The sequence below is a fragment of the Nannobrachium achirus genome, assembly GCF_963921795.1.
Source record: "Nannobrachium achirus genome assembly, chromosome: 10".
Classification (NCBI taxonomy): Eukaryota; Metazoa; Chordata; class Actinopteri; order Myctophiformes; family Myctophidae; genus Nannobrachium; species Nannobrachium achirus.
Genome location: NC_137819.1, coordinates 53,433,461 through 53,559,139, shown reverse-complemented (window position 1 = coordinate 53,559,139; position 125,679 = coordinate 53,433,461). Strand labels below are relative to the sequence as shown.

Below are 125,679 nucleotides of genomic sequence, written 5' to 3'. Positions count from 1 at the left end.
AGTCTGTTCTTGAGAGACTACTGTGTCAGTGGTTCTCAAACCTTTTCATGTGAAGGACCCCCTAAATGATATTTATTTATAAAATTGAGTTACAAACGTTCGCTTTGAAAATACATATATTCAAAGATTTGCACACATTTTCTCGACTTTTTCAAAAATAGCAGATCTACAAGCTCGCAGCGCGGCACTCGCGCTGTGAGCTTGTATATCTGCTATTTTTCACTGGTTAAAGCATTCAATAATTCTAGGCCTAATAAAAATATAGCTCCAAGGAGCGACAACGGGGCCAAGCAGAAAATATAAAAAATAAACGGAAGAAGAAGGGGGCAAGTGGGAAAGACGATTAAACAAAGGTGCATGAGCATAGCAGCAGATGTGAACTGTGTGTGGGAACTTGTTAGGTATCCCATTTATTAAAAAGGGCATGTCTCTATTATGTTGCCTAGAATGGCGGTATTTCAAACTCTTGTAAAACATTCAGTCATCAAGACGGAGCCTGGAATCAAATCTGTGACTGTTATGGAAATACAATTTATATTCCCTTTCAGGCTATTGATCTATCGATTATTGAGTTATCGATTATTGATATAGATTATATATTTAATATTCATCTTACTTCGGTTATATTAATATATGACTGTATGCTGATGTTATGAATGTAATATGTAAGCAAGGGAAGTAAATGAGTATGATAATATGTCTTATGAGTTTAGGCCTCAGTGTACTGTGTACACGTAGTTATGCAGCAGCAGGCTCATACAGCAAGGTCAAGTACACTAACTATTTCCCTGTAGGCAAGCGGCAGACCCAGACAGCAAGACGACAGGTTAAGGTGTTATGAACGCAAGGAGAATGTTTCTTATATCAGGCCTCAGTATTCTGGCTAGGGTAGTGACTACACACTACGGCCTCGGCATAGAGCAGAGGGCCTTCCATGCTCAGTCGATAAGAATGGAACACATGCAATAGTTGGTCAGGGATAGTGTCGCCGCTCTCAGTCAAAGAGCGTCGAGCAGCACATTTCATAGTCAGGCAGAAGTGACCTTACATACTCAAGTGTTGAGAGAGTACATCTTTTGGTCAGACAGAAGGAATGTCAGTCCTCAGAATTATCTTAACAATGTGTATGTATCCTTGCAGTATCTGTATTTAAGCTGCCTCAACATCCAGATCGGTGTCAGACTCCCGTTGCCTTTCGAGACAACTGGACCCTGTCCACCTTTCCTTCTTTCATCTCTCTTTTTCCTTTCTCCTCTCTTCTTTCTATCCTTTACTCTTCTCATTATTATATTACATAGGAATCATTGTCATATTATTATTATTGTCATCTGTTGTATTGAATAAATCTGTTATAGACATATCAGTGTCTAACTCTTCATTCTCTCACCGAGGAAATGTTCGAATTTCGACAACAATTGGCGACGAGGATGGGATTGGACGCGCAGCCTGGTGCTCCTGCCGGATGTTACCTCCCTGCGGGTGAGAAGCTGTCCGGTTAGGAGCAAGGGCTGCTGATCCAATCCAGGGTTGAGGATGATGAACCACGCGGTGAGAGACTGATTTGTACAACAGATGAAGTAGTCTTTTAGAAGAGTAATAGTGCCGTATACTGTATATGTATATGTATATGTATATGTATATGTATATGTATATGTATGCATACTGTATATTTATAGGTTGTTGATCATGATCAGAGGTTATGCATGCAAACTCGTGACTAGTCGGATCACTGTCTCAATGTCTATGTTTATAGTTACAGACAGGGAAGTCTTATACTAGGTCACTGACGGACGCGTCTTGGTTGTTTAGGTGAGCTATAATTCCAAATAACTTGAGTAATCGGTTGTTCGGTGAGCTATAATTCCAAATAACTAGAGTTATACTTTTTTGGTGAACTGTAATTCCAAATAACTAGAGCTGTAATTGTTCAGTGAGATATAATTCCAAATAACTAGAGCAATCTGTTGTTTGGGGAGCTATAATTCTGAACAAATAGAGTAATCGGTTGTTCGGTGAGGTGTAATTCCAAATAGCTAGAAATGGGTAATTACCAGAGTTATAGAAGTGAGTGTGCCAGGGATGCAGCAGTGCCCAAACAACTGCCGCCTTTTTTGCGAGGACATGTCAGATTATGTCCAGAAAGTCATGGTCAAATTGAGAGACGGTGGGAATCGCGGGGTTCCCAGCGGGGGCAATTCCTTTTAACTCAAATTCCTAATAACTCAAATTTATTGGGGGAAAACTTGTAGAGAAGAAGATCACAGAGGAGAAGCAGCATGCATGACAATCCAGTAAAAGTATAAGATATGAATTCAATGAATGAATCATCACCTTGTTTTTGGTTTGTTTTATTTGTTTCAGTCTACGATTTTTGGAGCTGTGTGAAGCACAGGCTCCCTATACGTGGCCGTGTGGGTCTGTCTGTGTGTCTGTCTGTCTGTCTGTCTGTGTGTGTGCCTGTATGTAGCCTGAACTTCCTAAACTTCGGCACGCCACTAGTCCCACAGTTTTGCCACCACACACTCGCGCCATATGTCAAATCGAACGGCTTACTCGGGAATCGTGGGCTATTACTTTTCTAAGAGAAAGGTTCTATAGTTTAATTGATATTAATTTATTAGTGAATTAATTTTCCCCATTGACTTATAATGGGAATCGCAAAAACTCACATTCAATTATTTGTCTCTCGCAAACCATAGGGGCTAGAGTTTCAAGACTTGGAGAGGAGGTTCATAATGATTTCAAGGATTAAATCAAAAATAATTGTGTCATTTGGCCGCATGGTGGCGCCATAACACCCCACTTTACGTTTTGGCCTGTAACTCTTGAACCGTAGGTCGGAAAATTAAAAATATTTTTTCCCTGGATTCCTTGGGTCATGACGCATCTCCCCATATAGGCCACGCCCATTTGCGCCATGATAGATTTTCCGCCATCTTGAATTTTCTCCAAAACACACTTTTTGCTCCTTTTCCTACATATTTTCTTCAAATGTCACAAAAATCGGTACACATGATCCACACACACACACACACACACACACACACACACACACACACACACACACACACACACACACACACAGCTCCACTTCACACGGGTGTGATTTTTATTTTACATCACCATATTGCAGTTATTTCACTGAGTACTATTTGGCTCCAATTATTGGTTGCCTTTTGGAAAATAACAGTAAGAAAGAGAAAGGGAGATAGAGAACAGCAACTAACACACGTCTATTATTTTCGTTTAATTTTATTTTTCTCTATCCTTTTGTTTGAGGGTACTGGGTGGACCTCGACCTGGATTCCGCTCCTCCCAATGGCTCTCCCAGCATACGCACCACCGGCACCAACCCACAACAACCGTCAGGATCGTTCTGGTCTACCGTCCGTGGGCCCTACAAGACATTGCCGAAGCAGCAGAGGATATCGGCAGCCGCACGTCTATGTGGCTGCACAAAATACAGTTAAAAGAATGCCGTCCCTCCAGGATGGAAATATGCAAGGTGACAGTCAACTCATTGCAAAGTGTGAGGCCGCATTCCCGCCCAGAAGAGACATTGGCAAAGTTGCCATGGTGACCCGTGACACGGAAGGGCGAGTCACTGATTACTACAACGTCTGTGGACAGTGTTTGTTTTTAAGAGTGAAGTCAGTGGACTGATGCAGCCAGGTGCAGTGGCGTGCGCCTGTAATCCAAGTTACTGGGTGGATCGTTTGAGCTCAGGAGTTTTGAGCTGCAGTGGACTATGTCGATCGGGAGTACGCAGTTCGGTATCGTTGAAGCCAAGGTGATGGGTGCAAGACCACTATATGAGATGCACCCTAAAACGTACAAGGACTCAAGTGCTCCATGTTCAAATGAATCGCTGCCATGAACATGGGACAAGGACAGTTCAGCCGCAAAACCAGCGAGGATGCAGTGGGTGCGGATGTGGCAGAAGAAGCCAAGGACCTGGGGGGGATGGCAATGGGGTAGATATACCTGAAGAAGTGAGTGAACATTGGCATGTTGTGCCCAACACCATGCAGCTGAGGGAGGTTGGGCTGCCGGACAGTCTGGTGCACAACACAGCTTTCCGATTGAGGCCAGGTGGAGGAGCGGACCCCAGGGAGAGATGCTGGTTGCACCACCCCAGAGCAAGTACCCCTCACACACACAACACAACGCACATGCACATGCACATGCACATGCACATGCACACGCACACGCACACACAAGGCATGCACAAGCTAGTGCAGCAAGCTACTGTATCTATTATCTACAAGATAAGAAGAAAATGCAACAAGCACAATCACACACAAATTAGGGGACTACTACAGTAGGGCATTCTGGAGCAACATATTCACTGTTCAGAGCAAGTAGTAGAATATGAGTACCCCTAGCATAGTCATAAAGGTCAGGAAACTCAAGCACTCATTTATACTGAGTACAATATGTCCAGGTACAGCCCGAGTCAGTTATTAGTTCCAATGGTGTTTAAAAAAAAAACAAAAAAAAAAAAACACAGGAATTAATGACAGAAATCCTAATTCATGACATGGTACAGACACACAAACTGCAAATTAACTATACAGTAAATACATGTTTACTAGTCTGTGGATTGTGCTGCTGCCTCTCTCTCTCTCTTCATCTGATTCTCAAGGCAAGTTATTCAAGGGGAAGTATGCTGCGTATCTCTCTTGGAGAGGAAACACACCAAAGGCTGGCAGGATTTGGGCACAATGCTGGGTCGCCAATGACAGGGCACAGGTTTGGTACCGGTACAGTTTTATTTTAAAAAGGCCTATAAAGAAGTGAGATCACACAGTCTAGACACCAATCCACAACTTTAAGAGGTGCACCTACGGAATTGCGGTTGTGCGGAGTTTGCAGGCTGTCTGTCACAAACCGTGTGCCCCACAGGTTGCAAACCCCCACACTATTTTGACTCAAATTCCGCCCGCCGCGACAATTTTCTGTCTTTTTTATTCTGTGGTCAAGTTGACCAATGCGAGGTTTTTTCGTTTCCGATTGAGGCATCCGATAAATCTGATCAGATCAGAGAATCATGCGAATCTCCAGGGGTTTCACAGTGAGCTAGTCAAGAACCCAGGAGTCTGGACCCATCCGCAGGGTCTACACTTTGACGGTCTGACAACTTATGGTTTGTGTGGCTCCTCAGAGGAGGCCTGCAGAACCTGACACTGTGATGCTCCTGAAGCACCTCGCTGATAAGGGTCACGGTTAGTTTGTCAAAACTGCAGTATGTACAAGAGTGAATCTATTGGGGACATGTGATCACAGCAGGGGGCAAAATCCCTCTCTCCCTGACATGTATTAATAGTAGAAGAAGCTGACAGGACCAAGTATTATAGGGACTGGACTTGACTGGACTAATAAGGCATTTTATGATAAAATAGGCCTTGGATGAATGCCCTACTCGCTACCTATGACAGGCAGAACAGGTGGGGCTATTCAAGTATTCATAGACAAATACTTTATATCATTCTCTTGTAATTCCAAGTTCAAGTGTGTTAACAGAGTTTTGTTTCAGTTACATTATGTTCAAATCACATTACTGTAGTATTTGCATAATATTTAATTGCATGAAATGATCTTTAAAATAAAAGTCACATAACCATGTACAGTAGGAGGAGCCCTGTTCTGTATTGGTATCATATTTATTTGAGCATTACACCTACATTTTAATAAATGGTTGATGGGACTCACAGCCCTATGGCCCGGTCCATAATCAGCCCAACAGTTCACCTAATCAGTTGATCAAAGGGGGAACTGCATGATGTCATGTTTGCAAATAGCATGGTAAAGTTATGTAGCTTACGGTTGTCACTGCAAAAGCAATGCTTTCGGGCAGGCACACTGTATAAAGTATGAAGTATATTTCTGATGTGCTGCATTGTTGCCCATTAACCCTTTTCTCTGTAACAGGAATTGTTCGTATTTTTGTTGATTGCAGACGAGACCAATATCTGAATCTTACAATACCTACTTACTTACGCCTACAGCCCTACTGGGGGCATAGGCTGTCAACAAGGGATCTTGTGCTGTTCTCTTCAGCTTGCTCCATGTCATTTTCATGGCCGTGATGTCTGCCTCCAGGTCTCTGTACCTGGTGTTTCTTGGATGACCTCTTTCCTTCTTGCCCTGTGTGTGGAGTCCATCCTAGGCCTTGTCAGGAGATGTTGCTTCACTTGCATGCAGGCTTTCACAGAGTCATATCCAACTACGTTTCATTTCTTCTTATGCGGGCAGCTGTCCTGTCCTCTGCCGGAGTGCACTGATGGTGTCTGGCCATCGGATGCAAGGATCTTGCACAGGCGACTGTGGATGAAACCCTGCACTTGCGTGCAGGGCAACTGTAGTTCTCTGTGTCTCTGCTCTATGTCATTAACTTGTGCAAGGGGTGCAGAGAAAACGTTCTTGTTGTGTTTCCAAGTGTTTGTGTACTGTATGTGAAACCGAGCGAATGAAACTTAACTAACTAACCCACTAACTACAGGCTAACTTTGAGTGCATGATAAATGCTTAAGGTAATTCTCTGCGAGGGTGGGGATTGTTTTGTATGTTGTATGCTGTTATGTCCTTTCCGATAGGAAGCAGCATTCATGTACAGCAGACCCTGAACACACACAAACAGTGTGCAACTTGGAAGTAAGTGATATATACACAACACAACATCCCACCAAACCGAGCTGTGGATATATTATTATAGAAGTGTGAGCATATTGTTTATTTAGGACGCACAGTTACTGTAGCTGTAGCATTGATTGATTGAGTGTTTGTTTGATTGATTGACTGACTGATTGAATACTTTAGTAACAATTAATACTTTATAGATAAGATTGTTAACAGTACAGAGTGCAGTCAAAGGTTATGCTAAAAGGATAACACAAATGCCCCAGGGATTTATTTCCATTGTGGGCCAGTTTACTCAATGCATCAGTAATCAGTAAGACATCCAATATGTGCAGCAGTAACTATTTTTCTTGGGGACCACAACTTTCAGTGTTACATAACAACCAGTGTTGGGGGTAAATTGTTAAAGGTGATTAATTACTGTAATATTACTTTAAGCCTTAACTGCAAAGTCGTTACTAAGGATATTTCAGTACATAGGTAAGTTATTACATTTAGAAAGTAACTTGCCCAACACGGTTAATAATAACTCATATCATAATGCAGAGTTCAGTATGGACTGTTTGTTTAAATAAAGTGGATCTTACTTACAGCTAATTATGTGAAATGTACTTCTATTGCATGTCTGTTACAATAATGTCGATATAAATGGAAAGAGTATTTCTCATACAGAATAAACAGAGTCTTTGTAACTTATGTTTCCTTCTAATAAATGCAAGTAACAAATCGATTAATGTTATATTGGATATATAGCAAATCAGTTGCTGAGAGTAACTTAAGTACAGGGAATCGAATATGTACTCAAACTAAGTGACCTTATCCTCCTTACTTTTGATACATCTATTGCACCTATGTGTTGAGATTTTATGCTTCTGCCCCAATACATTTCGTAGGTAAATAATGGGCATTGTGCCACTACCATTATTCTCAGCTTTAACTACAGTAACTTTGCACATATAGCCAGTGTTGCTTAAACCTTTTGGGCTCAGGACAGATATTTAAAGTTGTTTAACCCTAAATTACATTGCTATTTGTTCTACTTAAGTGTAATAATTTATCATGTTACATTTGTTGTGAATGTATTCGGAACATTCATATTGATTATAAGATAATATGCACTGTAGTGAAAGCATGTTCTCACTTTCGTTAATTTGTGATTTGAATCACTTGAAATTCAGTGTCTTTAGACGTGTAACCTGGATAGTGAGAGACTTAAGAGAATATCAGTTTCAGTTATAACTGATTGAAAGCAACGTTTATACGATTTTATAACTTATTTTAGAAGTTTGCAAATCCAAATAATACAATAAAAGATACTTTATTTTATTCCAATGGTTTGTTTTATTCTTCCAAAATGAGTTACCATGCAGGCTAAGTGTCATGAAATTAGAAATACAATGTTCTCCAAGTGATAACAAGTGGTGTGGAGATGCTTGATGTTAGATCAATAGAACTTATTGTCACATAAAGGACCTAAGTGATTGATACCAGTTCAGCTACCAAGCTGCAACAGAATGAATACTTTACCTTTAGGACTATTAGTCATGTATGATGCCAATACTCTTTACTCAAGTAAAATCTAATGCAGGACTTCCAATTAAGTACTTCTGTATTTTGGCATTGAATACTTATCCCACCACTACAGTGAATAGGAAAGGTTATAGGTACCCATAAGGAGGAAGATTTCGGGGTTGGGGGGGACTAACCTCTGAAGCATATTTTAACTGCAGGTCAGCAAGTGTCAAACACGGAACAACGCCCAACCAAGGGCCAACATGGAGACACATGGCAAACCACATCGTCTTTCAACAGTGGCTTGCCCCCAATCGGTGGGGGGTAGCTGGAGCTGCACCATTATTCTGATCACAATTAGAATTTGATTAATTACAGCTCTAGATATAGCTTTATCCTATAGAACAGCATCTGCTTTTGTCTGATGTGTTTACTTGAACCATTCACTGGCATTAGCTAAATTGTATTACATTTTGTGTCCATTATATGGCCAAAGGGGGAATTGTTATGGAAATACAATTTATATTCCCTTTCAGGCTATTGATCTATCGATTATTGAGTTATCGATTATTGATATAGATTATATATTTAATATTCATCTTACTTCGGTTATATTAATATATGACTGTATGCTGATGTTATGAATGTAATATGTAAGCAAGGGAAGTAAATGAGTATGATAATATGTCTTATGAGTTTAGGCCTCAGTGTACTGTGTACACGTAGTTATGCAGCAGCAGGCTCATACAGCAAGGTCAAGTACACTAACTATTTCCCTGTAGGCAAGCGGCAGACCCAGACAGCAAGACGACAGGTTAAGGTGTTATGAACGCAAGGAGAATGTTTCTTATATCAGGCGTCAGTATTCTGGCTAGGGTAGTGACTACACACTACGGCCTCGGCATAGAGCAGAGGGCCTTCCATGCTCAGTCGATAAGAATGGAACACATGCAATAGTTGGTCAGGGATAGTGTCGCCGCTCTCAGTCAAAGAGCGTCGAGCAGCACATTTCATAGTCAGGCAGAAGTGACCTTACATACTCAAGTGTTGAGAGAGTACATCTTTTGGTCAGACAGAAGGAATGTCAGTCCTCAGAATTATCTTAACAATGTGTATGTATCCTTGCAGTATCTGTATTTAAGCTGCCTCAACATCCAGATCGGTGTCAGACTCCCGTTGCCTTTCGAGACAACTGGACCCTGTCCACCTTTCCTTCTTTCATCTCTCTTTTTCCTTTCTCCTCTCTTCTTTCTATCCTTTACTCTTCTCATTATTATATTACATAGGAATCATTGTCATATTATTATTATTGTCATCTGTTGTATTGAATAAATCTGTTATAGACATATCAGTGTCTAACTCTTCATTCTCTCACCGAGGAAATGTTCGAATTTCCACAACAGTGACCTTCTCTTTAATTAGGCATCCACATGAACACCTCATTTCGGGGACAGGGATCTAACTCTTGACCTTCGGGCTCCCAGGCTGACACTCTTCCCATAGACCAGTTATTTGTTTACAAACATTGAGACTGAATGCACAGGTGACTATATCATGTAATCAATTCCCAACAGATCCCCAAACCTTTTGTTTTGGGGAGCGCTGGTTCCAGTTCATTCAACCTCCTCTTGTGTGCTAGTGAGGTGCGCCCATGGGTGCATCCGGTTACACGCTGCCTACAACCGTTTTACTCTATAATGAGTGAGTGGACGCGTGTTTGTCTCTCACAAATGTCTTATTTGTATAGAAATGTCTTATTGTAACAGAAATAGATCACAGCCCTCAGACTAAAGTATGCTTAATAATAGTGTTACAAAATCATAATTAATATAGTTAAGTCATGTGATTTAACAGCATGGTAACCATGAGCAGTGAGCACACCCACTAACATCTATCTGCCTGCCTGCCTGCCTGCCTATCTGCCTGCCTGCCTGCCTGCCTGCCTGCCTATCTGCCTGCCTGCATGCCTGCCTGCCTGCCTGCCTGCCTGTCTACTCGCCAATGCAAACACGTGCACACACGCGCAACACATAAAGGCAATAATTGCTTTGTGACATAATTGGATTCCAGAGCAATAATCATTTCCTCCAAAGCTCTCGAGGGCAGGGTCCAGATTATATTGTTCATCTGCAGCACTTTTTATCGCACTACTGCAGTACTTTATCAAAGCATGTAGCCTATGTGAGAGAGGAGAAAGAAATGATTAGCCTCGGGGAAAGCAACACATGGAGCATTCTCTCTGATGTTGCAGAGATGAGCGTGTGTGTGTGTGTGTGTGTGTGTGTGTGTGTGTGTGTGTGTGCGTGTGTGTGTGTGTGTGTGTGTGTGTGTGTGTGTGTGCTTGCGTGTGTGTGTGTGCGTGCGTGCGTGCGTGTGCAGCTGTTTATGTGCATTTAGGGGCAGCAGTAGGGAGAGCTTTGACACCAGCATTGTTTTCTTCTGCTCTCATAAGGACAAAATAACAATGCGAGTCAAAGCATTCACGGTGCCAATTCTTATGCACACTCCTTTGAAAATAAAATAAAACCAACCTAGTGGAGCAGAGCTTAGATGCAGCTGTGCTTAACTCACAGGGACAGGCTCTTATTAGGTGGACTTCCAATGACCTATGTATAATGCATTTGTTTGATAATTTTTTGTACATTTCTTTTTTTTTTATATTCGTTTTGGAAATGTTAGGATTGCAACCTATTCATTTTCTTTTTGTTGTTGCATGGATTGTGAGTTGTTGCATGGAAACCTGCGCTACCTCAGCTTAATTTATTTTCGACGCTAATGGCGAAAGCAGAAACGTTTACTGGGTACACAGGCAGTATTTTGTTGTTCTTTAGCCCAAGATACTGTGGCAACAGCAGCCAGCTAACAGGATCACCAGAGAGAGACCACTGCTGCTACAGTAATCCAAGAGAGCCATCATTGGTGTTTGGATGGTTGCTCCTCTCCTCTCTGATTCTATAAGTTTGCATTATTTTTGAGCCAGATAAAATTACTGCATTACGTTTTGTCATTGACTTGTGTTTTCTGGAGATTACTTTTCAGATTTCTCGACATTCTTTCTTGATCCAGCACCCTGTTTGTTTTCATGTTATCTCATGTCTCATGTTTTTTAGGTTAATGTGTGCATTTTACTCGACCCCTTCACATTCAACTGTTAATTTAGTGTAAGTTATATTTGAAAAGAACCATTTACTGTATTTCTAAAATAAACTGCTGTGATAAACTTGAATAAAGGTTCACAATTCACATTGTATTTTTATGTCCTTTTCTCCCCCCATAAATTCTTCAGCTGTGTTTTTAGGATTGGTGTGGAGTGGAAAGATAACCCTAACCCAGACCGCCTCAGGATCTCTGGACCATATTAACAGTTTCCAAGCCAAGGGGGTAGATTGACGAGAATGATTAATTAGGCAGCCAGGCCACAGACGAAGATTGACGAGAATAGGCTATTTTTGTTATAAAACAACTCAAAATACATTATTTTTGCCGATTTAACAAACAGGGGTTTCGTACGAAACCTAAACGCTTGCCTCCAGTGGCAGATCATGTGACTGAACGAAAACGGGGAAGTGTAGGCCCATGTGACTCTGCTTTGTTGTGAAAAAACGTTAGAAAGCATGAAACACGGACTTTCAAAATGGCGGCGTGCTAGGCGGACGCGTTTTTCTCCGCTCCGCAGGCATGACAAAACTCTGCAATAATTAAAACAGCCACGGAGACGTTGGGGTAAGCAAGGGCATGGTACCCCGAGGAGAAGCCTTCTTTCCCTACGGCTGAAAAACAAGTGGTGAATCTCACTGCGCTGTCTGGGAGGTTCTTCTTTGTTATCGTTGTGCACCTCTTTCCCGTCCTGAGATATGAAGAGTCTGCGATGTGCTGTATCAGGGTCCAGAGTCACGTCCACTGAATATTGCTGGATCCTCCTCAGCTCATCACACAGCTTCTTCATCTCCTTACTGAGTGTCTTCTCCAGCTGAGCCACAGCTGTCCTCACAGTCCCCACATACGACTGATGCACACTGACCTTGGTCCAGTCCTTGGTGGGTGGAATGGTGTTGAAGGATGTGAACTGGGCGTTCTGGAGGTTGAGGAGGTAATCTTCGGTGGGCGAGAGCTTCTTCATCTCAGAGCTTTTCTTCTTTAACTCAGTGATTTCCTGTTCCAGCTCTTTAATGAGGACTTCGGCCTGTTCCTCTCCCGTTTTTTGCTTCTCTTCAATCACATCGATGAGCTCAGCCTGGCTTCTCTCAATACAGCTGATCATATCATTGAAGACCTGCACACTGCCTCGTATCTCTCTAGCTGCAGTTTTCTTGCTTAACTCTACTGACTGCTGGAACTCCTGAATCTTCACCTGTCTGTCCTGGATCATCTTCTGAATGTCATCCTCTGTCTTTCCCAGCTCAGCCATCTTTCTGTCAAATTCCTCTTTCACATTCACAACCTTGTGCGCCTCGTGGTCTGTCGCATTGCAGAACAGACAGACGCGCGTGCGGTCATTCATACAGAACAGCTCCAGAGGTTTGTCGTGTTTTTTACATATACAGTCGTTCGGGTTCCTTACGGCGCACATTGTTAAGTGAGGTGTAAACTTTGTCATATAATCGTGCCGCGCCATGTGAGTCTCACACATGGATTTGAGACACGTCAGGCAGGTCTTCACGGCTTTGACCTGCTCTTTACAGATGTCACAGAAGGCTTCTTCTGGTTTAGAAGCTTTCATACAGGAGACGTCAGGCTCTTTGCTTGCGCTGGAAGTTTGTTTCACCTGCTTTGACATCCTGAACTGATCCGCCATCTCTGAGAGAATTTTGTTAACGGAGAATCGTGGTCTCTTATCGAAGGTTTCATTACATAGAGGACACTGGCACACTGGCTCCTTATTGTCCCAGTATTGTGTGATGCAGGTGTGGCAGAAGTTGTGTCCACATGGAGTGGTGATTGGATCAGTGAACACATACAGAAGTGACGATGGAAGGCTCGTCTGAGGACGACCTAGAGAGAGAGGGCCGCATTCAGAGCCTGGATGTGATGAAAATTACACAGCACTACAACAACATCTGTGTCTCCAGTATACACCATCCAAAGTGATGATGTTTGGAGGGCAAAGAGAAGATGTAGGCCTACTAGGACACAAGTGTCAGCTTCCTCATGGTCCTCATTGGCACAACTAATTCCTCCTGAACAGAAACCTCCTAAACAGAAATCACATCCAGGCTCTGAATGCGGCCGCAGAAATCTGGATCTCCTTCAAAGCTGGAAAGATTACTAGAATGATCTCCTTGAATACCATTGCCACAAACCTGGGCATGACAATATGCAAGGGCATGGCTCTCTTCCATTCATTCTTTGGCTCAGACAGCACATCGTCATTCAAATCCATGGCAGGGTAAGCGATCCTGCTACAAGGTGATACGCAAAGTGCTATCCCTCAAGAATTTGTAACCCTTGCTGACACTCCAACACAAGCATCTCCAAGGCTGAAAAAAGTGGGCAATGATGTTGATCATGTTCGATTGACACAATTCTCACATAAAACTAGGGACGTGGAAAGGATTCCCCCCCAACTGATGCTTTGGATCAACATCTGAACAGAAGTGTCTTCCAAGCAAGCGCCTGGGTGACAGCACATAACTATGTATCTGCATGAATATGTATTGTAGTACTATGTCATTCATTCATTCAGGTCCATGATGACCGTCCACAGTCCCACTGATTATGGGATTAGTGGTCCCATTTGGACCACTCTGCCCCTTGCCAAGGATATATTAAAGTGTGAAGTGTACTTGTAAACGTGCTTGTATGCCAACCTGCACTCGGTGCAGTTTGCATGAAAGAAAAGTTGAAATGCACACGTCTGTGCAAATGTACTTGTGAGAACTAGCTAGACCAGAGCAGACTGTATATAGGTGTTAGATTTATTTTTTCTTTGTTAAAATATTGTTCTAGTAGTTGGTTAAAGCCAGTGGCGCTGTATTGTGGTACAGGAAAAAAAAGTGTAACTGTATTGTTGTGTATGAGTGTAATAACCATGTTATTGTGTGAAATATCATATACCGGTAATACCATAATATTCAAAACAAATATTTGACTCCAATTGATTCCCCACACAGTATTGACTTGATATAGCAATAAAATATATATATTACACAGCAATTGTGGGGAAAACTAAGACATTGTTAAAAAAAACACAATTCCGATTTTGGTAATTTTGGAAATAGGGCAAAATATATATTTTTCTTCAATCTACTGTCTTGACACTCGAACCAAAATTGTTCTATAGACCATAATCTACAAATTGGAAGTGAAAAATAAACTTTAACACAAATTTAAAATGACTGAGTGTCCAGGCACCCCACTATAGTGCAGACCTGCTCGATGTGCCTACACTGTCATATTAACAATACAGTGAAGCAGCATTCTTCTACGTGCCGATGGCTTGGAATAACTCCCAGTAGGCCTACACCTACAGTAAGACAGGCATCCTCTGTGGATATAGCTTTAAAGCACAGCTCAAGACCTATTTCTTCACTCTTGCTTGCTTGTAAATATGGCCACAAAAATTTTCCCAAATATGGAGATGACTGACGTCTGACATCATAGATAGTTTGACGTCATAGATAGCCCACATGAGACTGATGGCTCAATCTTGTTCAAGATGTGATAGAGTAAGCTAGAAGTGTGGTAAGCAACTGATCAGTACAAATATGGTGAACATATAATCTATTAATGCTTTTTATAGTGCATAATGGTTTAAAAGGTCAGAGTCTAAATGTTACAACTGGTTAAATGTCTTATTAATGTATGTGTTTTATGTGTTAATCACGAAATAATCTTAACATCTCCGTCCTGTAATATTTGACGTCACTAATTATAATCTTATTATTTCTATATCTGAGCGGATTCTCTTCATTGTCTTCTAAACTACATTGTGGAACATGGAGCAATGTCTTACAGTCGCTCAAGAAAAAAAAGAAATAGCATTTCTTTGTGTTGTTTTGATGTATTTCGCTTTTGTGGATAATGGATGTTTTATTTTTTTAGATTTTCTTTGTGTGAAAAATGTAGCTCTTCAAATTAGGAGGCTTTGAGTGCAGAGCGCAGCCATCTCAGAAAACAAGCGTAAGGGAATCATGTCAGTTGCTATGAGGCTGTATTGTTTGTACATTTGAATTAGTGCCTAAATGAAGCATTACGGTGCATGCACACAGCTAGTCGTGTTGGTTGGTGTAATTCTAATCACGTTGAACCATGCTTTTGTAGAATAATAAAGTGAATGGGGAGTCTAATTTTAACAGCTTTAATTTTTCATTTAGTTCAACCAGGAGGCATATTTGGGGGATAAGGGCCTTCCTAAGGCTGATCCTTTTTTTTTTTTGTCTGTGTGAAATCGCTGAAGGCAATACGCTTACTAGTGCCATCATTTAAATGAAACACAAATTAAGTCGAATCTTGTTTTGATGGCCACTTTGTGACTAAAGTTATCTAAAAACAACAAGTTCACATTAGATGTGTTTGTTGACATAGTAGTGGCCAGCCACCCAGGTTATGAAACCCCCCTTTAAGTGCCAGCCTATTTACTCTTCCTTTGTAGAGACAGGAACATGCTGTGAAGCAAATATATGAAGCTGTATAAATAAAACCACTTGTGGAAAACTTTCAGGTCAATCTAGCGAAAACTCCTGGAATTTCAAAGAATGTATTTACAGATAAAAAAACTCAAAAGATCCAATAAAACCCCAATGGAAACCAGGCCGTCCATTAAAAATCCTCATTCTTTTAAAATACATTAAGCACAATCATTTAAATCATTACTAAATTAGGAGGAAGCAGTGACAATTCTTGTCACCCAAATAATAAATGCCTCCACCTAAGAATAACACCCACAAAGAATTACATTCACTTGTTTTTAAGAAAATTGTAAAGATTACATATAGGAGCTCCAAAAAACACCAATAGACAAATTAAGCATTCACACACATTTACCCCGCTAGCTTTTTTGTTGCAGTTTTATCTGCAAACAGGTACCTTAAATTGGAGATCCTCTCTCTCCTCAGACAGCCGTCAGGTATGATTGTTTGAATAGCCTCGGTCTCTAAATAAATATAATTTATAATATGCAAATGGTACAGGGGTACCATTTAACAAATATGCTCAAAATATATTGATTATCTCTATAAAAAAGAAAACCTTATGGCCTCCTCATCTCTTATATATTCAAAACAACCAAACACTGCCACTGCCCGCTTTCACGTGTATTTTAATGCTAGCCTGAGTGTTAACTCACCTAGCAAAAGGACCCTATAGGCCAGGAAACTCATTCCTCCCTTTTAGTACTATACGAAGGCAAGACTCACGTCTTCCTACAAAGGCCCATACACTAAGTCTTGTTGACATAGTTTTTCAATCGTAAATTAACTGAATATCTGACATAAAAAATGTCCCTTAAATAAAAATGTTCCCTTATCCCCCCTAGTTTGTGAGCAACTTTCACAGAATAATGGACATAGGTTAATGGTCCTGCAGAAACCATCGGCCATACCCATGATTTGGGAAGCTGCGAACAAACTTTTGAAAACATATAATCCTCAACAGTGGTGAGAGGTTTGATAAGTATTAATATTATTTCTGTACTATTGCTTGATAACCCTCAAGTTCTAGCCTCCGGATTACTATTTTATTTTAATCCGAGACTTACCTAACGTCTATTTAACACGAGCAGAATAAATGGACATGAGACAATAAAAAATCTGCTTTAACTTCACTTATAATGTGTTACCTAATATTGGACATCAAACCTTGTAAAAAGGCCATCATTAATTAGCAATTTCACATTATTGATTTAGCACCTTGAAACTACATTTTGAATACTTACTTTGATACATACTAACTTATTTTAAAAACCGCAAATGTATTCTTGTTTCACACAACCCCTCTGCACCTGTCCCCCTTTCATCCCCCCTGCCAGCTATTCTGGGAAGAGAAGAAGTGGGGGATAATAGACAGATGAATCTATTCATTTTCTATATGTAGTTTAAGTGTGCGGAAACAGACTCCATTACAGGTTCACTCAAATGTTATGAAATTCTTGTCCTATATTAGGCATTTGTTAACCTACTATTAAACAATATTTTTCTTACATTACTTAGAAGATTGGATTTTACTGTGACTTTTAAGAAAGTTATCTAAAATAAGTTAATATTATCACTATTACCCTAGTCTTAGTATGACAATGAATAACATCCAAAGAAACACAACCAAACATTTTAGGATATAGCTATTCCCATATGTCACTGTCATTAAAAGGAGGATTCCAATCAGGAACTGGCCATTGAACTATCACCTTGGGTTCTGACTCCACACACTTTGACCTTTTAAAGTATAATTTCATACGTTTAACTAATGGGGTCATTTTAATCCCAGTGTGTTTCAGAATATTCATCCCTTTTGTGGGTCCAGATGGTGGTGAGTTCTGCGACAGTTTCAGTGATTGCGGGGCTTTGCGTTTGGTGATTATAATCCCACCATTCATTAACTCATTCATACTCCCTGTGGAGTCGATCATGGGGATAGGACATATGGGAAAAGAATCATCCTCACCAGAACTCATGTCCATTGAGATTTCACTCTGCTCCTGGTTCATTCCAGTGTCCTCGGGATAAAGAAATAGTTCATCACAGCCTGTTTCAGAATCTGTGACCTCTGTCATTTCTATATCACTGTCTGGTTCTGCACTGTCCAGTTCAGAATCTGTGATGGCATGCATTTCTTCCATGACGTCCTCATTCACTCCCCTTGTCGGCATAGAGATGGAGTAGTGTAAGATTAAGATCCAGACCAGGCCCAGGATAAGCTTGAGGTTCTCATCTACGATGGCCTCCTCCAGCTCACTGGCGTTGATATCAATTGTGACCTGAAACTCAGGCCCGGTGACCTCCTCAGCGACACCTTCACTCGGCGTGGCGACAGCAGCGTCGGCTTGTCCTGCTGAGTGCTGCTTAGCTGAGTCAGCGGGAAGCAGAACATCTGTGTGGTTGGTGGGTCCTGCTTGGTGCTCTCCTCCCTCTGGCATAGTTTCCGGAACCGGCTTAGCTGGGTCGTCGTTCCTTGCTGCTCCAATGTCGGCTTCTGTCATGGCCGGGGCTTCGGCAAGGACTGCAGACAGCAGTCCATCCTCGGTTTCCATAACAATGGACTGCAATTTCAGCAGCACCATCCCCCGTCATGGCATCCTGTGTTTCGGATCCGAGCACCCGTACCATTCCAAGCATATGGCATACATTTCCAGCAAACAGTTTCTGACCTCGCTTGTTCAGATTATTCCCATCAAAAAGATGCTTGCGGTCCCAGAAAAAAACAAAGTTGTCAATAAATTGCATAGATTCAGTGATACATGTGGTTGCGAGCCACCTACTCAATGCAGATAGTCTACTAAAATGTTCATCTCCCCCTATCATAGGTGGAAGTGGTCCACTGATGCATACCTCAATGTCATTCAAGGATCTCAGTGTGGTGAAAAGAACAGCGAAGTCCTGCTTTAGGATCTCTGACTGCTTTTCTTCCGTGTCACCTATTTTGGGATTGCACTTGCACTCATGTTTTTTGGATTGATCTTAATAATTTTATAAATTCCAAAATTGACTCCTCGCTTAAATTGAGTATTCGACATATATTATTTGGTCTTTCAAACGATGATAACATAAATGTAGACAAAATGTATGTTATTAACCTTCTCTTAATTCTAGCTAAATATCATATTCATTGTACCAAATTTGCCAACCAACGTCCAAATATTGTTGTTTTTAAAGCCCTACTATTGTCATACTTAGATACTTTAAAACATTGTACTAACACTAAAGCTGTGAAAACCATAAGAATCTGTGATGAATATATTACCTAAGTAACCTCGAGCTTTTTTATTTATTTTATTATATTTTTCTTTGTATTTCTTAATTTTATTGTAATGTGACTGCTTTTTGACCTGTTCTTTGTATGTATTGTATATTTTGTCAATAAAAAAAATAAAAAATAAAAAAAAGGCTTGTGTATCATCTGTGTTGCCATGGCAACATCTCCACACGTCCCAAACTATGGTCCTAAAGCACCAGCAGTGCTCTGTTCTGACCACCAGGTGGCTCGCGAACAAACCGTCACTGCTGGAAGTGAACCCGGAAGTGATCGTGTTCATTTTCCTCCTCATCTCCGCCGCCTGAAACACGAGTGTTCATCTTTTCTCTTGTTTGAGTTGAAATCAGGAGCACAAAGGATCGAGGGGAAACACTTCGCTTTTCAGCGATGGTGAGCACATTTGATCGTGGAAAATGTCCCCCCGAATTTATGTTTACCAGGAAGGTGTTTTGTTCATCTAGTGGAGATGGAAAGGAGGGATACTTTTTCTTCTTTTTTTCCTATTGTTTCTTGTTTGGTTTGCCGACTCGTATCTCAGTTCACCATGGAACGCTCATAATTGTAGCCTATATACGGAGATTTATGTGCGGGATGGAGATGAATCACGCAGTGTTTTTTTCCCTCCACATTGGATCGGAGCCAAAACATCTCGGCTTCAGTAAACTGACGCTCCTTGGGACGCTGCTGTTGACTAAGAACAAACCCCAGATAGGCAGAATGGACAGGCGGTCCATCATTTACTTTATCCTGCTTCTTTCTGGTGATATTGAGGTTAATCCAGGTCCCGTAGTCACTCGGCAAGCCGCCCGTCTCACGAGGGAACTACAGCTGCTTTCCGAGACAAAGAACCCCAGCGGAGGAAACATCGACACGGGTTCTACTGGTGACGAGTGCTATGGATGCCCACCCGGCTCTCTACAGCAAAGCTCCAACATCGAGGCTACTCGTGACCAGCTCGCGGCCGTGGTGATCGAGCCGCCGCCCGATAAAAACAGCGCCGACGTTGACCTGGATGTCCCCCTGCCGCCCCCCCCGTCACCGAGGATGCTGGTGCCCAGTTCGCAGCCGCTAGATCGCCGGAGATGACCGTCGAGCCGGATGCCCCCCCGCTGGTCCCGCCACCCCCCAGGGATCGAGATCAGTCGTGGCTGGCGGCATATCTTGGCTTTGAAGCTGTCGGCGCCGCCACACCAACACCCCGTGCGGTCGAAAAGGCATGGATCTCCTCCTGTTTGAGCTCCCAGTCAACAAAGGAACCTGGCCTCCCCCCCACCCCCACCGCTCCCCCACTTCAGTCTCAACTACAACCGGACTATGATGACCACCTCCCCCCCACGACAAACTTTCCTGTCTCGGTCGAAGACAAAGAGCCCCCCAGCTCCGACGTTGGCTCGATCACTACAGAGAACATGCACTCTGTTGTTTTTGCGAAACCAGGACTTCATCTAGTCCATTTAAACATCAATAGCTTGAATCCCAAAAAACTGGAGCTAATTAAGGGAATGTTTCATGGCGGTAAGGCAAAGATTTTATCCTTCTCTGAAACTAAACTTGATGACTCGTTTACAGATGCTAGCATTGAAATTGCCAACTACACTGTAATCAGGAATGATAGAAACAGGTGGGGAGGCGGAGTTTGCATGTATGTACATAATGATGTCAATTTTATCCCCCGTCCAGACTTACACCACAGTTCTCTTGAAACTGTATGGATTGAGGTAATCTTTGAACATGCAAAAAACATACTAGTATGCGCTGTCTATAGACCACCTGATCAGAATGATTTCTTTGAGCTGTTTGATGAGAGCTTAGCAAAGGTGGACGGTACTGAGTATCACATTTTGGGCGACTGGAATGTGGACATTTTGCGTAAAGACGCACCCATGTTCAAGTCCTTTGATGGGTTATGCAATCAATACAGCCTCACTCAGCTTGTCACAGTACCCACCAGGGTGACAGAGCACTCTCAAACCCTCATAGATCTCGTCGTAACCACTGACAAGTCCAAAGTCACCGCTAGCGGGGCTATTGTATGCGGTCTTAGTGATCATTATATGATCTACTCTACCCGAAAAATACACAAACCCAAGGCTAGTGGCCACAGAACTGTCGTTGCTAGAAGCCTGAAGAACTACTCCAGTGAGGCTTTTAATCTCAAACTAGCGGGTGTAGACTTTTCCCCAGAGCTGCAGTGTACAGATGTCGAAGAAGCATGGCGCGGTTTTAAAACCAAATTGACCAATGCTCTAGACGACGTGGCCCCCTTGAATACCACCAGGGTTAAAGCCCGCCAAGAGCCATGGTATAACTCAGATATTGCAGAATCAGCTAAACTAAAAATACGATGAAAAACGAAAGTGCTGCAAAAAGCTCAGGAAAAAATTCAACCCTGGCCTCAAAATCCACGTTGAGCATCTTACTGCTCAATGCAAGAGACTTAGAAACCAGACAACCGCCCTAGTTAGATCCGCCAAAAAAAACTACATCGACGACAAAATCGATGAATACAAAAACAAACCACGAGACCTATGGAAGTTGCTTAACAACCAATTAGGCTTAAAATCAAAAACCATATGCCACAACATAAACATCAAAACGGACGCCGCTCTCATTTCTGACAAAGGTGAAGTGGCTACCCATCTTAACAAAACCTTTACCACCACAGCCCGTTCACTGGTCGAAAGACTGGTCGCCCCATCTGGGCAGTATGGTGAAGAATTTGTTAAAAAATTCTACAAAAAACTGGGCGTCAAAAAAAGACAGCTTTAAACTTTCCACAGTGACAACTGATGAAGTGTTTAAAAAATTGAGCGCCCTACCTCAGCACAAGGCCACTGGCCTTGATAAAATCCCAGCTAGATTTCTCAGAGATTCAGCCGCCACCATTGCTCCAATCATTACCCACATAATTAACCTTTCCATCGAACAGGGTCATGTCCCCCAGGACTTCAAACTAGCAAAAGTAACCCCCCTGCACAAAAAAGGTAGCAAACTAGACCCTGGAAACTACCGCCCCGTTTCCATTCTTAGCTCCATATCCAAAGTCATGGAGAAAATAGTCTACGAACAGATTGCAAGATATCTCGATGAGAATAATCTGATTTACGAGTTCCAATCTGGATTCAGAAAATCCCATTCCACTGACACATGCCTTCTCTATTTGACTGACCAAATCAAACGCGAAGCGGATCAGGGCAAATATAGTGGCATGGTCATGATGGACCTCCAGAAGGCATTTGACACCGTGGATCATGCTATTCTGATAGAGAAACTAAAAGCCATCGGTCTTGACAGCGCAGCAGTGAGCTGGATGCAATCTTACCTGGTGGGGAGGGAACAGGTGGTGGAGATTAACGGTACCCTGTCCCCCCCCCTCCCAGTAAGCTGTGGAGTTCCTCAAGGTAGCATACTGGGACCTCTGTTGTTCCTAATATACGTGAACGACATGGCATCTGCTTGCGACTGCAACCTGTTCCTGTTCGCGGATGACTCGGCTCTCCTAGTCTCGGGCAAGGACCACTTGCAGGTTGAAAAGACACTTAACTCTGAACTGAGTAAGATCTGCACATGGCTTAACGACAACAAATTATCAATTCACCTGGGCAAAACCGAGTCCATCCTCTTTGGATCAAATCATAACCTCAAAAAGGTAGAGAACTTCACAATCAAAGTGGGTGACAAGGTCATAACACGAAAAAACGAAATCTCTTACTTAGGATGTATCCTTGAAGCTAATCTTTCCAGCGAAAAGATGACTTCAAAAGTAATACAAAAAATCAACCAACGAACTCGTTTCCTACAGAGGATCGCCCCAATGGTCAACTTCAACACACTGAAGACCATAGCTGGTGCAATAATCCAGCCCCTCTTTGACTATGGAGTCCACGTATGGTATCGTGACGCCCCACAAGCCCTAAAAACTAAACTCCAAACAGCCCAAAATAAACTAATTAGGGTCCTGCTTAACCTTCCCAATCAGACTCACCTCACCGCTACTCACCAGTTAAGAGTGGGGTGGCTCAGAGTAGATGACAGAGTACAGCAACTTGCAATGGGACTGGTGTACAAGATACACTACACCACTATGATACCCAAGTACCTGTCAAAATACTTTATAAACGTTAAGGATGTCCATAATTACAACACCAGATGCAGTGCCACAGATCACGTTCAACCCAGAGTCAACTCAAAGAAAGGGTCGAACTCGTTCTTCTGCTATACCACAAAAATGTGGAATGCCTTACCGAAGGCCATAAAGGAGTGTGGATCACTAGCATCCTTTAAAATTGCCCTAAAAAACCACTTACAGGCAGCAGCCGTTCACAACTGGTAAAAACCTAGCCCAACCCTACCCTCCCTGCCCCTTCCTTGTATATACTGTACATACTGATTGTTTAGACTTACTGTTACCTGCCCCTTCCTTGTATATATTGTATATACTGTACTTACTGATTGTATAGACCTACTGTTTTCTTTTTCTTTCTTTTTTTCTTTACATGTCTACTGCATAGTACTGTGTTCTATTTGTCTGTCATTCAATGTTATATGAGATACTTAAATGGTTTCCTGTTGAAATAAGCTTAGTCTTTTCATGGATCTCCTTTTAGTAGACCTTGTACCAGTGAACTGTACCGTCATGAATCTGTACATTTTCCTATGCAAACTTCTAATAAAGCCTTCAATCAATCAATCAAATGGTCGGCTCCGGTTCAACCGCTCCCGGCTAACGTTAGCCTAGCGTGTGAGCTAACTGAACGTCGACGAGATGCATGCACTGCAGATGCAGACAGATGTCACGAGCTGTGGTCGCTTAATTTAGTGTTTCTCAAACGTTCACATTTCAAGGTCTCCCCTTAACTCTGACAGTGTACACAATGGAACCAAATGGACCAGAGTTACAGATTGTATGGGTCAATTCAGACCCCACTAAAGGAACCCACAGAGTCCCTGGAATCCACTGTGAGAACCACTGGCTTAATTCAGTGGGTTTCAACCGTTTTCATATCAAGGGCCCGTTATTTATTCAGCATTTGAGCCACGGACCACCATTTGATGATGAGATTTAGCCTCTCAGACACAAAACGTAGATTTTGTTGTCGTTGGATAATATTTTGTGTACAATTCCATGCTGTGTTGCTGTGGGATAAAAGAGATAATAGCCAAACGTTGGTCAAAAATATCAGTTTTTCTGGATTCCCTAATTGTGTAGACTTCTTGTAAATTACGTAATGCAGATTTATTTTCTTAACAAATCTAACTTTTGAGGGCGTAAATGGACCCGTAAGGGTTTACACTCTGGATGGTGCTGGATTTGGAAGCGCTCGTGGGAAGTCACTCAACAGTCCTGTGTACCCCCTGGTTCTAAATGTCACATAATGCAGGTGTCAGTGGGATGTTGCGTTATCAAAGACGAGCGCTTCCAAAGTTTCCAACACTTAATGACCGAAGGTAACTCATAACATGTCTACAGTGGATTCTGAAACAAACACTTTGTAGATAGAAAGAGGATACTCCAAGCTTTCCATAGAGCACCAATGTTGTTGAGTTTGACGTTGTTTAATACAATCAGATAGCAAAAAAGAAAAAAAAATGTTTTGATGCATTGGCTGCCTATGGGAGGGAAGTATTGCAACCCTAGATTCAACATAATTAGAAAAAAATCTAGTGTTGCAATTTGCAGCTATGTCTGCTCTAACACAGACTGTTATACTTACCTGGCTACTGAAAACACTGGATGCCATTGTCCACACTGTGTCTAAGAACGTTTTGTCTGCTCTTTATGTATCGTCTCCCACAGAAACCCATTCTGCTCCAGGGCCATGAAAGGTCCATCACTCAAATCAAATACAACCGAGAAGGAGACCTGATCTTCTCTGTCGCTAAAGACACCGTAAGTCAACAATACTTGCATGGACTTGTTCAGGTTTATTTAATTTCAAATGCATCTAGTTATACTATGTTAACTTTATGAACTTAAATACAAATACATTGATCATAAAAAAGACCACTATACTAGTCATTCAAACTACTAATATGTAAGTAATTTCAAGCTGGTGATGTTTACTTCTAATGTATTACTGTAAATGAGTCTAATTTCGAGAATAAATAAATATTGAATGAATGAATTAAAGCAGGTCATGTTTTCATGTTTGGAATTGTAACAGCTGAAATCAATAATATATCAGTATTAACCTGCGGGCCAAATTAAGAACATGTGGCCCATGTATGGACTAGTTGGTAACTTTTGGCATTTTCCACTGCATGGCGTTTACTGGCTTTTGGTACCATATACCGGTACTTTGTTTTACACTACAATATAATATTCTGTAAAATCCTGTGTTCATTGAACTCTTGAAAGTTCACTTATTGTTAGTGCCAGGTACTCGCTTTGTGTGATACAGTATAAATAGAAAACGCCAAAAGTTGAGTCATATTTGTGTCTATGCTTGTCTTCCATCTGTTGAATTTCAGGTAGCCAACGTGTGGTACTCTGTCAACGGCGAGCGACTCGGCACCTACAACGGACACACTGGCGCTGTGTGGTGCGTCGACTGCGACTGTATCTAGGGATGGCCAAAGTCATGGAGAAAATAGTCTACGAACAGATTGCAAGATATCTCGATGAGAATAATCTGATTTACGAGTTCCAATCTGGATTCAGAAAATCCCATTCCACTGACACATGCCTTCTCTATTTGACTGACCAAATCAAACGCGAAGCGGATCAGGGCAAATATAGTGGCATGGTCATGATGGACCTCCAGAAGGCATTTGACACCGTGGATCATGCTATTCTGATAGAGAAACTAAAAGCCATCGGTCTTGACAGCGCAGCAGTGAGCTGGATGCAATCTTACCTGGTGGGGAGGGAACAGGTGGTGGAGATTAACGGTACCCTGTCCCCCCCCCTCCCAGTAAGCTGTGGAGTTCCTCAAGGTAGCATACTGGGACCTCTGTTGTTCCTAATATACGTGAACGACATGGCATCTGCTTGCGACTGCAACCTGTTCCTGTTCGCGGATGACTCGGCTCTCCTAGTCTCGGGCAAGGACCACTTGCAGGTTGAAAAGACACTTAACTCTGAACTGAGTAAGATCTGCACATGGCTTAACGACAACAAATTATCAATTCACCTGGGCAAAACCGAGTCCATCCTCTTTGGATCAAATCATAACCTCAAAAAGGTAGAGAACTTCACAATCAAAGTGGGTGACAAGGTCATAACACGAAAAAACGAAATCTCTTACTTAGGATGTATCCTTGAAGCTAATCTTTCCAGCGAAAAGATGACTTCAAAAGTAATACAAAAAATCAACCAACGAACTCGTTTCCTACAGAGGATCGCCCCAATGGTCAACTTCAACACACTGAAGACCATAGCTGGTGCAATAATCCAGCCCCTCTTTGACTATGGAGTCCACGTATGGTATCGTGACGCCCCACAAGCCCTAAAAACTAAACTCCAAACAGCCCAAAATAAACTAATTAGGGTCCTGCTTAACCTTCCCAATCAGACTCACCTCACCGCTACTCACCAGTTAAGAGTGGGGTGGCTCAGAGTAGATGACAGAGTACAGCAACTTGCAATGGGACTGGTGTACAAGATACACTACACCACTATGATACCCAAGTACCTGTCAAAATACTTTATAAACGTTAAGGATGTCCATAATTACAACACCAGATGCAGTGCCACAGATCACGTTCAACCCAGAGTCAACTCAAAGAAAGGGTCGAACTCGTTCTTCTGCTATACCACAAAAATGTGGAATGCCTTACCGAAGGCCATAAAGGAGTGTGGATCACTAGCATCCTTTAAAATTGCCCTAAAAAACCACTTACAGGCAGCAGCCGTTCACAACTGGTAAAAACCTAGCCCAACCCTACCCTCCCTGCCCCTTCCTTGTATATACTGTACATACTGATTGTTTAGACTTACTGTTACCTGCCCCTTCCTTGTATATATTGTATATACTGTACTTACTGATTGTATAGACCTACTGTTTTCTTTTTCTTTCTTTTTTTCTTTACATGTCTACTGCATAGTACTGTGTTCTATTTGTCTGTCATTCAATGTTATATGAGATACTTAAATGGTTTCCTGTTGAAATAAGCTTAGTCTTTTCATGGATCTCCTTTTAGTAGACCTTGTACCAGTGAACTGTACCGTCATGAATCTGTACATTTTCCTATGCAAACTTCTAATAAAGCCTTCAATCAATCAATCAAATGGTCGGCTCCGGTTCAACCGCTCCCGGCTAACGTTAGCCTAGCGTGTGAGCTAACTGAACGTCGACGAGATGCATGCACTGCAGATGCAGACAGATGTCACGAGCTGTGGTCGCTTAATTTAGTGTTTCTCAAACGTTCACATTTCAAGGTCTCCCCTTAACTCTGACAGTGTACACAATGGAACCAAATGGACCAGAGTTACAGATTGTATGGGTCAATTCAGACCCCACTAAAGGAACCCACAGAGTCCCTGGAATCCACTGTGAGAACCACTGGCTTAATTCAGTGGGTTTCAACCGTTTTCATATCAAGGGCCCGTTATTTATTCAGCATTTGAGCCACGGACCACCATTTGATGATGAGATTTAGCCTCTCAGACACAAAACGTAGATTTTGTTGTCGTTGGATAATATTTTGTGTACAATTCCATGCTGTGTTGCTGTGGGATAAAAGAGATAATAGCCAAACGTTGGTCAAAAATATCAGTTTTTCTGGATTCCCTAATTGTGTAGACTTCTTGTAAATTACGTAATGCAGATTTATTTTCTTAACAAATCTAACTTTTGAGGGCGTAAATGGACCCGTAAGGGTTTACACTCTGGATGGTGCTGGATTTGGAAGCGCTCGTGGGAAGTCACTCAACAGTCCTGTGTACCCCCTGGTTCTAAATGTCACATAATGCAGGTGTCAGTGGGATGTTGCGTTATCAAAGACGAGCGCTTCCAAAGTTTCCAACACTTAATGACCGAAGGTAACTCATAACATGTCTACAGTGGATTCTGAAACAAACACTTTGTAGATAGAAAGAGGATACTCCAAGCTTTCCATAGAGCACCAATGTTGTTGAGTTTGACGTTGTTTAATACAATCAGATAGCAAAAAAGAAAAAAAAATGTTTTGATGCATTGGCTGCCTATGGGAGGGAAGTATTGCAACCCTAGATTCAACATAATTAGAAAAAAATCTAGTGTTGCAATTTGCAGCTATGTCTGCTCTAACACAGACTGTTATACTTACCTGGCTACTGAAAACACTGGATGCCATTGTCCACACTGTGTCTAAGAACGTTTTGTCTGCTCTTTATGTATCGTCTCCCACAGAAACCCATTCTGCTCCAGGGCCATGAAAGGTCCATCACTCAAATCAAATACAACCGAGAAGGAGACCTGATCTTCTCTGTCGCTAAAGACACCGTAAGTCAACAATACTTGCATGGACTTGTTCAGGTTTATTTAATTTCAAATGCATCTAGTTATACTATGTTAACTTTATGAACTTAAATACAAATACATTGATCATAAAAAAGACCACTATACTAGTCATTCAAACTACTAATATGTAAGTAATTTCAAGCTGGTGATGTTTACTTCTAATGTATTACTGTAAATGAGTCTAATTTCGAGAATAAATAAATATTGAATGAATGAATTAAAGCAGGTCATGTTTTCATGTTTGGAATTGTAACAGCTGAAATCAATAATATATCAGTATTAACCTGCGGGCCAAATTAAGAACATGTGGCCCATGTATGGACTAGTTGGTAACTTTTGGCATTTTCCACTGCATGGCGTTTACTGGCTTTTGGTACCATATACCGGTACTTTGTTTTACACTACAATATAATATTCTGTAAAATCCTGTGTTCATTGAACTCTTGAAAGTTCACTTATTGTTAGTGCCAGGTACTCGCTTTGTGTGATACAGTATAAATAGAAAACGCCAAAAGTTGAGTCATATTTGTGTCTATGCTTGTCTTCCATCTGTTGAATTTCAGGTAGCCAACGTGTGGTACTCTGTCAACGGCGAGCGACTCGGCACCTACAACGGACACACTGGCGCTGTGTGGTGCGTCGACTGCGACTGTATCTAGGGATGGCCAAATGGAGATTTTTTCTTAACCGATAACCGAAAGGCCTTATCAGTTAATTAACCGTTAACCGTTAAGGAAATCTCTTCAAAATGCGTTAAGGAAATGTGTTCAAAAATGTGCTATTTTAGCGATTTAAAAAAGGAAAATACACCCGTTTTTCCCCATAATAAAGTGCCATATTTACACATTACAAACAATAAAACTAGGAGAAACAAGAATACAAATGTTTTCTAAAAGAAATGTGTTTTTGCAAAGAAACGGGGGCATTGAAATGATCAGTCTGTAATGTGCCAGGCACGTGCGCACATACAGCAAAGGGGGCTGGAGCCCTTAACTTTTATCAACAGAATTGTCCACCAAAAGGCCATTCAGCCCATGCCTCTCTAACATTCTGTGCACTCCCTGGCTATCGGCTAACTAAACAGCCGCAGCGAGATGCTCGTATGTAGAACAATAACTTTCAATCGTATAACTTTTGGAATGGTTGAATCGGCTAAACGTGATGTCCATTTCATTATTTTTCTTCTCTCTCGCCCGTGTTTTGTGTGTGCTGATGCAGCGATCATTGAATTTGCGACTCTGAGCTCAGCTTTGTTATTTTCGCATATCCTACTCTGTAACCAAGACGACTTTAGCGTTCCTCACGTCATCAACATGTAACATTAGAAAGTTGTGTTTTAAGCTCTTCTTAAACGGGATTCAATGTGACGGGGTCTGTTTTGTAAAATCCAATCGACGACTGAGCATTTGTTGAATAGGTCAGCGTGTATGACTCGCGTCGCAGACTCGCAGTTGCCTGAATGCTGGATGTTACACAGCCATTGGTGTCCCAGAAATGTGTGACCACAGCGCGTAGTTGCATGGTTGATGACTTGATGTTGCGTAGATATTGGTGTACGGGGCTTTTGGTGCGACACATGGGTTGATTTCCTTTTTCTTTTCTTTTTTATCGGTCAAAATTGACCGTTAGTGCTTACCGGTAACCAATTTCTTATCGGTTTAACGTTAACGGTTAGCCGTTGGCCATCCCTAACTGTATCCTTTCCACACCAAACTCACCTTGTCCACACGCAGATGGAGCAGCACAACGAGAGGAACGCCAGCCTCAGGCAGGAGAACACGGAGCTGGCCGAGAAACTCAAGAAGCTCATAGAACAGTACAAGCTGCGAGAGGAGGTTGATGGAAATGTAAAATCATATTCCATATGGATAAACAGTTTCCCCAATCATAATAAAATACTCCACACACAAGAAATGATGAATGTCCACACCAGGGAATATGCGTTTTGTGTTGAAGTTTAGTCAGAGTTCAAATTACTGTACAGCAGTACAGTAGAGCAAAATCACCCATCTTTGCTTCTCTCTGAGTGACAAGCATAATGATTTCACAGATATATGGATTTACAGAATACATTAGTCACATTCTGATTGGACAAAGTTAAACATGACAAGTACAGTAGAGCAATGGATATCAGATGTTTTCGTGTTACAGGCACCAGTCGTAAGGGCAGATAGTATGTTTGGCGTTTTGTTATCCTGTGTCCTGTACATAATGACCTGATTGGCATCTCTCAGTGGTCATTCTCCTGCGTTAGTTAGTTGTTCAAAACATCATGACATTGACACTGAAAATGGTATCTATACCATGTTAAACAACAATAACATATTTTACTATCAAGGAGGTACTTCCTCTGGCCTCCCTTGTCGGGGGGAATTGTTGTCTTCAAATTTTGGGGGGCTTTTTTTTGTATGATGAAGACCCCTTAGTTCAGTGGTTCTCAACCTTTTCAGGCTGCCCACAAAATAATCATATTGTAACTGGAGCGCTAAGAGTTGAGGCATTACATTTTGTATAACACAGTTCTAACTTCTATTGTGAAAAGAGCAGATCTACAAGCTCATGAGGTGTTGTGAGCATGTAGATCGGCCATTTGCAAAATGTCTGCCTCTAATATTTGACAATCTGACCAATATTTAATTTGTCATTTTAGATGTATTAAAAGGTCCTCAAATTGTCACTTAAGAAATGTGCAGAGACCCTCCATACACTCAAACTTTATGCTGTTTTGTTTACAATGTTGCATATTAAGTTAATCATCTGGGGACCCCCCCACCCCCAAAAAATATATTTTGGGGACCGACCCACAGGTTGAGGACCACTGCCTTAGGTGAGAGAGAGATGAAGCAGAAGGTCGAGATGAGCGTTTAGGAAAACATTGGTATTAGTAGTATGAGTTTATAATCTGATTGTGTGTGTGTGCGTGTCCCAGCACATAGACAAGTTGGTGAAGCACAAGGATCTCCAGCAGCAGCTGGTGGACGCTAAGTTGCATCAGGCCCAGGAGCTGCTCAAGGAGTCTGAGGAACGCCACGACAGAGAGAAAGAGTTTGTACGTCAGTCATCCACGTGCCATACATACATACATACTGTACATAAACACATGTTCTGTCCCCTAATTCCTTGATGGGGTTCTCTGTTCTCAGCTGCTGAAAGAAGCAGTGGAGTCTCAAAGGATGTGTGAGCTGATGAAACAACAGGAGGTCCACCTCAAGCAACAGGTTTGACTGGACCCTTTGTAGAACTAGTGATACTAGTAGTAATGATAACCAGTAAGATGCCTAAGGGCAAGGTCATGCAGATAAAGCAATAACATTATGGAATACACATAGCATCTATGCAAAAGAAACAGAACATCTACGTGAATGAAATAATCTAACTACTTATATGACAGCCAATCTGTAGAGGTGTCATTGAAGCAAATATACTGATATTTATTTTACAGGCCTACTATAATAAGTTCTTTGTAGTGTTTGTGTTTAGGTTCCCTGAAACAAAGGCCTGATTGTCCTGGAGATCTTATGCTCTGATCTAGTCTGGTCTGGCTATGCTAAAGCCCGCTCCAGTATTTTTTGCTGTTCCATGTTTTCCAGTGCCAACCTTTAGAGCTTTAGAGCTATAAGTCCATGTGGAGGAGAGTGAACTTCGTTCTGCTCTGGTTTCCATAGCAGTGTGAAATCATTTCAAACCACAACCACAGTGGAGATGGTTTGTTGAGAACATTTTGGAGGGAGCTTTAAATATTCTGATGTGATTGTACCTGACCAACCCTCATGGTTTCCTCCTCCCCTCCTAGCTGTCACTCTACACAGAGAAGTTTGAGGAGTTTCAAACCACTTTATCCAAGAGCAATGAGGTCTTCACCACTTTCAAACAGGAGATGGAGAAGGTAATGTGTGTGTGTGTGGGGGGGGGGGGTTAAAGAAAGAAATAGCCTCTCAAGAGCTGACCTTCCTTTTTATGTGTAATTGTATATCCTCAGATGACAAAAAAGATCAAGAAGTTGGAGAAGGAGACCACCATGTATCGCTCCAGATGGGAGAGCAGCAACAAGGCTCTCCTGGAGATGGCAGAGGAGGTAAGCCACTCCAGATTAGGGATGGCACGATACGCGATTATTATTGTTTATCGTGATAAAAAACACTCACGATAATCGTATTTTGGAGCTTTAATTTATCGTGATATCGTGCTCCGTCATGCACTGGGATCAATTCACCTTTTATTTGCCGAGCTGCATATCCGGTACCATTTTAAACCCTCTATAATTGTGGGCTCGCCTGGAAGGCGAGCACACGTATGTTATCTTCATTATTTATCTATCAGTCAGTCAGTATCCTCAAAACTTTGGCGCGATTCATCTCTTAAACGCTTACACCTTTCAACACCATTCAAATTTTTATGTGTTCAGCTTACTGAGGACACGTGTGCTTGTATTTTTGGTTTTGAAATGTTTTGTAGTATAAATATAAAAAAATAAAAATGTTTAACTTTAAGCACCCAATGCATTTCCAATGGGTTTAGCAGAGTGAGACAGAGGAAAGGGACCCATGTTTATATTAAGTCGCTGTGGCTGCAATATTCACACTTCAGATATGCTATTTATATCAATGCGTTCACACAGGTCTGCTGTCTGATTTGATCCAAATGTCTAAGCTGTGTGATATATAAAACTATAGTTATAGTTAAAACTATAAATAAATGTCCCTCTGCACTCTACTGATTGACACAGCTGTGATTAAAGGCTTGGCTGTCATTGGCTGTTCTGTGGTGATTTAGCCTTACATAAGTCGGCCCTGCAGTGACAATGCGAAAGTCTCGGCAGATACGTCTTAAAGGGGAAGACCACCCATTTTCAATATTGAACTATGTCATTAATATACCTTAGAGGAGTTGTGTGGAAATAAAAAGAAAGTTCCCCATCTTCTGTGTTGCCTAGAACTGGAGGATTGATTTTGGGGTTTGTATTGCAAATTACAACTTGATGACATCACACATTGTACTTTACAATACAAACCCCAAAATCAATCCTCCAGTTCTAGGCAACACAGAAGAGGGACACACACACACACACACACACACACACACACACACACACACACACACACACAGTCCCCGACTAAGGATTTGTATAGTCGACTATGATTTTAGTGTAATAGCGCAATAAGTGTAATAGTGTAATAGTGTAATAAGTGTAATAGTGTAATAGTGTAATAGTGCAATAGTGTAATAAGTGTAATAAGTGTAATAGTGTAATAAGTGTAATAGTGTAATAGTGTAATAAGTGTAATAGTGTAATAAGTGTAATAGTGTAATAGTGTAATAGGGCAATAAGTGTAATAGTGTAATAGTGTAATAAGTGTAATAGTGTAATAGTGTAATAATTGTAATAGTGTAATAGGGCAATAAGTGTAAAAGGGCAATAAGTGTAATAGTGTAATAGCACAATAAGTGTAATAGTGCAATAAGTGTAATAGTGTAATAGTGTAATAAGTGTAATAGTGTAATAGCGCAATAAGTGTAATAGTGTATTAAGTGTAATAGTGTAATAGCACAATAAGTGTAATAGTGTAATAAGTGTAATAGTGTAATAGTGTAATAAGTGTAATAGTGTAATAGCACAATACGTGTAATAGTGTAATAGTGTAATAAGTGTAATAGTGTAATAGCACAATAAGTGTAATAGTGTAATAAGTGTAATAGTGCAATAGTGTAATAGTGTAATAAGTGTAATAGTGTAATACGTGTAATAGTGTAATAGTGTAATAGTATAATAAGTGTAATAGTGTAATAAGTGTAATAGTGTAATAGTGTAATAGTGTAATAGGGCAATAAGTGTAATAGTGTAATAGTGTAATAAGTGTAATAGTGTAATAATTGTAATAGTGTAATAGTGTAATAGTGTAATAGGGCAATAAGTGTAAAAGGGCAATAAGTGTAATAGTGTAACCGCTGCCCCTTGTGACGTGGGTAGAGCTGCGAGGGCCCGGTCATCGCTGCTTGCAGCTTTAATTTAATTTTATTTTGATTTAATTGTCCATACCGTTAAAGGACCAGGTCACCTCTGGGACAACCAGATCTTATTTTATTGTTGTGTGGGACACGATCAACACAATCCTGAGTAATTTCTTGTGTTCAATCTTTGTTTTTAGATATTTTAGTATTTCAGCATGCTACAACTGGTCATATGATGCTTTGTAGCATGATATTGCATCATCTCATGCATCATATGATGCAAAATGCATCATATGACCAGTTGTAGCATACTGAAATACTAAAATATCTAAAAACACAGATTGAACACAAAAAATAACTCAACATTGTGTTGATCGTGTCCCACACAACAATAAAATAAGATCTGGTTGTCCCAAAGGTGACCTGGTCCTTTAAGTTCATGTAATAACACTGCTTGTCTACATTGTATTTGCATTACCATTTTACGTCAGTAAAATGAAAGAGAGCATTGCCTGGGAACTTGACACTTTTACTATTATTGTTTTGGGTTGGAAGCGAGCCCACACTGTTTCGAAGGAACAGTATTTCTAGTTGGTAAAAGTTACTTACAATATACATACTTGATAGTCTTTTTTTAAATTTATCAAATGTCTTTGCCAAAAAGGTGCCGATCTACAAGCTCACAATGTGTCGCGATGTGTTGTGAGCTTGTAGATCTGCTATTTTTTGGCAAATGTTCCACCCCAGGATAATGGCTTGTGATTATCGCGATAATATCGTAAATCGCAATTTCTTTTGTCACAATAATCATGATATGATATTTTCATATCGTCCCATCCCTACTCCAGATGAATCCAAAACATATAGAATAGCACAGCATGTGGATGACATGTCAATACGGGCTTGCATTTCTTTCTTTTTTTCCACTGACTGTCTCTGCACAGAAAACCATGCGGGACCGTGAGTTCGAAGCCCTGCAGGGGAAAGTCCAGCGGCTGGAGAAGCTGAGGCGGGCGCTGAAGGTGGAACGCAACGAGCTCAGCAAGAAGGTCCAGAACCTCAGCGGAGCCCAGGAGGACCCCAGGGCCGACTCCCCCTCTCCGCCCCCAACGGACTTACCTCAGGAGCCCAGTCTGGTCGCCAGCATCCCCCCCGCCCCGGACGCAACGCCCTGCTCTCATTCTTGTCACTGTGGCCCAGAGCTGGACACAGAGGGTTTAATGGGAGAGGCATGCCCCCAGTCTCTCACTGCCCAAGACTGAGCCTTGCAGCCCTAGTCTCACACACACACACACACACACGTGCACACACAAACGCTAGCGTGCGAGCCTCTGCTACTAAGCGCCGTTTCAGTAGCAGTTGTTGCTTTTATCTGGTTTGACAGCGATGGTGGTAGAGTTTACTCGTGTCCTTCCGAATGTGTCTGGGGTTTCACGGTAACGAAGGGGAGATTGTGCCTTCTGAAGGGATAGATCTTATCCTGCATCTCTTGTTTCTGTCCTGTTCTTCTTCTTTTTTTTTTTGCTTCACATTCCACGCATGATGCGCAAACTGCAGAGATATTTGTGCAAGATAAGAGAGTCAATGCTGCTCAGGATGGCAAAAGTCACAGAAAATAGTCCATTCCTATGTAATTTGTGTTCATGCGTTCCACCAGTACGTGTTCATGTGTGTCGGATATTGTTTGTAGTTTGCAGTATTGTAAAGGCCACATCTAGTAGCACAACCTTGGCTTCAATACAGGTGTCAATTTATTAATGTATTTAGTCAGTACAATACTTGCAGATGGCATGTTCATTATGAATCACAAGTGATCTGGGGAAATTTAGAAATTACATTTTCATTTTGATCTAGGTTTGCTTATTTTTTTTTTTCAGGCAGTATAAGTTTTGTAAGAACATCACATCTTCCTGAAGTTTGAGTTTGTATCAATTTGCAGACCATTTTAGGGTTGCAGACGTTTCTTTTTTCTGATTTGTTTAGTTGCATTGTGCTTCTCATCTTGTGGATTGTATTTATTGTTTACAATTTTTAAAGTGTGTATCTTGGAAAAACACCACTATAAAAATAAATCAGTTTATTTTTCATACTTGAGATCATTTATGAAGGTATTGTATTTGGAACAACTTTCCATTCCTAATTATTGTCTTTTTTCCTTTGCTCGCTTTATATCGGTTGATTTCCTTTGTCTGTTGGCTGTTCTTGCGGTCACGACGTGACCGATTTCAGTTTCAATTTCAATTTTAGGCCAGTTAAGTCCATCTTTTGTAAATCAGTCCGTATTATTTTTTTGGCAAATTACTTAAGCTGTTGGACACCCACCTTGGGTCATTGCAGTAGTACTGGTATAATGTATACGAGAATGTTATAGGATCTCTATGCAACCCTTGTCGTGTGGTTTTGTTCTGTGGCATTCTGACACAAGCACTTAACCGGGAATGTATATTCATTAGCCATTAACTCCTACATGTACATGTGTGTTCAGTTTATAGCCTGATTTATACTTATTTGCCTGTTGTTGCCGCTTGCCAAAAATTGCTGATATTCAAGCTCACAACGTGACTCTGTGTGACTCGTGAGATTGCAGGTCTGCTATTTTGGGCGTGTGACACTGGCACTCAAAGAATTTTAGATCAAGCCTTTGGAAAAGGTAAATAATGGAATTTGTAATGATTTAAAAGAATGCTTTTGCTCAAATTAGGATTGGGTGGCATATGATTGTGTGTAAATCACAGTAAGACACAGTCAATGTAATGTTAATTTCATAACACTCCACAGATGATGCTTGGGTTACTTAATGTCATTGGTGTGGTCATTTCAGCCACTAATGATTTATTAACTTTGTAACGCAAACATTTCTTCCACGGTCGGTTACACACTACAGACTCGCCATGTCCATGATTGACAAGAACCAAAGATTGTTTCCCTTTTTGACTACTTTGCAGTACTTTTATCTGGCCTTGTATATTATGTTTCTTGATAAATAAACGATGTAACCGTGAATGTGATTTTGCCTGATATGACTCTTTACAACATATTGCTCATTCTAACAAAGTTACTGAAGCACAGGTATTGGCTAAAACCATTCGATGTTACAGGACAAGCACAAAGTTTCCAGAATTGTATACAGTAGTGGCTAAAAGTATTGGCACCCTTGCATTTGTTTAAAAAAAAAAACACACAATCGTCTAGATCCCCAAATTATTTTGGGGGGTCCCAGATGATTAACTTAATGTGAAACATTGTTTTCTCACTCAGCAATAAACAAACCAACGTAAAGTTTAATTGTGTAGAGGGTATATGCACATTTTTTATTTCTAACTGTTTATGATGTGAGAGGTGCTCCTGGAAGGAGCTAAGCTCCAACATCTGACTTTGTCCGGGGACATGAAGTGTGGCCTATACATCTGGACGCTTAATGAAATGAACTCAAATAGCACTGCTCACTTCACACTAGGTGTGATTTGTTAAACTATGGTAACATTTCCTTAGTTCACACCTCATTAATTAAAGAAAGAGGTTTTGCTGTTGTTAGTTTGGACTCTCTCCTGTGACCAATGCGGTGTGGTTAAACCTGTCAGGATCAACCTCCACCAGCATAGGTCCCAGAGTCACTGAATCACTAAGCCTCTCCACCACGGCAAGGTCACAGCAAAAGGAGAGGAAGGTGGCCCTTAAAAGGGCCGTTTGGGGGGGGTGCAGGAAGGGTCTTAGATCTCACTTGAGGAAAAAGTAGTTGGCCAGAGTCCAAAAGAGATAATGGAGGAGTCCCACTCCTCCATTATCTCCTCCTTCTCATCCAGAATGGCGTGCCACTTGACTTCTGGCACTTCTGGCGTTGAATCTCTTGCAGAGGCTTCTCCTCCTTCAGCTTCCTGAGGGAAAATAATTCTGCCACAAGAGACTCCATATGTGGCCTGCGCAAAGGGGATCTTTTTATTTTTTTCAGGAGGCACCAGGCCAGTTTTTGCACTAGGCGGCACAGTCCACCGGGAATCGTCCCCCTACTCCCTACTGTCAATCCGGGCCTGCACTTCTGGCACTTCTGGCGTTGAATCTCTTGCAGAGGCTTCTCCTCCTTCAGCTTCCTGAGGGTTAGGGTTAGGGTCACAAGAGACTCCAACTCCTCCATCCTCTCCTTGTGCTCGACCATGATGGCCACCCAGTCCTCATACTTGATCCCCCTCCACTCCTCGCTGCACTCCAGGTCTGACCACAACAGTGTAACTTCAGCCATAGTAATGGATAAGTCGTCTCTCTGCTGCTTACAGTTCAGTTCTGTGCTTACTCTGTGACAAGAAAGAAGAAAAGTGATTTGAATGTCCTGATCTCCTCTATTTATACTGCTGGCTGCCCGCTGCTCATTGGCTCTTGGCTGTTGCCTAGCAACGGTTTGTGTACAGCAGAGACGCGCAAACGCTCTGACGTCACCTTGTAAACAAACAGGTGCTGCAGGCTTGTGTATCATCTGTGTTGCCATGGCAACATCTCCACGCGTCCTAAACTATGGTCCTAAAGCACCAGCAGTGCTCTGTTCTGACCACCAGGTGGCGCGCGAACAAACCATCACTTGCTGGAAGTGAACCCGGAAGTGATCGCGTTCCTTTTCCTCCGCATCTCCGCCGCCTGAAACACGAGTGTTCATCTTTTCTCTTGTTTGAGTTGAAATCAGGACCTCAAAGGATCGAGTGGAAAGACTCCGCTTTACAGCGATGGTGAGCACATCAGATCGTGGAAAATGTCCCACCGAATTTATGTTTACCAGGAAGGTGTTTTGTTCATCTAGTGGAGATTTTGTCGGCTCCGGTTTAACCGCTCCCGGCTAACGTTAGCCTAGCGTGTGAGCTAACTGAACGTCGACGAGATGCATGCATTGCATGCAGATGCAGACAGAAGCTGTGGTCGCTTAATTTAGTGTTTCTCAAACGTTCACATTTCAAGGTCTCCCCTTAACTCTGACAGTGTACAAAATGGTTCATTTGGTTCCATTGTGTACACTGTCAGACTTGTATGGGTCGATTTAGACCCCCATAAAGGAACCCACAGAGTCCCTGGAATCCACTGTGAGAACCACTGGCTTAATTCAGTGGGTTTCAACCGTTTTCATATCAAGGGCCCGTTATTTATTCAGCATTTGAGCCACGGACCACCATTTGATGATGAGATTTAGCCTCTCAGACACAAAACGTAGATTTTGTTGTCGTTGGATAATATTTTGTGTACAATTCCATGCTGTGTTGCTGTGGGATAAAAGAGATAATAGCCAAACGTTGGTCAAAAATATCAGTTTTTCTGGATTCCCTAATTGTGTAGACTTCTTGTAAATTACGTAATGCAGATTTATTTTCTTAACAAATCTAACTTTTGAGAGCGTAAATGGACCCGTAAGGGTTTACACTCTGGATGGTGCTGGATTTGGAAGCGCTCGTGGGAAGTCACTCAACAGTCCTGTGTACCCATAGAGTTATAATATTAATAGAGAGGACACATATATCCCCGCCCGTCCACTTGCATTGAGTTGCTCACCCAGCGCATGAGGCGTTTTCACCCCTCCATCCGGGTAGTAAAACGTGACGTAGTGGGTCTACTGTGACGCATTTTGCGTCATCGAATTTGTTCATGGACGCGCTTGGGCTCAAAGCCATGAACGAGCACTGCCACTGTGAACGCGCTGGCTCAAGTCATGAACGAGCGCCGCGAGTACGAGCTCTGTTGGTTTAGAACGCTCTCTAGTGGGGAAGAAAGGGAAACGCCGCCCAGTACAGCTCCTCTCCCCGCTTGAGAAGCACTCTGCTCGGATTAGATCTTACGATACGTCCCGCTGGACTGAGGCATCGCCTGGAAGTGTAACTCCACGTTGAATTAATTAACCATTGTGTATTTCATGGTTTAACGAATTAATTATTGGGTTTAATATATTTTTGATATTTAGTGGTTGTATTTAACATGATTTTTATAGTTACGTTGCATATATGTGATTAGCCTTCTAAAGTGGGGTCTTCAACAGGGGGTCCGCGGGGACACTGCAGGGGTCCGTGAAATTGTTGAAAAAAAAAAAAAACGTTATATATATATTTTTTTTATTTAAAAAAAGAAAGAAAAATAATAATTTGTCTTTAAATATAACAAATAAAACATGATTCTGTCTCTTTTGAATAGCTTGTATACATGATTATTGTGCAATTGACAGATTGTTAGTGATAGATTGATAGTATTGACATTGGTTCTCAGTTGTTAAGGTATGTTTATAAATGGAAGTGGTACAGCCATGCACTTGTACATGCATGTTGGATGGAGCAGGGACCCCCAAGGTAGGGGGTCCCTGCTCCATCTCCCCATCAGTTTGGGGGTCCCTGGCCTGAAAACGTTGACGACCACTGTAAACAAACAAACAGAATGCATTTCAAATAGATCAGTGGTTCTCAAAGTGGATTCCAGGGACTCTGTGGGGTCTATACAAGTGTATAATGACAGTGTACAAATGGAACCAACATTTGGTTAATTTGGTTCCATTTGTATGCTGTAAAGAGTTAAGGGGAGACCTTGAAAATGTGAAAGTTTGAGAAACACTGGAATAGATTACCAAAGTGGAATCCATATTAATAACCAAGTCCATTGCTTGAAGTTTCTGAGGTAAATTAGTTAATGTATACCTCTATGAAATTAACTGTTATGGTTTATACACACCATTGACAATGGTCTAACGTTTTTACATGTGAAATTCATTCAAAATAGTGTGTTATTATTATTATATAATAGTGTGCCTACTACAAGCTGTAGTTGTAGTTTCATCATCTTTCAGGTACAGATATTTGACTGCACAGGTGTTAAAATAATGTGATGGAATATGATCAAAAAGATGATCTGGCTGGCTGGGAATTGGCTGGGAATGTATTCTGTTGTTTCAGAAATGTATTTTCAACATGGTATGAACAATGTATAATTATAATAAAGCTCTATATTCTGATAGCAATCATTACCATAAGAGTATGTGTACAGCAACAGGTGTCACTGTATCTCCAGCTGTATAAACTGAAAATGATTTTAGGTGGGTTGACAATTTTATCTCACCAGGAGAGTACACTGATTGAGTGTACAGTGAGTGCTCCAGTTCCAATGTTGCATGCTCACTTGTTTATCAACTATCATGACATAAGTTCTTGCTTTGGATAGAAGTGGTATTTTGGACTCTCCCATTATTTACAACAGGGGTCTTCAACAGGGGGTCCAGGACCCCTAGGGGGTCCTCAGAGTTACTATAGGGGGTCCTCCAAATCTTTGTGTGATAGAAACTTTTTTCTATTCCACTTGAACCCTAGTGTCCTTATTCTGAGAACCTTAGCCCAAAATAGCCGATCTACAAGCTCACAGTGAGCTTGTAGATCTGCTATTTTTGGCAAAGGGCTTTGGTGTAGAGGGGAAAAAGAGCAGACTAATTACAGAGTGAAAGTGAAGCTTATTAAGTATTGACGGTTCAAGTGGTTAAATATCTGAAAACACAAATTGACATGAATCCAAAATACACTGATGATTGTGCGGTCAGACGATTAAACTATATGGAATCTATGAAAAGGTTGTGGGGGTCCCTGCTTCATCTCTATCTCATCTGGGTCCGTTGCCTGAAAACGTTGAAGACACCTGATTTACAATATCAACCTGTGTTGTCATTCAGTGTGGTAATCTTAGCATTTTGCATGGATTCCTTGGGTGAAACGAGTCATAGTTAAAGTTACTGGTCTGTTCTAGACAAGCTTAGAGTTGTGTTCTGTTCCAGAAACAAGTTTAAATATAATTCATATAGTAGCTACAGTCTGAAATAGAGTATTTTTATTAGATGACAGTGTGTTGACATATAGAGACATTCTTTGAAATCTACATTAGATATTATATATATATACTCTATGCATTAGATGCACTTTGTCCAAAATGAATACATTTCATTACGCATTTGTAAGTGTCACAGACAGAGTTTGATCATTTTCAGTAGGCTAGCTTTAACAGTGTTATGGAACTATTTAACCATCACATATGGCCTGCCCTCTGCTCTATTCTTATTACTCTATGGCTCTATACAAACATGAGTGCATATTTCATTAGGTCATTCAAAAAGCTGGTAAATTTAACGTTGGATGTGTCATGTGTGCACAATGTAAAACTTGACCCCTTCTTCACACATAACAATATGGATGATGGAGACAGGCCATGAGACAGACCCACTTATAACTCTATGAGACAGACAGGCCTACTCAGAAATGGCTTTCGCCTACTTGTAGGTTATCAAACCATGTATGTATCGCATTTAAATCCCATTTTGATAGTAAATATTCATTAACATTTCACGTAAAGCTTCTATTTAAAAAAAAGATCGGACTTTTCAGAACCCAATGCAAAGTCAATGGCAGACAGCCTCTGTCAAGATGACAAAACGCGAAAATCGTAATAACTAATACTAATGAGTAAACCAACAGTTTTATAAGAACAATATTGTTGTAACTAAGAGATTCGGGAAGGTATCTATATTTAATAAACACAGAATAAGAAGTAATAAGAAGAAGTCTATGGTTATTTCCTGGTTTAATGCGGTCTGCGGTGCGGTGCTCTCCGCTCCGGAGAGGAACAGAGGATTCAGCTGTCTGGAGTGGAGGGGGTGGAGCCAAAATGCGCGTTCATGAGATTAGACCCAACTGCAGTACCTCAAAACGGCCAACATGTCCTTTTGGTTTCAGGGCGCCCCCAGGGTTCTGGGGGCTTGTGTGTACCCCTAGCCCCATATAGAACCTCACCCGTCGCTGCGTACTGTTGTGCTCCGAGATGAGGTCCTAGAAACATGGCCGCTGGAATCGGGCGACAGCCTCCAAATCACAGCTGGGAAACACACAAAACGAAATTTTGTCTAAAAAGTAACGGCAGTTCCGAGCTCCCAGACTGTAAAAACCTCACATCGGTACATAAAACATGAACTGCGGCATGAAACAACCCCTTAAAATCGCTAGTTTTGTCAGCCGGTAATGTTTACAAGCCTGGAAGTTGCAGCCGGAATGGCAGCATTAGCGGCCTCTCTGGTCAAACGTAGCCCCAACCGTCGCTGCATTCGAACAGACATTCGACCAGAGGGGCCGCTAATGCTACCATTCCAGCTGCAACTAATACAATCAGATAGCAAAAAAGAAAAAAAAACTGTTTTGATGCATTGGCTGCCTATGGGAGGGAAGTATTGCAACCCTAGATTCAACATAATTAGAAAAAAATCTAGTGTTGCAATTTGCAGCTATGTCTGCTCTAACACAGACTGTTATACTTACCTGGCTACTGAAAACACTGGATGCCATTGTCCACACTGTGTCTAAGAACGTTTTGTCTGCTCTTTATGTATCGTCTCCCACAGAAACCCATTCTGCTCCAGGGCCATGAAAGGTCCATCACTCAAATCAAATACAACCGAGAAGGAGACCTGATCTTCTCTGTCGCTAAAGACACCGTAAGTCAACAATACTTGCATGGACTTGTTCAGGTTTATTTAATTTCAAATGCATCTAGTTATACTATGTTAACTTTATGAACTTAAATACAAATACATTGATCATAAAAAAGACCACTATACTAGTCATTCAAACTACTAATATGTAAGTAATTTCAAGCTGGTGATGTTTACTTCTAATGTATTACTGTAAATGAGTCTAATTTCGAGAATAAATAAATATTGAATGAATGAATTAAAGCAGGTCATGTTTTCATGTTTGGAATTGTAACAGCTGAAATCAATAATATATCAGTATTAACCTGCGGGCCAAATTAAGAACATGTATGGACTAGTTGGTAACTTTTGGCATTTTCCACTGCATGGCGTTTACTGGCTTTTGGTACCATATACCGGTACTTTGTTTTACACTACAATATAATATTCTGTAAAATCCTGTGTTCATTGAACTCTTGAAAGTTCACTTATTGTTAGTGCCAGGTACTCGCTTTGTGTGATACAGTATAAATAGAAAACGCCAAAAGTTGAGTCATAATTGTGTCTATGCTTGTCTTCCATCTGTTGAATTTCAGGTAGCCAACGTGTGGTACTCTGTCAACGGCGAGCGACTCGGCACCTACAACGGACACACTGGCGCTGTGTGGTGCGTCGACTGCGACTGTATCTAGGGATGGCCAAATGGAGATTTTTTCTTAACCGATAACCGAAAGGCCTTATCAGTTAATTAACCGTTAACCGTTAAGGAAATCTCTTCAAAATGCGTTAAGGAAATGTGTTCAAAAATGTGCTATTTTAGCGATTTAAAAAAGGAAAATACACCCGTTTTTCCCCATAATAAAGTGCCATATTTACACATTACAAACAATAAAACTAGGAGAAACAAGAATACAAATGTTTTCTAAAAGAAATGTGTTTTTGCAAAGAAACGGGGGCATTGAAATGATCAGTCTGTAATGTGCCAGGCACGTGCGCACATACAGCAAAGGGGGCTGGAGCCCTTAACTTTTATCAACAGAATTGTCCACCAAAAGGCCATTCAGCCCATGCCTCTCTAACATTCTGTGCACTCCCTGGCTATCGGCTAACTAAACAGCCGCAGCGAGATGCTCGTATGTAGAACAATAACTTTCAATCGTATAACTTTTGGAATGGTTGAATCGGCTAAACGTGATGTCCATTTCATTATTTTTCTTCTCTCTCGCCCGTGTTTTGTGTGTGCTGATGCAGCGATCATTGAATTTGCGACTCTGAGCTCAGCTTTGTTATTTTCGCATATCCTACTCTGTAACCAAGACGACTTTAGCGTTCCTCACGTCATCAACATGTAACATTAGAAAGTTGTGTTTTAAGCTCTTCTTAAACGGGATTCAATGTGACGGGGTCTGTTTTGTAAAATCCAATCGACGACGGAGCATTTGTTGAATAGGTCGGCGTGTATGACTCGCGTCGCAGACTCGCAGTTGCCTGAATGCTGGATGTTACACAGCCATTGGTGTCCCAGAAATGTGTGACCACAGCGCGTAGTTGCATGGTTGATGACTTGATGTTGCGTAGATATTGGTGTACGGGGCTTTTGGTGCGACACATGGGTTGATTTCCTTTTTCTTTTCTTTTTTATCGGTCAAAATTGACCGTTAGTGCTTACCGGTAACCAATTTCTTATCGGTTTAACGGTAACGGTTAGCCGTTGGCCATCCCTAACTGTATCCTTTCCACACCAAACTCACCTTGTCCACACGCAGATGGAGCAGCACAACGAGAGGAACGCCAGCCTCAGGCAGGAGAACACGGAGCTGGCTGAGAAACTCAAGAAGCTCATAGAACAGTACAAGCTGCGAGAGGAGGTACTTCCTCTGGCCTCCCTTGTCGGGGGGAATTGTTGTCTTCAAATTTTGGGGGGCTTTTTTTTGTATGATGAACATCCCTTAGTTCAGTGGTTCTCAACCTTTTCAGGCTGCCCACAAAATAATCATATTGTAACTGGAGCGCTAAGAGTTGAGGCATTACATTTTGTATAACACAGTTCTATTGTGAAAAGAGCAGATCTACAAGCTCATGAGGTGTTGTGAGCATGTAGATCGGCCATTTGCAAAATGTCTGCCTCTAATATTTGACAATCTGACCAATATTTAATTTGTCATTTTAGATGTATTAAAAGGTCCTCAAATTGTCACTTAAGAAATGTGCATAGACCCTCCATACACTCAAACTGTATGCTGTTTTGTTTACAATGTTGCATATTAAGTTAATCATCTGGGGACCCCCCCACCCCCAAAAAATATATTTTGGGGACCGACCCACAGGTTGAGGACCACTGCCTTAGGTGAGAGAGAGATGAAGCAGAAAGTCGAGATGAGCGTTTAGGAAAACATTGGTATTAGTAGTATGAGTTTATAATCTGATTGTGTGTGTGTGTGTGCGTGTCCCAGCACATAGACAAGTTGGTGAAGCACAAGGATCTCCAGCAGCAGCTGGTGGACGCTAAGTTGCATCAGGCCCAGGAGCTGCTCAAGGAGTCTGAGGAACGCCACGACAGAGAGAAAGAGTTTGTACGTCAGTCATCCACGTGCCATACATACATACATACTGTACATAAACACATGTTCTGTCCCCTAATTCCTTGGTGGGTTACTCTGTTCTCAGCTGCTGAAAGAAGCAGTGGAGTCTCAAAGGATGTGTGAGCTGATGAAACAACAGGAGGTCCACCTCAAGCAACAGGTTTGACTGGACCCTTTGTACCGCTAGTGATAGTAGTAGTAGTAATGATAACCAGTAAGACGCCTGAAGATAAAGCAATAACCTTATGGAATACGCATAACATGCAAAAGAAACAGAACATCTACGTGAATTAAATAATCTAACTACAACCAGTCTGTAGAGGTGTCATTGAAGCAAATATACTGATATTCATTTGACAGGCCTACTATAAGTTCTTTGTAGTGTTTGTGTTTAGGTTCCCTGAAACAAAGGCCTGATTGTCCTGAAGATCTTATGCTCTGATCTAGTCTGGTCTGGCTATAGAGAAACAAAGCCATGTCGTCATTTGTGCGTAATGTCGCCCTCTAGGGGGTTCATGCTGGTATTGTTTTGTATTCAAATTGCCATTGGGGAATCTGCGATCACCGCATATAAGGACTGTGTTAAAAATTTAAACACACCATGTGCGCGTTTCTGTCAGCGGGGGGGTTCTGCATAGTTTATGATATTCATTCATATCTGATCTAGCCTGTTGTAACTCGTTTCTAGCGTTTATTGTGTTACTCTTTGGGTAAATCTGTACATTTCCACCTTAGTCGATGCTTCATATCCATTTGGGTCAATCCGAGAGCATGGTGTGTTTATATTTTTAACACAGTTCTTATATGCGGTGATCGCAAATTCCCCAATGGCGATTTGAATACAAAACAATACCAGCATGAACCCCGTAGAGGGCGACATTTCACGCCATTTCACGGAAGTGACATCACACTTCGCTACTGAATATTAAAGCCCGCTCCAGTATTTTTGTATGTTTTCCAGTGCCAACCTTTAGAGCTTTAGAGCTATAAGTCCATGTGGAGGAGAGTAAACTCTATTCTGCATTGGTTTCCATAGCAGTGTGACATCATTTCAAACCAAAGCCACGGTGGAGATGGTTTGTTGAGAACGTGTTGGAGGGAGCTTTAAATATTCTGACGTGATTGTACCTGACCAACCCTCACGGTTTCCTCCTCCCCTCCTAGCTGTCACTCTACACAGAGAAGTTTGAGGAGTTTCAAACCACTTTATCCAAGAGCAATGAGGTCTTCACCACTTTCAAACAGGAGATGGAGAAGGTAATGTGTGTGTGTGTGTGTGGGGGGGGGGGTTTAAAGAAAGAAAATAGCCTCTCAAGAGCTCACCTTCCTTTTTATGTGTAATTGTATATCATCAGATGACAAAAAAGATCAAGAAGTTGGAGAAGGAGACCACCATGTATCGCTCCAGATGGGAGAGCAGCAACAAGGCTCTCCTGGAGATGGCAGAAGAGGTAAGCCACTCCAGATTAGGGATGGGACGATACGCGATTATTATTGTTTATCGTGATAAAAAACACTCACGATAATCGTATTGTGGAGATTTAATTTATCGTGATATCGTACTCCGTCATGCACTGGGATCAATTCACCTTTTATTTGCCGAGCTGCATATCCGGTACCATTTAAACCCTCTATTTTTCAATCTATCAAATGTCTTTGCCAAAAAGGTGCCGATCTACAAGCTCACAAAGTGTTGCGACGTGTTGTGAGCTTGTAGATCTGCAATTATTTGGCAAATGTTCCACCCCAGGATAATGGCGATATTTTCCCAATAATATCGTAAATTGCTATTTCTTTTGTCACAATAATCATGATATGATATTTTGATATCGTCCCATCCCTACTCCAGATGAATCCAAAACATATAGAATAGCACAGCATGTGGATGACATGTCAATACGGGCTTGCATTTCTTTCTTTTTTTCCACTGACTGTCTCTGCACAGAAAACCATGCGGGACCGTGAGTTCGAGGCCCTGCAGGGGAAAGTCCAGCGGCTGGAGAAGCTGAGGCGGGCGCTGAAGGTGGAACGCAACGAGCTCAGCAAGAAGGTCCAGAACCTCAGCGGAGCCCAGGAGGACCCCAGGGCCGACTCCCCCTCTCCGCCCCCAACGGACTTACCTCAGGAGCCCAGCCTGGTCGCCAGCATCCTCCCCGCCCCGGACGCAACGCCCTGCTCTCATTCTTGTCACTGTGGCCCAGAGCTGGACACAGAGGGTTTAATGGGAGAGGCATGCCCCCAGTCTCTCACTGCCCAAGACTGAGCCTTGCAGCCCTAGTCTCACACACACACACACACACACGTGCACACACAAACGCTAGCGTGCGAGCCTCTGCTACTAAGCGCCGTTTCAGTAGCAGTTGTTGCTTTTATCTGGTTTGACAGCGATGGTGGTAGAGTTTACTCGTGTCCTTCCGAATGTGTCTGGGGTTTCACGGTAACGAAGGGGAGATTGTGCCTTCTGAAGGGATAGATCTTATCCTGCATCTCTTGTTTCTGTCCTGTTCTTCTTCTTCTTTTTTTTTGCTTCACATTCCACGCATGATGCGCAAACTGCAGAGATATTTGTGCAAGATAAGAGAGTCAATGCTGCTCAGGATGGCAAAAGTCACAGAAAATAGTCCATTCCTATGTAATTTGTGTTCATGCGTTCCACCAGTACGTGTTCATGTGTGTCGGATATTGTTTGTAGTTTGCAGTATTGTAAAGGCCACATCTAGTAGCACAACCTTGGCTTCAATACAGGTGTCAATTTATTAATGTATTTAGTCAGTACAATACTTGCAGATGGCATGTTCATTATGAATCACAAGTGATCTGGGGAAATTTAGAAATTACATTTTCATTTTGATCTAGGTTTGCTTATTTTTTTTTTCAGGCAGTATAAGTTTTGTAAGAACATCACATCTTCCTGAAGTTTGAGTTTGTATCAATTTGCAGACCATTTTAGGGTTGCAGACGTTTCTTTTTTCTGATTTGTTTAGTTGCATTGTGCTTCTCATCTTGTGGATTGTATTTATTGTTTACAATTTTTAAAGTGTGTATCTTGGAAAAACACCACTATAAAAATAAATCAGTTTATTTTTCATACTTGAGATCATTTATGAAGGTATTGTATTTGGAACAACTTTCCATTCCTAATTATTGTCTTTTTTCCTTTGCTCGCTTTATATCGGTTGATTTCCTTTGTCTGTTGGCTGTTCTTGCGGTCACGACGTGACCGATTTCAGTTTCAATTTCAATTTTAGGCCAGTTAAGTCCATCTTTTGTAAATCAGTCCGTATTATTTTTTTGGCAAATTACTTAAGCTGTTGGACACCCACCTTGGGTCATTGCAGTAGTACTGGTATAATGTATACGAGAATGTTATAGGATCTCTATGCAACCCTTGTCGTGTGGTTTTGTTCTGTGGCATTCTGACACAAGCACTTAACCGGGAATGTATATTCATTAGCCATTAACTCCTACATGTACATGTGTGTTCAGTTTATAGCCTGATTTATACTTATTTGCCTGTTGTTGCCGCTTGCCAAAAATTGCTGATATTCAAGCTCACAACGTGACTCTGTGTGACTCGTGAGATTGCAGGTCTGCTATTTTGGGCGTGTGACACTGGCACTCAAAGAATTTTAGATCAAGCCTTTGGAAAAGGTAAATAAAGGAATTTGTAATGATTTAAAAGAATGCTTTTGCTCAAATTAGGATTGGGTGGCATATGATTGTGTGTAAATCACAGTAAGACACAGTCAATGTAATGTTAATTTCATAACACTCCACAGATGATGCTTGGGTTACTTAATGTCATTGGTGTGGTCATTTCAGCCACTAATGATTTATTAACTTTGTAACGCAAACATTTCTTCCACGGTCGGTTACACACTACAGACTCGCCATGTCCATGATTGACAAGAACCAAAGATTGTTTCCCTTTTTGACTACTTTGCAGTACTTTTATCTGGCCTTGTATATTATGTTTCTTGATAAATAAACGATGTAACCGTGAATGTGATTTTGCCTGATATGACTCTTTACAACATATTGCTCATTCTAACAAAGTGGATGTTGCCATTACTGAAGCACAGGTATTGGCTAAAACCATTCGATGTTACAGGACAAGCACAAAGTTTCCAGAATTGTATACAGTAGTGGCTAAAAGTATTGGCACCCTTGCATTTGTTTAAAAAAAAACACACACAATCGTCTAGATCCCCAAATTATTTTGGGGGGTCCCAGATGATTAACTTAATGTGAAACATTGTTTTCTCACTCAGCAATAAACAAACCAACGTAAAGTTTAATTGTGTAGAGGGTATATGCACATTTTTTATTTCTAACTGTTTATGATGTGAGAGGTGCTCCTGGAAGGAGCTAAGCTCCAACATCTGACTTTGTCCGGGGACATGAAGTGTGGCCTATACATCTGGACGCTTAATGAAATGAACTCAAATAGCACTGCTCACTTCACACTAGGTGTGATTTGTTAAACTATGGTAACATTTCCTTAGTTCACACCTCATTAATTAAAGAAAGAGGTTTTGCTGTTGTTAGTTTGGACTCTCTCCTGTGACCAATGCGGTGTGGTTAAACCTGTCAGGATCAACCTCCACCAGCATAGGTCCCAGAGTCACTGAATCACTAAGCCTCTCCACCACGGCAAGGTCACAGCAAAAGGAGAGGAAGGTGGCCCTTAAAAGGGCCGTTTGGGGGGGGTGCAGGAAGGGTCTTAGATCTCACTTGAGGAAAAAGTAGTTGGCCAGAGTCCAAAAGAGATAATGGAGGAGTCCCACTCCTCCATTATCTCCTCCTTCTCATCCAGAATGGCGTGCCACTTGACTTCTGGCACTTCTGGCGTTGAATCTCTTGCAGAGGCTTCTCCTCCTTCAGCTTCCTGAGGGAAAATAATTCTGCCACAAGAGACTCCATATGTGGCCTGCGCAAAGGGGATCTTTTTATTTTTTTCAGGAGGCACCAGGCCAGTTTTTGCACTAGGCGGCACAGTCCACCGGGAATCGTCCCCCTACTCCCTACTGTCAATCCGGGCCTGCACTTCTGGCACTTCTGGCGTTGAATCTCTTGCAGAGGCTTCTCCTCCTTCAGCTTCCTGAGGGAAAATAATTCTGCCACAAGAGACCACAACTCCTCCATCCTCTCATTGTGCTCGACCATGATGGCCACCCAGTCCTCATACTTGATCCCCCTCCACTCCTCGCTGCACTCCAGGTCTGACCACAACAGTGTAACTTCAGCCATAGTAATGGATAAGTCGTCTCTCTGCTGCTTACAGTTCAGTTCTGTGCTTACTCTGTGACAAGAAAGAAGAAAAGTGATTTGAATGTCCTGATCTCCTCTATTTATACTGCTGGCTGCCCGCTGCTCATTGGCTCTTGGCTGTTGCCTAGCAACGGTTTGTGTACAGCAGAGACGCGCAAACGCTCTGACGTCACCTTGTAAACAAACAGGTGCTGCAGGCTTGTGTATCATCTGTGTTGCCATGGCAACATCTCCACGCGTCCTAAACTATGGTCCTAAAGCACCAGCAGTGCTCTGTTCTGACCACCAGGTGGCGCGCGAACAAACCATCACTTGCTGGAAGTGAACCCGGAAGTGATCGCGTTCCTTTTCCTCCGCATCTCCGCCGCCTGAAACACGAGTGTTCATCTTTTCTCTTGTTTGAGTTGAAATCAGGACCTCAAAGGATCGAGTGGAAAGACTCCGCTTTACAGCGATGGTGAGCACATCAGATCGTGGAAAATGTCCCCCCGAATTTATGTTTACCAGGAAGGTGTTTTGTTCATCTAGTGGAGATTTTGTCGGCTCCGGTTTAACCGCTCCCGGCTAACGTTAGCCTAGCGTGTGAGCTAACTGAACGTCGACGAGATGCATGCATTGCATGCAGATGCAGACAGAAGCTGTGGTCGCTTAATTTAGTGTTTCTCAAACGTTCACATTTCAAGGTCTCCCCTTAACTCTGACAGTGTACAAAATGGTTCATTTGGTTCCATTGTGTACACTGTCAGACTTGTATGGGTCGATTTAGACCCCCATAAAGGAACCCACAGAGTCCCTGGAATCCACTGTGAGAACCACTGGCTAAATTCAGTGGGTTTCAACCGTTTTCATATCAAGGGCCCGTTATTTATTCAGCATTTGAGCCACGGACCACCATTTGATGATGAGATTTTGGCCCTGTCCATACCTAAAAAATCCCCGGGCGTTTCTGACTTCGTTTTGAAACCTCTACGCCTCCACACGGGCCCGTGTAGAAAAATATGTGTGTCCACACGGTATTATCAAAACGCTATAAATCCCTGTCTGCGCGTCACCGAAGCGGGTGGCCGGCTGGCCGCGTCCCCCTGCTTTCATGCAATCATTGCAGCAGCTATCTATCTATAGGCTATGCATTGTCCAAGTTTCACAATCTTCACACTTTAACATGCACAATTGCTATTTAAATATTAATTTAATATAAATTCGCGAACTATTTCTAGAGCAGGGGAGAGGAATCGTCGAGAGTGTGGTGCGCTCTCTCTCTCTCAGCATTAAACGAATGTAACTCTATCAATCAAAGAGAGAGAGAGAGAGAGAGAGAGAGCTTTGTAAGACGGGACCGTTTAACGGTGCAGCAGAGGAGAACGTTGCATAGCTATTTATTAAATCACAATCGAATGTTCTTTACTTGCATAATGGGGACTCTTTTTTAAATTTGTAATAGTCCCTGGAAAATGTTTAGCCTATTTGAACATCTGATCTCTAAGTAAGTTGCCTCAAGTTGGAAATGAGAACATAATCATATGAATGCTTCAGTGCACTTGTTAAAGCAGCATCTATTACTAAATTAGAGTGACAGACACACATGTTAGAGATAGGAGAGAGATGGAAGATAATGTAGGCTACACAGCCTAGACTAGAGCCTTTTTTTGTGCTTGAGCTGATCGTGGAAATAATTTAAAAGGCAGCACATGCCGTGAATAATCAACATATTCTCACCTTCAAAGCGTCAGACAACTGGTGAGAATGGGCTGGAATAATGCCTGCATGCGTGCGTATGTCTCCATTATGCTTGAAATCATTTGATATTGGCAGTTGATATCCAAACTTTGACGAAGAGAAGAGGCAGGCGCGTCGCGTCAGATATGCTCCGTTAACAAGACGAGGGCTGCATCTCGTTATTGATAATGAGCACCTTATCGATCCAGCGTATTAAGCCGGTGGAAAGCTATGTGAGACAACACATTCAGAATATAACTGGTATATTTTGCAACTGTGAGTTCGTGGCTGTCCAGTGACCACCATCTATGAAGATGACATTTGACAAGAGTAACAAATATCATTAAAACAATCATTCATTAGGGCTCCATCCCTAAACAAGACAGCTGAGCTCTCTAATGTTAACATGTCGTGAATGCGCTCATAAATATGGATATTCTACAGAGACCGCCACGGGATTCTCTCATAGCAAGGAGGAGGAGGCGAGGAGCACAAGGTGACGTAAGCATGCAAGCAAAGAACTTCTCCGTTTACGGTGTCCACAAGGCAAAAGAAATACGCCCGGGTAACAAAAATGCACTGCAGCCGGAGTTTTGGAAACTATTCGGCTAGTCCTCCGTTTGCATGCGTCTGCATGTGGACACCCATGGGTGTTCGTGGTTTTACCTCCCCGGTGAAAAATAATCCGTTGTCGTCTGGACGGGGCCTTAGGCCCTGTCCAGACGACAACGTATTTTTAATCCCCGGGGAGGTAAAGCCACGAACGCCCATGGGTGTCCACATGCAGACGCATGCAAACGGAGGACTAGCCGAATAGTTTCCAAAACTCCGGCTGCAGTGCATTTTTGTTACCCGGGCGTATTTCTTTTGCCTTGTGGACACCGTAAACGGAGAAGTTCTTTGCTTGCTTATGTCACCTTGTGCTCCTCGCCTCCTCCTCCTTGCTATGAGAGAATCCCGTGGCGTGGTGGTCTCTGTAGAATGTCCATATTTATGAGCACATTCCCGACATGGAGCCCTAATGAATGATTGTTTTAATGATATTTGTTACTCTTGTCAAGTGTCATCTTCATAGATGGTGGTCACTCACTGGTCAGCCACGAACTCACAGTTGCAAAAGATACCAGTTATGTTCTGAATGTCTCACATAGCTTTCCATCGGCTCAATAAGCCGGATCGATAAGGTGCTCATTATCAATAACGAGATACAGCCCTACTGCCCTAGTCTTGTTAACGCTGACGCGACGCGCCTGCCTCTTCTCTTTGCCAAAGTTTGGATATCAAATGCCAATATTAAATGATTTCAAGCATAATGGAGACATACGCACGCATGCAGGGATTATTCCAGCACAGTCACCAGTTGTCTGACGCTTTGAAGGTGAGAATATGTTGGTTATTCACGGCATGTGCTGCCTTTTAAATTATTTCCACGATCAGCACAAGCTCGCTCTCTCTCTCTCTCTCTCTCTCTCTGATTGATAGAGTTACATTCGTTTAATGCTGAGAGAGAGAGAGCGCACCACTCTCGACGATTCCTCTCCCGTGCTCTAGAAATAGTTAGCGAATTTATATTAAATGAAAGTTTAAATAGCAATTGTGCATGTTAAAGTGTGAAGATTGTGAAACTTGGACGATGCATAGCCCCTAGAGGGTCGGAGTGGAGAGATGCACCCCCTATAGATAGATAGCTGCTGCAATGATGGGAGCAGAGGGACGCGGCCACCGGCTTCGGTGACGCACAGACAGGGATTTATAGCGTTTTGATAATACCGTGTGGACACACATTTTTTTTTACACGGGCCCGTGTGGAGGCGTAGAGGTTTCCCCGGGGATTAAAAATCCGTTGTCGTCTGGACAGGGCCTTAGCCTCTCAGACACAAAACGTAGATTTTGTTGTCGTTGGATAATATTTTGTGTACAATTCCATGCTGTGTTGCTGTGGGATAAAAGAGATAATAGCCAAACGTTGGTCAAAAATATCAGTTTTTCTGGATTCCCTAATTGTGTAGACTTCTTGTAAATTACGTAATGCAGATTTATTTTCTTAACAAATCTAACTTTTGAGAGCGTAAATGGACCCGTAAGGGTTTACACTCTGGATGGTGCTGGATTTGGAAGCGCTCGTGGGAAGTCACTCAACAGTGTACCCATAGAGTTATAATATTAATAGAGAGGACACATATATCCCCGCCCGTCCACTTGCATTGAGTTGCTCACCCAGCGCATGAGGCGTTTTCACCCCTCCATCCGGGTAGTAAAACGTGACGTAGTGGGTCTACTGTGACGCATTTTGCGTCATCGAATTTGTTCATGGACGCGCTTGGGCTCAAAGCCATGAACGAGCACTGCCACTGTGAACGCGCTGGCTCAAGTCATGAACGAGCGCCGCGAGTACGAGCTCTGTTGGTTTAGAACGCTCTCTAGTGGGGAAGAAAGGGAAACGCCGCCCAGTACAGCTCCTCTCCCCGCTTGAGAAGCACTCTGCTCGGATTAGATCTTACGATACGTCCCGCTGGACTGAGGCATCGCCTGGAAGTGTAACTCCACGTTGAATTAATTAACCATTGTGTATTTCATGGTTTAACGAATTAATTATTGGGTTTAATATATTTTTGATATTTAGTGGTTGTATTTAACATGATTTTTATATTTACGTTGCATATATGTGATTAGCCTTCTAAAGTGGGGTCTTCAACAGGGGGTCCGCGACCCCTAGGGGGTCCGCGGGGACACTGCAGGGGTCCGTGAAATTGTTGAAAAAAAAAAAAAAACGTTATATATATTTTTTTTTTATTTAAAAAAAGAAAGAAAAATAATAATTTGTCTTTAAATATAACAAATAAAACATGATTCTGTCTCTTTTGAATAGCTTGTATACATGATTATTGTGCAATTGACAGATTGTTAGTGATAGATTGATAGTATTGACATTGGTTCTCAGTTGTTAAGGTATGTTTATAAATGGAAGTGGTACAGCCATGCACTTGTACATGCATGTTGGATGGAGCAGGGACCCCCAAGGTAGGGGGTCCCTGCTCCATCTCCCCATCAGTTTGGGGGTCCCTGGCCTGAAAACGTTGACGACCACTGTAAACAAACAAACAGAATGCATTTCAAATAGATCAGTGGTTCTCAAAGTGGATTCCAGGGACTCTGTGGGGTCTATACAAGTGTATAATGACAGTGTACAAATGGAACCAACATTTGGTTAATTTGGTTCCATTTGTATGCTGTAAAGAGTTAAGGGGAGACCTTGAAAATGTGAAAGTTTGAGAAACACTGGAATAGATTACCAAAGTGGAATCCATATTAATAACCAAGTCCATTGCTTGAAGTTTCTGAGGTAAATTAGTTAATGTATACCTCTATGAAATTAACTGTTATGGTTTATACACACCATTGACAATGGTCTAACGTTTTTACATGTGAAATTCATTCAAAATAGTGTGTTATTATTATTATATAATAGTGTGCCTACTACAAGCTGTAGAGTTTCATCATCTTTCAGGTACAGATATTTGACTGCACAGGTGTTAAAATAATGTGATGGAATATGATCAAAAAGATGATCTGGCTGGCTGGGAATTGGCTGAGAATGTATTCTGTTGTTTCAGAAATGTATTTTCAACATGGTATGAACAATGTATAATTATAATAAAGCTCTATATTCTGATAGCAATCATTACCATAAGAGTATGTGTACAGCAACAGGTGTCACTGTATCTCCAGCTGTATAAACTGAAAATGATTTTAGGTGGGTTGACAATTTTATCTCATCAGGAGAGTACACTGATTGAGTGTACAGTGAGTGCTCCAGTTCCAATGTTGCATGCTCACTTGTTTATCAACTATCATGACATAAGTTCTTGCTTTGGATAGAAGTGGTATTTTGGACTCTCCCATTATTTACAACAGGGGTCTTCAACAGGGGGTCCAGGACCCCTAGGGGGTCCTCAGAGTTACTATAGGGGGTCCTCCAAATCTTTGTGTGATAGAAACTTTTTTCTATTCCACTTGAACCCTAGTGTCCTTATTCTGAGAACCTTAGCCCAAAATAGCCGATCTACAAGCTCACAGTGAGCTTGTAGATCTGCTATTTTTGGCAAAGGGCTTTGGTGTAGAGGGGAAAAAGAGCAGACTAATTACAGAGTGAAAGTGAAGCTTATTAAGTATTGACGGTTCAAGTGGTTAAATATCTGAAAACACAAATTGACATGAATCCAAAATACACTGATGATTGTGCGGTCAGACGATTAAACTATATGGAATCTATGAAAAGGTTGTGGGGGTCCCTGCTTCATCTCTATCTCATCTGGGTCCGTTGCCTGAAAACGTTGAAGACACCTGATTTACAATATCAACCTGTGTTGTCATTCAGTGTGGTAATCTTAGCATTTTGCATGGATTCCTTGGGTGAAACGAGTCATAGTTAAAGTTACTGGTCTGTTCTAGACAAGCTTAGAGTTGTGTTCTGTTCCAGAAACAAGTTTAAATATAATTCATATAGTAGCTACAGTCTGAAATAGAGTATTTTTATTAGATGACAGTGTGTTGACATATAGAGACATTCTTTGAAATCCACATTAGATATTATATATATATACTCTATGCATTAGATGCACTTTGTCCAAAATGAATACATTTCATTACGCATTTGTAAGTGTCACAGACAGAGTTTGATCATTTTCAGTAGGCTAGCTTTAACAGTGTTATGGAACTATTTAACCATCACATATGGCCTGCCCTCTGCTCTATTCTTATTACTCTATGGCTCTATACAAACATGAGTGCATATTTCATTAGGTCATTCAAAAAGCTGGTAAATTTAACGTTGGATGTGTCATGTGTGCACAATGTAAAACTTGACCCCTTCTTCACACATAACAATATGGATGATGGAGACAGGCCATGAGACAGACCCACTTATAACTCTATGAGACAGACAGGCCTACTCAGAAATGGCTTTCGCCTACTTGTAGGTTATCAAACCATGTATGTATCGCATTTACATCCCATTTTGATAGTAAATATTCATTAACATTTCACGTAAAGCTTCTATTTAAAAAAAAGATCGGACTTTTCAGAACCCAATGCAAAGTCAATGGCAGACAGCCTCTGTCAAGATGACAAAACGCGAAAATCGTAATAACTAATACTAATGAGTAAACCAACAGTTTTATAAGAACAATATTGTTGTAACTAAGAGATTCGGGAAGGTATCTATATTTAATAAACACAGAATAAGAAGTAATAAGAAGAAGTCTATGGTTATTTCCTGGTTTAATGCGGTCTGCGGTGCGGTGCTCTCCGCTCCGGAGAGGAACAGAGGATTCAGCTGTCTGGAGTGGAGGGGGTGGAGCCAAAATGCGCGTTCATGAGATTAGACCCAACTGCAGTACCTCAAAACGGCCAACATGTCCTTTTGGTTTCAGGGCGCCCCCAGGGTTCTGGGGGCTTGTGTGTACCCCTAGCCCCATATAGAACCTCACCCGTCGCTGCGTACTGTTGTGCTCCGAGATGAGGTCCTAGAAACATGGCCGCTGGAATCGGGCGACAGCCTCCAAATCACAGCTGGGAAACACACAAAACGAAATTTTGTCTAAAAAGTAACGGCAGTTCCGAGCTCCCAGACTGTAAAAACCTCACATCGGTACATAAAACATGAACTGCGGCATGAAACAACCCCTTAAAATCGCTAGTTTTGTCAGCCGGTAATGTTTACAAGCCTGGAAGTTGCAGCCGGAATGGCAGCATTAGCGGCCTCTCTGGTCAAACGTAGCCCCAACCGTCGCTGCATTCGAACAGACATTCGACCAGAGGGGCCGCTAATGCTACCATTCCAGCTGCAACTAATACAATCAGATAGCAAAAAAGAAAAAAAAACTGTTTTGATGCATTGGCTGCCTATGGGAGGGAAGTATTGCAACCCTAGATTCAACATAATTAGAAAAAAATCTAGTGTTGCAATTTGCAGCTATGTCTGCTCTAACACAGACTGTTATACTTACCTGGCTACTGAAAACACTGGATGCCATTGTCCACACTGTGTCTAAGAACGTTTTGTCTGCTCTTTATGTATCGTCTCCCACAGAAACCCATTCTGCTCCAGGGCCATGAAAGGTCCATCACTCAAATCAAATACAACCGAGAAGGAGACCTGATCTTCTCTGTCGCTAAAGACACCGTAAGTCAACAATACTTGCATGGACTTGTTCAGGTTTATTTAATTTCAAATGCATCTAGTTATACTATGTTAACTTTATGAACTTAAATACAAATACATTGATCATAAAAAAGACCACTATACTAGTCATTCAAACTACTAATATGTAAGTAATTTCAAGCTGGTGATGTTTACTTCTAATGTATTACTGTAAATGAGTCTAATTTCGAGAATAAATAAATATTGAATGAATGAATTAAAGCAGGTCATGTTTTCATGTTTGGAATTGTAACAGCTGAAATCAATAATATATCAGTATTAACCTGCGGGCCAAATTAAGAACATGTATGGACTAGTTGGTAACTTTTGGCATTTTCCACTGCATGGCGTTTACTGGCTTTTGGTACCATATACCGGTACTTTGTTTTACACTACAATATAATATTCTGTAAAATCCTGTGTTCATTGAACTCTTGAAAGTTCACTTATTGTTAGTGCCAGGTACTCGCTTTGTGTGATACAGTATAAATAGAAAACGCCAAAAGTTGAGTCATAATTGTGTCTATGCTTGTCTTCCATCTGTTGAATTTCAGGTAGCCAACGTGTGGTACTCTGTCAACGGCGAGCGACTCGGCACCTACAACGGACACACTGGCGCTGTGTGGTGCGTCGACTGCGACTGTATCTAGGGATGGCCAAATGGAGATTTTTTCTTAACCGATAACCGAAAGGCCTTATCAGTTAATTAACCGTTAACCGTTAAGGAAATCTCTTCAAAATGCGTTAAGGAAATGTGTTCAAAAATGTGCTATTTTAGCGATTTAAAAAAGGAAAATACACCCGTTTTTCCCCATAATAAAGTGCCATATTTACACATTACAAACAATAAAACTAGGAGAAACAAGAATACAAATGTTTTCTAAAAGAAATGTGTTTTTGCAAAGAAACGGGGGCATTGAAATGATCAGTCTGTAATGTGCCAGGCACGTGCGCACATACAGCAAAGGGGGCTGGAGCCCTTAACTTTTATCAACAGAATTGTCCACCAAAAGGCCATTCAGCCCATGCCTCTCTAACATTCTGTGCACTCCCTGGCTATCGGCTAACTAAACAGCCGCAGCGAGATGCTCGTATGTAGAACAATAACTTTCAATCGTATAACTTTTGGAATGGTTGAATCGGCTAAACGTGATGTCCATTTCATTATTTTTCTTCTCTCTCGCCCGTGTTTTGTGTGTGCTGATGCAGCGATCATTGAATTTGCGACTCTGAGCTCAGCTTTGTTATTTTCGCATATCCTACTCTGTAACCAAGACGACTTTAGCGTTCCTCACGTCATCAACATGTAACATTAGAAAGTTGTGTTTTAAGCTCTTCTTAAACGGGATTCAATGTGACGGGGTCTGTTTTGTAAAATCCAATCGACGACGGAGCATTTGTTGAATAGGTCGGCGTGTATGACTCGCGTCGCAGACTCGCAGTTGCCTGAATGCTGGATGTTACACAGCCATTGGTGTCCCAGAAATGTGTGACCACAGCGCGTAGTTGCATGGTTGATGACTTGATGTTGCGTAGATATTGGTGTACGGGGCTTTTGGTGCGACACATGGGTTGATTTCCTTTTTCTTTTCTTTTTTATCGGTCAAAATTGACCGTTAGTGCTTACCGGTAACCAATTTCTTATCGGTTTAACGGTAACGGTTAGCCGTTGGCCATCCCTAACTGTATCCTTTCCACACCAAACTCACCTTGTCCACACGCAGATGGAGCAGCACAACGAGAGGAACGCCAGCCTCAGGCAGGAGAACACGGAGCTGGCCGAGAAACTCAAGAAGCTCATAGAACAGTACAAGCTGCGAGAGGAGGTACTTCCTCTGGCCTCCCTTGTCGGGGGGAATTGTTGTCTTCAAATTTTGGGGGGCTTTTTTTTGTATGATGAAGACCCCTTAGTTCAGTGGTTCTCAACCTTTTCAGGCTGCCCACAAAATAATCATATTGTAACTGGAGCGCTAAGAGTTGAGGCATTACATTTTGTATAACACAGTTCTATTGTGAAAAGAGCAGATCTACAAGCTCATGAGGTGTTGTGAGCATGTAGATCGGCCATTTGCAAAATGTCTGCCTCTAATATTTGACAATCTGACCAATATTTAATTTGTCATTTTAGATGTATTAAAAGGTCCTCAAATTGTCACTTAAGAAATGTGCATAGACCCTCCATACACTCAAACTGTATGCTGTTTTGTTTACAATGTTGCATATTAAGTTAATCATCTGGGGACCCCCCCACCCCCAAAAAATATATTTTGGGGACCGACCCACAGGTTGAGGACCACTGCCTTAGGTGAGAGAGAGATGAAGCAGAAAGTCGAGATGAGCGTTTAGGAAAACATTGGTATTAGTAGTATGAGTTTATAATCTGATTGTGTGTGTGTGTGCGTGTCCCAGCACATAGACAAGTTGGTGAAGCACAAGGATCTCCAGCAGCAGCTGGTGGACGCTAAGTTGCATCAGGCCCAGGAGCTGCTCAAGGAGTCTGAGGAACGCCACGACAGAGAGAAAGAGTTTGTACGTCAGTCATCCACGTGCCATACATACATACATACTGTACATAAACACATGTTCTGTCCCCTAATTCCTTGGTGGGTTACTCTGTTCTCAGCTGCTGAAAGAAGCAGTGGAGTCTCAAAGGATGTGTGAGCTGATGAAACAACAGGAGGTCCACCTCAAGCAACAGGTTTGACTGGACCCTTTGTACCGCTAGTGATAGTAGTAGTAGTAATGATAACCAGTAAGACGCCTGAAGATAAAGCAATAACCTTATGGAATACGCATAACATGCAAAAGAAACAGAACATCTACGTGAATTAAATAATCTAACTACAACCAGTCTGTAGAGGTGTCATTGAAGCAAATATACTGATATTCATTTGACAGGCCTACTATAAGTTCTTTGTAGTGTTTGTGTTTAGGTTCCCTGAAACAAAGGCCTGATTGTCCTGAAGATCTTATGCTCTGATCTAGTCTGGTCTGGCTATAGAGAAACAAAGCCATGTCGTCATTTGTGCGTAATGTCGCCCTCTAGGGGGTTCATGCTGGTATTGTTTTGTATTCAAATTGCCATTGGGGAATCTGCGATCACCGCATATAAGGACTGTGTTAAAAATTTAAACACACCATGTGCGCGTTTCTGTCAGCGGGGGGGTTCTGCATAGTTTATGATATTCATTCATATCTGATCTAGCCTGTTGTAACTCGTTTCTAGCGTTTATTGTGTTACTCTTTGGGTAAATCTGTACATTTCCACCTTAGTCGATGCTTCATATCCATTTGGGTCAATCCGAGAGCATGGTGTGTTTATATTTTTAACACAGTTCTTATATGCGGTGATCGCAAATTCCCCAATGGCGATTTGAATACAAAACAATACCAGCATGAACCCCGTAGAGGGCGACATTTCACGCCATTTCACGGAAGTGACATCACACTTCGCTACTGAATATTAAAGCCCGCTCCAGTATTTTTGTATGTTTTCCAGTGCCAACCTTTAGAGCTTTAGAGCTATAAGTCCATGTGGAGGAGAGTAAACTCTATTCTGCATTGGTTTCCATAGCAGTGTGACATAATTTCAAACCAAAGCCACGGTGGAGATGGTTTGTTGAGAACGTGTTGGAGGGAGCTTTAAATATTCTGACGTGATTGTACCTGACCAACCCTCACGGTTTCCTCCTCCCCTCCTAGCTGTCACTCTACACAGAGAAGTTTGAGGAGTTTCAAACCACTTTATCCAAGAGCAATGAGGTCTTCACCACTTTCAAACAGGAGATGGAGAAGGTAATGTGTGTGTGTGTGTGTGGGGGGGGGGGGGGGGGTTTAAAGAAAGAAAATAGCCTCTCAAGAGCTCACCTTCCTTTTTATGTGTAATTGTATATCATCAGATGACAAAATAGATCAAGAAGTTGGAGAAGGAGACCACCATGTATCGCTCCAGATGGGAGAGCAGCAACAAGGCTCTCCTGGAGATGGCAGAGGAGGTAAGCCACTCCAGATTAGGGATGGGACGATACGCGATATTATCGTTTATCGTGATAAAAAACACTCACGATAATCGTATTGTGGAGATTTAATTTATCGTGATATCGTACTCCGTCATGCACTGGGATCAATTCACCTTTTATTTGCCGAGCTGCATATCCGGTACCATTTTTTAAAACCCCTCTATATTTGGTAAAAGGTACTTACAATATACATACTTGATAGTCTTTTTTTTTTTTTTTTTTTTTCAATCTATCAAATGTCTTTGCCAAAAAGGTGCCGATCTACAAGCTCACAACGCATCGCGACGTGTTGTGAGCTTGTAGATCAGCTATTTTTTGGCAATGTTCCACCCCAGGATAATGGCTTGTGATTATCGCGATAATATCGTAAATCGCAATTTCTGTTGTCACAATAATCATGATGTGATATTTTGATATCGTCCCATCCCTACTCCAGATGAATCCAAAACATATAGAATAGCACAGCATGTGGATGACATGTCAAGATACAGGCTTGCATTTCTTTCTTTTTTTCCACTGACTGTCTCTGCACAGAAAACCATGCGGGACCGTGAGTTCGAAGCCCTGCAGGGGAAAGTCAAGCGGCTGGAGAAGCTGAGGCGGGCGCTGAAGGTGGAACGCAACGAGCTCAGCAAGAAGGTCCAGAACCTCAGCGGAGCCCAGGAGGACCCCAGGGCCAACTCCCCCTCTCCGCCCCCAACGGACTTACCTCAGGAGCCCAGCCTGGTCGCCAGCATCCCCCCCGCCCCGGACGCAACGCCCTGCTCTCATTCTTGTCACTGTGGCCCAGAGCTGGACACAGAGGGTTTAATGGGAGAGGCATGCCCCCAGTCTCTCACTGCCCAAGACTGAGCCTTGCAGCCCTAGTCTCACACACACACACGCGCACACACACATGCTAGCGTGCGAGCCTCTGCTACTAAGCGCCGTTTCAGTAGCAGTTGTTGCTTTTATCTGGTTTGACAGCGATGGTGGTAGAGTTTACTCGTGTCCTTCCGAATGTGTCTGGGGTTTCACAGTAACGAAGGGGAGATTGTGCCTTCTAAGGGATAGATCTTATCCTGCATCTCTTGTTTCTGTCCTGTTCTTTTTTCTTTTTTTTTTGTTTTGCTTCACATTCCACGCATGATGCACAAACTGCAGAGATATTTGTGCAAGATAAGAGAGTCAATGCTGCTCAGGATGGCAAAAGTCACAGAAAATAGTCCATTCCTATGTAATTTGTGTTCCTGCGTTCCACCTGTACGTGTTCATGTGTGTCGGATATTGTTTGTAGTTTGCAGTATTGTAAAGGCCGCATCTAGTAGCACAACCTTGGCTTCAATACAGGTGGCAATTTATTAATGTATTTAGTCAGTACAATACTTGCAGATGGCAAGTGATCTGGGGAAATTTAGAAATTACATTTTCATTTTGATCTAGGTTTGCTTATTTTTTTCAGGCAGTATAAGTTTTGTTAGAACATCACATCTTCCTGAAGTTTGAGTTTGTATCAATTTGCAGACCATTTTAGGGTTGCAGACGTTTCTTTTTTCTGATTTGTTTAGTTGCATTGTGCTTCTCATCTTGTGGATTGTATTTATTGTTTACAATTTTTAAAGTGTGTATCTTGGAAAAACACCACTATAAAAATAAATCAGTCTATTTTTCATACTTGAGATCATTTATGAAGGTATTGTATTTGGAACAACTTTCCATTCCTAATTGTTGTCTTTTTCCTTTGCTCGCTTTGTATCGGTCGATTTCCTTTGTCTGTTGGCTGTTCTTGCGGTCACGACGTGACCGATTTCAGTTTCAATTCCAATTTTAGGCCAGTTAAGTCCATCTTTTGTAAATCAGTCCGTATAATTTTTTGGGCAAATTACTTAAGCTGTTGGACACCCACCTCGGGTCATTGCAGTAGTACTGGTATAATATATACGAGAATGTTATAGGATCTCTATGCAACCCTTGTCATGTGGTTTTGTTTTGTGGCATTCTGACACAACAAGCACTTAACCGGGAATGTATATTCATTAGCCATTAACTCCTACATGTACATGTGTGTTCAGTTTATAGCCTGATTTATACTTATTTGCCTGTTGTTGCCGCTTGCCAAACATTGCTGATATTCAAGCTCACAACGTGACTCTGTGTGACTCGTGAGATTGCAGGTCTGCTACTTTGGGCGTGTGACACTGGCACTCGAATAACTTTAGATCAAGCCTTTGGAAAAGGTAAATAAAGGAATTTGTAATGATTTAAAAGAATGCTTTTGCTCAAATTAGGATTGGGTGGCGTATGATTGTGTGTAAATCACAGTAAGACACAGTCAATGTAATGTTAATTTCATAACACTCCACAGACATGATGCTTGGGTTACTTGATGTCATTGGTGTGGTCATTTCAGCCACTAATGATATATTAACTTTGTAACGCAAACATTTCTTCCACGGTCGGTTACACACTACAGACTCACCATGTCCATGATTGACAAGAACCAAAGATTGTTTCCCTTTTTGACTACTTTGCAGTTCTTTTATCTGGCCTTGTATATTATGTTTCTTGATAAATAAACGATGCAACCGTGAATGTGATTTTGCCTGATATGACTCTTTACAACATATTGCTCATTCTAACAAAGTGGATGTTGCATGTGTCGCCATCTCTGAAGCACAGGTATTGGCTAAAACCATTCGATGTTACAGGACAAGCACAAAGTTTCCAGAATTGTATACAGTAGTGGCTAAAAGTATTGGCACCCTTGCATTTGTTTAAAAAAAACACACACACACACACACACACACAATCGTCTAGATCCCCAAATTATTTTGGAGGGTCCCAGATGATTAACTTAATGTGAAACATTGTTTTCTCACTCAGCAATAAACAAACCAACGTAAAGTTTAATTGTGTAGAGGGTATATGCACATTTTTTATTTCTAACTGTTTATGATGTGAGAGGTGCTCCTGGAAGGAGCTAAGCTCCAACATCTGACTTTGTCTGGGGACATGAAGTGTGGCCTATACATCTGGACGCTTAATGAAATGAACTCAAATAGCACTGCTCACTTCACACTAGGTGTGATTTGTTAAACTATGGTAACATTTCCTTAGTTCACACCTCATTAAAGAAAGAGGTTTTGCTGTTGTTAGTTTGGACTCTCTCCTGTGACCAATGCGGTGTGGTTAAACCTGTCAGGATCAACCTCCACCAGCATAGGTCCCAGAGTCACTGAATCACTAAGCCTCTCCACCACGGCAAGGTCACAGCAAAAGGAGAGGAAGGTGGCCCTTAAAAGGGACGTTTGGGGGGGTGCAGGAGGGTCTTGGATCTCACATGTTCAGTCACCCAAGAGAGACTTGGAGTAGAACCATTGCTCCTACACTTGGAAAGGAGTCAGCTTAGGTGGTTCCGGCATCTACTGTAGTACGGATGCCCCCCGAGCGCCTTCCTAGGAAGGTCCTTGATGCACGTCCCATTGGGAAGAGACCCTGTGGTGGATCAAATAATAAGGTTTATATTATCTCCAAATCTGGAAATCTCATTCCATTGAAGATGGATGGATGGATACATTAGTACATTGGGTACATCCTCCATGTTGCGTGGAACATGAGCGGTGAACTTGAACCATTCATTTGAACTGGTCGGTCCTGTGAAAGTGAGCAAAGTGATTTGTTCAGAATGTTCACTGAAATGAAAGGGCTCGCTAAGAGAGAGTATATTATTGAAATAGCTAAAATAGCAAATAGCTAAAATAGCAGATCTACAAGCTCACAAATATTGCGTCGCAATATGTACCCTCTGATTTGAATCTGAAAGGCCTTTGTAAATACAGCCACAGGTGAGAAGTCAATGTAGTCAATGAGTTGCTCTGCCTTTACTACAACCAGTGTTATATTTGTAATATTTTATTTTATGTAAATTTATCCGGCAAGAATATATGTAGGCCTATAGCTATTGACATGTTAATAAATAATACACAGCTCTATATATGGGTGGGTGACGTGACGTAACGTTTTCGCTGTCCTCGGTGTCAAACATGTATAAATAAAAAATATATTTGTCAAAAACCTTCTGAATATTGTGCAGGACATTAAGCTTTATGTGAACTTACTCAAGATTAAAACATTTCATTCCTCATTTCTTCAGAATCTTCAACCAAACATGGCAAAACTCATATGGTGTGACTGTCCTGACCTTGTTTCTCAAAGTGGGAACTTGAATAAAACTAAGAAAAAGAAATGCTAAAAATCATTTGAAAATGAATTTAGGCTAAAAAAAATGTCTATTTTGAGCCTATATCTTTTCAAAGTCAAAGCATAATGTTTTCAGTCATTTCTGATCAAAAATATTTTGTCCCCCAACCCAAAATCATTTGGTGTGACACTAGTTTGGAAAAATTAAACAGGCAATTATTTGGACACCTATTGGCTAGAGAGGTCCTTCTTCTGTAAGGCTATTCAGCACTCCCAGCACAACTGCAAGACAGGTGTCTGAGGTGAGTTATGATTTTAACATTTTCATGAAATGCCATCTTGTTGAAACGTTGACAAACTCACCATTCTGGATGTCTTTTGGTGTGACACCTTTTCTTTAAAAAAAGCTTAAGTTATTTGAAGTTTTGGTCATATTTCCATGTAGATCTAGGCTGCTTTGTTATAGCTAGCATGCTGTTAGCATGCTAATGTGTACATAGTAGCCTCAAGGTAAACCTAAATGGAGAAAACAGTAATATGGTGTGACACTTAATCATATGGTGTGACATGTCTGCTTGTCACACCATATGACTTGACTGTCACACCATATGATTTATACTGTATTTAACTACAGATATAACAACAAATAACAAAGTTCCATGTTTCTTTTGTACATTTAAACATTTGTTTTAAACATTTTTACATAAAATGTAATTTAGCTTCATTCAGTGATACTTCAAATTCATCAGACAGAGCAGAAACCCCTTCACAGAAACCTTAACATATTGTTTCAATCTAAACAATATTTTCTCTTTGTCTTAAACTATACATTCCATTTTCTTTTGTCAGCTGGAAAATGACAAGTGCTGAGAGAACGAGAAAGTACAGGGAGAAACTAAACAATGACCCAGCAAGGAGAGAGGAGCCAAAGGGGCGAGACTGCATTTTCTACGAAGAGCAGGAGGTTGTCTGTGGCATAGCAGAACCGCAACAAGGCAGCCGGTTTGCTACCCTCACCAAATACGACTGGCTGATGTACAATACAGTCTAAATGTATAATCTAATCTGATCTAATACTTTTGTACTTTGACTCACTGGACTGGACAGTGGACAGTGTTAAGGTAGGACCCGAGACAAAACTAGCGAAAATAGCTGATCTACAAGCTCTCAACACGTTGTGCTGCGAGAGCTTGTAGATCAGCTATTTTCAGAGTTGCGCAACCCAGCACTCTTTAGCTAGTGGAGATGTGGTGTAATGTCATGATTCCTAATTACATTTGTTCAACACAAAATGCTGTGTTCAAGTTCAGGAGACTTCGGAAAAAAGCAATTTACCTGAATGCTGAGTTCTGTTTCCACTAATTGGTGTTAATAAAATGTTGCCTTCAATGCCTTGGCTCCAAGTGTGGCTATGCGCCTTATTGTCCCTTTAGGATCCTTCTGCCGTGGGCCGGCAGAAGACTTAGGTGTGCGTAGCATTCCTGTGCACATCCTCATCATCCATCTACTACTACAATTCTTTCTTATCCCATGTTAAAGCCCTACAATAATATCCTGTTCAGAAATATTAAGGCCATGTTATCCTGGGTAATTGTTTAATCAATCAGTAAAGTTCAGTACTCACTAATAGGTAGGTTAAAACACAGTTTGCTTTGACACATGAAGATATGATCATACGGTGTGACACTAAATCATTTGGTGTGACATTCCAAATAGTGAGAAATCATACCTTTATTAATGATTAAACCAAAAAAATGTTTATGGATTACATAGAGAATATTATCAGGAAGAGTCACAAATATTTGTGTAATTTTAGAGAAAGTTTTGACAGAATACATTTAAAATATGTTGTAAGATCATGAACATGGGCCTCACACAGAGTGTCGATTATGAAAAAAATATACAGATATAATTAATTTTCAAAAAACTATAGTGGATCACTGGTTAGTTATGATAAAGGACTTTGATAAAGTGAGTAACTTAAGAAAGATGTACTCCATTTTCATTTTATGAACAATTATTTTCATGTCACACCATATGACGATTTTAGGCACAAGTACAACAAACTGCTGAATAAAGTCTGATTCCAATAAAATATCTAAAAACAAAATGTATTTCCATAAGGTTGAGAGTGAGTAGAACAAAAGTAAATAACTTTTATGCCTGCAATTTAAAGTTTTTTTAAAAACACATTTTTTGGGGCGTCACGTCACTGACCCATAAGCAGATCACCAGAAAACAGTGTTGGATCAAAGCCAGCATTAATTGGGAAATGGTCTGAAGTAGGCTCAGACTTGTTCATTCAAGTCCACAGGTGAACCATTATCGGTCCAAGACTGCTGTGATTCCATAACGTATCAACTTGAAAGCAGTGAATCTTCACAACAATAAACACGATTATGTCCTAAAATATAATTATGTGCAGATAATGTGCACGTTTGAAATGGCATAAACAGTCTGGCATTCATGATAACGTAAAGGAGACAACCCATGAAGAATTTAGAACACTGGGGTTATACTGGCATCTAGTGGCACTTCTATGTGTAACACCGAGATTAAGTTTTGGATACATCTAATTAATTATCGTGGTCATTATATGGTCAACAAACGCTGCATCGCCGGGGAAAAAAACTGCAAAAGCGGTAACGGATGATTTGACGGTGCGATGGATGCATATGAGGACACTTGACACGCAGTCTATAATAATGAGGACGTCGTCTCATTCATCGTTATCTTAAGGCATTTTTAGTTGTATTATTTATTTGGCCATGAATTCCTTGAGAAAGCTCGTCCATCTGTCGGCACTGCTGAGCCAGGTCTGGTGGTGGGGGGTCGTGCTGCCGAGCCCTACCGACGAGGGTGCGCTCCGGACCGGGCACGGAGGCCACGGCGAACCCGGTCACAAGGAACCGCATCATAAGGACTCATACAGCACGTTCGCCTCCGAGTTCCTTGAATCTAGATATCTGTCAGATGACGGTGAGAATCTTATTCCAGCATGAAGAAGTGTCTTTAGACAGGATCAATTTTCAGAAAATCAGAACCCCGAAGGCATTTTGCGAATATTTATTATATACAACTGTTCTAGGGGTATTAAGGGATGCTGAATCCAAATTTGCTGTATATAATGCTCAAAAATGTTCCTAAATGGCTCAAAATTGACAAATCCAACATGGCCGCCACTGCAAGGCTGAAACTATTTAAGTACAAATCTTTTTGACTAAACAAGGTAGAAACTTGAACTAAATGTGTTTTTCTAGGTTAGCCTACATGGGGAATTTGAAATTCTATCCTAATTTTAGATCAGACGTGAATAAATGGCTTGAAACTCATACTGTACATGTATAGCAGAAAAGGTTCATTATTGATGCATAATTCGTCAAACAGAAACAAAAGCAGGATGAACCATGGTTTTATTCATCAAAACTCTTTTGATTTAGATTTTTCTATCAACAAGTCATATATGCAAATTATATATAGTATTCCACTTTCAACAGGGAAACAGGGGAAGGGCTTCTCTCCCCACACACACCCATTGTAACTTCAAACTCCATTTTAACAATTCATTAAAAATACCCATTATTTTTTCTGGTGTCTCATTCTACCCTCCTAATACGTGAGCAGGCCGTGTTTTTTTCCATAACCTTTTTTTCATTTATTTTTATTCAAATTAAATAAAACAAATATATATTAAAAAAATTAAAAATGTTATTGAAAAAACACGACCTGCTTACATATTAGGAGGGTAATATGAGTCACCAGAAAAAAAATAATGGGTGTTTTTAATAATCTATCATGGTTAAAATGAATTTTGAAGTTACAATGGGTGTCTGTGGGGAGAGGCCGAGGGCCTGGTAACATTTACATCAAATATCTAAATATTGAATCAAGTAAATTAAAAACTGGTCAGGGTGTTCATAAAAGCCTGATTAGACGATAAAATTACCAAAAGTTTTTTGAAAGTAAAATATCCCTTTAATATGAAGATAGGCTACATTAATTTAGCCTATTTAGTCATCAATATTTCGAGCAGATCTCATAGGTATCTTGCAGCTGCATGCAACCAATTCCACTTTTCCTGAATAGAATAGAATGGATTAAAATATAATATAATAGTATTTTAACATATCAATAAAAGTAAATGTACATGGGAATACTTGTGTATTGTGGCAGCTTATTCACAGTCTTCCAGTATTCCGGCAAGTGTTGAGTTTTTTGCAGTTGCATGCTTCCATACATGCCATATGACTCTTTATGGATAGAATAGAAGAGAAGGGGATACAACGTTTATAGCCAACACAAGTACATCAGGGTAGGGTTCATCAATCTGTCAACATCTAGAGTCTAGAGAGTATGCAGTCTAGTAGGCTGATATTCTCTAAAATGTCCAAATCCCTTTAGTACAATCTATTATACATACATACCTGCAGCTGCAGCGTTGGCTGAGGCACTCCTTTGTACACCCACATGAAGTGAACTCCCTGCAGGCTTTGGGCATAGGTGGCAGAGAGAGTAGCCGTGGCACTAACTGGCCTTCCTTGATCATCCATCCCATTTCCTCCACTGGAGGAAGATCGGGGTGTGGCAGGTGAGCTTGATTCCATATAGTTGCTTGATGGTGTGCACGCATGATATGGAACCTCACAGCATCTGTGGTTTTGCAGAATAACTTTACTTGTGCTTTGTTGCATGAATCAGGCACACCATAGATCTTACAAATGAATCTTTCTGATGATGTCACGATATCTTGTGTGAAAGGGCCCTTCCCAAGGCCAGCAAGATCAGTGTGATTCGAACACCTGCCAGGCTGTCTTCTTTCCGTGGCCGCTGAACTGAGACTGTCACATCCATGGGCATGGAAGGCAAGGAGTGTGTCCAGTTGATCCTCAGACAGTATCCTGTGAATTTCATGCACTGGGAAAAACTTTGGGTCCTTTGATATCCCAGCTTTCATGTAGACATGGGTACATCTGATTTTGTCAAAGTGAGCAAGCAGTAGTAGAAGCACCTCTGTGTCACGTGCTGACACGACTACTGTTTCCATCAGTGCATGGATACAGTGAAGGATCAGTCCTGTATCAGCTTCCTCGTGGACACTCCTTGCCTGCCATGCCCTTACTGGATGTGACAGTGTGTCTCAGTTCAGTGGCCACGGAAAGAAGAGAGCCTGGCAGGTGTTCGAACAACATCACACTGATCTTGCTGGCCTTCGGAAGGGCCCTTTCACAGAAGATATCGTGACATCATCAGAAAGATTCATTTGTAAGATCTATGGTGTGCCTGACGTTGATTCATGCAACAAAGCACAAGTAAAGTTATTCTGCAAAGGTCGTCCCCAAGAGACTCTGCCACCAACCACAGATGCTGTGAGGTTCCATATCATGCGTGCACACCATCAAGCAGCTATATGGAATCAAGCTCACCTGCCACACCCCGATCTTCCTCCAGTGGAGGAAATGGGATGGATGATCAAGGAAGGCCAGTTAGTGCCACAGCTACTCTCCCTGCCACCTATGCCCAAAGCCTGCAGGGAGTTCACTTCATGTGGGTGTACAAAGGAGTGCCTCAGCCAACGCTGCAGCTGCAGGTATATATGTAAAATAGATTGTACTAATGGGATTTGGTAATTTTAGAGAATATCAGCCTACTAGACTGCATACTCTAGACTCTTAGATGTTGACAGATTGATGAACCCTACCCTGATGTACTTGTGCTGGCTATAAACGTTGCAAAAAATTCAACACTTGCCGGAACACTGAGGAAGACTGTGAATAAGCTGCCACAGTAAGGATTACAGTAAGAAGTATTCCCATGTACATTTACTTTTATTGATATGGTAAAATACTATTATATTATATTATAATCCATTCTATTCTATTCAGGAAAAGTGGAATTGGATGCATGCAGCGGCAAGATACCTATGACATCTGCTCGAAATATTGATGACTATATATAGATGCCCCCCAGGCGCCCACATGGAAGGATTAAATCTCCGAACTGGCCTGGGAACGCCTCGGTATACTCCCAGAGGGAGTGGAGGAAGTTGCTCAGGATAAGGAAATCTGGAAGTCTCAGTTGGAACTGTTACCCCCGCGACCCGATTCCGGATAAGCGGTTGAAGATGGAAGGATGGATGGATGGATGGATGGATGGATGGATGGATGATAGCAAAATCTAAATCAAAAGAGTTTTGATGAATAAAACCATGGTTCATCCTGCTTTTGTTTCTGTTTGACGAATTATGCATCAATAACGAACCTTTTCTGCTATAAATGTATGAGTTTCAAGCCATGTATTCACGTCTGATCTAAAATCAGGATAGAATTTCAAATTCCCCATGTAGGCTAACCTAGAAAAACACATTTAGTTCAAGTTTCTACCTTGTTTAGTCAAAAAGATTTGCACTTAAATAGATTTCCACCTTGCAGTGGCGGCCATGTTGGATTTGTCAATTTTGAGCCTTTTAGGAACATTTTTGAGCATTATATACAGCACATTTGGATTCAGCATCCCTTAATACCCCTAGAACAGTTGTATATAATAAATATTCGCAAAATGCCTTCGGGACTTTATACAAGCACATTTTCAGAAATTCTACCTTGTCTACTTGTCTAGCTGTATCTGTAGGCTATAGGCTATGTGACGATTTGAGCAAAGTATTCTCTTTAAGATTTCATTTCAAGATGCAATAGCCGACATGTTTTTAGTATCTGTGTTGAACTGCAGTAGACTATACATTTTACAGGGATAGACTGTAAGCCATTGGGGTTGGTCGGTATCAACTGAGGGGATTAATGCTCATAGTGATTTTTGTCATGGTATACATGTCTAGAGTTAGAAAATATGTGATAGCCTTGCACCAGAGGTAGCTTTATGGGTGCTATCATGCATTTTATTGTATAACACTAGGCGAAAATTACTTGGGTCAATATATGAAAACATGCTACTTAACCCCCCTATATAAAAGGTTTTTCAACTAGTTCTGGTACCTCTAGGCATGCTTAAGAACACACTAAACATGTAGGAATTTATGTCTTATAAAGCCATCATTTTCAAGATGGCGTCCAAGATGGCTGCTTGGAGCTTAAATAGCGTTATGATACTGTTCAACCTATAGAAAGGTGGTGTTGGTTATCTAACCCAAGGTTTTAGGGTTCAATGAATGTGGCTGAATCAGTGAAATTACCATCAGTTAATTATTTATTGCCAAATCCATTGTATTGCAATGATCCAATGATGAGGTGATTCATATGGGGGGCATAGGTGTAGATTACAGTTATATATTCAATTGCCATTCAGTCTTAGGTCTATGTGCTAAAGGTCAGGTGAAGCCGGCATCATAGTCGCCTTGGCGGTGGAAGGCTTTACACCGCGGCGTAGTCTTTTCGAGTCTTTTTGAGTCATGAAACTACAACGTTACATCATTCCTCCCGGTGGAGAGCTTTCCCAACACATCTCTCTGTTTTTACTATCAGACAGACAGGCTCTGACAGACAGGCACTGATTGGTCGACCTGAACCGGTCTTGCGTCTGAACCAGAGGGAGGCGGGGTAAAGGACTTCACCGTGGGCCCCGTGACTATGATGTCCTGCACTTATTTTCTGACTTGAGGTGGAAAGCTTTCCACCTCAAATTTGCGGTGGATAGGTCTCCACCGTACACTCTGATAGGGCTTTAAGGTCTCTCACATCTTATTACTCCTTATCCAGGTGTCCAAGCAGGCAGCAGCTATGGTCACTGGTTGACATGTAGAGTGTACACCTCACGATTGACATGTTAAGCCTCTATCAGAGTCCAGGGTGAAGAGCTATTCACTTCACCGCGGTGTAGTTTTCTAGCTATCACCTAAAATTACATAACAAAGCCTAGGTGATAGCTATAGGAAACTACAACGCGGTGAAGTGAATAGCTCTTCACCTGGACTCTGATAGAGGCTTTATACAGTCATTCCTCAGCTGCATTGCAATACTGTTTCAAAGTTCAGTGCTGGAAATGCATGTGTTTGCATATGGAGGGCTGATAAATAAGAAATAAAGATAAAAGAAAGATGAACTTTCACTAAAAATATAAAAGAATAGGAATCCGGAGATGATGCAGGTAGTCGTTCCTTTCAGCATTTATTCAGAGTAAGTTCAAAAAGCATAGTCCAGGATAGCATAGAATCAAGTAGAAAAGGACACAAGGTCCTAAAAGCACTGACCTCGCCTCACGGCGGCCAGGCTCAACTGAGTCCCTCATGTCAATTTAGTGTCAGGTTAAATACAGTAGGAATACACAAATCATGGTCTACTCAGACAGACAAATGGTTCAAACAGGAGGTAAGACTTGATCAAAGGACAACAATTGATTAAGAGAAGTTTACATCTATGTGTGACATCCTCAGGCCAGTCACAGCAGATTGCAGAGTAACAGATGGTCTGGAGTAGGCTAGTTCAAATATTAACAAACTATAGTGTTACAATTTAGCCTAGATCATATCGTGTGTAGCATATTAATATAAATCAAAATACATACATTTGTTTAAACAGAAACCTATTTATCAAGGGCTGACAGGCAAGTTCAGTGGTAATAGTCTTGTGTGTATCAGCTGCACTCTGATGGATAGGCTACTCCATTTAGTCATGATGAGGCAGACATCACAAAGACTTCCTAAATTCCTATGAACCTGATGCAGCCATCTCTGGAACCTCATCCTTACATCCTTACTGTGTGCCAGTCAGGAGGTTGAAGGCCAGGAGGATGTGGTGGGTGGACTTTCTGATCCTGATTATGAGTTGGAGAATACAGATGTAGTTGCAAAAGATACATATTGCCATGTTATTATATAATGTTATTATTATTATTATTATTATTAATGCCAGTTCTGTCATGCCAATGACAGTTTTCACAAACACTGTATTAAGTGAAAGATGAATATTCATCAAGTTGTTTCTATTTGTTGTTCTCCCAGAGGTCAAATGTTACCTTGACCTGACCTTTAACATGTGAGGTATGGATTCTACACATATGAAAACCAAGAAATTAGAGTACCCAGGTATTCTATACTAAGACAAGTGGATCAAATAGTGGGCATTTTGGATAATTTCTTACACACTTGCACTATATTTTGTTTGATGTAATGTAGTCACTACACTACAGTACACTATGTTGTCACTGCCTGTAATAGATACCATTTCTAGAGATGCTACTTTTAACAACTTTTATGAAAAACATATAGTCTGAGCTTTATCCTTGCCATTCTTCAAAGACAGAGCATCAATACTAAGGGAGAATCATCGGTTTGAAGTAGAATGCTTAATTTGGATTTTGAAAACTGTGTTTTGGCATGTGATTATAGATGAAGTGATAACACACAGAAAGCTACCTCAGATGCAAGGCTCTCGCATATTTCCTAGTCCTAGGGATGTATACCTTCCCAAAAGTCAATATGAGAATCATTCCCTTCCAGATGGTACCGATGACCCCAAATCTGGGGCCATGGCGTATTATGTCATAATTAGTCACTATATGTCACTGCCTGTAGCCCTGTAATAGAGAACAATTCTAGATATGCAAATTTTAACCACCTTACTGGACAATATATATAGTCTGAACTTTATCCCAACCATCTTTCAAAGAGATTGGATGAATAATAAGAGAGAACCATCAATTTGAAGTAGAATGTTCCATTCGGATTTTGAAAAGTTTTTTTGCATGTTATTATAAATGGAGTGATAACACACAGAAAGCTACCACAGATGCAAGGCTATCACATTTTTCCTAATACTAGGGATGTATACCTTCACAAAAATCACTATGAGAATCGTTCCCCCCAGATGGTACCGATGACCAAACAACGTGGAGCCATGGTTCACAGAGGATTATGTCATAATTATAGTCACTATGTTGTCACTGCCTGTAATAAAAAACAATTATAGATATGCAAATGTTAACAACATTAGTGAAGAATATATAGTCTGAGCTTTATCCCAACCATTTTTCAAAGAGATGGGGTCAATATTAAGAGAGAACCATCAGTTTGAAGTAGAATGTTCCATTCGGATTTTGAAAACTGTGTTTTGGCATGTGGTTATAAAAGGAGTGATAACACACAAAAAGCTACCTCCACTGCAAGGCTATCACATTTTTCCTAGTACTAGGGGTGTATACCTTCCCAAAAATCACTATGAGAATTAATCCCCCCAGATGATACCGATGACCCCATATGTACGTTGCTAGCTGACGGTCTAGGACCGATCTATGGGGTTGGCGTTTTTGGTTATGAATGTGCTGAAGGTAGCAAATACAACAGGCTTTCAGCACCCAGGCCAGCTCCCTGCTAGTAGCAGATGATGACCTCCCCCCTCCTCTGTTTATCATGCCTCTTTGCTCTCTCTACAACACGCACGCACGCACGCACGCACGCACACCAGAGTCCAGGGTGAAGAGCTATTCACTTCACCGCGGTGTAGTTTTCTAGCTATCACCTAAAATTACATAACAAAGCCTAGGTGATAGCTAGGTAACTAAGGGCTGCATCAGGTTAGCAAAATATGCTCTTATCTCTGTCTCTCATTCTCCTTTTCTCTATATCCGGCTCCCCTCTCCTTCCTATGTAGTAATACAGGGCTCTTGCTTGTCCAGCTGTAGTGGAGTGTCAACTCTTTGTGATGCCCACTCTTTTTTAGTGCCTATAGTCTTCCCCCAAAAATGGTGCCCAGGTTTCCCTAGTGCCCACCCTTCCTGTATTCGTCTTGTTCCATTGGTTTGACGACTTTGCAGTTTAAGTGGTCAACCTTTGTTGGTATAATCAGTTGTATAAGTACACATGTTGTTGTGTATTATGTCCAGGTATGGGAAGCCAGGATGTGATGCCGAGTCATGTGACTACTTTCTGAGTTACCGTCGCATTGGGACAGATGTGGAGTACGAGCTGAGTGCAGACACAGATGGATGGGTGGCTGTAGGCTTCTCCTCTGACAAGAAGATGGTGAGCAGCTTTGCATCATGAGACTCACCACACAATGAAATCTTCTTTTCTTATTTAACTTAAAGAGCATACACTTACACACGTAACCACATGAACCCTAATTTAACTATTCTGGTATTCAGTGAAAACTCGTTATAAGCTTGTAGATCTGTTATTTCAATGAGGATATGGTGTAGAGGGGGGGAAAAGGAACGGGGGAAAGTACAGACCCCTGGGGGACTCCGGTCAACAAAGTATAGGGTTTAATTAGTTTTAGTTTAGTTTAGTTTATTAGCACATCATATAAAACATGTAACATTATATACATGGGAAAATACAGTGCGAGGAAAGGAAGAAGACATAGTAGTGTGGTTGCCCAAACAGGGCAACCACACTATAGTACTTGTCCAACTTTATTATTCAATAAAGAGCAGAGCAGGTGACACGGTTAACCTGAACAGACTGGTGAGGAAAGCAGGCTCTGTTGTTGGGTCCTCTCTGCAGGGGGTGGAGGAAGTAACCAGAGTGCGTACAGCGAGGAAGCTAGATTCCATTTTGGAGAACTCCTCTCACCCCCTCCATCTGGAGATCACCAGTTACTGGAGTAAGAGAGGAAACGACCGCTTTGCCTACCCAGGACGGAGATGTGAGAGACTAGGAAAATCTTTTGTACCGGCCGCCCTTAAGCTGTACAACGAGACACATAACGGACGAGTGAAAAGGACTTCCTTCCTAACCTAGACTGACGGAACTATTGCTGTATTGACTTTACAACTGAATTTCCCCCTTGGGATAATAAAGGTATCTATCTATCTATCTATCTATTCAAGAGAGTGACCAAAAGTTTGACGCGCTACTCCTCACAAATATCCTCCTCACAAACCTCCTCGCTATATGTCAAATCGACCGGCTTCATCGGGAATCATGCGGAACCATTTCTGTAGAGAAAAGTTGTATAGTTTAATTGATGTTAATTTATTAGTGAATTCGTTTTCCCCATTGACTTATACCGGTATATCCATATCCATATATGGAGCTATATCCATCTAAGTAATGATCCAGTCGTCTTCATGTATGGCTATCAAGGGTTTGATGAGGACAGTGTTGTGATCTTCATATATGGAGATCCAGGTGATGATAGTCAGCTCCATATATGGAGAGAGAGACACACGAAATTAAACTTTTCCCAAATATGGAGATGACTGACATAGATGTCTGACATCATAGACCACATGAGACTGACACAGTATGTACATGGGCATTCCAAGATATGGGCTTAATATTGATGACATCAGGGATCTCCATGTATGGGCATTAAAGGGACAAGGACGAAATGGTTTAGCACACACACTCAAATAGGGACAAGGACTGATAGATACAGAGATATTTATTTGCTAGTGTGTCACGGCAACCACACTTGCAATTTCCAATTGCCACTTTCTAGTCTATATCAATGTGCCTTTCCTTCTTGATGGACTGAAGAGAACCATCCGTTACAAAATGTTTTTAGCATTCATTTCCATTTCTTTGTATGCATTGTTTTATGTGTTAGCAACCACCTACTTCGCCAACAAAGTCATTCTGAATCTGGTGTTTCAAATGTTTTTTTTTTCTTCTTCTTCTTTTTCTCATTATTAAATAATAATAATGTTATTTATTTATTTTATTATCTTGAATATAATTCCACTCTCTTCCTCAGGGAGGCGATGATGTCATGGGCTGTGTACATGACGATAATGGGCGTGTGAGGATCCATCACTTCTACAATGTGGGCCAGTGGGCCAAGGAGATCAAGAGGAACCCGGCCAGGGACGAGGAGGGCATCTTTGAGAACAACCGGGTGACCTGCCGCTTCAAACGACCACTATACGTACCCAGAGAGGAGACACTGGTGGACCTGCACCTGTCATGGTACTACCTGTTTGCCTGGGGACCGGCTATACAAGGTGTGTAACTAGTCGTTGCCCATTCGAACATATGCACTGCGAATTATGTGCAGAGTTTGGGTGTGCACAGTATGTGAGGGATTGAATGTAGGAGTCTCAGAAGTAATGTTGGAGACGTATCAGTGATTTCAGTCATCTCCATATTTGGGTGATGTTTCAGCATGTGGCTGTTACCATGGCGGAGATGCATGCGCAGTACAGGCGGCAGTATGATGTCAGTTATCTCCAAATGTGGACACTGTTTTGTATCAGTGATGTCATGTGGGTAAATCAGACAGCTATCGGACAGACAGACATTTAGTAAATTAATAGTTAGATAAAATGGACCCAATCAACCTGAAAACTTGAAATGAATACTGGGGACACTGTATTGTGCATTTTTGCTGTTCACTTTATACAAATCTAAGCTGCTTATTTTCCATTTTCTTACAGTATGTCGTCTTACCTTTGCCAACAGGTTCCATCACAAGGCATGACATCGACGCTCCCCCCGTCAGCGACCACATGATCAGTATTTATAAGTACGAGGACATCTTCATGCCCTCAACGGCCTACCAGACCTTCAACTCTCCCTTCTGCCTGCTCCTCATCGTAGCCCTCACCTTCTACCTGCTGATGGGAACACCTTAACCCGTCAGCCGTCACTGGAAGACATTTGATAGAGGAGAGGAGAGGAGAGAAGAGAAGAGAAGAGAAGAGAAGAGAAGAGAAGAGAAGAGGAGAGGAGAGGAGAGGAGAGGAGAGGAGAGGAGAGGAGAGGAGAGAAGAGAAGAGAAGAGACAGCAATAAGTGTATTTACCGTTTCTAACTAATTACACAGCCTCCATCAAATACACAATTTGCACAGGACACAAGACTACGTAAACGAAACAATAGATATATGGATTATACCGAACCAAGGTTTGGTTTTGCAGTACATTCACATAAAGGTACAATAGAATAGTGGCATTATAGTTTTAGGTCAAACATATAGATTTATTATTTATTATTTATTTATTTAAGGGGGCACGGTGGCGCAGCCAGTAGTGCTGTCGCCTCACAGCTAGAAGGTCCTGGGTTCGATTCCCGCCGGGGGACACTGTGGGTGCTGGGGGCGTGTTCCCTCCTCCGCGTCATCAGTGCCCACACCCTAGGTGGGGTTGGCAAAAGGGCCTTTCTGTGTGGAGTTTGCATGTTCTCCCCGTGTCTCCTAGGGTAGATACCCTCACAAAAACATGCAGTAATCCTGGTCTCTATAAAGCCTCCCCCTGGCCAGCCGAGGCGCCTGATGGAGGGGAGTGGAACTGGTTGGAATAACGTGTTCCTTCCACGCGCTACGTCCAACCGGGGAAGCTCCCCCTGTCAGGTGATAAGAAGCGGCCTGCTCACTCCTCATGCATTGAAGGAAGCATGAGCTCAGTTCAGGGCCCTCCCCAGGTTGGCAGAGGGAGAGTAGAGCCCAGGATCACAGCTTAGGTAATTGGCACCGGGTGAAAAAATGGGTTACAAAAATCGTGGGATAAAAATTTAGAAAAAAAAAAAAAAACATATAGATTTATTTTATTTACATTTATATGCTATACTCTGGAACCCTGTGTGCACCAAATGTGTCAATAACTAAAGCCCTTTGCACACAGGCGCGTTTATCCGTACGGATAAAACGGACAATTTCGTTTTTTTATAAGAAAACAATGATTCTCTACGACCTCATGCACACCGGATCCGAATTAGCCGTGCGACAAGTGGCTGCGGCCGTGCATTTTTTTCTCTCGATCAAACCCAGTTCGATTCGTGCGTCTTGTCGCATGCGGTGAAAAACTCATCACTCCTTTTATGACTCCTTTTGGGATCCGCAGCGCCGATTCCGCACAGCATTGCACACTAAATCCAATGCGTTTTATTCATGCAGCAAACGGAAAAAACGCAACTGTCCTGTGTCCAAAGGGCTTAACTCTTAAGAATTGTCATGCGACTGAGCGGGAATTGACTAAATGAAGATAACAAAGGACCTTTCATCATCATGCCAGAAGATAAGGAGACTGGACCTTGACAGGACTGTAGTAAAAGCCTGGCAAACCAAAGTACATAATTATGGTTCCAGAGGACGTGCTCAAAAATAGAAAGGAGCTCATAGAGCCATATAACACTCCTTCACTGTACTTGTTCTGTACTCCATCATGTTTCTGGAGACCTGGTACACATTATTAGCCCTCCCAAATATGGTTTGAAAACTGACACTGACAACAGAACCCTTCCATGATGCTTTAGTTCTAAAGGGAGAAGTAAAGCATTGTCTGTTTTGTTTCCACTGCACTGAAAATTTGATTTTACACCTAGCTTGTAAAGGCATGGTTCACTTTGCTTTTTCTAGGGCTTTGGCCCCATTGTCTTTTGGGGGATGTTAGTTAGTTTGTCCATCATTAATCTCTGGCACAGAGTGTGTGTGTGTGTGTGTGTGTGTGTGTGTGTGTGTGTGTGTGTGTGTGTGTGTGTGTGCGTGCGTGCGTGCGTGCGTGCGTGCGTGCGTGTGAGCAAGAGAGAGAGAGAGAGAGAGAGAGAGAGAGAGAACAATAGCTGTGATGTGTTTTGTGAGTCTTACTGAAGCAATAACAGTCTCAACAATTGCGTAAATGTGTGGATGACATATTTGGATATTGATACAATTCTTCCCTTTGTTATTGTATCCTATCATAATCTGAAGTAGGCTAATCATACTGAATTAAAGTTGCTAAATGTACTGTACTGTTCAGTTCAGTTCACAGATTCCATATTGCAATGCTTCCCAATTAAATCATTGTTATCTACCATGCCTGTGTTTGTCATCAATATGCACACATGGATGTCATCAAATAAAGAACATTTTGTTTCAGTAAACTGTCAGCTGGGTTGCTTCAGTCACAGATGCTTAGGTAGTTAAATACAATTTGATGAAAACGACAATGTGAATTGCATTGAACATCAAAAACATTTTTTACAATAGTATAATGTGCTTCCACTTTATCATGAATAATCCCCCGCATTATCTGTAAACATTGATTTTAATATTCTGTGTGACTTTCTCCACAGCCACTGCTTCCTCTAACACGAGGCTATATTATTTTAATGTATTCATTTCATAGATTCATTGTAGAACTTTGCTTTGCTTTTATTTTATTAGTGTACAGTAGGCCTATAGTATCGATACATATAAATGGATAACTATAACTGTCGCTCACCATTGTATTTTTTAAGTTTAAGTTTAAGTTTATTTCGGTCATTGTTTACATTTAAAACAACATTCCATTTGTAAAAACAAAAAAAGAAAAGCAAAACATTTCACATAATAAAAACAGAAACAGTTAAAACAAAACAGAAAAACAAAGCAGCACACGACTGCTGGACCGAAAAGGAGAAGGCTGAAGCTAAAGCTTATAATGCCTACCCTTCTAATTAATTATTTAACAAAAACTATTGCAAAATATAATATAATAATATAAACAAAGCAAAAAATATGTATATGACATTTAAATAATTACATTTTTAACAATCTCAGGTTGTGGCCTGTAATTATCAAATTTTATTCTTTTTTGTTTTTTTATTTTATTATTCATTTGTGCAGTTTATTATTCTATATATTACTGTATATTACTGTATTTTTGTATCATATTACTTTTGTAGATTCTCTTGAATTTATATATGGAGCTACATGTTTTTAATTCATTTTCACAGCTTATTTTTTATGTGGCATGTACAGTATATAGCAGAGTGATTCACTGCCTCAGCCTGATGGCCGCAAAAGTCTAGTATCTCCCTCGGTCCATAAGGATGTAGCTTTGGTCTTTTGGGGGTATTTTGTTCCTGTATAGTGTATAGTAAGTGAATGGGACCCAAACTTTCAGCAGCTGTCAATAGTTCCTAGGGATTTTGAATTTCAAACTTTGTTAGATGTGTTACTAGACACCTTTACAAACACATTGGTGAAGACATTTCTTGGTAAGGAATTTATTCCTAGATTTTATTAATATCCTCTCACTATGATGACCCAGAAGGTCTATATACTAATACTATAGTATCTCCCCCGGTCCATAGGGATGTCCCTTTGGTCTAGTAGTGGTTAAGATGACTTGCATATGGGAGACCCGGGTTCGAGCATTACATGAACACTGCCATCCACTTGAATATTTAAAACTATACTTTTTATAGTTATACTAGTTATAGTGCTCAGTGTGAATGGCCCTTAAAAGTACAACATTTGTCTCTGAGATGTAGTGGAGTAGAAGTAAAAGTACTGAAAATTGGAAATACTCCAGTTAAGTAAAAGGAACTCAAACGTTTAGATCTAGTAATCAAGTAGGCCTACAGTACTTAATTTCAATTCAATTCACACACACACACACACACACATACACACACACACACACACACACACACACACACACACACACACACACACACACACACACACACACACACACACACACACACACACACACACACACACCACGACCACCGCTCAGTTCACACGGGTGTGATTTTTACTGTAATCCGAGTCCCCAGAAGTTCTTCTTTTCTTTCGCCACTAGGGGGACGACTCAGACTGGCGAGCTCTATCTCCCTGGCAACCCATTAGCCAATCAACGGCACACAAAACGGCGGCACCTGCACTGTGCTTCCTGTCAATGGGATACCATTACCATACAGCCCAGACTGGAACTGTGCGCGCGCTACTGCTCTTTTGAAAATTGTGTGTATTAGTTACTAAGCTAGAATAATTATCTTCGTCTATTAAACTCGTATTAAACGGTTTAGTTCGTATCTTAGTAGCCTACACAAGAACAAGAACTCAACTAAAACCACCAAATAACAGCCTACTTGTACATAATGGTAAGCTTAAAGCCCAAAGCACCGTGTGAACTTGTAAAGTTAAAAACGAGCCAACAACTACACTGCTTTGTGCTAACTTTCTGCATCTAGCATGAAGACCCACATTCATATTGAATATTTTTTACTAAAATCTTTGTTTCTGGGGGTCCCCGGAACAAAACATTTTGAGATGGGGGTCCGCGGCTAAATACATAGCATTTTGGGGGTCCTTGACATGACAAAGTTTGAGAACCGCTGATATAGGCTGATTCAGATTCCTGAAAAACTTATGTTGCTGGTTCTCAAACTTTGTCATGTCAAGGACCCCCAAAATGATATGTTTTTGGCCGCGGACCCCCATCTCAAAATATTTTGTTCCAGGGACCCCCAGAAGAACAGGTTGCAGTGGTGGGAAAAGTAGGCCTACTCACATTTTGTACTTTAATACCACAATGTAGAAAGTCTCAAATTCAAAATGTAGGCCTACTGTAAAAGTACAAACGTGTTGGCAACAAAATGTACTTTAAAGTACCAAAAGTAGAAAGTACTCATTATGCAGAATGTCCCATTTCATGTTTTCAAATGTATACAAATATTTGAAAATAGCAGATCTACAAGCTCACAAGTCACAACAATCATTGTGAGCTTGTAGATCGTCAATTTTCAAATGGCCGAAATGTATAGAGGGCTGAAGGTTTTGTAAAATCTCTAAAGTAACTAGTAAAAAGTGTTCAAATAAATGTAATGGAGTAAAAGTAGGCTACAATATTTGGATCCAAGATGTAGAGTAGAAGTAAAAAGAGACCTATTGGAAATGGGAAATAATCAAGTAAAGTACAAATAACTCAAAAGTGTAAGTACAGTACTTAGTAAATGTACTTAGTTACTTTGCACCACTGACAATTTGTGAACTTTATTTTTCAGGGTAACATGTCGTCAACTAGAGGAAAACAACCAAGCAAAGCCTCACTGGAGGAAGGAAAGGAGGACACCATCGACTACACTATCAGTAGCAGACATGGTAAGATAATAGTTTACCCGGCTTTAGGTGTAAACGATAGAACGTAAAACAAGTTAAATGTTAGTAGGCTATAATAAAGCAAATTTTTGTTCCTAAAGAAATTAAGTTCTGTCCTCTACCAAAAGGAAAGAGGTCATTGCAACTTGAACCAGTAGGTTTTCTGGTCCTAATGAGTCTAGAACTAGGCTATTAGGGCAGTGGTTCTCAAACCTTTTCAAGTCAAGGACCCCGAAATTGACACTTATTAACCCGCGGACCCCCATTTGAAAAGATATGCCAGGGACCACATATAAGATAAGATTTTTATGGCTCTAGCAGTGATTCACAACCACTTCAATTTCAAGGACCCCCATGCATTAGTCCAGGACCGTCCCCCATATTTTCTATCTCTGAGACCCCAATTTATATTGTAAAATCAATGTTAATTTAACTCAGAGTGTACAAATGGAACCAAATTGACCGTTAGAGTCAAACGGAACCCTAACGGGTCCATTTGGTTCCATTTGTACACTCTCAGAGATCTATATGGGTCTGTCTCTGTTTTGTTCCTAACTATCATTTAGATGGGGACCCCCTGGAACATCCTCAAGGATCCCTGGGGGTGCCCGGTCCCCATTTTGAGAACCAATGCTATAGGGAGTCCACCTCCAACCACTGCAGCTAGACCTACTAAATGATAATATTGTATTAGCATAGGCCTACATACTCTACCACATCTCAAACTATTTACAGGGCACCCCTGTAAATACATATTTCATCCACGACACGTCTGGATTACATTGTACTTTATAGCATCTCACATTTAATGTCAATCTTTTCCCCTAAGATAAAGTATGTCACAAGGAAAACTTGAGAGAATCACTGTTTCCATTAGGACAGAAAATAACTTTATACTTGACATTTAACCACTTTGAGAAACCCTGTTCTACCATTAAGATTAGTTAAACGTTTTATTAATTAAAATACGTTTACCTTCTTTTCATGGTCTGTAGAATTGATCACCAAGTGGTCAGAAATACAAACCACAGATTTTGATTATTTCTTTGTTGTTTATTTGTAATTGTCATCAATCAGATGGACCTCCAGTCCCTGACAAGGTTGGGAAGAAGCGATCAGCTGATTTTGAGGAGGAGGATGAGGTGGAGTTGCCTCGTGGTGTTGGGTATGTATTCTAAAACCATATTCATATTAATATAAACTAGTGCTGTCCAACGATTAAAATTTTTAATCGCGATTAATCGCATGATTTCTGTAGTTAATCGCGCGATTAATCGCAAAATCTTTTTTGCTCAAATTTCAATGAAGAAGTGAAAGAAAATGGTGTGTTGTGTTGTAGCTAAAAGAAGGAAAATGTTAGCAGCGTCCACAGGCTTTTATTTCACAGAAAATGCACCAATATTTGCAGCAGTCAGAACTCAGAACCTATAACCAACCAAAAAATAGCAAATAAATAGAAAAACAGAAAAAAAGAAGCGCTGCAGGGATCAGTTGGCTCTGAAAGACAGGTGCTCTTTGGTGATACAGGTAGGAATATATGAACAAAAGTTATTTCAAGGAAGTACTGCTAGATTCCCATGGTGCAGAAAGCAGACTTACAGAGAAAGGGACTCCAAGGCACTCCATCAATGGTGAAAAAAAGTATAATTTATTTTCTGAGCAAGGCAACAAGTTGACCAACGCGTTTCGACCTTCTAGGTCTTCGTCAGGGTCTAACAATAGGCTAATCAGCCACACTTAAGTAGCCAATCTGCATTTATGACGTCATAAGTTAAAGGGAACACACACATGTTGGATGTCCAAGCAGATCAAATAAACCAAATAGGAAAAAGAACAGCTACACCGAGTGACCAATACCAATTAAAAACAATTCAAGATAAATGTAAATAAATATAACATATTGGGAGAAACAAAAAACATATTTTGCACAGTGCAAAAAAAATTGATTTAAAGCATTGGGCCCAATGGTATTAAAGTAAATAATAAACAAAAAACAAAAACCAGACACAGGATATCAGAGAAACGGCAAAAAGTCAACTTCATCATTTAAGCCTGGGTAGACTGTGGCTCTTAAGGTGACAATCCAAAAGGTTTCCCTTTGAAGCAACCTCTTGAGTCTATCACCTCCTCTGCCGTCACTGGGGATAACCTCTAAGGCTACAGCTTTTAGAGAGGAAGGACTTCCATGTCCTTTTTCATGATAATGTACTGCCATAGGGTAATTTAGGTTATTGGTACGAATCGCTGTTTTGTGTTCGCCCAATCGGTCTTTGAATCTACGTTTTGTTCTCCCCACATAGAAGCACCCACAGGGACATTCGAGGCGATAGACAATGAAAGAGGTGTTGCAATTTGCAAAGTGATTGATTCTATAGACATGATTAGTATACACATCTGAGAATGTATTTGTTTTAGGGATATTTTCACAATGGGTACAGTGACCACAGGGGAAGTTGCCAATAGGTTTTTGAAGCCAGGGGGTTTTGGGTGGCAAATGGCTGTGCATTAATTTGTTCTGTAGAGTGGGGGCCCTCCTGTTGACAAAAGTGGGTAATACAGGGAAAATCTTTTTCATTTCAGGGTCACTGTGGAGTATACTCCAGTTACGCTTAATACTACTGCGGATCTGAGCAGACTGTTTACTGAATGTGGATACAAAATGAACATTGCTTTTATATGGGTGTTTCTGTTTGCTGCACAAGAGACTTTTTCTGTCCATGGCTTTTACCTTGAGGAGTGACATGTCCAGTTCTCTGGGTTTGTAACCCCGCTCAGTGAATCGATTTCTCATTTCGACCGCCTTTGTGGTGAAGTCGCTTTCTTGATCGCAGATGCGTCTGAGACGCTGGAATTGTCCGAAGGGGATGTTTTTGATGAGGTGGGGGGGGTGGAAACTGTCGGCATGCAATATAGTATTGCGGTCCGTATCCTTTCGGAAGATGGTAGTGTGTAGCTCCCCCGAGGGTGTCTTGGTGATTTTCAAATCCAGGAAGTGTATCTCGCTCCGACTGTATTCCAAAGAGAGTTCAATACTGTCACATGTTTTGTTAAGGTAGTCATGGAATTCAACCAGATCTTGTAGATCACCCTTATAAAAGAAAATTAAATCATCAATGTACCGTCCATAGTAGATGATATTGTCCCGATGAGGGTTAGAGGGGCCATGGATATATCTATCCTCCCAGTGTCCCAGGAAGAGGCAGGCATAATTTGGGGCAAAGCTGGCGCCCATCGCTGTGCCCCGTCTATGCCTGAATAGTTTGTCCTGGAAAATAAAGACATTATTGTTTAGGGCCCATTCTATTAAAGTCATGATGAATTGGTTAGGTGGATCTTCATCTGTCCTCACTTGGAGATAGTGTTCCACAGCTTTGAGGCCATCCTCGTGTTTAATGTTGCTGTATAATGATGTGACATCCATTGTTACCATAAATGTAGTCTCGCGTAGCCAGACAACTATTCCACAATCTCTGAATGCTATATAGAGTCTGGAACAGCAGCTCCCGAATGGCGAGTATCGAAAACGGGCATTACCGTTCAATAAAATACATTTTAAAATGTAATTTCTGCTAAGCAGCACGCTAAACATGCTTATATGATTTTTATTTATATAATGATAAATGTGTGTGATGTGAGACGGAAACGGAAGTGACGTGGGGGCTTCACTTCCGCTCTCATCTCGCACTCATCATTTCTTCCCCGGTTTGCCAGACTGTATGCTGGGAGCATTTGACCAAATCGCGGAGGCAACAGTCTGGCCACGCGAGACTACCATAAATGCATCTCCAATGTTTTTAATCTCCTCTATTTTGTTTAAAACATGTGTTGTATCCTGTATATATGAAGGGAGAGAGAATACATAGGGTTTTATGAGGTGATCAATGTACTGAGAGGCAGGTTCTGAAATGGAGTCAATTCCACTGATAATGGGTCGACCTGGAGGGTTGTTCAAATTTTTATGTATTTTAGGTAGCATGTAGAATGTTGGGATCTTCGGGCAGGCTTTATGCAAAAAGTCTCGCTCCTTTTCTGTTATCCAATTATGATCCACTGCGTTGTTAAGAATGTCCGTCAATTCACGTTTCATATAGTCCAGCGGGTTGGATGCTAGAGGTGTATAATATTCAGAGTTTCTTTTTTTTTTTTTTTCGGCTCTTTTTATGACTATATCTTCATTGTCTGAAAGTTCACGTAAAGCTTCATTTTCCTGCTTTGTGAGGTTATATGTGGCAGGGCGCTTTACAGTTTGACAGAGAGATTCAACTTCACACGACACCTTTTTTGTGAATGCAACCAAGCATGGGTTGTTAACAATAGGGCAAAACATTGATTTAGATCTGAAAGTGGGTCCAGCTCCAGCAATGGTGTCAGGGGCACTTGTTTGTGAAATGGTATTAAGAGAATTTTGGTGCCACCAGGCTTTCAAATGCAAGCTCCTATAAAACTTGAATAGATCGACTTTGGTCTGAAATGTATTTACATTATTTGTTGGTGTAAAGCTGAGTCCTCGAGAAAGCAGGGAAATACATTCTGGAGTTAGAGAGGTACCTGATATGTTTATGACCGATTCCCGTCCTGCCTGGCGGTCTGTCTGGTGTACCAGGTTCGGCTCGGTTGGTTCTGGATGTTGCTGCCGCGGCGGCGGCCTCTTCTTCCTCCCCCGCCTCGTCCTGCGTTTGTATGGGGTTGTTGTGTGGAGCTGTTGCGAGGGTCTAAAAAACCAGCTTCTGCGCTTGAACTCAACGAACTGTCGCTTATGCGGTCAAATAAATAGGTCTGTGTCCCAGGGAGCAATAACATTGTGTCTGCTTTAGACAGTCAGAACCTAGGCTAGAACAAAAAAAAAGACAGTAGGTTTCCCTAACCATTGGTCAATAACAGTGTCTAGACAGGTAGAACCGAGAAACAGTCGCTCAGTGTCCCAGCAGGCAATGACATTTTGTAGGAGCCAAGAAACAGTCTCAGTGCCTCAGTGTCCCAGTGAGACTAAGGTGATGCTTTCATAAAGACAACAACAAATAACACTGTTTAGTTTACAGCAGGTTCTTTAGACTGTAGTCCCTGTTTTATGTACTGCATTCTTCTTTAGCAAACCTTTTCTTAATGCACACCAAGCCAGTTGCTAAGGCATACAAGCTGATTAACATGTTCAGAAGATAAAGAAACATGCTTCTTTTGGACAATATGCCCAGCAAGGGAAAACAGCCTCTCACACGGCACTGATGTTGCAGGTGTAGCCAGGTACTTTTTTGCAAAGCGGGCCAGCCTGCTGTGTGAGCCTGCATGTTGTTTCCACCACTGTAATGGACAGGCATCATCACCGATGGTGGGCTCTGCTTTGTATCGGCTCACACAGTTCTCAACCGAGTCGTCTTCCTCGTCGGACTCAGACGATGAAGCAACCAAGAGGGATGACCTTTTCTTTGGTGGCTCTGGTGTTTCTTCCACAGCTTCCTGGGGAACACTCCTCTGGCCCTCTTCCTTCAGCAGGGTGCAGAGTGAATCCCACACCTCCCTTCTCTCTGCTTTGGGAAGACACTTGAGGTCCTTGAATCTTGGGTCGAGTGCAGTGGCAATCTTCAGGTAGCTCGTGTTGGCATTCTCCTAGAGTAGAGGAGAGGAGAGGAGAGGAGATTTTATTAGCAGTGCTTAACACCAAATTAATTTAATCTATTTAACACAAAAGGCCAACATTTGTTTCTAATGTGGTCCATTATAAAACATCCAATAATTGTACTTCAGACTATAGCATATACTGTAGGTTTCTTCCTTTGTTAGATATGTGCCATATTGCAGGCTATGTACAAAATGTATGCTCACCTTGCGCTTCTCCAGGTCTGTTGTGAACGTGGTCTTGAATTTGACCACGTATGCAGGGTCATCCTCAGAGCTCTCCATCATCCGAGACACGTGGCAAAAAGCAGGCAGCACCACAGAACATGAAACATTTAATACTGAGAGATGACCATTCACTGATTACAATACACACCATGATGTTTATCCCTACATTTCATATACACTTTCTTCCATACACTGTCGCTCTATCTCAGTCAGACACACACACACACACACACACACACACACACACACACACACACACACACACACACACACACACACACACACACACACACACACACACACACAGACTCCCATGTTATGCAAGGTCAATTATAGCGTGGCAAAAAAATACCCTATGTGTTTTGTGTATTTTGGATCGATGGGCTACAGCAAAAGACGCATTTTGCGTCATCATGTCACGACGAAAATGCATACAAGACATAGGGAATTTTTTTGCCACACTTACAAGACACAATTTACAAGATATTTAGCTTTAGTCACACACACACACACACACACACACACACACACACACACACACACACACACACACACACACACACACACACACACACACACACACACACACACACACACGCTATCCATAACAAGGAATATAAAACCTATACCTGCAGGGCTCAAGTAGTGATTCCAACTTCTGCAACTTGTCCATTTCAGCTGGTGTTGGCATGGAAACTTTGGTCTTCTGCGTGGACAGCACATCTCTCAGTGGTTGTTCGTTTTTGCGGACACTCTTAAAACACCTTCTAAAGCTGCATTCACACTGCAGATATATAGTTGAACGTTTAGCTTGCTTGGTCAATGTTATCTCAATGGAAACCAGCTTTAAAGCTTTCAAAGCTTCGTTCTTTGTGTGTCCTGTATCTTTAAAGCTGGTTTCCATTGAGATAACATTGACCAAGCAAGCAAAACGTTCAACTATATATCTGTAGTGTGAATGCAGCATAAGCCACGGGGAGCCCCTTAATGTTAAAACCGTACTATATCGCACATCCCCCCAGGGACTCTCAGCCACGTCGTACATTCCCGGACTTTGTCTTTAAAACCGGAATAAAAGCTTTTGATCCGAAAATCGGCGATCGTCTAACCTTCCCTAGTCACCACTCGTGCACTGATAGCTCATGCAGACCGTGCATGAAGCAGAGGTGACGTCAGCGCCTCTCCTTCTCCAAGGCTACTCCCAGCCATCCGTTTGCTGTCTGCACACTCGAGCTCCTACAGCAGCCATGCTTGGGGCTATGCTAGCGAAACTTTTCAGTTCTGTTCTTCAGTCACACATGGACTATTTGCGGGGACATTTACGTGAAAGGATCGCGCACGGGGACATCGACGATCGGCCAAAACCCCCATTCTATCCCAACGGAAATCGAGAAAATCATGGTGAGTTACTGGCCTGGAAAAAAAAAGAAAAGAAAAAACAGCGGCGCTGTTCAAGATGGAGGGGCTGCGGGGTCATGTTTATAAACATAATATTATGTCTCAGATCACAATACAATAATAGAAATGTCACGGCTAATCTACCAACCACCATTCTATTTCGGACGTCAAGGTGTTTAATCATATCCAGAGTTGAATTCCATCTGGTCGGGACATCTTGAATAAGCGACTCCTGTTTTTGCCTGTGCTCGAGTTGTTTTTGTTCAAGTTCTGCAGCGTTAGCTGGACTGTGTTTAAAGTGGCCAACAACTTTTCTGCATTTGGCGAGTGCATTGTCAAACGGGCTGTTTTGCAGAGACACCGTGATGGTACGCTGGAGACTGTGTGCACTGCAGGGAACATGATCAAAGGGCAGCTGCCTCGCAGCAGCAATCATATTTCTGGCACTATCTGTGGTGAGTGAAGCAACTTTATTTCCAATGTTCCACTCCTCTGCAACACGCATGAATTGTTCGGCGCATGCTTCAGCATAGTGTCGCTCTTCAGTTTTCATCACAGTCAGTGCATGGGACTGCAGCTCCCACTCAGTGTCAATATGGTGGCCTGTAACACCAAGGAAATTGTTGTTAGCCAGCGATGTCCAGTGATCTCCGGTTAGAGACACGTCTGTTGCCTTTTCCAACTCGGTGGCTCGTGTAGCCCTCTGCTCTTCATACAAATCGTGTATTCTTCGTGACTGTGGATCGTGAGGGTAACTCGTACGTGTAGTCATTCGAGGCAATCCTAATAATATCCCTCAGGCCTTCATCTTCCACAATAAAAACTGGTCTGCAGCTTGTAGCCACCCACTTTGCTATGGCATTTGTTAGCCTACGACTCCTTGCCTGATCGATAGGTCTCCCACAAGCTGCATCCAACGTGGACTGCTTCAGTGTTTGTTTTGGTGGTTGGCTGGCGGTGACGCTGAGATGTTTTGCTGATAGATGATACTTGAGGCTCGAAACACTACGATGGTAACTAAGTACTGCCTAGCAGTAGCTACAGATAACTTTAGTTCTGTCTGTTGTGCCATCTGGGAGAGTTTTAAAAGTAAATTGTCCGTTTAGTATCGTATTGTCTTTTCCTCCTGCTTGCTCCATGTTGGCTTCCTGCACAGTGAGTTGACAGTGGCGCCTTTCTAAACCTCCCCCCAATCAATGTTGCTTGCTGGTTGAAAGACACAATGTGTAAACAATCACAAAGCAGTAGTCCTCAACACCCCGCCTGCCAATCGTTATGATTGGTTTGTTGTTTCAGAGCAGGAAACAATACAATTTTTGCGTTAATTGCGTTAAAAATTGTAATCCCGTTAATAGGCTAGTGTTAACTCGTTAATAACGCGTTATTTTGGACACCATTAATATAAACATAGGTCCATTGAAAAAGCAGCTGACCCTCTTCTATGTATTCGGGTTATGTTACTTATTCCTTCCATTATTCTTCCTTGAATCACAGGAATATTGTGTAGAATAATACAATAAATTGAGTGTAATGTAGATCCAGGAACTGGAAGATTATTCTAATGTTGTTGGGAGTATCCCTACATGTTTTACTTTCAGGGGCCCAACGTTTGATTTGAATTAAGCCACAGATCCCCATTTGATAGGATAATTACTTTTTCTTTTTTTATCTCTGGGACTGGGACTAAAATCTATACACTTAAATTTTTCACTCTGAAAGTGTATAAAAGGAACCTAATGGACATGGTCATACACTCTTAAAAATGTTGGGTCAAATGTTCAACCCTTTTGCTGGGTTGACACTGTTGGGTCAAAGGTTGGGTCAGTTTGACCAAACATTGGATTAAAAATACTTAAAATTAGTAAACCATCTGTTGGGCTATGGATGGCCCGCCCACATGCAGATAAAATGCATTGAGTTCATAACCCAAGTGTTGGTATAGGCTTTTGAATTCGAGTTTACCCAACACATGGTTCACTGCATTGCACCAACTTGGGTTAAAATAGACCCGCCCTCTCTGTCTATCAACACATTGGTTTGTGAATTGCACCACTATTGGGTTAAACTAAGTGGGTGGGCAGTTACCCAGCATGCAACTGTGCTCCCATACAGATATTTTTTACAAACTTTTCCATTATTTTATGGTTTTAGATAGAGAAAACACACACAGAAAAACACTGGGTTAAAAACAACCCAATTTGGGTTGTTTCCCAACCCAACACTGGTTAAATATTGGACCGACCCATCGCTGGGTTAATTTAACCTAACATGTTGGGTTATTAATATAACCCAATGTGTTGGGTTATTTAAAATGTATTATATTTCCTCATTATTATATATTACTATTATGTTGGTGGTTCCTTTTTTAAATTGAAATTTCATCGGTACAACTGATAGTTGTCAATTTAATTAAATAATCACATTATCACAAAGCATGGGCGAAGCGATTCAGCCTATGCTAATCTTCCCTGTTAAGTTACAATATCAACTAATTTATTGACATTACCAAAATGAGACAATACATGGAAGAATAGCATGGTCTCAGAGGCTAAACCTTCAAGAATCCTCAAAGGTTCTGCAACTAATTTAACCTCTAGGGGGAGGGAGCTCAACCCTAACCTAGCACCCTAGCACTTTAGCTTATGGTTGAAGCTGAAATACTGACAAATCAAATTCTGACATAATGTCAGTCAGCTTGCCTTGGCAGACACTTGGATATGACACTGTGTCATATCCACACAGTGTCATTGACACATTTAGCATTTTCTGCTCCTAAAAGCTTAAAATGCCACTGGAAATGCTTTACCCAGCATGCTTTGCATTGTTATGCAAAGCAATGGTGACCAACGTATTTACCCAACGTGTTGGGTAGTCCAAAATAACTCAACAAATTCTATGGAAATTACAACCCAACAGCTAATAACACCATACCCAACAGAAATAACTCAGCGAATTGGGTTATCAGAATACCCATTTGCATGAAAACAACCCAATTAAATAACCCAATAGGCTTAACCCAGCCAAAACAACCCATCATTTTTTAGTGTGCAACATTGTATTGTAGATGATCGCAGTGGATGTAGCCGAGTCATAATCCCTAATTAAAAAAAATATAAAAAAACATAGTTGCTTACAGAAACAGAAACCATGACTAAGATGGTCCAGACTGACACATACAAACAGGTTTGCTGTTCTTTTAATGTGAAGCACCACATAATCTGTTGTGTTCAAAGTTGTGATATATTGCCACGACTAAATGCACAATTTACTCTGCATGCATTCTTCCTTGAGTAGATTAAGCATGAAAAATGTCATTGAAGAAAATGTTGTAATAAGAATGAATAGATTTAATGTGAACGGGCGTACAATCCCAACAACAAGGTCACTTTTAAGCCATTTTTGGGTGTTAGATTCCAACCCATCAGCAGTATCACATTAACCCAACAGCAAAGTCACTTTTAACCCATTACTTGGTTGTACAATCCCAACCCAACATGCTGGGTCACAGCCTTAACCCAACCCTGTTGGTCTGCAATAACCCATGTTGGGCTGGTCCAAAACAGTGTTACGTGTTGGGTTACATAAATAACCAACTTGGGTTGTTTTTGACAATTTTAAGAGTGTACCTAATGGACATGCCAGGGTCATTTTGGTTCCATCTGTGTACTCTCATGAGTTACATTAAGTGTCCATTTGGTTCTTAACTTTAAGTAGTTTAGCCTGAGGACCCCCTGGAACCCCCCCAATGACCCCTGCTGGGGGACCCTGTACCCCACATTGAGAAACGGTATCTATCCCAACTGCACGCTCTGCACTTCAAATAGTGTTGGACTTGGTACCTTTCTTCACATGGTTTGGGAATGCCCCAATGTGTCCTCATTTTGGAACATGGTGGCCTCGAAACTTTCAATAATTTTTAGAGTCAATATCACATCTTCTCCTACTCTACAAGCTCACAACGCGCGTTGTGAGCTTGTAGATCTGCTGTTTTCAGCACACAACCAAGTGTAAAATCAGTCATTACGATGCCAAAATACATTTCAGTTGATCTTATGATATTTAGTCGACTAAAATTAGACTAAAACTAAAGCTTTTCAGTTGACTAAATTATGACTAAAACTAAATGACATTTTATTCAAAAGACTATGACTAAAACTAAATCCAAATTCTAAATTCCACTGGTGGAATGCAAACGTTTAGATGGCTTAGCTATAACAATTAGTCAGGTCGACTATGTATTTTTGTTGGATTTTTTTGGAGATTAGTAAAACTATACATTTTTGGAATCTTCAGAGCATGGGGAATCCAAAAATCTTTGTTGCCATTTGCACAGACAAGGGGAAAGTCGCCATTTTTCTACGTTCAAAATGGCCGACATAAAATACATATTTTGTGCTATCTTGGCTTGAAGACAACCTAGAAACTTAATTAAACATGCCAATCCTATGTTTTCTGGGTCAAGGAATCAACTGAGTGAATGATGGATGTAAAATTTTCCAGATCCCCACCCCCTTTCTGGAGGTTATCTATTTTGGGACCTCCCAGAACAGTACGCCAGCCAGTTAATGTCCGGTTTTCTCAATATTAGAGTTGTTTGGTTTTAAAACATCCTGAGTTCATTTATTAGACTTTTAAAGCAGCCAGAATAACCTTTCTGACTTTTGGTTGGGGTCTTTCCTCACCTGGGACCCCCCAGACAGACCCCTGAGCCTATCTCAGTAATCGCTCTGCTCCAGAACAATGTTAAATTAGATCATAATTGAAGCATAAAAGTTGTTGTAGCTGGGCTCTGAAAATAAAAATGAGTAAGCAAAATACCAGGGGTTTCCTCTGGGGGTCCGGGACTCCTGGGGGGTCCCTCAGAGTTACTACAGGTGATGGGAAAGGATTTTCTTTTTTCTTTTTTACGTTTGAAAATGTATGGTTTTATGTATCCTAGGTTTGTATTGTACTTCGATGATGTATTAGTATTCTCAGTATTATTTATAACATTGTTAGACAGTTATGGTTGAAGAATTAAGGCATTGGAACTTCTCACTTTGGGCGTGCAGACTAACGTGCCCATTTATTTACTCACACTGACCCCACACACACACACACACACACACACACACACACACACACACACACACACACACACACACACACACACACACGCAATTTGTCAGGTATGAAAAAGTAGGCATCATAATACGATACCATGAGGTCTGGCCCTTGCCCTTCCCCTAACACCACACACATGAAGAGGCTGATACCCTGATTACTCATCAAGTCCTTGCCTCTGTGGCTTATGGTGCTTTGCAAGACATAGGTGTTTGATCACCCGGCACCGATGTCCTCCTGCTGTTACTGAAATGTGCAACAGTCAAAGGTACAAAAAAAATGGAAATAGATATATTCGAGCGAGTTCAAGTTATTGGATGTCACAATGTCAAGGGTTCCTTGGCCTACACAATGTTTCTGGTCCTGGCTGGGGAAGAGCATTTGTTGGAATCTCCAAAAAGACATGGGTCAATGCCTACTTGAAGCCTGATAATGATGGCCAAGTCATTAACCACTTCAAGGACCTTGGCAAGCGTTCCATTCCTCCCAAGCTTATTATTGGTGAGCTCCCATTAACATTGCAGTCATTGGAGCATTCTGCATGCCATGTTTACAGTTCAAAATGTCCAACAACCCTGCGATTACTCAGATGGGAACTATTTCTGTCAAAGAACTTGGGAGGGTGAGATGCTTTCCAACTCGTGCTGCACTGCTACAACATATCCTCCGTGCCAACTACGTCACAATGCGGGATAAATCATACCTGAGCTTCCACCAATCAAAGAAAATAGATGGAATTCAGAGAGTGGAAGGTATGTTCAAGTCAGGTGTCTTGCCCTCCCTGCTCCAAAGGCAGTACTTGAGCTCATCAAATATGGCTGCAAAGCAGGTTGCAAGGGACAGTGCAGCTGATCAAATAACCTGCCTTTCACTCTATGGTGAAGACTGTGTGTCACTGTCAACACTATTAGGTTGGAAATTGAAGATGACAATGATGAAGACAAATAGATCCTGCATGTCTGAAACGACTGCATTGTAGTGAATCTTTTTGGGCATAATTGACCATGGGCTCTTTAAGAGGATAGGGCGACACTTTGCTCGCCCCCTCCCCTCATGTGAACCTGATTGTCAATCTGAACTCCTCCCGGCTTCACAGCTGTGAGCTGTTGCCGGATGACTACCTAGTTGACCATAAAAGGGATTTGGTTCCCCTGGCATCACAGGGATCTCCATATATGGGCATAAAGGGGATTTGGTTCCCCTGACATCACAGTGATGTCAAAGTGAGAGTCAATCAACAGAAAAGACAAGCATTACCTGTCCAGACAGAAAGACAGACGGTCAAGATGTGAAGGTTCTTATAGTAAAATGCAACCTATGGTCGCAATAAACCCAGCATACACAAAAACATTCAAAGTTTCAGTTTCAAATGTGTAAAAAAAGATTTAAAAAAATATATACGGTATATATATATCCCATTAAGATTTAGCGGGCCCCCTAGTAACTCTGAGTTCCCCCCAGGGGTCCCGGACCCCCAGAGGAAGACCCCTAGTATTTGCTACTACTCATTTTTGTTTTCAGAGCCCAGCTACAACAACTTTTATGCTTCAATTATGATCTAATTTAACATTGTTTTGGAGCAGGAGCAGAGCGATTACTGAGATAGACTCAGGGGTCTGTCTGGGGGGTCCCAGGTGAGGAAAGACCCCAACCAAAAGTCAGAAAGGTTATTCTGTCTGCTTTAAAAGTCTATTAAATGAACTCAGGGTGTTTTAAAACCTACAAACAACTCTAATATTATGGAAATCGGACATTAACTGGCTGGCGTACATTTCTGGGAGGTCCCAAAATAGATAACCCCCAGAAAGGGGGTGGGGGTCTGGAACATTTTACATCCATCATTCACTCAGTTGATTCCTTGACATAGGATTGGCATGTTTAATTACGTTTCTAGGTTGTCTAGAAGCCAAGATAGCACAAAATATGTATTTTATGTTGGCCATTTTGAACGTCCAAAATGGCGACTTTCCCTTGTCTGTGCAAATGGCAACAAAGATTTTTGGATTCCCCATGCTCTGAAGATTCCAAAAATGTATAGTTTTACAAATCTCCAAAAAAATCCAACGAATAAACCTTTATTAACGTAGTGAACCTGACTAAATGGTTCCTGACTGTTCCTCGGGGACCCATGGTTTGTCTTACCTGTCTGTCGTCCAATGCTTCATTTCCATTGCAAAAGTGCCAGGTCATTCATGGCAATGAGGTGCTAAGCATTTTATGGTCTAATATTAGTCTTTATGTTACAACCGGGGTGAACAGGACTGTGTTCATTGCTGTGGTCCTGCTATAGTAGCGACTTTTAACAGTTTTACTGCCAGCCCATTTCAGTGTTTTTTTACGACCACAAGAAAACGCTGTTTACACATCTATCCGTTCTGTCCATTCTTTTCAGTACCCTGGGTGACGCTAAATTCCACCATAGTTACACTCATACAACCATTCTAACAAAATTAGCAAATAGCTACTTTTGCGTCGGGCGCTCCACGCATGGGCGATCCACACGTGCATGCTGGTACCGGGTTGCCACCAGCTGCTCAGATCTTTTTTCGGAATGAAAATCCGACTTACGGGTGAGGAGGAAAGTGTGTTTTTATGTATAATGCATTCTAACCAGAATCACAACAAGGCAGACCCAGAATGGACCGTGCACTTCCGTGTTTTCGTTCAGTCACATGATCTGCCACTGGAGGCAAGCGTTTAGGTTCCGTACGGAACCCTTGTTTGTTAAATCTTTAACTATTGAAAAATAGCAGATATACAAGCTCACAGTGCAGTTGGGTTTTTCAAAAAAACTTAGAAAGATTCAGGTCCAAATTCAAATGTTCACGATTCTTCAAAAAATAGCAGATCTACAAAGCACTTGGTGCCGTGCTGTGAGCTTGTGGATTTGCTATTTTTTTAATAGATTTTATAAAGCATAAAATAATAATACGCAGTAATGCGTACCCGGTCTAAATGGTTTCATGTTCCGTGTGTTTTCTTATCCAGAGAGCCCTTCCAGCCAGGCACCATTGAGTTCCGTTTGAAAAGGTTGAACGAGCAGGAGCAGGGGAGGAAGCATGAATGGCAGATGGAGCATGCCATGCAGGACAAGCTCATGCTAATGAAAGGTAGAGACTCCACATGTGCACACCTGCTAGGCTTGCCTTGGTCAATATTGATTTTTCCTATTAGGGCTGTCACAGTTATTACATAATCGTCTAATCGCAATTATTTGACATAATCACGATTATTTTTCATAATCGTTTCCATGTTGAAAAATGTTCATCTATTTAAAAAAGTCAATAGTTGTGGAAGTAGCCGATCTACAAGCTCACAACACGACGCGATGCGTCGAGTTGTGGGCTTGTAGAACGGCTATTTCCACTATCAATGTTATTTTTTAAGTATACAGTTGTCAAATATGTCTGTAATGTCTTTGTATATTTAGGTTATGTGTCATATCTGCCATGTGCAACTTCAAAGCCTAAAAGCCAAACTAAAATGTAATTGTCAACGACAAAAACACAATTAAATCACAATTATTTGAGTGACAATTAATCGTCATGTACAATGTCATAATCATGACCGCCCTATTTACCATACTTGTGAGTTCTATGTAAGAAGAAAAACAATAATTGTCTTTGCTGATTTAACCAAAATCACCAACTTCAAGACAGCCTATCTACTACTGTACAGCCACTTAGAACAATGAAAGTGTAAGTGGTGCTTCTAGGATCAGTGGGATAAAACTTCATAGAAAAGAGATGAGATCCGAGCACTCGAGGAGTTTAAAATAAAACAAAGTTTATTGTCTAAAAACCTACATGTTTCGACCTTGCGGTCTTCATCAGGGCAAAGAACTGGAGCACCAGTCATACAGATCCATTAGTCATACAGATCCATTAAATAGTGGCTATTCACGTGATGTTACTAATACACAGGCAATTAATGACCATTGTAATCACGGCACACCCAAATTATGCAAGTGTGTGTGTGCATGCACACTGATTAAGTGGCCTACACATCTACACACCCACAGCAGCCTACTGAGCAAGACAGAATGAGCCTACAATGCAAATGCAGGAGATATGCTTAAAGTCTTAATTATATAACAAATAACAAAATTATCTAACATATAATTTTCCAAAAGTCTGTCTGTCTGAGTGTCTGAGTGTCTGAGTGTCTGTAACAGCGTTTCTCCTCAATGGCTGGAGCAATTGATCTGAAATCGCATCACCATTAGCATATGAACACACCTGACATAACTGTGAAGCCCGTTTGTCACTTTCACAAATCATATACTGTATATTAGCATTTTTATGGTGTATCTACTATCTATTCTGCATCTAGCATGAGGCACATCTATTCTGCATCTAGCATGAGGCAACATGTTTAACCAGCTCTGTGTGTGTGTGTGTGCAGGCAGGTGTGTATGCAGGCGGGCAGGTGGGCGGGCGTGGGGGGAGGGTTGTATCTCTGTAGCCATTAAACGAAACGGGTATTTCTTACATTGATGCTCCTACATATTATCATGCAAGCACCAGTTAAAGTTACTTTCCATCCCTCATATACTGTGTGCACAGTGCACATCCCATAACCCACACACTGCACAACATTTTGGAGCTCATATCTTTGAACGGGTAAGGGCTAGTATAACAAATAACAAAAATACATAAAGAAAATACATGCCAACAATAATAAACAAATAAATCACAAAGAAAAAGCAAACACAGAAATAAACATTGTGCATAAAATAAGATAGAAACCCAAAACCACTATAGGTAACACATGAAGTCTATGTCCTCATTTAAACCAGGATGGGTTAGAGCGTCTAAGGAATGTATCCAGAAAGTTTCACGTTGATTCAGTTTTTTGAGACGGTCTCCACCTCTGGTGAGGGGTTTGACGTGTTCAATACCTGTAATACGTAAAAGGGAATCATTACTATTGTGGACAGTCCTGAAATGTCTAGCTATGGGGTAGTCCAAGTTATTAATGCGTATAGTGTATTTATGTTCAGCCAGTCTGTCCCTAAGCCGGCGTTTCGTTCTTCCAACATAAAATATATCTGGGCAGGTACAAGTGAGTCTATAGATTACATGTGTAGTATTGCAATTCATAAAATCGTGGGTTTTGAAGTCTGTAAAAGTTTTAGTTTGTTGTACATTAGAACAGTGAGGGCAGTTCATGCATTTAAAAGACCCGATGGGTCTTTTGAGCCAGGTTTCCTTTCTAGTGGGGAGCAGATGGTTATGTACCAACTTGTCACGTAAAGTAGGGGCTCTTCTAAAAGAAACCTGTGGCGGCTCAGGGAATACTGATCTTAAAGTAGGGTCACTTTCAATTATCACCCAGTTGTTCTTAATAATGTGACCAACCTGGTTAGCAACCGTGCTATATTGTGTGACAAAAAAGGGCCGCGGACTAGAAGAGTTCGCGCGTTTCTTTTTTATTAGCAAGTCTGAGCGCTTAATGCTCTTAGTCTTGTTAAGTGCGCGTGAAACAACACCTTTATTATACCCTCTTTCACAAAAGCGGTTGGTCATGTCTGAGGCTTGGGTCTCAAAAACTTCCTCGCTGTCACATATTCGTCTGAGACGTTGGAATTGACCATAGGGAATATTATTAGTCAGATAATGGGGGTGAAAAGAATCAGCTCTCAGTAATGTGTTGCGGGAAGTTTTCTTTCTAAAAACAGTTGTATGTAACATGCCCAGATCATCTTTTGATATAGTGAGATCAAGAAAATCAATGCTAGATTGAGAGTATTCAATTGTGAGTTTAATGTTAGGATTCAAAGAATTTAAATATTTATGAAAACTCAATAATTGTGTCTCAGAACCATTAAATATAAGTAATAAATCGTCAATATACCGGCCATACCATGTAATGCACTTAACTACCGAGGATATTGTTTCCTCGGTTGGTTCCTCAATGATGTGTGTCTCTGGGACGCGCGCTGTGGCTGCGCGTTCCCTCCGTCTGCCCCGGCGTGTCCTCTGTTTGCGCCCTTGTTCGCTGCTTGATTTGCTCTCTGTGGAGGCGGCCAGTCGTGGTCTAAAAAATGCTCGGTGTCGTCGGTAGACACCGGTTTTGGGTTTCTATCTTATTTTATGCACAATGTTTATTTCTGTGTTTGCTTTTTCTTTGTGATTTATTTGTTTATTATTGTTGGCATGTATTTTCTTTATGTATTTTTGTTATTTGTTATATAATTAAGACTTTAAGCATATCTCCTGCATTTGCATTGTAGGCTCATTCTGTCTTGCTCAGTAGGCTGCTGTGGGTGTGTAGATGTGTAGGCCACTTAATCAGTGTGCATGCACACACACACTTGCATAATTTGGGTGTGCCGTGATTACAATGGTCATTAATTGCCTGTGTATTAGTAACATCACGTGAATAGCCACTATTTAATGGATCTGTATGACTGGTGCTCCAGTTCTTTGCCCTGATGAAGACCGCAAGGTCGAAACATGTAGGTTTTTAGACAATAAACGTTGTTTTATTTTAAACTCCTCGAGTGCTCGGATCTCATCTCTTTTCTATGAAGTGACTTCTTATTGTCGGAGTGGCAACACTTCCATAGAGGTTAGGGATAGGGTTAGTGTCGGAAAGGGGACATGTCGGAATGGAAACATGTAACCGCCGGGGGGTGACATGCTTCAAAAGGGGTCTTTCAACGATATACTCCACTGTTTTCAGAAGGCTTGGTTCTCAAGCCTTCAAAGTAGAACTGAACAGAATAAACGGACACATAATACATGTTTCTGTTCTCCCTCTGCTCTTCTTTTCTCTTCTAATTTATCTCCTTTTCCAAGAACTGGTGGAGCAGGAGTTGATAAAGCTGGAGGAGCTTCACAACCAGGAAATGAAAAAGTGCGAGCAGATAGAGATGAAGTACGGATCTCAACTTGCTCTAGAATTATTTAATGCTATTGAAAAATAGCAGATATACAAGCTCGCAGCGCAGCACCGAGTGCCGCTCTGCCCCATCACTCTTCCTTTTTTTGTGAATAATTCAAGATGAACTTGATTGATGTCAAGTTGGCTGCTGGTGCGATCGTAGGCGAGAATTGTGTAGCGTTCCATAACGGAAATGACTTGCTCTGGAATTGGTTTTAAAGCCTTTGACAGAGCCATGAAGGCCTCTGTTGCCAATGTCAAAGGCATTCCAGGTTTCCCATGCTTTCTTCTTTCCCCTGGTTGCAAATGCAGATACTGTGTCACAGCCAGCAAAGGCATGGAACACAGGAAGAGCCATGGATTTGTCAGGAGTGGACCCAGAGTTTTGGCAATCTCATGGGCAGGTATAGTGTCTGAAGTGTTTTTTTTACAGTCCCAAATGCCACCCAGCAAGCTTGGTCTTGAGTTATTCACAAAAAAGGAAGAGGAGAGCAACTAAGCCCCCAACTAAGGATGCACTGGTGCAACAACTCAAAAGAGCAGTGTACCAAGGAGTACACTGTTGGGGACAAGCATTTGAGGTGGCACCAGAAATGCCATCTCCAACAGACTGGGGTTGGACAAACCCACTTGATTGGAGACCATTGTGGTCAATTCTTCCACAGGCAAGCCAATCTCTCCTTCAGCTCTTAAGTTGTGGCTGCAAGAAAGGCTGGCAGGGGCATTACAAATACAATATATATATATATATATATATATATATATATATATATATATATATATATATATATATATATATATATATATATATATATATATCCTAATAGTGCACAGCATAGTGTCAATGTGGAGGAGGCTGTGAAGGAGACAGTGAAGATTGAAGAATAGATTCATCATCAGCATCATCATCATCAACAACGACAACAATCAATCAATCAATCAGTCAGTCAAACAAAAAACATGCATGAAACTTGAAATCAATACTAGCAAAAAAACATGAAATATATGTGCTTAAGAAATAAATTTGAACAAGACAATGAAACCAAATGTATGCAACAGACGCAAAATATTGTGATTTCCTTCTCACATCAATTGACTATTAAATATTCAGCTGGACAGTTTATGATGTTGTACACATTATCAATGGAATCATTGACCATCAAAACATAGGTGTAGAAATCACATATTCTGTATTATTATGTATGGTTCTGTAGATAAGACGCAAAATACATTATCTGGTAATGGCGGATATTAAAATGCCCACCATGGCCACCAGGGAGCTTTTTTGCGATGGCTCCATATCTGACAATGTTCAGGATCCCAAACTATACAAGTGTACCAAGTTTCATACTTTTATTGAAAAGTGAAAAATGTTCGGACAAAACCAGCGGACTACCTCACAAAATCACCGAATTGACCATTAACTATTCACCTGAACATTTTACGATGTTTTACATGATATCAATGGAATCCTTGGTCATCAAAACATAGGTCTAGACATCATCTATTCTGTATTATCATTTTTTGCTTAGGAGTTATGATGCTAAATACATTAATTGGTAATGGTGAAAAGTAAAATGGCTGCCATGGCCACCAGGGGGCGTTTTTGCGATGGAAAATGTTCAGGGCCCCAAACTGTACAAGTGTACCAGGTTTCATACTTTTATGATAAAGTGAAAACAGTTTGGACAAACATTCGGACAAAACCATTGGACTACCTCACAACATCACCAAATTAATCATTAACTATTTTTCTGAACGGTTTATGATGTTGTACATGGTATTATTGTAGTCATTGACCATCAAAACATAGGTGTAGACATCATCTTTTCTGTATTATCATGTTTGGTTCGGGAGTTATGATGCTAAATACATTAATTGGTAATGGTGGAAAGTAAAATGGCTGCCATGGCCACCAGGGGGCGCTTTTTCGATGGCTCCATATCTGAAAATGTTCAGGGCCCCAAACTGTACAAGTGTACCAAATTTCACGCTTGTATGAAAAAGTGAATGATTCTCGTCACTATCCTCCAGACTTCTGATGGGGTTGGAGAAGCAGCGGGAGAAGAGAGAGAGGGAGAAGAGGAGGTATCAGGCCAAGCTCACACTAACGAGACAAGGTAGAGACTCCACATGTGCACACCTGCTAGGCTTGCCTTGGTCAATATTGATTTTTCCTATTAGGGCTGTCACAGTTATTACATAATCGTCTAATCGCAATTATTTGACATAATCACGATTATTTTTCATAATCGTTTCCATGTTGAAAAATGTTCATCTATTTAAAAAAGTCAATAGTTGTGTAAGTAGCCGATCTACAAGCTCACAACACGACGCGATGCGTCGAGTTGTGGGCTTGTAGAACGGCTATTTCCACTATCAATGTTCTTTTTTAAGTATACAGTTGTCAAATATTGTGTCGGAAAGGGGACATGTCGGAATGGAAACATGTAACCGCCGGGGGGTGACATGCTTCAAAAGGGGTCTTTCAACGATATACTCCACTGTTTTCAGAAGGCTTGGTTCTCAAGCCTTCAAAGTAGAACTGAACAGAATAAACGGACACATAATACATGTTTCTGTTCTCCTTCTGCTCTTCTTTTCTCTTCTAATTTATCTCCTTTTCCAAGAACTGGTGGACATTAAGTCTAAGCTGAGAGGGCGTTTCGACCAGAACCCGTTGCTGACAAGGCACTGCGAGCAGATAGAGAAGTACGGATCTCAAGGGTTAGAATTATTCATGCACGAGGAGAAGCACAGGTGTCTGGAGAAGAAGACAATGAAATACAGGGATCAGGAGGACAACAGACGACAGTCCAACTTCATGGACCAAGTGAGTACTAGAGTGTACTAACCAACATAATACGGGGGTGTAAATATCGTCACTGTCGGGAAGAAACCTTTTATCTACAAGTTTCAAATTTGTATGTTTCTTCGCAAAGTAAAGCCCTGCTTCATACTGCACAACAGTAGTGAAAACAGCAGATCTCAACGCCTCGCACCGCGAGGCGTTGTGTGCTTGTAGATCGGCTGTTTTCACTAGTTTAAATCATTTTTAAAATGATAAATACAATACTGGCTCTCAAGCAGTTTCAAGGGGCACCTTGACCCTTCTCAGGGGCACACCAAAGGTCCCCAGGCACAGTGGTTGAGAAACACTGCAGTATTGGTCCGGTCATTTTCTGATTTCTCATACTCTCTGCCTATGGGCCGAAGTCTGGCAATGCCAGGCTATAGTATTGCCAATGCCATATGTGCATGTTTACCCCAAATTAAGTTCACACTTGATTGGTTATGTTTATAAGATTTTATTTATTGAAATTGAGCAGCATTCCCCAAATTCCACAGCTTAACCATTGTAGGCCCTTTGCAACCCTAGAAGCAGGGCCGGTTCTACGAGGGTGCTGAGGCCTGCTTTGCACCCTCATTTTGGCCAGGGAGCACCCCCACCTCTCAGTAATTCCCGAAATGTACATTATAATACAGTAGATCAGCATTGGCTGGCCACAACCGGTTTGTCACACACTCCCATTGGTATGCAAATTTAGCCTTTTGTTTTCACCTGGCCGATTTGAGTTGGGTATCCTTCACTTAAAGCATAGCACCCTCAGCCATTGTGGGCTGCCACCGGCCCTGCCTAGAAGTATCACGTTATTGCTGTATAATACAATAATACCACTACGCTTGTGGTATTACTGCATCATCAAACCTTGACGAGCTGAAAAATGAACACCTCCATGCCAGTAAATTCCACCTTTCAACAATGAAATCATAACATGTCTAAAAAATGTGTGTGGGGGTATATATATATATATATATATATATATATATATATATATATATATATATATATATCAGGGATTGACACTAACGGTTGCCCGACTGCCCGGGGCAAGTAAATAAAAAGGTCGGGCAGGTGAATTGTGCTACTGGGTTGCCCGAACGGGCAAGTGCACATTTTGAGCAACATAATGAGATGTGTGCCTATACTTGAACAGGGGCTACAGGGCTAGTTGTCCGTCTCTCTCTCCCTCCGAAGTCCCTCCACACGCCCCACACACACTCACACACTCACACACACACACACACACACACTGAACGAACGCGCGTGCAGGCAGCCGCCAGCCAGTGGCTATGTGAGCTCCGTCAAAAACAGCGAATCTACAAGGCATACACACTCACATTATGCTACAGCATGGCCAGATTAATGCACGCACTTTACGTGCTGAAGCACAGGTCACCAAACGTTGGGGAGAAAGTGAAAGAAGACAGAACTATTACCGCAAAAGTCGCTAAAACATTGACATGTCCGCGAACGGCGCGAAGCGTCTATTTTACGAGTGAAGCGTCTATTTTCCATGCTATCAACAGTGCTTTCCCGATGTTTCCCTCCCTGTATTGCGCTACATAATGTATTTAATCATGAGCAGCATGCATGTGCACTGCAGGGCAGCCTGCTTGTTAGCGTTCTGTGCTAACAACTAACATAAACACATCTCCGACTCTGACGGTCTGCTGTCCAGCGTTGCCAGGTTTTGTTTGTGAGAGAGAAACAAGCAAGACTATTTTATTTTCTTCTTCCTTTTTTGGTGTGTGTGTGTGTGTGTGTGTGTGTGTGTGTGTGTGAAAACCTCTCTGTTTCTCTGTCTCTCCGATCCATGTTCACAAAAAACATTGCCTCACTTCATAACCACTGGATCGTGTATCATAATAATGCGTTAATAGAGCACGCACGCCGAACACACAGCAGATCAACAAGCTCACAATGTGTCGCTTCGCGCCGTGTTGTGAGCTTGTAGATCGGCTATTTTCAATACTTAATTATAATTATTTTATATTTATGGAATTTCAAAGATTTGTTTGTTTTTGGTTTATAAAAGTTGTATAAAATTATTATTATTATTGCCCCACTGTTTGAGAAACAGCACATTAGACACTGTAATCATCATATATAATATTTGTAGATGCAACGTTGCGAGGCGTTGTGAGCATGTAGATCTGCTATTTTCACAATAGAACCGTGTCGAACAAAATGTAATGCCTCAACTCTTAGTGCTCGTCAGGGTGGAAAGGGGTGCCCAGTTCAAATATGATTATTCTGGGGGTCGCGGCCTGAAAAGGTTGAGAACCACTGATCTACACGTTGGCCATGTAAAAGCTTTACATTTCTATAAGTGACCCTTCGGTATGTGTGTGTCCCTCCAGGGAGAGCGTGGTAACCCCGGCGCTGCTGGCTCTACTGGAGCTCAGGGATCCATGGGAGCTCGCGGACCTGCTGGAGCCCCTGGACCTGATGGTGGCAAGGTAAGACAATCCATCCTGGTGTTGTGACTCTGCCTGGCCATTAAAGAGTGTTTTAACGTTAAAAACCTGAAAACGAATATTGAATGCAGGAAATTGGAGAATAGTTTGAACAGGGGGAAAATGCATTCTGTAAGTTTTGGTACCTGCAGAGCACTACCAGTGAAGCTCAATTAGTGTTCTAAACCAGTGGCTGCTGGGGGGCAATTGGAAAGAGGAGGAAAGATTTATATAGATGCTACAACTAATTGCAAGGCATGGGTCTTCAACAAGGTACCTTCATTAAACAAACAAACCAACAGAAATCTACTAAATATTATGAGTTAGCTTTGAAAGCCTCAAGTTGCAAAGAAAACCTTCTAAAAGTAAACCTTCTAAAAGTAAGAAATGTATATATTTTACACAATATATGTAGTGGGGTTCCGTGCTTCCTCTGTCTCTCTCTCTCAGCTAAGGGGGTCCTAGGCCTGAAAACCGTTGAAGACCATGTTATAAGGCATTGGCTCGAATGTTTTTTTTCTTTAAGCAAAATAATCCTTGGGCTTTAATGGGAAAGATGAACCAGACGTTGTTATACTAGTACGGACTAACTCAATAAGTCAATTCTAAAATGTTAACCTATTGAGTTTGTGTGCGTTTTGTATGGTGGGGGGAAAATGAACCATACTTTGCTGTGTGTGTTTCCAGGGAGAGCCCGGTAACGTTGGACCCGCTGGCGCTGCTGGACACCAGGGTGCAGGTGGAATGCCCGGTGAGCGTGGAGCCGCTGGTACTCCTGGCGGAAAGGGAGAGAAGGTTCGTCGAGTCAAATGTATTTATTTAGCACATTTCATACGCAGCAAACTCATTGTGCTTCCCATTAAAGCAGTGGTTCTCAAAGTGGATTCCAGGGACTCTGTGGGTTCCTTTAGGGGGGTCTAAATTGACCCATACAAGTCTGCGAGGCGTTGTGAGGATGTAGATCTGCTATTTTCACAATAGAACCGTGTCGAACAAAATGTAATGCCTCAACTCTTAGTGCTCGTCAGGGTGGAAAGGGGTGCCCAGTTCAAATATGATTATTCTGGGGGTCGCGGAAAAGGTTGAGAACCACTGATCTACACGTTGGCCATGTAAAAGCTTTACATTTCTATAAGTGACCCTTCGGTGTGTGTGTGTCCCTCCAGGGAGAGCGTGGTAACCCCGGCGCTGCTGGCTCTACTGGAGCTCAGGGATCCATGGGAGCTCGCGGACCTGCTGGAGCCCCTGGACCTGATGGTGGCAAGGTAAGACAATCCATCCTGGTGTTGTGACTCTGCCTGGCCATTAAAGAGTGTTTTAACGTTAAAAACCTGAAAACGAATATTGAATGCAGGAAATTGGAGAATAGTTTGAACAGGGGGAAAATTCATTCTGTAAGTTTTGGTACCTGCAGAGCACTACCAGTGAAGCTCAATTAGTGTTCTAAACCAGTGGCTGCTGGGGGGCAATTGGAAAGAGGAGGAAAGATTTATATAGACTAGAAGCTCGGGCGGCCGAGCGTCTAGGTCGGTGCCTGGCATGCTCGGGAATGATGTAAATAGGGAATGAATGCCCCACCTTTAATGCAAAGACCATTATACTAACCTGTTGTCATAGGACCCGTTTTGACCATCTGTGTGCATTTATGCCCATATATGGACATCTCTGCCTCTCCCTTTATGCTTATTATCCTAAAGGAGTTCGCTATAAACAATGTCAGTAATGCCCATGTCATTATCCACAATGAAAACTTTTACAACCTTTGGAGAAGGCTGTGTAGAGTTGGCCATGAGCAAACACAGGTTGAGGCAAGTAGATGCCAACTCGTTCATTCTCTTGGCCCTGACCCTTATTGATGGTAACAGAGAAAGCTAAACGGATAGGGAACTGTCGTCTAATGAAGGTGAAGGGAAGCTCACCTCTGTCATAGTGAGGTATTCTTGGTAGGAAGATTGTTTCACTCCTCTTTGTGCCTACTACAATCTCACACTCAATAACTCTGTTCATCATTTGCATTACCACCTTTCTGGTGCCATTCTTGAGAGTGCGGCCAGGACCTGCTTGCAGGTTTCTAAGCAGCATGAGGTCTATCGTCCAGGTCCAAATATGGGGCTTGTGAGGTCAAACTTAATGAGATGTGTCAGGTATCTCCATATATGGATTTTTTGTTGACTCATATAGCGTACGTGATGTCGGAGCCTTTTATGAAGTGATGTCACAATGAGTCAGCGCTTGCTCCGGAACAGCCCGATGTCAGACATCATCTCTGCATACAGAGATTCCGAACCTTTCGCGCTGGATAAAAAAAAAACGTTTATCGGTCGGGTCGAGGCCTAGCTAAGAACGTAGGCAAAGGTCTGAGCTATCTGCGTGCGAAATTTGGAGTCTGTAGCACCAACCATGTGTTTTCAGGGCTCTTTCATGCGATTCGGGCCAATTCGGATTCAGCGTCCATTGGCTTCAATTAGTAGTCAGGACTCCGCATATGGAGATTCCAAATGGTTACGGAAAACCGCATATCGGGTCGGGTCGAGGCCTAGCTAAGAACGTAGGCAAAGATCTGAGCTATCTGCGTGCGAAATTTGGAGTCTGTAGAACCAATCATGTGCTGTCAGGGCTCTTTCGTGCGATTGGCCCAATTCGGCCTCGGCTTCAATTAGTAGTCAGGATTAAGTTTAGCGTGAGAGGGAACTGAATAATATCCACATTATTCACCTGGTTCTCTTAAAGGCACAGCCCGCTAATTCCCCTGAACCCAACCGCTCTGAAGAGCACCCTGAACTTTGCTCACCTCGAAGTGAGAGGAAGAAAGACTTTAGTTTATGCCCCTTCAGAGAGATTATTTGTTGACTCATCTAGCGTATGTGATGTCAGAGCCTTTTATGAAGTGATGTCACAATGAGTCAGCGCTTGCTCCGGAACAGCCCGATGTCAGTCATCTCCGCATATGGAGATTCCAAACCTTTCGTGCTGGATCCGAAAAACTGTGTATCGGGTCGGATCGAGGCCTAGCTAAGAACGTAGGCAAAGGTCTGAGCTGTCTGTGTGCGAAATTTGGAGTCTGTAGCACCAACCATGTGCTGTCAGGGCTCATCCATGCGATTCGGGCCAATTCGGATTCGGCATCCATTGGCTTCAATTAGTAGTCAGGACTCCGCATATGGAGATTCCAAACCTTTCGCGTTGGTTCCGGAAAACCGCATATCGGGTCGGGTCGAGGCCTAGCTAAGAACGTAGGCAAAGGTCTGAGCTGTCTGTGTGCGAAATTTGGAGTCTGTAGCACCAACCATGTGCTGTCAGGGCTCATCCATGGGATTGGCCCAATTCGGCCTCGGCTTCAATTAGTAGTCACGATGCTACAACTAATTGCAAGGCATGGGTCTTCAACAAGGTACCTTCATTAAACAAACAAACCAACAGAAATCTACTAAATATTATGAGTTAGCTTTGAAAGCCTCAAGTTGCAAAGAAAACCTTCTAAAAGTAAACCTTCTAAAAGTAAGAAATGTATATATTTTACACAATATATGTAGTGGGGTTCCGTGCTTCCTCTGTCTCTCTCTCTCAGCTAAGGGGGTCCTAGGCCTGAAAACCGTTGAAGACCATGTTATAAGGCATTGGCTCGAATGTTTTTTTCTTTAAGCAAAATAATCCTTGGGCTTTAATGGGAAAGATGAACCAGACGTTGTTATACTACGGACTAACTCAATAAGTCAATTCTAAAATGTTAACCTATTGAGTTTGTGTGCGTTTTGTATGGTGGGGGGAAAATGAACCATACTTTGCTGTGTGTGTTTCCAGGGAGAGCCCGGTAACGTTGGACCCGCTGGCGCTGCTGGACACCAGGGTGCAGGTGGAATGCCCGGTGAGCATGGAGCCGCTGGTACTCCTGGCGGAAAGGGAGAGAAGGTTCGTCGAGTCAAATGTATTTATTTAGCACATTTCATACGCAGCAAACTCATTGTGCTTCCCATTAAAGCAGTGGTTCTCAAAGTGGATTCCAGGGACTCTGTGGGTTCCTTTAGGGGGGTCTAAATTGACCCATACAAGTCTGTCTCTGTCACTGTCAAGGGTTAAGGGGAGACCTTGAAATTTGGAAGTTTGAGAAACACTGCATTAAAGGATAACAGAAAGAACATACAAACAGATATAAAGTACAATATAAAACCCTCCACCCTCTCATCCACACACATTAAATACAGCATGTAATGAGTGCCTGATGATAAGTGGTCTGATAGGTTTATAGGTATCAGGTCGGCGAGTGCATGTATTCTGTATATCCAAGCAGAAGTTCATCCCACACACAGTGCTAAGCGTAGCTAGCGCTATTCTCTATAGGGTGTCTCAGTAGACCAGGGTCTTGCTGGACCTGCTGGTGGCAAGGTAGATCCAACCCGTCTCATCTCATAATTCCCTTGATCCTTGAGCTTTCTCCAGTTTGCACACATTATTCATAAATACACACTTTCTTTCAAACATCAAACAATAGTGTATCCGTCCTTACGTTGTTCAGACAGAAATAAATGATGTTACTGTGCGTGTTTTGAAGACGATTTGTCAATTAGCTGTCATTTTCTAAATGTCTCTTCAGATGCATTTGCATGCACTCAGAGTTAAATGAACACTCAGGGTTATACCATCATCTACACCAGTGGTTCTCAACCTGTAGGGGTCCCCAAACTATTTTGGGGGGTCCCCAGGTGATTACCTTAATGTGCAACATTGTTTTCTCACTCAACAGTAAACAAACCAGCATAAAGTTTAAGTGGGTGAAGGGTATCTGCACATTTCTAAAGTCACAATTTAAGGACTTTTTAATACATCTAAAATGACAAATTAAATTGGCCAAATTGTCAAATTATATTAGAGGCAGAAATTGTGAAAATAGCCGATCTACATGCTCACAACGCCTCGCAACGCGAGGCGTTGTGAGCATGTAGATCTGCTATTTTCACAATAGAACCGTGTCGAACAAAATGTAATGCCTCAACTCTTAGTGCTCGTCAGGGTGGAAAGGGGTGCCCAGTTCAAATATGATTATTCTGGGGGTCGCGGCCTGAAAAGGTTGAGAACCACTGATCTACACGTTGGCCATGTAAAAGCTTTACATTTCTATAAGTGACCCTTCGGTATGTGTGTGTCCCTCCAGGGAGAGCGTGTTAACCCCGGCGCTGCTGGCTCTACTGGAGCTCAGGGATCCATGGGAGCTCGCGGACCTGCTGGAGCCCCTGGACCTGATGGTGGCAAGGTAAGACAATCCATCCTGGTGTTGTGACTCTGCCTGGCCATTAAAGAGTGTTTTAACGTTAAAAACCTGAAAACGAATATTGAATGCAGGAAATTGGAGAATAGTTTGAACAGGGGGAAAATGCATTCTGTAAGTTTTGGTACCTGCAGAGCACTACCAGTGAAGCTCAATTAGTGTTCTAAACCAGTGGCTGCTGGGGGGCAATTGGAAAGAGGAGGAAAGATTTATATAGATGCTACAACTAATTGCAAGGCATGGGTCTTCAACAAGGTACCTTCATTAAACAAACAAACCAACAGAAATCTACTAAATATTATGAGTTAGCTTTGAAAGCCTCAAGTTGCAAAGAAAACCTTCTAAAAGTAAACCTTCTAAAAGTAAGAAATGTATATATTTTACACAATATATGTAGTGGGGTTCCGTGCTTCCTCTGTCTCTCTCTCTCAGCTAAGGGGGTCCTAGGCCTGAAAACCGTTGAAGACCATGTTATAAGGCATTGGCTCGAATGTTTTTTTCTTTAAGCAAAATAATCCTTGGGCTTTAATGGGAAAGATGAACCAGACGTTGTTATACTACGGACTAACTCAATAAGTCAATTCTAAAATGTTAACATATTGAGTTTGTGTGCGTTTTGTATGGTGGGGGGAAAATGAACCATACTTTGCTGTGTGTGTTTCCAGGGAGAGCCCGGTAACGTTGGACCCGCTGGCGCTGCTGGACACCAGGGTGCAGGTGGAATGCCCGGTGAGCGTGGAGCCGCTGGTACTCCTGGCGGAAAGGGAGAGAAGGTTCGTCGAGTCAAATGTATTTATTTAGCACATTTCATACGCAGCAAACTCATTGTGCTTCCCATTAAAGCAGTGGTTCTCAAAGTGGATTCCAGGGACTCTGTGGGTTCCTTTAGGGGGGTCTAAATTGACCCATACAAGTCTGTCTCTGTCACTGTCAAGGGTTAAGGGGAGACCTTGAAATGTGGAAGTTTGAGAAACACTGCATTAAAGGATAACAGAAAGAACATACAAACAGATATAAAGTACAATATAAAACCCTCCACCCTCTCATCCACACACATTAAATACAGCATGTAATGAGTGCCTGATGATAAGTGGTCTGATAGGTTTATAGGTATCAGGTCGGCGAGTGCATGTATTCTGTATATCCAAGCAGAAGTTCATCCCACACACAGTGCTAAGCGTAGCTAGCGCTATTCTCTATAGGGTGTCTCAGTAGACCAGGGTCTTGCTGGACCTGCTGGTGGCAAGGTAGATCCAACCCGTCTCATCTCATAATTCCCTTGATCCTTGAGCTTTCTCCAGTTTGCACACATTATTCATAAATATACACTTTCTTTCAAACATCAAACAATAGTGTATCCGTCCTTACGTTGTTCAGACAGAAATAAATGATGTTACTGTGCGTGTTTTGAAGACGATTTGTCCATTAGCTGTCATTTTCTAAATGTCTCTTCAGATGCATTTGCATGCACTCAGAGTTAAATGAACACTCAGGGTTATACCATCATCTACACCAGTGGTTCTCAACCTGTAGGGGTCCCCAAACTATTTTGGGGGGTCCCCAGGTGATTACCTTAATGTGCAACATTGTTTTCTCACTCAACAGTAAACAAACCAGCATAAAGTTTAAGTGGGTGAAGGGTATCTGCACATTTCTAAAGTCACAATTTAAGGACTTTTTAATACATCTAAAATGACAAATTAAATTGGCCAAATTGTCAAATTATATTAGAGGCAGAAATTGTGAAAATAGCCGATCTACATGCTCACAACGCCTCGCAACGCGAGGCGTTGTGAGCATGTAGATCTGCTATTTTCACAATAGAACCGTGTCGAACAAAATGTAATGCCTCAACTCTTAGTGCTCGTCAGGGTGGAAAGGGGTGCCCAGTTCAAATATGATTATTCTGGGGGTCGCGGCCTGAAAAGGTTGAGAACCACTGATCTACACGTTGGCCATGTAAAAGCTTTACATTTCTATAAGTGACCCTTCGGTATGTGTGTGTCCCTCCAGGGAGAGCGTGGTAACCCCGGCGCTGCTGGCTCTACTGGAGCTCAGGGATCCATGGGAGCTCGCGGACCTGCTGGAGCCCCTGGACCTGATGGTGGCAAGGTAAGACAATCCATCCTGGTGTTGTGACTCTGCCTGGCCATTAAAGAGTGTTTTAACGTTAAAAACCTGAAAACGAATATTGAATGCAGGAAATTGGAGAATAGTTTGAACAGGGGGAAAATGCATTCTGTAAGTTTTGGTACCTGCAGAGCACTACCAGTGAAGCTCAATTAGTGTTCTAAACCAGTGGCTGCTGGGGGGCAATTGGAAAGAGGAGGAAAGATTTATATAGATGCTACAACTAATTGCAAGGCATGGGTCTTCAACAAGGTACCTTCATTAAACAAACAAACCAACAGAAATCTACTAAATATTATGAGTTAGCTTTGAAAGCCTCAAGTTGCAAAGAAAACCTTCTAAAAGTAAACCTTCTAAAAGTAAGAAATGTATATATTTTACACAATATATGTAGTGGGGTTCCGTGCTTCCTCTGTCTCTCTCTCTCAGCTAAGGGGGTCCTAGGCCTGAAAACCGTTGAAGACCATGTTATAAGGCATTGGCTCGAATGTTTTTTTCTTTAAGCAAAATAATCCTTGGGCTTTAATGGGAAAGATGAACCAGACGTTGTTATACTACGGACTAACTCAATAAGTCAATTCTAAAATGTTAACCTATTGAGTTTGTGTGCGTTTTGTATGGTGGGGGGAAAATGAACCATACTTTGCTGTGTGTGTTTCCAGGGAGAGCCCGGTAACGTTGGACCCGCTGGCGCTGCTGGACACCAGGGTGCAGGTGGAATGCCCGGTGAGCGTGGAGCCGCTGGTACTCCTGGCGGAAAGGGAGAGAAGGTTCGTCGAGTCAAATGTATTTATTTAGCACATTTCATACGCAGCAAACTCATTGTGCTTCCCATTAAAGCAGTGGTTCTCAAAGTGGATTCCAGGGACTCTGTGGGTTCCTTTAGGGGGGTCTAAATTGACCCATACAAGTCTGTCTCTGTCACTGTCAAGGGTTAAGGGGAGACCTTGAAATTTGGAAGTTTGAGAAACACTGCATTAAAGGATAACAGAAAGAACATACAAACAGATATAAAGTACAATATAAAACCCTCCACCCTCTCATCCACACACATTAAATACAGCATGTAATGAGTGCCTGATGATAAGTGGTCTGATAGGTTTATAGGTATCAGGTCGGCGAGTGCATGTATTCTGTATATCCAAGCAGAAGTTCATCCCACACACAGTGCTAAGCGTAGCTAGCGCTATTCTGCAACCTTGTGACCACTGATTTACAGACCCATTCTCTGGGTAGTTTGGAGCCCAATGAGCTTTCTGTTTGAACCTGCTTCATCAAACTATTCATTTTAATCCATGTCCCTCTGTCTGTCTGTCTGTCTGTCTGTCTGTCTGTCTGTCTGTCTGTCTGTACGCAGGCACTCTCTGACACATTGATTTTCTTCCTCAGGGCGAGCGTGGAGAGGTTGGACCTGCTGGAGCTCCTGGATTCGCCGGTAGCCCTCAGTTTAGTTTGTTAGTTAGTTACTTTGTAGATTTTGGATCAGATCCCATCGTTCATTTCAAAGAAGCGTTCTCACATTCTCTCCACATCTCTCTCTCTCTCTCATCAGGACGCTGCAGGGCCTGGTGCCACCGTCAACCATGGGTTGCCCTTGGCATATTAATTACAATTGTAATTACTATTTTTGGTGCTACACTGAGTGTACTTTTAACCAATCATGGCAACATATGGGCATGGACTTTTTTTATCCCAAGCTCTGTAGCACTTTTCATTTTAACTTTAATTGTACTTGTAAAATGTCAAGCAGAAGAGCACGAAGAGGAAGGTGGTAGCAGAGTCCCCTCACCCAGTGGCGTATCCAGCACTCCACAGTTGGGGGGGACATATTTTGACCAGCCCACATTGGCCGTGCGCGAAGCGCGTCCAAGACCACCGGACTGCACTGAAATACATGGCTGATATAATAAGCTCCTCCTGAGCCTAGACGTATTAACGGACCCCTATATCGGGCCATACTGTATGGGATATGTTATGTAATGTATGTAATGTATGGCAGTTTAGAGCATATTCAATCGGCTGATAACGTGGGGATCGTCGGTGTCTCTAGTCTTTAGTTCCACTGTTCTGAACGGTAGAACCCTTGACCGTCCAGTGTCAGGGATATGGCTGCCTGTTGTCACCACGGTTTAAAACATTTATGCACTTTCTGCACTGTTTTAATTACAACACGATGATGCTAACAGCAAGTGTTTGATTATAACGTCTGCAATTCTTTGTTTGAAATCTTAGGGTTATGTTATTTATTGACTAAGTCTAAACAACTGCCACAAAAAGTATCCCTAAGCATTGTGAGCTTCGGCGAGCTCCCTTCATGTCTGTCTGCGTGTCTGGAGTGGACATGGAGCAGTTGACTGGACACTGAACAACAAAGTGGACTTCCATTGAACACGAGGACAATGTGATAAGCGTTTGAATTGTTTGAATTTACCATAGGTTTATTTATTGACTATTAGCACAACTGCTTGGAAATAAGCCCTTCTAGACTTTTTGTGTTTATGCTTTAAGCATATTGTATAATTGTACCTCTGTATATTTTGCAAACTGTTAATAAAGTATTCTTTCAACCAATCAATTGAGCATTAGGTCCTATTGTTTTTAATGATGTGTTGTTGTGTGTTTTCTTTGAATTTTATTTTGTCATTGTCTTTAATGTTTGAAATCAATCAATCAATCAATCAATCAATCAATCACTCAATCAAAATAGGCAAAGAAACAGCTCAGATATACTGTACATCTCAGATAGCCTACTCCTCACCAACACCTGCAGTTCAGTATATCAGTCCCACTCTGACCTGACTGGGCTCTCCTCTCGGACACTGGGCTACGTTGCTACGCGTGCGGTTAGGGTTAGGGTTAGTAATGGACTAACGCAATGTCGGAGTAATCTCTAAGTCACCCGCTCGCTCTGTCTGGTGCACCATAGACACACAGCTGAGATTGCCCTGGCTGAGGTTTAAAGGGCTGTAACACCAGACCACATTCTGTTCTTTTGTTTGGTAAGGATTTTAATTGGGTCACAGTTTTGCTCCACTACTATTTACATTTGCACTCACTTGTTTGTTGTGTGGAAAAATAAAACCACTTGCTTTAATGCAATGCAAGTGAAAGACCAGGTTTAACGGGCTGTAAGTTACATCAAGTACTGTGCTTAAGTACAATTTAGAGGTATTTTTACTTTGCCTGGAGTGTTTCCAATTGTTAATACTTTTACTTCTAAAAAGTATAATTTTGGTTACTTGAAAATCAACAAGATCTATGATGCGGCACATTGCAAGCTTGTAGATCTGCTATTTTCAAAAGATTGTTGAAACCTTGTGAAATGGAACATACTGTGTAAAGACTATTTTTACTTGTGGTACGAATACTTCTACTAAAAATGTGAGTAATTCTTCCACCACTGCCTGTGTGTAATAGCATGTGTCAGAGAAACATATTAAAAACTAGAAGCAGTGCTCTTCCGAGCACAGGTCTCCACCAGGTCAGGCATGTAATGTGTTTTACATAAGTCGGCCTCCTGATGGCGCTATAAAAGGTTGATGTAAAAAATGCAGGGAAAAGGTTTTACCTTGGCCTCGAAGGAGTGCGCATACAAAGTTTGACACTAATCGGTGGAGTTATAGGTGAAAACATGAATCGGCCTGTTATAGCGCCACCATGAGGCTGATTTGATTTTTCTTAAGTGGCATTTATTCCTCTGCCTATTGGGAATGTGCATGCACAATTTCACCAAAATCGCACACTGCGTTCAGGATTTCAGGCATTTTATTCAAAACTGACCATTCCTGCAAACTTTGAAAGCCAGTTTTAGCCAATCAGGATGGAATATGGAAAATCTGACACATCCATGTCGATCACATGACTGTAGAGATACTGTCTACTGATTTACGTGATTTTTGGACAAAATCTGTAGGAGTACTGGCAAAAGTTAGTTTTGCAAAAGTCGGCCTCCTGGTGGCGCTAGAACAGGCCCATGTGAAATATTTGGGGCAGAGGTTCTGAATTGGTGTCGAGGGAGTGTGTGTGCACAGTTTGGCAGCGACCGGGCCAACGGCGCCGGAGATTAGCTGGTAACGGACAAACGGACGGACGGACGGACGCACGCACGGACGGACGGACGGAGGGGAAAACATACTCTCCACCAGCACGGCGCCGGAGATTAGCTGGTAACGGACAAACGGACGGACGGACGGACGGACGCACGCACGGACGGACGGACGGACGGACGGACGGACGGACGCACGCACGGACGGACGGACGGACGGACGCACGCACGGACGGACGGACGGAGGGGAAAACATACTCTCCCTCAGCCTTCGGCTGGTGGAGACAATGATTCAGATATTTGTTTTGTTGTTGTTTATTGTATTACGTGTGGTAGAGAACATTTTACAATTATTAAATGATTCATTACTTAATCACATTGTAATTATAACATTATTTGTTCATGCATAGTGAAAAACAATGTATGACACACATTTCATGTATGGAAATAATAATCTAGCCTATAGATAATTTAAATTAATAATATATATAGAGCCTATTACGTGTTTTGTAAGTATAAATAGGCAAAGAAACAGCTCAGATATACTGTACATCTCAGATAGCCTACTCCTCACCAACACCTGCAGTTCAGTATATCAGTCCCACTCTGACCTGACTGGGCTCTCCTCTCGGACACTGGGCTACGTTGCTACGCGTGCGGTTAGGGTTAGGGTTAGTAATGGACTAACGCAATGTCGGAGTAATCTCTAAGTCACCCGCTCGCTCTGTCTGGTGCACCATAGACACACAGCTGAGATTGCCCTGGCTGAGGTTTAAAGGGCTGTAACACCAGACCACATTCTGTTCTTTTGTTTGGTAAGGATTTTAATTGGGTCACAGGTGGAGACCATTTTATTCAAAACTGACCATTCCTGCAAACTTTGAAAGCCAGTTTTAGCCAATCAGGATGGAATATGGAAAATCTGACACATCCATGTCGATCACATGACTGTAGAGATACTGTCTACTGATTTACGTGATTTTTGGACAAAATCTGTAGGAGTACTGGCAAAAGTTAGTTTTGCAAAAGTCGGCCTCCTGGTGGCGCTAGAACAGGCCCATGTGAAATATTTGGGGCAGAGGTTCTGAATTGGTGTCGAGGGAGTGTGTGTGCACAGTTTGGCAGCGACCGGGCCAACGGCGCCGGAGATTAGCTGGTAACGGACAAACGGACGGACGGACGGACGGACGCACGGACGGACGGACGGAGGGGAAAACATACTCTCCACCAGCACGGCGCCGGAGATTAGCTGGTAACGGACAAACGGACGGACGGACGGACGGACGCACGCACGGACGGACGGACGGACGGACGGACGGACGCACGGACGGACGGACGGAGGGGAAAACATACTCTCCCTCAGCCTTCGGCTGGTGGAGACAATGATTCAGATATTTGTTTTGTTGTTGTTTATTGTATTACGTGTGGTAGAGAACATTTTACAATTATTAAATGATTCATTACTTAATCACATTGTAATTATAACATTATTTGTTCATGCATAGTGAAAAACAATGTATGACACACATTTCATGTATGGAAATAATAATCTAGCCTATAGATAATTTAAATTAATAATATATATAGAGCCTATTACGTGTTTTGTAAGTATTGTGAAAAGCTTACTGTAATAGCTACCACTAAGAGTGAGTCTCTATTGGCACAGAGTGACCACACATGCAAACACTCCAAAGGTGTGCAAGAAATCAAATATATCAATCAAAATATGCTCCCCATTGACATACGTTACAGTACATACAGTTAATAGGCTCTTTTAGCTTGTAAACAAATTGAAACTAAGCTGATTCTGGACATCACCAAACCCAGTGTTTGCATTTAACCCATTTAGGCCTAGAATTATTGAATGCTTTAACTATTGAAAAATAGCAAATATACAAGCTTTAGAATTTTTACCCGAAGTGTCTTTTGAGTCACCGAAAAACCTATGTTTCTATGTCAGCAATGTGGCTAGCCATCGTCAAAGAAAAGGTCCTTTTCACTTAACTGGAGCTCAGCTAGTCTGTTCTTGAGAGACTACTGTGTCAGTGGTTCTCAAACCTTTTCATGTGAAGGACCCCCTAAATGATATTTATTTATAAAATTGAGTTACAAACGTTCGCTTTGAAAATACATATATTCAAAGATTTGCACACATTTTCTCGACTTTTTCAAAAATAGCAGATCTACAAGCTCGCAGCGCGGCACTCGCGCTGTGAGCTTGTATATCTGCTATTTTTCACTGGTTAAAGCATTCAATAATTCTAGGCCTAATAAAAATATAGCTCCAAGGAGCGACAACGGGGCCAAGCAGAAAATATAAAAAATAAACGGAAGAAGAAGGGGGCAAGTGGGAAAGACGATTAAACAAAGGTGCATGAGCATAGCAGCAGATGTGAACTGTGTGTGGGAACTTGTTAGGTATCCCATTTATTAAAAAGGGCATGTCTCTATTATGTTGCCTAGAATGGCGGTATTTCAAACTCTTGTAAAACATTCAGTCATCAAGACGGAGCCTGGAATCAAATCTGTGACTGTTATGGAAATACAATTTATATTCCCTTTCAGGCTATTGATCTATCGATTATTGAGTTATCGATTATTGATATAGATTATATATTTAATATTCATCTTACTTCGGTTATATTAATATATGACTGTATGCTGATGTTATGAATGTAATATGTAAGCAAGGGAAGTAAATGAGTATGATAATATGTCTTATGAGTTTAGGCCTCAGTGTACTGTGTACACGTAGTTATGCAGCAGCAGGCTCATACAGCAAGGTCAAGTACACTAACTATTTCCCTGTAGGCAAGCGGCAGACCCAGACAGCAAGACGACAGGTTAAGGTGTTATGAACGCAAGGAGAATGTTTCTTATATCAGGCGTCAGTATTCTGGCTAGGGTAGTGACTACACACTACGGCCTCGGCATAGAGCAGAGGGCCTTCCATGCTCAGTCGATAAGAATGGAACACATGCAATAGTTGGTCAGGGATAGTGTCGCCGCTCTCAGTCAAAGAGCGTCGAGCAGCACATTTCATAGTCAGGCAGAAGTGACCTTACATACTCAAGTGTTGAGAGAGTACATCTTTTGGTCAGACAGA

General features: G+C 41.6%; 4 protein-coding genes, 1 long non-coding RNA gene and 1 pseudogene across 7 annotated transcripts; all 6 read left to right on the top strand.

Annotated features, from left to right (window-relative positions):
- Nucleotides 1-19,335: 19,335 nt before the first annotated feature.
- LOC308293300 lies at nucleotides 19,336-25,616 on the top strand. Its single transcript, XR_013962449.1, has 3 exons — nucleotides 19,336-19,446; nucleotides 24,854-24,946; nucleotides 25,528-25,616. It is a non-coding gene; the product is annotated as an uncharacterized lncRNA (long non-coding RNA).
- A 4,616-nt stretch (nucleotides 25,617-30,232) lies between these two features.
- On the top strand, nucleotides 30,233-32,649 carry LOC308293158 (beta-taxilin-like; the record flags this gene model as incomplete). Its single annotated transcript, XM_080735592.1, has 5 exons — nucleotides 30,233-30,346; nucleotides 31,429-31,548; nucleotides 31,643-31,717; nucleotides 32,293-32,385; nucleotides 32,479-32,649. 5 exons carry the CDS (start codon nucleotides 30,233-30,235, stop codon nucleotides 32,647-32,649), a joined length of 573 nt encoding a protein of 190 aa, XP_080591718.1.
- Nucleotides 32,650-35,398: 2,749 nt separating this feature from the next.
- Nucleotides 35,399-37,014, top strand: LOC308293157 (uncharacterized protein; the record flags this gene model as incomplete). Its single annotated transcript, XM_080735591.1, has 1 exon — nucleotides 35,399-37,014. The coding sequence occupies one exon, from the start codon at nucleotides 35,399-35,401 to the stop codon at nucleotides 35,708-35,710; it is 312 nt and encodes a 103-aa protein (XP_080591717.1). The 3' UTR covers nucleotides 35,711-37,014.
- Nucleotides 37,015-39,065: 2,051 nt separating this feature from the next.
- LOC308292455 (alpha-taxilin-like) lies at nucleotides 39,066-50,406 on the top strand. Of its 2 annotated transcripts, XM_080734790.1 has the most exons (9): nucleotides 39,066-39,163; nucleotides 43,834-43,926; nucleotides 44,499-44,569; nucleotides 45,669-45,770; nucleotides 46,356-46,475; nucleotides 46,570-46,644; nucleotides 47,649-47,741; nucleotides 47,840-47,935; nucleotides 48,430-50,406. In XM_080734790.1, exons 4-9 carry the CDS (start codon nucleotides 45,669-45,671, stop codon nucleotides 48,745-48,747), a joined length of 804 nt encoding a protein of 267 aa, XP_080590916.1. In that variant the 5' UTR covers nucleotides 39,066-39,163; nucleotides 43,834-43,926; nucleotides 44,499-44,569; the 3' UTR covers nucleotides 48,748-50,406. The 2 variants fall into 2 exon arrangements, with proteins under 2 accessions (XP_080590916.1, XP_080590915.1); XM_080734789.1 differs by having other exon boundaries at nucleotides 44,499-45,770.
- Nucleotides 50,407-52,114: 1,708 nt separating this feature from the next.
- On the top strand, nucleotides 52,115-64,544 carry LOC308293156 (alpha-taxilin-like; annotated as a pseudogene). The gene is made up of 9 exons (XR_013963358.1): nucleotides 52,115-52,212; nucleotides 59,563-59,655; nucleotides 60,228-60,298; nucleotides 61,398-61,499; nucleotides 62,083-62,202; nucleotides 62,297-62,371; nucleotides 63,376-63,468; nucleotides 63,573-63,668; nucleotides 64,227-64,544. The product of XR_013963358.1 is annotated as an alpha-taxilin-like (transcript).
- A 6,095-nt stretch (nucleotides 64,545-70,639) lies between these two features.
- Nucleotides 70,640-81,395, top strand: LOC308293155 (DOMON domain-containing protein FRRS1L-like; the record flags this gene model as incomplete). The annotated part of the gene is made up of 5 exons (XM_080735590.1): nucleotides 70,640-70,850; nucleotides 76,255-76,276; nucleotides 78,702-78,840; nucleotides 80,519-80,765; nucleotides 81,223-81,395. The coding sequence occupies 5 exons, from the start codon at nucleotides 70,640-70,642 to the stop codon at nucleotides 81,393-81,395; spliced, it is 792 nt and encodes a 263-aa protein (XP_080591716.1).
- Between the last annotated feature and the right edge of the window lie 44,284 nt (nucleotides 81,396-125,679).

Excerpts from the sequence above, each read along its gene's own strand:
- LOC308292455 (XM_080734790.1), top strand. The coding sequence starts at position 45,669 with ATGGAGCAGCACAACGAGAGGAACGCCAGCCTCAGGCAGGAGAACACG. Across the intron at positions 46,476-46,569 it reads ACGACAGAGAGAAAGAGTTT|CTGCTGAAAGAAGCAGTGGA; the intron begins GTACGTCAGTCA and ends CTCTGTTCTCAG. Across the intron at positions 47,936-48,429 it reads TCCTGGAGATGGCAGAAGAG|AAAACCATGCGGGACCGTGA; the intron begins GTAAGCCACTCC and ends GTCTCTGCACAG.